At 39.2% G+C, this 139,726-nt stretch overlaps 1 protein-coding gene across 2 annotated transcripts; it reads left to right on the top strand.

Annotated features, from left to right (window-relative positions):
* Positions 1-37,536: 37,536 nt before the first annotated feature.
* On the top strand, positions 37,537-108,791 carry DPM1 (dolichyl-phosphate mannosyltransferase subunit 1, catalytic). 2 transcript variants are annotated; one of them, XM_053693218.1, is made up of 9 exons: positions 37,537-37,735; positions 49,160-49,259; positions 51,907-51,940; positions 52,120-52,196; positions 52,280-52,305; positions 62,549-62,644; positions 64,397-64,465; positions 95,486-95,600; positions 108,583-108,791. In XM_053693218.1, the coding sequence occupies exons 1-9, from the start codon at positions 37,596-37,598 to the stop codon at positions 108,685-108,687; spliced, it is 762 nt and encodes a 253-aa protein (XP_053549193.1). In that variant the 5' UTR covers positions 37,537-37,595; the 3' UTR covers positions 108,688-108,791. The 2 variants fall into 2 exon arrangements, with proteins under 2 accessions (XP_053549193.1, XP_053549255.1); XM_053693280.1 differs by lacking the exon at positions 37,537-37,735 and adding an exon at positions 43,675-43,727.
* Positions 108,792-139,726: the final 30,935 nt, after the last annotated feature.

Raw genomic sequence — 139,726 nt, 5'->3', positions numbered from 1 at the left:
CTTTCAGATCTCCTCTCTCTTAAGCGTTGGTCAATTTGGATTACCAGGGACATTAGTGCTTCTAAGGTTTTTGGTAGATCTGTACGAGCCAGCTCATCTTTTATATTATCTGCTAGACCCAGACGAAACTGGTTTCTTAAAGCTATTGGATTCTATTGGGAATCTCGGCCGTACTGCTTAAATTCCGTTATGTAGTCTTCGACCTGACATTTACCTTGCTTCAGGTTCCGCATAGAAGTCTCGGCTGAGAGTTGTGCATCTGAATCTAAGTATAATTCATCCATTTGGCTAAAGAAGTCATCTAAAGATCCCAGAATGGGTTGATTGGTTTCAAAAGAGGCATCAGCCCATACCCGGGGTTCACCCCTCAGGAATGAGATTACGGTGAGAACCTTCACTCTTTCTGTGCAATAGGTTTTTGTTTTCAGGCTAAATAGGAAAAGACAGGCGGTCTTGAACTGACGGTAAAGTTTTCTGTTTCCAGAAAAAGGTTCTGGTAGGGAAACAATAGGCTCTGGGATAGGCTCAGGTTTAGGTGTAATGGAATCTCGAATAATTCTTCTTAATGACTGATTTTCAATCTCTAATTCTCTCAGTGCTATACCCATTTGATCCACACGCTGAGAAAGGCTGTATACGAATTGTGGAAGGTCTGCTGGATCTGTTGCCATTGGCTTAGTTTTTAATGTAAGGTTTATGTCCCTTTTTATTGCTGCTCCAGTAACTGTGAATATTATATAGATCTCAGCTGCAGACCTAATATTAGTATTTGTACCACTTTCCTATTTGCTAATAATATATATAATTAGTAGCTAATGCAGCAAGTGGATTTGATGCAGCAGAGAAGTAAACTGTAACAAATATTATATTACAACTTGTATCTCTGAATTGCAGGTTCTACCTGAAAGTATTCATGGGGTACAACTAATGAATGTCCGTTTATATTACAGTCGTACTGAGAGTAAACATTTAGTACGGAATTAACTTGTGCTGTGCTTAACAGCGGGTTTGGTGCGAGGCTGAGGATTGAAAGGAGTTTGAGTGACAGATTAGGTGTGGTATTCCGGCTGAATGTGGAACAAGATTAGGAAACATAGACAAGTAAGATACCTTTGTAAATTAGACTGTTTATCTCCTGTTGTCACAAGTGGTTCTTCTGCTGTGAATCCGGTTTGGGAGAGAGTGTAGGCAGTATGCTGTTAGCTATTGCGAGCGGGTAGAGTGGGCGTGAATTCTGACTGTAGTCCAGGAGTGACAGATGACGTCACACGCTGAGGCTGGAAAGGAACGGAGTGTAAATATCAAATTCTTCGAAACTCCTGCTGTAAATAACTTCGGTTTACTTGAGAATTGCCAAGAGAGATTGTGGTGTCAATGGACAGAGCAGGTTTGAAGTGTGGGCTGATAGGCTTGCTGATTCTTGAATAGGTAGTAATAGTTGGATGAAGCAGTACAGTTCCCAAACAATAACTCTGTTCGTCTAAGTAGCGAGATAGGTAGGTTGTATATTCAGATATAATCCCAATGAGCTAAAGGATCTTGTGAAATCCAGGAGGAATCAGGAAGTTTAATACTTTTAAGTAGGAGCTTAGCTGGATGCGACTTCACAGTACATTCAGTAAAAAAAAAACTAAGCACTAGGAACAGGGCGTCGTCAGAATTTAAAGGGACAGGTAGATGCATAAGTCAAAGGTGGGAGGAACCAGGTAGTTTTCTGACACAGAGGAAGCGGCTAACGCTGGATGGCAACCGAAATCCCAATCTATGGATGAAAAGCATAGCAGTAACCGGATACCAAGACAGCGTTCCTCATTGACCAAGGAAGGCAGTAAGTCACTGGTCGTGTGGTAAGAGGCTGAGCGAGCTGTTTTTTGGGGTGTAAAGCTGCATGCTGAGAAGAGGAATTACTGTTTAATTCTATACATTTATTTGTATCTGCTTCTTGTCATTTGACTATTTGATCCCTGGGGCTGATGAGTGTTTGAGCTGGCCACTAGATGCTATATTGTGATGTTATACTTGTAATCTGACCCATAATAGAGAGGTGATAGTGCATAGTTTCAGATCACTGGTACAGTTCATGACCCCTACCTGTGTAAAAACTCAGACAATACTCACAGCTGCTTCCCCAGTGTGTACACAGGGCTCATAGCCTCATACAGACAGTGCAACCCCTACTTTGTACAGAGGGTCAGACCATACTCCCTGCCTAGGACACATACACAGCATGGAGGAGGGGGTGTGACCGCAGGCAAATCTTTCTGCCTCCCAGGAAGCTCACTCCCCCACCAATAAATAATGCATGCTGGAAAATAGAGTCCATAACTGCAGTGACACAATATGGAAAGTGAAATAGAGAACTAAAAATTCCAGAATGCTAAATAACTCTCAAAATAGTGTACTTCTTCCTCTAAAATGTTACATTCAGGGGGATTAAAAGAAGGAAAAAAAAATAGACATTCAATTGTTTTTATTTTTCCTGCAGTTTGTACTCCAGGCAGAAAGGAATGCCCCCCTGCCATGGACTCCCATGATTAGCGGCCTTCTAATTGCCAAAAACTAATTGGAAAGCCATGCATGTCTGTTATTGCTTTAACAAAAGGAATCACAGAGAAGTGTTTACAACCATTTGTCATGTTTGCAATAGCTGTGTTTAAATAATTTCAGTGAAAAACCCAAAGTTAGCGAAATCATGTCCGCTCCCCTATTCATAAATCTACCCCTATTGCTCTATTTCTGTTCAAATGAAGTGATAGCAAAAATGCTTCATATTTTGCATCAAATCTTTACTGAATCCAAACAGCAGCAAAGAAAACACACAGAGAAAAAATAAATAACATAGTAACAAGACATCACCAATCAGCCCACAGCAGCCTAATAAACTGTAATGAACAAGTCCAGCACTTCCTCATTTTTATTTTTACCATAAAACAGTGGAACCAATCAGGAAGAAAACAAACTCCAATGAATATCCATCATAGACCAAAATGGAACAGCGACTTCCAGGAACAGAAAAACAACGGATGATATGGTCCATAGATAATTTAAGAAATAAAATCCACAGAGTCAGTGAAAGAGAAAAAAAACCCGAAATGTAACAACTAATCCCAGAAAAAGAAGATCAACAGCAATAACATCATTTACATGAAACCCAAGAAAACAAAATCTTTATTAACACATCATGGGAGGGGACTGAAATATTTGCCTCCTGTCTTTAATAAAATCCAGATTATTTAGTCACCATAGTGTCAGTATATAGCAGGGTAATAAAACAATTTATTTATTATTATTATTTAAAATAATTCCCAAATAAAATGTATATACAAAACAATTGAAATGAATAATTATTCCTAAATTCTTTAGATTAGTTAAGATTTATATAGACATTGAAATATATTAAGTAGAGAAAAGAGACTAGATTATGAATCAACTATATACATATGCTGTTAAAATATTCTTACAAAGATCATAAAAAAATATATACCTTTAAAATTAACCTTATTTACAATGAATCACATTAAAATACCACAATAAAATACCAGAATATGGATCGCTAACTTCACAGTGTTTAGATAAACAATATACCAAGATACTTCACACAAATCTTACTGGGTCTCAATAGATTTAGGATAACTTTCAGACAAGTATAATTAAGTTTTAGCCCACAAATGATTCTATATAACTTCAATTAGAAACATCAGAAATTGTATATATTATTAATGCAAACAGTCAATTTATATGCCAATTTATCTGACCTGAAATAACCTCTTATTTAGCTACAATAAGGCAAATGCTAAAATATATATATAGCAATAACTGTAATTAATTTATGATATTAAAATACAAAATTCTTTGTAAACATTAATATTTAATACCAGTATACTTACTACAATCTAACTAAAGCTTTAGAATATCTTTGTTTTAAATATAAAAGTATGAAATAACATTTTATATGTTACCAGATAAAATTGAAGTTCACCTCATATGAATAAAGGTATTGCAATATGGATAAGGAAGCTAGGCCCAGATTTGCTTTATAGAGACTGGATTCCAAGGCAACAGTTTGTCAGTCAAAATTCAGCAGCAAATACCCCTTTCTTTCTCCTTGCATGAGGTTATATAACGTGATATACCCCACACCTTTTTATTCTAATCATTGGTGAATATGGCATACACTCCACGGAAGCTTGTTTGTGATAGGCCCTTCGAGCTGAACATCTCTTGGTTATTTGGGAGACGCCCTACCTGAGTAGCCATTTACCTTTTGGTTGCGATACCATCTTTGAACTATAGGTGGCAGCAGACAACCAGAAATGCAGTCTCATTATCAATACTGCTATAGTAAATACAGTTTACTATGTATCTTTTAATTGTATATTTAATATACTCATTATTTCCTGATATTAAGAAACCTGTCTGGTCACATATCTGTCCCATCTAATATGACTTATCATGTATCTATAGAGACTAAATGTGAGTATACTTCTAGCATCATACTAGTAAGCAATTTACTGTTAATTATTTTTCTTCACAGAATCATAGCATTCAACATCCTGGCATTGTATTGTATCTTAATATGAATACAGTATATTTCATGTTTCTAATAATTTTTGACTGCATGGACTTGTGTTTATGACCAATATTCATAGGACATCTTGTTGTCTGAAAAATAAAGAAACAGATGTTGTTATTTTGAAATGAGTCAAACATTTATACATCTATCAATGCAACTATTATTCAATACAGCAGACATTCATCCAATATAGTATGTTTCAGATCAATACAAATACATATATGTTGTTAATATAGTCTGGGTGTGGAGAATGTTTACTTATATGAATTTATATTCAATTCATTTCATATTGAATATTATCCAAACAGACAATCTCTCAGACCTATCTATTTACATTTACTATACAGCTACTTATTAAAGGGCCATAATACCCAAATGTTGAAACACTTGAAAGTGATGCAGCATAGCTGTAAAAAGCTGACTAGAAAATATCACCTGAACATCTCTATGTAAAAAAGAAAGATATTTTACCTCAAAAGCTCCTCAGTAGCCACATCCCATTGTAAAGGACTTCTAAGAAGAAAATCAGTATGTCTGTCCCGGGACAGCTAAGAGGTTGAGCCTCGTGCACTCATGTTATTTCCCTATTCAGTTTAAAGGAAGTTTACTATGGAATCTCATGAGAGTAAAGTCAAATCTCATGTGATCACAGTAAAAGAGTTCATGACCTCAGCATTGTTGATGCTGATTGACTGCTGTTCATTTCTTCATTTTTTATTATTTTTTTTACCTGCAGCTGGGAGCAGCAGAGTATAACTTTTTACACAGAACTTACTCTGCTGAGCTGAGGAGATTTGTGAGGTAAAATATCTTCCTTTTTTACATAGAGATGCTCAGGTGATATTTTCCTGTCAGCTTTTTACAGTTATACTGCATCAGTTTCAAGTGATTTAGCATATGAGTATTATGTCCCGTTAAGTTCAGCAAATACTTATCTAATATGTTACTGTTAGGCACTGCTTCTTATATCCACAAACATCCATTTTTATACAATACTGAAAATTACACATACGTTGTACTTTAAAATGAATTTCAAAGTTACAATACAAAACATGTGTTTCTGCTAGCCAGTACAGATGTGTATCTGAGGTTCAGGGGCAATTAACAGGCCTATGCTAATTACTATATTCTCAGAATTTATGTTTGCTTATCTGATTTATGTAGAGAATCTTGTCTCCAACATCCCATGATGTATCCTGGCTTGGTTAATTATCTATCTTAACTAATTGAACCAAATGTTTTCCTTTGTCTCTCTCTTAGATGTATTGAGTAGTGAGGGGGCCTGTAAATCTATTATCCATTTTGGGCAGGAAACCCATATATGGGCATACACATCTGAGGGTTACATAATGCTAATATTTACTTTGAAGTGGCCCGTTGGTCCTATCTATACAAAGGTCTAAATCTTTTGTTCTTTCCTGTGTAACCAAGAAGAAGGGTGGGGGGGTTGGTCTGTTATGGCTACAGCCCATACAATTCATGTCAGAGGAGACATTACAAAATTTATTTTATACATATGTAGTTTATTTAATGCTATTTACAGATACCCTGACAATAGGCTACTAATAATCTGAATTTGATGGCAAGACAGGAGGCTTCATATTTATCATTTTTAAAGCACCTACAGAAGAACTTCAAAACAAAATAATCAATTTCAAAATTGTCAGAGTCGAAGCTCTGATGCCCCTCTTGAAAAAAAAAAAAAAAAAAAAACCCTGGGGGAGGAGGGTTCTTTTAACCCTATTTTACCTCTGGAGAGGAGGTTCTATCACCCCTATGTGAATAGCCTTGGGGGGGGGGTTATAAGCCATCGGGCTAAAGTTATGCCCCTATGTGGGACTGGGTGAGATAGGGTCTTCCCAAGCCAATTGTGAGGATAAAAGACACTCTAATACTGAGAAAGAGAGTTAGAAGTCAGAGTGGCAGGGTTAGAGCAAGGGATACCTCTGTTAAGGTTGATTTAATACGTCAGCAATGGCTGATTCAAAGAAGGCAAAAAAATCTACTTAGAAGAAGGAAGAGGATAGGAAAGTGAGAGACACAAGGAAAGAAGGAAATCATCCTCAGATGCCATGTCAAAGGGACAACTAGTGAAACTAAACCCTCAAGATTCAGACAGGAATGCAATTTAACACCTTCCTAATTTACAAAAAGCAACAAATTAGCTTACTCTCTAGGAAAACTAAGAGGAAGGCTAAAAAGCTAATATCTAAGCCAATTAACCGCCTCTTATCTGTGTGCATTCTGACAAATAAAGATTGAATCCTGGAACAAACTCAGGACCTAGGGTAAAGGAGCCCTACTTAAATCCACATGCTATAATTTCGTCCTTCTGTCAAAAGCACTGAGACAAGGGAGAAACCTTTCAGAGATTGAGATAAAACATTCCCAGAGAAAATATAACAGAGATGGATATGCAAAACTGGAGGGAAACAAAGGGAGATAGACAAAATACATTCAGATGAAAAAAAGAATTCAGGCATGAACAGATAAAAAGCTTTGAGTAGAGGCGGAGCTAGCCAGCAAGCAGGAACGAAGCACTTAGCTGGAGCTCTGGGCTAAGAGAATAAAATTAAGTGTTTTCAAAGTTCTTTGGACCCAAATAGCAGTGTACATTTGGTCCTGTGTGCTTCCAAATACTACTGAGAGGCAGCAGGACAAATTTCAGGCGTTTTTAAGCCATTTTCGAGTGATCCGATTTTCAGGACCAGGCCAAAATCAGGAAAGGCTGGGGATGCGGCCTACCACGGACCGGAGACAGAACAGCAAAGGGCCAAATTCATCATATATAAACTCCTAACCATCCGACCTCTCAGACTACACAGATCTGACCCTTGGCTTAGATGCAGCAAGCAAAAATTAAGCTTTAAAAGGTGAGCAGCTTACCGGAAGGTTTTTCATCAGAGGAGGTGAGGGAGGCCTCAGGAGTCATTGCTGGGAAGTGAAGACTGAGAAGATCAGACAAAAAGAAGGTGAAAAGAGCTTCTGGAAATCACATATATGCTCTGGAGACTACATCAGGGACCAACAACATATGGGTGAGTGGCGGGAAAATCGCCATTTCTTTTTTCTTCTCTCTGATACATCATCACTATTAAGACTGAACTGTACATCCACTCAATATATCAATCTTTCACAAAATTTTACATTGAGAGTGAGTGGGCATTATAAACTGGCTCATTTTCTACAATATAAAGAGAAGATATTGGGGGAAGTTCCCAAAGCATATAACATCTAAAAGCTGCAGACTGATTAACTATATGCCTAACTAGGCAATGAGCATGAGAAGTCACTAATAACAGATTCAGGGCTCTTAACTTAAGTAGTTCTAAGTTTGCCACAGCAGGTAACATCTCACATCTCACTAACCTGACTCTGCACCTCATCAAGGCGAGAGTGGGACACTTTTAGCGAGAATATCTGTGGTAAAAGCTGTCACGTGGACACTGGAACGTAAGGCCCTGGGATACTAAAAAATACCTTCAGCACTTTAGAAAAAGATTTAAACTTTGCAATGTTTGGTTAAGCTTATAAAAATTCAACCTGGAGTAGTCTTACAGAGACAAGAAGTTATAATCTGTTAAAATGCTGCCCAGCAACTAACTTATGTTTTTGTAAAACGGATGGAGGAGGAAAGGGAGGCGAGGTGAGCAAAGGAAAATACAGGGGTCATGTTTTCAATATATCTGTAACCCAGATTAACTCTATAACATATTTTCTGAAAGAGGTCACTCTCCAAGATGAAGAGCAGGAACCAAACAGTAAAGGACTGCTTATCTAAGTCGCAGCTTAAACTTAAACTCATAGATAAAGCGGCCTCTCCAACAAAGCTACCTACTGAAGTAGAATCAACAGAAGAGGATAGCCAAATAGGAAAAGATATTCCAAACAATGAACTGTTAACCCAGATCAAATCCTTCTTCCATGAAGAGTTGAAAACAGCAATACATGACCTCAAAAAGGACATAAGAGAAATAGGGGGAAGGACAACAGAATTGGAAAACAAAATTGATGATATCACGGAAGAGATTCCCCAAATCAAACACACCCTGTTAGACCATGCTATATATATCAAAAAGCTTGAAGAGCAGGTGGAAGACTTAGAAAACAGATCTAGAAGATCAAACCTGAGAATCAGAAACCTCCCAGAAGATTACAAAAATCTCCAAGCGGATGTTACGGAAATATTCCACCAACTAATTCCAGATACAGAAATCAGCATGTTGCTCTTCGATAGAATCCACGGAGCCCTCACCAGACCCTCCCAATCCAAAACCAGAGACATTATAGTTAAACTACATTATTATCATGTCAAGGAGATGATTTTGCAGGCAGCAAGACAAGCTAAATCGATCACCTATGAGGGACACAATATCCAAATATATACGGATCTATCTCCCATAACACTGAGAAAAAGACGTGAAATGTAACCGATTGTAGAAGCACTTAACAAAGAGAAAATAAGATACCGCTGGAACTTTCCCTTCAAGTTGATCTTTACTCACCAGAATACCTTGTATTCTTGCTCGTCACTAGAGGAGGGACAAATGACACTCAACAAACTGGATATAACAATGGAAGAACCCACAACGCAGTCCACACAGCAGACAGCGAGAAGACCACCCCAGAGAGAATGGACTATGGTCACTAAAAAAGGTAACCAAAAAAAATCAAGACCAACTACACCCTCCAATGAAGACCAGAACTCTAACAGCGAGGAGAATCCTCCTGTCCATTGAAGACGACATCCTTATGGAGTCAGGATGAGAAGATCATTAAGAGTACGAACTTTACCTCACACAGTTGGACTAGGTATAAGGTATAATTGAAGGAGACATTAGTTCACGAATGGTAATTGAAAAGTGTATTGTCTCTCTCTCCTTTCTTTTTTCCTTTTTCTCTTACTTTCTCAACTTATCTCTATCCTTCATTCTCCTTTTGCTGGTATGTTCTCTCCCTCAAGGTATAATATCTGATTACATCCTTATGGAACTAGGGTGAGAAGATCCATAAGAGTTTGAACATTACCTCACACAGTTGGACTGGATATAAGGTATAATGGAAAGATACATTAGTACACGAGTTGTAATGGAAAATTGTATTGTCCCTCTCTTCTTCTTTTCTTTTTCTCTTACTTTTCATACCGATCTCTATCCTTCACTCTCTCTTTTTGCTGATATGTTTTCTCCCTCAAGGTATAATGTCAGATTATAGAAAATAAGAAAGTTATAACATGACTATTCCAGAGTTGAATACTGACCAGAAGGTCAAAAATTTCGCAGGTGCAGTTTGTGGCACCCAGTTTGAATGTTATATTTAACTGTTTTATGTTTTATTGTTCAGTTCTAAAGGTTCAGGCACAACAGTCACGAAAAACAGGTTCATTAAGACACTCCAAATATGAAGGTATCCTCCTAGTGTGCAAAGGTCCCACATCTCCGGCCCGTATAGGCTACAGGTACCAAGGTTTCCTAGATGTTATTCAGCTTAAAAATAAAAAGTTACCATGCAGATTAAGATAATCTCACATAATGCCAGGGGCCTTAATTCCAATATAAAAAGAAAGAAAGCCATTATAGAGTATAAAGCTCAAAAAGCTAGCATAGTGATGATTCAGGAGACCCACTTCACCTCCACCACGACACCCAAATTTTGGGATAAACTTTTCCCTATTAAATATCATGCTATCAATAAAAAGAAAAAATGTGGTGTTTCTATACTCCTACATGCCTCTCTTAACTTTAAGGAGGAAGAAATAATCACTGATAAGGAGGGGAGATACCTCATAGTAAGGGGATTGATACACAATACACCAATTCTGTTAGTGAACATTTATGCTCCTAATGATCACCAAGGGCCATTTTTCACCAAAATAAGTAAGCTGCTAATATCCTGGAAAAGACACAAAATAATCATGGGGGGCGACTTTAATATGACTTTAGACAATAAATTAGACAGGACAACAACGGACCCACAAAAGAATAGAAGACAGACCCCAGACCAGCAAATCTTAAGAGATTTATTATTAGACCACAACTTACTAGACAGCTGGAGAGCAGTAAATAGAGGAGCCAAAGAATACACCTACTATTCATCAGTACATGGCACACGCTCTAGAATCTACTTAATTTTAATAAGTCAAATCATACTCCCTCTAGTTACAGAGGCTACTATAAGCAGCTGCGTATGGTCAGACCATGACATGATGACATTAGATCTAGAAGGAGTGTTAAATCCAGGCAGAATAAGATCCTGGACCCTACACCCCAAAGTACTTCAAAATGAAGTCTTTAAACAACAAATTGAGAAGCACATCGATGAATTCATGACACTAAATGAGGGTTCCACAGCTAATCCAAACATAATTTGGAGTGCTCTGAAAGCTTCGATTAGGGGTTTGATTATAGCTGAATCCTCTAAAGTTAAAAAACAATATAACTCCACATTAGAAAAATTGAGGAAGGAGATTTCCACGATTCGAGAACAAATAATGAGAAATTCTAGGGGAGGGCTAACTAAATTATTAAAAAAGAAAAGTGAGGAACTTAACCTAATGCTTGATAAAGAGGCAATCTCCTCCTTCAAAGCAGTCGATACAAGATACTACACATATGGTAATAAACCTGACAAATTATTAGCAAATAAATTAAAAGATATGACCAGAGCCTCCACCATCCCACAAATACAATTAACAAATGGATCAGTAACCAATGATCCCCTGCAGATAGCTAATGAGTTTGCCAACTACTACAACTCACTCTATAACTTGCCACAACCCAATATTGCAGTAGATAAACAAAAAGAATTAGATAGGTTCCTGGAGAGTAGCTCACTAAAAAAAATCCCCCAAGAGGATCTAGATCTGCTTAATGCACCTATAACAATTCAGGAGATAAACCAAGCCATTAAAGGATTAAAGAGAAATAAAGCCCCGGGCCCGGACGGGTTCCCAGGCTCTTTTTATAAAGATCTTCAAAAATCGGTGGTACCACATCTAGTAACTATTTTTAATAATATTTTGCAAGGTACAGACATACCACAAGATATATTGACTGCGAGGGTGACAATTATCCCAAAGCCGGGGAAATGCAAACAATATTGTCAAAATTATAGGCCAATTTCACTAATAAATCAGGACCTCAAACTTTTCACCAAAATTTTGGCAAATCGATTGGCTACCCCCATCACAAATTTAATAAATACTGACCAAGTGGGATTCATAGCTCAAAGAGAAGCCCCAGACAATGTAAGAAAGATCATAGACTTGATACATTTTGCAACAAATAAAGGAATGCCTTCTCTGCTCCTTACTCTGGATGCGGAGAAGGCATTTGACAGGATCAATTGGGATTACATGCTAGCAGTCCTAAATAAGGTAGGAATCAAGGGTCTATTTTATATGGGGTTAAAAAAGTTGTACTCTACGCCGGATGCGTTTAACAGACTCTCGGGATATCAATCGAAGCAAATCAAGATCAGGAATGGGACCAGACAGGGCTGCCCACTATCACCATTGTTGTTTGCATTATGTATTGAACCACTAGCACAGAAAATTAGAGACAACCCCAATATAACAGGAATCAAAGTAGGTGAAAATGAATACAAAATATCACTGTTTGCGGATGATATCATCCTCGCAGTCACTAAGCCCCTACTTTCCCTACCAGTAATATACTCAGAGATAGGTAAGTTTGGTTCATTATCAGGATACAAGGTGAATGAAGGTAAATGTGAGGCCTTAGATATTCATTTACCTAATCACACGAAAAAATTACTGGAGATTAATTTTACCTTCTCTTGGGCAAAGACATCCATCAAGTATCTGGGTATTTTCCTTTCACGAAATGTGCATAATCTATACAAAGAAAATTACACAGGTATATTTAAACAGGTTAAAGCTTTGTTGACCAACTGGGCCAAATACAAACTCTCATTATATGGAAGGATTATGTCCATCAAAATGATGATACTGCCCAAGATCCTCTATCTATTTCGCTCTCTCCCAATAAATGTACCGATTTCAGAACTACAAATAATGCAAAAGGAAATTCTTAAATTTATATGGCAAGGGAAAAGGGCAAGAATTAATAAGGACACGTTGACCAGACATAAATCAGGGGGGAGGGTGGGACTTCCAGACTTAATATCTTATTATTATGCAGCTAGAATGGCCCAAACCATCCAATGGCATAGAACGACTAAGACTCCACAATGGGTTCAGTTAGAATCTGACATGATGGAAATAGGCAGATTAGATAGATTACTATGGGCAGACAAACAAGACAGACCTCTAATCCTACGACAGTATGTAGCAATACACCACACCATTATTCTATGGGACAAACTGAACAGAACCTTTTCAATTATCAATAACCGCTCTCAAGCGACACCCTTGATACCCATCAAGTTCATAACAAATTCACAAATGCAGGGAAAATGGGAAAATAAAGGCCTATATCGCATAGCAGATACACTTGTCAATGGTAGGATACTGTCTTTTAAACAATATGAAGAACTGGGGGAACCTGATAGAAATCTCTGGTTTCACTACCTACAACTCAAATCCAGGGTACAAGAGATATTAGGAAACACAAAGAAAGAACATAACACTATATACGAGTCACTGTGCTTAACTAAAGAATATAAGAGGGGTATGGTTACTTTACTATATCCACTTTTCAACATCAAAGAGAAGGATAAAAAAAAACAATAGCATGATAAAATGGGAACAGGACTTAGGTAGATCTTGGTCAGTCGAAACCTGGGCAGAGAATATCCAGAGAGGTCTTAAATTCTCCCCTAAACCTCAAGGTAATACATAGGTGGTACATTTATCCCAATAGGTGGGCTAAAGCTGAGGACTGTGAACACCATAAATGCTACAGAGGGTGCGACGAAACAGGGACATATCTACATATGTGGTGGCATTGTAGTAAGGTTAGGAGAGTATGGGATCGCACCTCACACTATTTAAGCTTAATACTTGAAACTGATATAACCCTTTCTCCAGAGCAGGCCCTTCTACATTTTCCATTAGAAGGGCATCTAAAGAGGCACTCCAAGTTAGTTAACATGATATGTACTGTTACACGTATGTGCATAGCGAAGTTCTGGAAGATAGATGTTCCTACCTTTGAGTATATTGAAAAGAGAATAGAATACCACTATAATATGTCAAATGCCATGGCAGAACTCCTAAATACTAGGGACCACTTCATTGAAATGTGGGAACCATATATTATGTATGTGGAAGGGACTAGAAGGGTAAGAAGGATTGACACGTAGAAAATCAACGTTGAAGGTGATAATATATAAGAGTGTTTCTTTCTGCTGTGGATAAGATATTATGTTTATTACGATGACAAAGTTATTCGGAGTAAAATACCGACAAATATATAATGAATGTGACTCTTGAACAGACTGAACCTGTAATGTTACTTGTTTGAAGTTTATTTGTAAAATGATATTTTGATTTAAAAATTAATAAAAATATTTAAACAAAAAAAAAAGCTTTGAGTAGTACTAAGAAAGAAGCTGGTTATTACAGAACAGATTAAACAGTACCCCTAAGTTAGATGTCCGGGGAGGGGCGTGAGGCCTTTCAAAGTCGCTTGTGGGCAAAAGCGACACCGATTCTGGGTTGAAAGAGTCTGAAGCATAGGAGACAGCTCTGGAGTGTGTCAGAGTGGGCTTATGATCCGCCTCAGAAGAGGGGGGGGGGGAGAATTCCTTGAGTGCAACAGCAAAGGCCAAATTGATATGAGCAAAAAATCCTCTTTAGAAGAAGGATGGGGAATTGTAACAGTTTGAGAGATCTAGGAATAGAGAGGGATTCCTCTACAGACGTCAATAAGAAAAATCTGTAACATTGTACACTAGATTTTTCTTTGCATAAATGTTTTGTAGATGATCCGTAAATATAGCCCATCTGGAAGAATTTTAAAGAAAATGTATAATTTATATTTAAATAACATTGCGCCAACTTTCAGATTCCTAACCAAGCTCCACAGTGTCAATATACACCCATGCACACACATATATACACATACATAAGCATACATAACATGAACATGAATACACCTAGACATGTAAATATATATACACACACGGCACATGCATTTATGCACCTACATATGTAAACCTAAAAACAAGTATAGGAACACACATACACATATATGTGAATATATACACACACAAAACGACCAAGGGTATGTATATATATATATATATATATATATATATATATATTACTATATTCTCAGAATTTATGTTTGCTTATCTGATTTATGTAGAGAATCTTGTCTCCAACATCCCATGATGTATCCTGGCTTGGTTAATTATCTATCTTAACTAATTGAACCAAATGTTTTCCTTTGTCTCTCTCTTAGATGTATTGAGCAGTGAGGGGGCCTGTAAATCTATTATCCATTTTGGGCAGGAAACCCATATATGGGCATACACATCTGAGGGTTACATAATGCTAATATTTACTTTGAAGTGGCCCGTTGGTCCTATCTATACAAAGGTCTAAATCTTTTGTTCTTTCCTGTGTAACCAAGAAGAAGGGTGGGGGGGTTGGTCTGTTATGGCTACAGCCCATACAATTCATGTCAGAGGAGACATTACAAAATTTATTTTATACATATGTAGTTTATTTAATGCTATTTACAGATACCCTGACAATAGGCTACTAATAATCTGAATTTGATGGCAAGACAGGAGGCTTCATATTTATCATTTTTAAAGCACCTACAGAAGAACTTCAAAACAAAATAATCAATTTCAAAATTGTCAGAGTCGAAGCTCTGATGCCCCTCTTGAAAACCCTGGGGGAGGAGGGTTCTTTTAACCCTATTTTACCTCTGGAGAGGAGGTTCTATCACCCCTATGTGAATAGCCTTGGGGGGGGGGGTTATAAGCCATCGGGCTAAAGTTATGCCCCTATGTGGGACTGGGTGAGATAGGGCCTTCCCAAGCCAATTGTGAGGATAAAAGACACTCTAATACTGAGAAAGAGAGTTAGAAGTCAGAGTGGCAGGGTTAGAGCAAGGGATACCTCTGTTAAGGTTGATTTAATACGTCAGCAATGGCTGATTCAAAGAAGGCAAAAAAATCTACTTAGAAGAAGGAAGAGGATAGGAAAGTGAGAGACACAAAGAAAGAAGGAAATCATCCTCAGATGCCATGTCAAAGGGACAACTAGTGAAAACTAAACCCTCAAGATTCAGACAGGAATGCAATTTAACACCTTCCTAATTTACAAAAAGCAACAAATTAGCTTACTCTCTAGGAAAACTAAGAGGAAGGCTAAAAAGCTAATATCTAAGCCAATTAACCGCCTCTTATCTGTGTGCATTCTGACAAATAAAGATTGAATCCTGGAACAAACTCAGGACCTAGGGTAAAGGAGCCCTACTTAAATCCACATGCTATAATTTCGTCCTTCTGTCAAAAGCACTGAGACAAGGGAGAAACCTTTCAGAGATTGAGATAAAACATTCCCAGAGAAAATATAACAGAGATGGATATGCAAAACTGGAGGGAAACAAAGGGAGATAGACAAAATACATTCAGATGAAAAAAAGAATTCAGGCATGAACAGATAAAAAGCTTTGAGTAGTACTAAGAAAGAAGCTGGTTATTACAGAACAGATTAAACAGTACCCCTAAGTTAGATGTCCAGGGAGGGGCGTGATGCCTTTCAAAGTCGCTTGTGGGCAAAAGCGACACCGATTCTGGGTTGAAAGAGTCTGAAGCATGGGAGACAGCTCTGGAGTGTGTCAGAGTGGGCTTATGATCCGCCTCAGAAGAGGGGGGGGGGGAGAATTCCTTGAGTGCAACAGCAAAGGCCAAATTGATATGAGCAAAAAATCCTCTTTAGAAGAAGGATGGGGAATTGTAACAGTTTGAGAGATCTAGGAATAGAGAGGGATTCCTCTACAGACGTCAATAAGAAAAATCTGTAACATTGTACACTAGATTTTTCTTTGCATAAATGTTTTGTAGATGATCCGTAAATATAGCCCATCTGGAAGAATTTTAAAGAAAATGTATAATTTATATTTAAATAACATTGCGCCAACTTTGAGATTCCTAACCAAGCTCCACAGTGTCAATATACACCCATGCACACACATATATACACATACATAAGCATACATAACATGAACATGAATACACCTAGACATGTAAATATATATACACACACGGCACATGCATTTATGCATCTACATATGTAAACCTAAAAACAAGTATAGGAACACACATACACATATATGTGAATATATACACACACAAATCGACCAAGGGTATGTATATATATATATATACTATATATATATATATATATATATATATATATATATATATATATATATATATATACTGGTATATATACATATATATATATATTTATATATATATATACACACAAAGACATGTATACATAAACACACACACACTGCACAAATATTCAACACATATACTATTAATGAGACCTAGGCATGTGTGATGCATATGCTATCTGCACACAATAAAGCCTAATGACGGTTAATAAACCCGGTTTAGGGGTTAATAGGTTTATTTGGTGTTTGCGATATGTGGTGGGCAGTTTAGGGGTTAATACTTTATTTTAATGTTGGTTATATGGGTGGGCAGTGGATATGGGGTTAATAAGTTTAATAAAGTATTTGCGATGTGGGGGATGGCGGTTTAGGGGTTAATAGAGTATTTTATGGGTGTTAGTGTACTTTGTAACATTTTTGTTGAGTTTTGGGAAACATTTTTGTTTCGCAAAATCCATAACTACTGGTCTCTGATCGCAGAATGGATCACTGCGGTATAAGCTATAATGCTAGCATAATAGCCTGCCCGAACAACTTGATATACGGGTGAGCTGAATATTTCACATTTAAAAGGCTAAATATATAGGCTAAAATGCCAGCGGTATAGCTGTACCGCCGCGACTTGTAATACGGGAGACCTGCCATTCCGTGCCAATTTTTTAGCGGTATAGCCGTACTGCAAAACTTGTAATTTGGCCCATAGTACATTTAAAAATAAAAGTGATTTTACAAGTGTCTTAAAATTGCACGCTCTATCTTATTCTTGCAAGTTTAATTTGGACTTTCCTATCCCTTTACATTATTTTATTTATACATCTAATTTTTGTGCACTACATTTTTGGTAAAATGTAAAAGTTATATACTTAAAGTGTCTATTCTTAAAGGGACATGAAACATTTCTTTTCATTCTTGATTCAGATAGAGCATGCACTTTTCTTGGTATTCTTTGTTGAAAAGCATACCTACTGAGTCTGTTTGTTCTGAATCTGCACTGTTAGTTTTTTTTATAGATTAGATACTTTAAAAAAGTTTCTGCCACCGGCAAACATTTCTTTTTAATTAAAACCAAATATGCAGAGAAATATTCCCACCAAGAAGGGCCCTGCTCTCTTAAAATGTGTAATTCCTTTATAAATTGCAAAACAAAACATAGCTATATTGCTTAGCACAGTATTTCATCATGGAACCAGCTGCAGCAAATATCAGCATCTTGATTGCACACACTATTCCAATTGTTCAATCAACTACTCAAAGCAAGGGTATAAAAAGCCCAATCTCATTGACAGGTGTATGCTTGAAAAAGGCTGCTGTGTCAGCCGAAACGCGTTGCAATACACCTGTCAAGGACCGTTACTTGGCCATACAGTTCTACCAGTGCTATTTTTGAGCACTTCATCTTGCCATAGAATCCTTATCACATGAGCGCAGTAAGACTGCAATCATCAGCTTACGCTGCAAACACCACTCTGGGTTACATCACGGTAATTAAACCTTTACAAATCCCAGCAGGAAACCAACATCGGATAACTTTGTTTAAAGTTTCTTCAGGCACTTGGATTAAAACATGTGCCACATCTTCACAAAGCACGGACACGGAGCTACGCATTGGGTTTGATAAAAACCAGCTGCAAATATTATACATACTAAAAACACTTATTGCACGTTCAATACTAACAGTGTCAGGCAATCCACTCCTTTCAGGCTGTTATATTATACAATTTAAAGCTGTAAGTTTCATTGTTTTACCGAAATTGGTTACACTTGTACTAAGATTACAGAATGATATTCTTACAAAGTGTACTGGAATAAGCTATGTAACTATCATCCGTTTTGCCTAATATAAAACAAAAAAAGGGAGCGTAGAGCATAATTTACCGCCACTGCAACTCTAAATACCAGCGGTGCTTACAGACGCGGCCAGCTTCAAAAACATGCTCGTGCACGATTCCCCCATAGGAAACAATGGGGTAGTTTGAGCTGAAAAAAAAAAGAAGCAGCGTTCAGCTCCTAACGCAGCCCCATTGTTTCCTATGGGGAAACACTTCTTAAGTCTGCACCTAACACCCTAACATGAACCCCGAGTCTAAACACACCTAACCTTACACTTATAAACCCATAATCTGCCGCCCCTGCTATCGCTGACCCCTGCATATTATTTTTAACCCCTAATCTGCCACTCCGTACACCGCCGCAACCTACGTTATCCCTATGTACCCCTAATCTGCTGCCCCTAACACTGCCGACCCCTATATTATATTTATTAACCCCTAATCTGCCCCCCCAACGTCACCGCCACCTACCTACAATTATTAACCCCTAATCTGCCGACCGGACCTCACCGCTACGCTAATAAATGTATTAACCCTTAAAGCTAAGTCTAACCCTAACACTAACACCCCCCTAAGTTAAATATAATTTTATTCTAACGAAATAAAATAATTCTTATTAAATAAATTATTCCTATTTAACCCCTTAACGACCGAGGACGTGCAGGGTACGTCCTCAAAAAAAAGGCAGTTAATGCCTGAGGACGTACCCTGCACGTCCTCGGTGTGGAAAGCAGCTGGAAGCGATCCTGCTCGCTTCCAGCTGCTTTCCGGTTATTGCAGTGATGCCTCGATATGGAGGCATCCTGCAATAACCCCCCTTGGCCATCCGATGCAGAGAGAGCCACTCTGTGGCCCTCTCTGCACCGGACATCGGTGGCCGGTATCGTTGGTGGGTGGGAGCAAGTCTGGGAGGCGGGTGGGCGGCCATCGATGTACCCAGTGGAGTGGAGGGGGGCGGGATCGGGGGCGGGAGGGGCGGGAGCGCGCACGGGAGCGCGCGCGTGCACGGGGGGCGGCGGGCGGGCGCGTGCACGGGGCGGGAGCGGGAGGGAACCGCTACACTACAGAAAAATCAAGTTTAAAAAGTACTTGAATTAAAGTGTAAATAACAGCTAATTGATGTGGAAGGGGTGGGGGGTTGATCTTGGGGGGGGGGGGAAGCTACACTGCAGAAAAGGGTTTTTATTTTAAAAAAAAGGCACATTATTCACTAAACTGGGTACTGGCAGACAGCTGCCAGTACCCAAGATGGCGCCCATTAAGGCAGAGGGGGAGGGTTAGAGAGCTCTTTGGTGGGGGATCAGTAAGGCTGGGGGCTAAGGGGGGATCCTACACAGCAGCATATGTAAATATGCTAAAAAAAAAAAAAAAAAAAAAACCCAAATATAGCTTTTATTTTAGTACTGGCAGAGTTTCTGCCAGTACTTAAGATGGCGGGGACAATTGGGGGGTGGGGGAGGGAAGAGAGCTGTTTGGGAGGGATCAGGGGGTCTCATGTTTCAGGTGGGAGGCTGAGCTCTACACTAAAGCTAAAATTAACCCTGCAAGCTCCCTACAAGCTACATAATTAACCCCTTCACTGCTAGCCATAATACACGTGTGAAATGCAGCGGCATTTGGCGGCCTTCTAATTACCAAAAAGCAACGCCAAAGCCATATATGTCTGCTATTTCTGAACAAAGGGGATCCCAGAGAAGCATTTACAACCATTTGTGCCATAATTGCACAAGCTGTTTGTAAATGATTTCAGTGAGAAACCTAAAATTGTGAAAAATTTAATGTTTTTTTTAATTTGATCGCATTTGGCGGTGAAATGGTGGCATGAAATATACCAAAATGGGCCTAGATCAATACTTGGGGTTGTCTACTACACTACACTAAATCTAAAATTAACCCTAGAAGCTCCCTACATGCTCCATAATTAACCCCTTCACTGCTGGGCATAATATATGTGTAGTGCGCAGTGGCATTTAGCAGCCTTCTAATTACTAAAAAGCAACGCCAAAGCCATATATGTCTGCTATTTCTGAACAAAGGGGATCCCAGAGAAGAATTTACAACCATTTAAGCCATAATTGCACAAGCTGTTTGTAAATAATTTCAGTGAGAAACATAAAGTTTGTGAAAAAATTTGTAAAAAAGTGAACGATTTTTTGTATTTAATCGCATTTGGCGGTGAAATGGTGACATGAAATATACCAAAATGGGCCTAGATCAATACTTTGGGATGTCTACTAAAAAAAATTATATACATGTCAATGGATATTCAGAGATTCCTGAAAGATATTAGTGTTCTAATGTAACTAGCGCTAATTTTGAAAAATAATGGTTTGGAAATAGCAAAGTGCAACTTGTATTTATGGCCCTATAACTTACAAAAAAAGCAAAGAAGATGTAAACATTGGGTATTTCTAAACTCAGGACAAAATTTAGAAACTATTTAGCACGGGTGTTTTTTGGTGGTTGTAGATGTGTAACAGATTTTGGGGGTCAAAGTTAGAAAAAGTGTGTTTTTTTCAATTTTTTCCTCATATTTTATAATTTTTTTTATAGTAAATTATAAGATATGATGAAAATAATGATATCTTTAGAAAGTCCATTTAATGGTGAGAAAAACGGTATATAATATGTGTGGGTACAGTAAATGAGTAAGATGAAAAAAATTACAGCTAAACACAAACACCGCAAAAATGTAAAAATAGCCTTGGTCCCAAACGGACAGAAAATGGAAAAGTGCTGTGGTCATTAAGGGGTTAAAGCTAAATAATAATTATATTGTAGCTATTTTAGGATTTATATTTATTTTACAGGCAACTTTGTATTTATTTTAACCAGGTACAATAGCTATTAAATAGTTAATAACTATTTAATAGTTACCTAGTTAAAATAATTACAAAATTACCTGTAAAATAAATCCTAACCTAAGTTACAATTAAACCTAACACTACACTATCAATAAATTAATTAAATAAACTATCTACAATTATCTACAATTAAATCAACTAAACTAAATTACAAAAAAACAAAACACTAAATTACAAAAAAAAAAACCCACTAAATTACAATAAATAAAAAAAGATTACAAGAATTTTAAACTAATTACACCTACTCTAAGACCCCTAAAAAAATAACAAAGCCCCCGAAAATAAAAAATGCCCTACCCTATTCTAAAATAAAAGTTTTACAGTTCTTTTACCTTACCAGCCCTTAAAAGGGCCTTTTGCGGGGCATGCCAGAAAAGAATTCTGCTCTTTTGCCTGTAAAAAAACAATACAATACCCCCCCAACATTACAACCCACCACCCACATACCCCTAATCTAACCCAAACCCCCCTTAAAAAACCTAACACTAAGCCCCTGAAGATCTTCCTACCTTGTCTTCACCATGCCAGGTATCACCGATCCGTCCAGAAGAGGGTCCGAAGTCTTCATCCTATCCGGCAAGAAGAGGGCATCCAGACCGGTAGACATCTTCATCCAGGCGGCATCTTCTATCTTCTTCCATCCGGCGCGGAGCGGGACCATCTTGAAGCAGCCGACGCGGATCCACCCTCTTCTAACGACGTCCTAAGTCCGAATGAAGGTTCCTTTAAATGACGTCATCCAAGATGGCGTCCCTCGAATTCCGATTGGCTGATAGGATTCTATCAGCCAATCGGAATTAAGGTAGGAAAAATCTGCAGTTGTGGTTCAAATTATTAAAACTAGACTTATCCCTTCTTTGCAGGATACTGAGTCTTGACAAATACAAAGTACCCTTTTAAATCTACTAACTGCAATTAGTTATGGTTACCAAATACCTCTGATTTAAATATTATACATATATTTATCAATCACGTATACTTCACCAAAAATAACCAACTCGATATTTCAGCTTCCAGAACTTCTTGTTTCACCTCATATGAAATAAGGGTATTGCAATATGGATAATAAAAAGGTAGCCCAATTTTGCTTATAGTAACTGTGTCCCAATGCAGCAAGTTATCAGTCCAAAGTTCAGCAAATATTCAGCCAGCCTCCTTTCTATCCTTTTGCATTCAGGTTATATCACGTGATACTCCCCTCCCTTTATTATTCTAATCATTGGTGAAACTATATGATAGGCCCTTCTGAAGCTTGTCTCTGATTCGCCCTTGCAGAGCTTGTCTCTGATTCATCCCTGGATCTGAAGATCTCATAGGTTATTTTGGGAAACAGCCATCTATCTTTGGGCTGTGAGACCATCCCTGATCTATAGGTGGCAGCAGACACCCAGAAATGCAGTCCCAACCGTCAAATATTTCTAACAGTCTAATTATTTAACCTTTAATCCTAGCATTAATAAACCTCTCTTGTCAGCATCTATGTTTTATTTAACATAACAGAAAATGTACAATTTGACACCAAACACCAGTATTTACACCAGTATTTCTATGTTAAAATAGAAGATATCCATGTATATGGCGAATATTCATAGGACATCTTGCTGTCTGTAAAATAAAGAAAGAATGTTGTTAAAAATGTCAAACATGGGGGGGCGTGTCTAACTAGCAGCAGAGATGGCTGCTATTTTTTATGGCTGAGCAGAAGAGTTTATAAATCCGCTATTTATTACTCAGAAGATTGGTGATCTTGGGCACTACTTGGCATTAAAGGGTAATCCGAGAGTTACTGAGCAGATCACACTATTTTTTTGAGAGAGATTTCAGCCCGGAACACCTTAATTGATGAAGTGCGTAGCGGAGGTCATTTAGTGGCCTAGGCCTTCATTTCGCCCTCCCTATATTCCTATGGATCTAGGATTAACAGCTAGATACGCTGTATAACTTTTAAATATCTGTACCAGTGAACCGTCAGATGCAGCAAACATTACAAACTTTCAATAGATAATGGAACCGAGATATGTATCCCTTTTGGGGGAGGTAGAACGTATATTCCAAGATTTCCTTATATGTCTTACAGAGACCCTGCACTTTGAATGGGGGAGCGCCTGCAGCAAAGTGTCATTGAAATTGCCTAACCCAGAGGAAAAATCAACCTTACAAGTGGATTCCCACCGCATCAAACCAGAGGTCGTTGAAATAGTGTACCAGGCAGAATGTACAGCGACAGTCCCACAGGGCAATAGAAACTCCATATCGTTGCATGACACAGACGGCAGTGGTGCGCAGGGAACAGGAGCTGCTAAGATGAGCCGTGAGATTGTAACCTGGACTTCACTTACCAATCAGCCCAGCTCCCAGATCCCAGGCCTGAGACGCGGACACAACAGGAGGAGAGATCGTTTGGTGGAGGTGCTGTTCACTCAGAGCCGGAGCCCACAGATGCTGGGAGCCGGTACAGGCGGGGGGACGCAGCTCACCCGTGGTGGACTATTAGGTCCCATCTTGAAGCAGCGGCTACACGAATTTGAGGGCGCTCGCTACACATTATATGAGCCCGAGGCCAGGGCCACATCCACGCTTGTGAGGTATCTCAGTGAACTTTTTGATCTGTCCCTGTGTCCCAGATCAGGAGTGGGGTAACACGTTATCCAGCTGGCTAGGAGTCAAGTAAACACTTGGGGACAACTTGCTATTGACTCCCACACTCCGGGACATATTGTTTTTTTTTAGACCTATGTCTCAAATTCATTTTTCCCCACCACTATGTCTATTAGCGCTCTGTGTTGGTCATGCAAGTTGATACCTGTAAGGGGAATGTCCATTATGTTACACGAGAGAGCTAAGTGTACCTTCATTTAAATTACTAGCTTAGTCTGTACTAATTTACTGTTCATGTATGTCACCAACCATTCTGCATTGCTGATATTCAATATGTTATTTATACCGGCTATAGGAAAGTAAAAGGGGTCAACACCATACATTTTCTTTACCATGCTCCTATGTGATTTTGTCTTTTACCCTGATTGGCAGATGATGAATATAACACAAGGAAGTTTTAATGAGCAACCTTATATATACCATAACCCAATGATTTAAAATTTCAAACCCTGAGGTTTCATTATATGCTTCATATATCTCAAATATGTAAAAATATTGCAAAAATAATTTGGTGATTTATTTGGGCACGACTGATACTGTAGTTAGCTATTATTGTGTGCACAGTTGAGTTGTTTTTTTTTTTTTTTGTTTGTTTTTTAAAATGTGAAGCTGCCTTTCTTATTTATTCAGTCCTCCTTCAAATGTGTATATAACCGTGCATGTCCTCAAAACTTCACTGGATCAGGGGTTATTGTTTTGATCTTTCACATACACACTAATTAGATGTATACCCTCTTTTGCCATAAGTAAATATTTGGCCTATAGGTAGATATTAGATGGTTCCCTATTTTAATGTTGTGCCATATGCATTACTATTGCAAATAAGTTATTGCAGATTGCCATCTACTGCTCTGAATTTTTAAAACATATATGATTGTAAATATCTAGCTGAACTGCACCTATGGTTCTTTCCAGTCCCATATGGTTACATCCAAAGTTTATAAATTTATTTTCATGTTTGATATGTTGACGGTTGATAAGTTTTAGGGCCCATAAGTGGCCTATTAATACTATAAACCTCCTTCTATAGATCCTAATGATTCCATGAGTGGTCCAAAAGTGGCCCTATCTGTTTGGAGGAGATAGAAAACTGAGGGTCCAAGTTATATATGTTATACGTATACATTACCTTATTGTCATATAGATTGCTAAATGTATAACCTTATATGTATCTCCTGTACTATTACGTGTATGCATCTTTTACCCTCAATAAAAATTAAAGTTTAAAAAAAAAAAAAAATTTAGGACCTAAAAAAAAAAAAAAAGTCAAACATTTATACATCTATTTTGCAGTATTTATCAAGCCCAGCAAATATTTATCTAATATGTTACTATTAGTCACTGCTTCTTAGGTCCACAATACACATTTTTAAACAGTATTTAAAATTATACAGGTTGTATTTTAAAAATGAATTTAACAGCTGCAATTTCAAATGTTGAAATCTTAATTTTTGGCTTCTATGCTCCCAAGGAACACATGGCTGGGTAGGATGCGTATGTAGCTCAACAGGGGATCATTTAACATGTAGATGGTAAAAGCTACAATTCCTTGAACATGTTTGTAGATTCAATCATTCCCACAGACAGACCATCTATTCCCCACAGGGGGCCTGAGAGTTCATTACCCATCTTGGGTAGGAAACCCATAAATGTGCATATACCTCTGAGGTTCCATCATGCTAATATTCACTTTGAAGTAGCCCACTGGTTTTATTTATACAACAGTCTAAGCCTTCGTTCTTTCAGAAATAACTATGCAAACAATTTCATTGATGAATGAGAGGGGCAGCCAAGAATCATTTGGCAGAGTAAATACAACCGCTGTAACCAATTTCATGTATAATGAATCCTGTGGTCTTAACAACCATATATATATATATATATATATATATATATATATATATATTAAATAATATATATACATATATATATATATATATATATATATATATATATATATATATATATATATATATATATATATATATATATATATATATATATATATATAATTTAATAATCTTCACAGATACCCTGACAATAATAATAATAACTAATAAAAAGGAATCTTGATATTTATGTGATGTTATCCACTGGAACACTTTATATTCTTGAAATTTTAGTAGAATCTATGGTTTATTTACAGGTTTCTGCCATTGTGTAAATAGTTTGTAAACAAATTCAGTAAATGGTGTTCATGCTGCTGCCAGAGGGCATTCTGGGTTACTTATGCAAAACTGAAAAAGAAGCAGTCTGCCAGGAACAAGCATCAATAGCTTGTTCTATGGCACGGTTACCAGCTGGAAGTAGCTTCTTTCTGCCCAATTGTGCTTTTCACAGAGGAAAACTTTCCTGTAGTATATCAGTCTGATCCCGCCGCCATGGACAGTCCAGCCCCGAAATACCAGGCAATTCTCCTCTGAACAAGGAAAAGGCAACCCCAGATAATCGTTTCGGCCTTCTTTGGGCCTCGTCAGTGAGGTGCAGCCATATTCCTCTAAGCACATTGGGCAAGGAGTCCACGTCTGGTTTCCCCCATCACCCATAGGGAGACTATCCCCAGGGTCATATTTACATAAGCAAAACAGAAAGAGATGCAGTCTACCAGGAACGAACAGCAGCATCAATAGCTTGTTCTATGGCCCGGTTACCACCTGGAAGTAGCTTCTTTCTGCCCAATTGTGCTTTTCACAGTGGAAAACTTTCCTGTAGTATATCAGTCTGATCCCGCCGACATGGTCAGTCCAGCCCCGAAATACCAGGCAATTCTCCTATGAACAAGGAAAAGGCAACCCCAGACGATCGTGTCGGCCTTCTGTGGGGCTCGTCAGTGAGGTGCAGCCATATTCCTCTAAGCACATTGGGCAAGGAGTACACGTATGGTTTTACCCCATCACCTATAGGGAGACTATCCTCAAGGTCATATTTACATATGCAAAACAGAAAGAGAAGCAGTCTGCCAGGAACGAACAGCAGCATCAATAGCTTGTTCTATGGCCCGTTTACCACCTGGAAGTAGCTTCTTTCTGCCCAATTGTGCTTTTCACAGAGGAAAACTTTCCTGTAGTATATCAGTCTGATCCCGCCGCCATGGTCAGTCCAGCCCCGAAATACCAGGCAATTCTCCTCTGAACAAGGAAAAGGCAACCCCAGATGATCATTTCGGCCTTCTTTGGGCCTCGTCAGTGAGGTGCAGCCATATTCCTCTAAGCACATTGGGCAAGGAGTCCACGTCTGGTTTCCCCCATCACCCATAGGGAGACTATCCCCAGGGTCATATTTACATAAGCAAAACAGAAAGAGATGCAGTCTGCCAGGAACGAACAGCAGCATCAATAGCTTGTTCTATGGCCTGGTTACCACCTGGAAGTAGCTTCTTTCTGCCCAATTGTGCTTTTCACAGTGGAAAATTTTCCTGTAGTATATCAGTCTGATCCCGCCGACATGGTCAGTCCAGCCCCGAAATACCAGGCAATTCTCCTATGAACAAGGAAAAGGCAACCCCAGACGATCGTGTCGGCCTTCTGTGGGGCTCGTCAGTGAGGTGCAGCCATATTCCTCTAAGCACATTGGGCAAGGAGTCCACGTATGGTTTCCCCCATCACCTATAGGGAGACTATCCTCAAGGTCATATTTACATATGCAAAACAGAAAGAGAAGCAGTCTGCCAGGAACGAACAGCAGCATCAATAGCTTATTCTATGGCCTGGTTACCACCTGGAAGTAGCTTCTTTCTGCCCTATTGTGCTTTTCACAGAGGAAAACTTTCCTGTAGTATATCAGTCTGATCCCGCCAACATGGTCAGTCCAGCCCCGAAATACCAGGCAATTCTCCTCTGAACAAGGAAAAGGCAATCCCAGACGATTGTTTCGTAATTCTTTTATTAGAAAAATAATCATATATGCATATATACAAAATAAAATCATAATAACAAATGCAAACAAAATATCTCTTGTTACAAAACTGAAATATTGACCCAAATTTTTGTCATCAGAAAAAAATCAAAATGCAAACATTAAACTTAAATAATCACACAAAATAAAATTAATCATATTTCAAATACAGACAAAAACAAACTGGAGGAAAAAAACAAAAAAACCTAAATAATCCAATCCTTCCACTTCTTTGTCTTCCAGATGCCTTCAGAATCTAATTCCCCATATCGCCTCCTATCAAAAGAAAAATACAAAAACAACTTCCCACGGATCATACCCACACAATTACCTACAGTAACTACCTCTTTCTTAAAAATCAAAATATTACGCACATCCCACAACACCTCCTTCACACAACATGCCAACAACCATATCAATCTTGCTTTCTCCTTTTCCACACCACTTCCACACAAACCATACATCATCATATTAAAAGTAAAAAACTGCACTCCAGTCAAACCCTTAATCATCCTTTTCAAACTTCTCCAAACATCCCTAGCATACTCACAATTCCAAAACAAATGAATAACACTCTCGCTTTGAAAATAACCATCTCTAGGACACACTTCTGAAGCCACTAAACGACGCATTCTCTGAAAATCCCTTGTTGGCAAACACTTATGCACACTCATCCAACTAATATCTTTCTGCCTATTCATCAAATACTTATTACACACATTTTTCCATACCAACACACATTCATTTTTATTCAAACCCCCAATCAACTCAAGACCTTCCTTCTTCTCCAACATTTTCAACACCATTCTGTTTGCACACCACATCTCCCTACTAACATTCTCCAAACCATATTTTTTAATCCAACATTCCACCCTTACATAAAACCACAGAACAGCAAAACATACCGGTTTCTTTCTATCAATCTCAAATAAACCATATCGTCTTAAAACATTTCCACAAGCATACTTTACCATACAACCAGCCATGCTATCCTTACCACTCAGAACCACACACCTACTAAAATATTTTACAGCCAAAAATCTCTCCACATTTGGAAAACCCTTACCACCAACATTCTTACTCTTAACAACAACATCTCTTTTCAAACGCTCCATACCAGAACTCCAGAAAAAAGAAAACAACACTCTCAAAATTCTCCGAAAAATCCTCTCAGGTGGCGGAAAAACTAACGCCAACTATAACATAATAGGGATCAAAACTGATTTAATAACTAACATTTTTCCTTCCAAAGATAAAGTCCTTAAAGACCAAAACTGAAGTTTTCTACTCACTTTATCAAAAACATTCTCCCAACTTTCCAAGCCTTTCAAATCCACATCAAATTTCACACCCAACACCTCAATTGCACCTTCAGTCACAGGCCATCCACAGGAATCAATCTCCTTATCATTACCAAAAACTTTAACTTTACACTTATTCCAATTAACTCTGAAACCACTTGCCATACAAAAACATTCAACTAAAGTTTTCACCCTCCTCAAACCAGCCTGAGTCTCACATACCACACTCACATCATCCATATACCCAATCACTTTTAAACACCTTCCATTACTACCAGGAACACTCACACCTCTAACTAATTTATCCTTCCTCAAACTAGTTAATAATGGCTCAATGACACATACAAATAACACAGGAGACAAAGGACATCCTTGACGCACTCCAGATTTAACACAAAATTCATCAGTCAAAAAACCATTAACCTGGACTTGACTCACAATATCACTATACAAACATTTAAACCATCCAATAATCTTACCAGAAAAACCTAGACGTTCTAAAACATGAAACATAAAATCATGCACTACCCTATCATACACTTTTTCAAAATCCACAATAGCAACAGCAACAGACCTCATCCTCTCCCTCACATACCACAGTACATCACGTAGTAACAACAAACTTTCAGAAATCTGACGCCCAGGAACAGCACACACTTGCTCTTCACCCACAACCTTACCAATCACTCCACGCATTCTATTTGCCAACACCTTTGCAATAACCTTATAGTCAACATTCAACAACGTAATCGGCCTCCAATTCCTCAAATCTCTCTTATCACCCTTTTTAAATAACAAAACAATCAAACCTTTCCTCATTGAAACAGGCAAAACATTCATTCTAAAAACAAACTTACAAACATCCAACATATCCACCCCAATCAAATTCCAAAAACAAGTATAAAATTCAACAGGCAAACCATCACAACCAGGTACCATCCCATTCTTAAAACTCCTAACAACCTCTGCAATCTCATCCAAACTTATATCCCTTTCTAACAAATCATTATCATATTTTTCCAACTTAACCTCAATGTTTTCCAACAACTCCTTTTCCAATAAAACATCTCTTGTTTTTTCTTTATACAGCTCACTGTAAAACTCATGAACTTCATGCAAAACACCATCCGTACCATTAACTTCACACTCAACCTTATCAAAAACACTAACAAAACCAGTCTTTCCTTCAAAAGCTTTCTTAAAAAAATATTTACTACAAGACTCATCCTTTTCCATTTTCTCCAATCTTGCCATAAAAACAATTTTCTTTCCTTTTTCATGCATACACTTTTTAATTATCTTTCTTGCTTCAGCAATTTCCTCATGCACATCAATACCACAATTTCTCAATTCATACAAATACAACAACCTCAGATACCATTTATCATACAACTGCCTTTCCATTCTAGCTTTCTCACAGCCTTTCTTAATAAAAAACCTCTTTATTTCCACCTTCAACCATTCCCACCACATAAGCACATTACTAAAATCACATTTTCTTTCACGCCACCTTTCATACATCCAAACAAACTGATACTTAAACTTCTCATCTTCTAACAAATCCACATTCAGTTTCCAAACACCCTTACCATACTTGATCTTCAAATCACAATTCACCTTACACATCAAAAGAGCATGATCCGTAAAGGGCATCCGCTTTAAAGAAAAATCATCAACACATAAAAATTTAGATAAAAAACAAAAATCAATTCGAGATTTTATCCCTTCACTATCACTAAAGAAAGTAAAACCCTCCCCTGAAAAAGAAACAGACCCGAAGGCATCCTTCAAACCGAAAGATTGAAGCAAATCAAGTAAAAACTTCCCTGAGCTATCCACCCTACAATCACTCCCACCCTCTCTGTCCCCATTCTTAATAATACAATTGAAATCCCCAACCAAAAAAGTTGGCTCTCGACCTGGCAGAAAAAACTTTAAAGTTTCAAAATTAAGCAAACGTTCTACCCTATTTGGAGAAGCATATACATTAAACAAACGAAAAACTTTCCCACAAAAACTAAAACTAACCAAAAGTACCCGACCTGGGACAATATGAACTACATTAAGGATAGAAAAACTAAACCCCTTAAACAGTCAGCATCACTTGTAGTATCTGGATCTGCACCCTTAACTACTGGAAGATTCAAATCAGGACTCTCCCATCCATCAGAATCCGCATCTATTTTTCGCTTGGAGGCAGATTTTTTCCCTTTAGTGTCCATATCCTCCTCAGAACTAGAGGACACAACAGCAAACCAATCAATGTTCAAACCAATCAATGTTCTCCAATATTCCTCTAAGCACATTGGGCAAGGAGTCCACATCTGGTTTCCCCCATCACCCATAGGGAGACTATCCCCAGGGTCATATTTACATATGCAAAACAGAAAGAGAAGCAGTCTGCCAGGAATGAACAGCAGCATCAATAGCTTGTTCTATGGCCCGGTTACCACCTGGAAGTAGCTTCTTTCTGCCCAATTGTGCTTTTCACAGTGGAAAATTTTCCTGTAGTATATCAGTCTGATCCCGCCGACATGGTCAGTCCAGCCCCTAAATACCAGGCAATTCTCCTCTGAACAAGGAAATGGCAACCCCAGACAATCGTGTCGGCCTTCTGTGGGGCTCGTCAGTGAGGTGCAGCCATATTCCTCTAAGCACATTGGGCAAGGAGTCCAGCGCTTCTCTCTTTTTATTTATGCAAATTATGACACTTAGGGAAGTCTCCCTAAGTGTGATGCGGGAATCCAGACGTGAACCCGTTGCTCAGTGTGCCTAGAGGGATATTGTTGCACCTCACTGACGAGGCCCACAATAGGCCAAAACGTACGTCTGGGTTTTGTTGTTTCTCTCGTTCAGAGAGGGATTGCCTGGCATTTCGAGGGTTGGACTGTACTGTGAAGTCAGGATCAGACTGATATACTTCAGGAAAGTTCTTCTCTCTGAAAGGCACTTGTTGAGCAAAAAGAGGCTGCTTCTTGGGTGGTAACTAGCCATAGAACAAGCTATTATGCTATTGTTCGTTCCCAGGTTGAGTGCTTCTCTCTTTTTATTTATGCATTCTGGGTTACTGTCTGCGAGGTGAAAATGTTAAAGTGACTATACTATGTATTACGGGAATCTGCTGTGGGAAAAAAAGGCAGTGAGGTTAGGTGGGGGCCGTAGTTAAATTTACCTGCCAAGCTGTGTCAATACGCTCGCCTAACATTGCGGCCGCGGACCTGAATACGATCTCCATATTTATTAAAAAAAAAGCCGTCAAAAAGCCTTGCACCAAGTACGGGGCGATGAGCAGTGGACTGTTGTTAACTAGCAGTCATTGATCTCACTGCTATTCGGCTTTTTACCAACTTTATTTATACCCTGTCACTAAACACAGCCACTATACTAAAAGGCTTAACCCCATATCCCGCCGCTCCTGGACCCCACCGCAACTAAATAAAAGTATTAACCCCCATTCCGTCGCTCTCGGACTCAACCACAACTAAATAAATGTATTAACCCCTAAACCCCTGGCCTCCCACATCACTACCACTTACTAAGCCTATTAACCCCTAAACCACCAACCCCTCCACATTGTCATAAACTAAATTAAGCTATTAACCCTCTTAACCTAACAACCCGCTAACTTTACATTAAAATTACAACATCCCTATCTTATAATAAATTTAAACTTACCTGTAGAATAAAAACTATATTAAACTATTAATTAACCTACCCTATTATACTAAAATTACATTAAACTATTAATTAACCTACCCTAACTATTATACTAAAATTACATTAAACTACCAATTAAATTAACTATATTACATATTTAAAAACCTAACCCTACTCAAATTATTTAAAAAATAAACGCTGTTACAAAAAATAAAAAACACTAAGCTAGAAAAAATAAAAAACGCTAAGTTCCAAAAAAATAAAAAACACTAAGTTACAAAAAATAAAAAAACACAGTATCAAAAATAAAAAAGAATTACACCTAATCTAATAGCCCTATCAAAATAAAAAAACCCTAGCCTACAATAAACTACCAATGGCCCTTAAAAGGGCCTTTTGCGAGGCATTGCCCCAAAGAAATCAGCTCTTTTACCTGTAAAAAAAAATACAAACACCCCCACAACAGTAAAACCCACCACCCACACAACCAACCCCCCCCCCCAAATAAAACCCTACCTAAAAAACCTAAGCTCTCCATTGCCCTGAAATACCAGGCAATTTGTATGGTCATTTCCCTTAAAAGGGCATTTAGCTCTTTTACTGCCCAAACCCTACTCTAAAATAAAACCCACCCAAAAAAAAACTTAAATAAACCTAACACTAACCCCCGACGATCCACTTACAGTTTTTGAAGTTCCGCTTGAAGGATCCATCCAGCGGGCAAGAAGTCTTCATCCGGGCGGCCTCTTCCATTTTTATCCAGATTGCGAAGTCTTCACCCATGCGGCCTCTTCTATCTTCATCCATCCGGTGAGGAGAGGGTCCATCCTGAAGACATCCGATGAGGAGCTCCTCTTCAATACGGTCTCCGCCGTAAACTGGATCTTGAATGCAAGTGACATCATCCAAGATGGCGTCCCTTGCATTCCTATTGGCTGAAAGGTTCTAATCAGTCAATAGGATGAGAGATGCTAAAATCCTATTGGCTATTCCAATCATCCAATAGAATTTGAGCAGCGCTCATCCTATTGGCTGTTTCAATAGTTCCGCTTGAAGGATCCATCCAGCCAGCAAGAAGTCTTCAAACTGAATGTAACTAGCTCCTGCTACATTCAGTTTAATGGCACGACCGGGTACGCTGTGACTAGACAGTGTTGCCGCGATGCGCTGAGGAAAAACCAGAACCACTCAGTAGAGCAAGTAGTGGCATTCTGGAAAAATTAACTTTTAAATAAAAATTCTCTGCAATCCTTTAATGTATAAATCTGTCACTTAGCTAATGTTATATAATTCTGCACTATGTGCAGAATTTTATAACATTAGTTTGTAAGTTTACTGCCCCTTTAAAGGGATAATAAATCCAATTTTTTTCTTTCATGATTCAGATACAGCATGCAATTTTAAGCAACTTTCTAATTTACTCCTATTATCAATATTTCTTTATTCTTTTGATAACTTTATTTGAAAAAGCAGGAATTTAAGATTAGGAGCCACCAATCAGCAAGCACTACCCAGGGTGCTGAACCAAAAATGGGCCTTTACATTCCTGCTTTTCAAATAAAGATAGCAAGAGAACGATGGAAAATTTATAATAAGAGTAAATTAGAAAGTTGCTTAAAATTGCAGTTTAGCCAATCAGTGCCTGCTCCCAGATAACTTCACGTGCACGAACACAGTGTTATCTATATGAAATACATGAACTAAAACCCTCTAGTGGTGAAAAACGGTTAAAATGCATTCTGAATAGAGGTGGTCTTCAAGGTCTAAGAAATTAGCATATGAACCTCCTAGGTTAAGCTTTCAACTAAGAATACCAAAGGAACAAAGCAAAATTGGTGATGAAAGTAAATTGGAAAATTGTTTAAAATTACATGCTCTATCTGAATCAGGAAAGTTTATTTTGGCCTAGACTATCCCTTTAAGATAAAAAATGTGGGTTTAGTATCCCTTTTACTCTAGCAGTGTTTTCACGATCGCAAAAACGCAATATACTGCGCCACATGTAATCTAGCCCTAAATGTGAAGCAAGTAACACTGCCAGAGGAAGTAGGAAGGATGAGGGCACAGTAAAATTGAAAGCAAAAACAGGTCACCTTAAACTTTTGGATGAAACTGGTAAGGTTAAATCTGCAGCAAATACATTCTTTTACACAGGTCAGCGTTGGAAGTAATTGGGCTTATCCTACTACAAGATGTTTCACAAACCCCTTTAATTGCAAGGACTATGTTCCTTTGTGTGTACACGTTTTTCACTTGCAAACCTCATCCCATCTATCTCTGGAAGAACTAAAAGGAATTCCAATCAGAGAGAAAGCAGGAAGCTGGAAGGACATGACATGTCCATACTTTGTTTTAACTCAGTGTTACTGTATATTACTAGAGCAGTGCTTTCCAAATTGTGTGTCGGGACACACTAGTGTGTCGGCAGCAGTGTGTAGGTGTGTCCCTGCTTCAGCACACATTTTTTTAAATTTAATTATTAGTTTTTTTTGGGGGGGGGGTTCTGACTTTCCGCCTGCTTGCTACACATATCACATGGTTGACACGTGATTGATACCTAGGGGGTCACAGATCGTCTTATCCTATTGCCGCAGCTCAGTGGGAATTGAAACTATTCCAATTGGCGGCTTTGGCGGCACATTGACTCCTGACTGCACGTGTAGTCTCCTTAATTAGCTTGTGACTGCATGTGTAGTCAGTGAGTGGGACAGCAGTGTGTTTGCAGCGCGGGCAGTAGTCAATCAGACTCACCGAGGGCGGCAGCTTAAACGCTGAGCTGAAGTCAGTGGGGGGGTTTTGCAGCTAGCTCCCAGTAGTGCATTGCTGCTCCTGCTCTTGATATATGGATAGGAAGTGGAAGCTTAAAAATGCTTGCTGATGAAATGTGAGTGTCTTTATCTAATATTCCACCAAATATTCAGAAATTGTGTTCATCCCATCAACCTCATACATCCCATTAAAATAATAAGTAGGAATTGGTGTAGTTATTTTTTAATTCTTGCACATACATACTTTTACTTGTAAATACATTTAGTTATTATATAATTTATGTATGTGTCCGTATCTCTTAAAACAAGTTAGTTTAACTTCCTTTTTGCTAGTACAACTGATTTAATGTGTCACGAAATGATGTAGGGCTAAAAAGTGTGTCACCAAGATGAAAAGTTTGGAAAGCTCTGTACTAGAGGATCTCACTTTCCCTCTAACCAGACTGTGCTCCCGCTGTTCCAACCAGTAGCAGCAGCATTTCTGTTCTTTTTCCAGGGGGAACTTAGTTCCACCTGCAAAAATAGTGCAGAAACTCTGTTCTCATGCGTTCCCGCTGGACTTGACTCCTGTATGTATATGTGTGTATAAGTCTACATGTATGAATGTGTAAATATGTATGTGTGTGTAAATATGTGTGTATGAGCGTGTATGTATATGGTAAACCAAGTTCCGATGTAAACAAATTGAAATCATGCAATCGTTCATGCGATCACGTGATTTCAATGATGGGATTGGGTCAGGGTGGAGTGCCTATGATGCTAGGCACTCCCTCCAGCCCACAATCCCATTTACGAAGCCGCTATGGCTGCAGGACAGCCAATTGGGTAGGACATTCGATGCCGTCCTAACAGCGCTAAGGCCCAGCGCAGATAGGACGGTATGGAACGTCCTAACGGTGAGATAGGGTCAACTAGGAGAAAGGTGTCCCTCTTTGTCAGGTTCAAATATTGAAAGGTTAGCAGTATATAAATATATGCATTTTGTGATTGGCTAACGAGTGTCACTTTATGCCAGGGGAAGGAAACCTGAACTAACTCAAATTAATCTGAAAAAAATCTACTACTCATTAGAAATTCAAACTAAGGTTTTTTTTTTTTTTTTTTGCATTATCTTTTATTATGCATTGTTGATTATTCAAATGTGTTTAATTGTGCTTTAAATTGTATTAGACTGAGTTGCTGAAAATTGATTATTACTATGCTGATCATTTGACAGCTATAAAGACAAGCAACATCTTATTTTAAATTTTGTTTTTTTGTGATTTATTAATATGGTTGATATAATAACTAATAACTTTCAAGTATCTTTTATTGTTATGACAATCACATGGTAGCTGGAGAGACACAGAGCCACATATTGAAAAAGCAGGGTTCTTAGGGGCGACACGTCTCATCCAATGGGTTGTACACTAAAAAAAAAAGAATGGACGCTCCTCTTTAAAAACCGCAACAGCCAACGTCGATTATCGATTCTGAAAACGCTATGAATAAATGTGAGAAGTTGGTTTTAAATACAGAGCTTTTCTTAGTTTGTAGTACCAATCAGTGAACGAATAAACTCTACGCAGTTTGAAGGTATAATTTGGATGGCTAAACGATAGACCACCCTAACACGATTGGTCAGCGTTTGGCGTCAGACGCAATTTCCTCCTCCTACCTGTAAGGAGGAGGTGGAGTTCTGCGCCATTGGATGTTAGATATTTCACAATGGCTACAACCACTACCAGAAGAAACGTAAAGGCTGACGAAGCCAGTGGTGACAAGTACTCTGTGCTGTTGCCGACGTATAATGAACGGGATAACTTGCCACTGATCGTCTGGCTGCTGGTGAAGTATTTCGGAGAAAGGTGAGGGTAGTGCGGTTCCGTACAGCTGTGAGAGCTAGAGTACCCACAATGCATTGGGTGACGTTTAGTGACAGCCTGTCAGTAAAACTCTAGTTACATCCGTCATTATACAGCTGATTACCTTTTCCATTGTTGTATCGTTCATATACTTATGTATTGCATTTGGGGAATTAGTACAACGTTGTCCAGTCTTTTATTTTTTCGTTTTAAATAATTTAAAAATGTTTTGGATGGTTTTTATCCTCCCTTCTGTCAATAATAGAAATAAAGACTTATATTCGACACTGCAGGTAATCTCCAGAAATCGTCACCTAATCTATGACAAATATTTTTATAAATTTGAGACACCCCCCCCCCCTTTGTATCCTTGCATTTCCTTAAAGGGACAATATACACTCATTTTTTTTCTTTGCATAAATGTTTTGTAGATTATATATTTATATAGCCCATAAAGTGGTGTGTTTTTGTTTGGTTTTTATTAAAAAAAAAAAAAATGCTTAGTTTTGCTTATTTTTAAATAACATTGCTCCGATTTTCAGACTCCTAACCAAGCCCCAAAGTTTTATGAGAATACTGTCAGCTACCTACTCCAGCTTGCTCCTGTTTGTGTAAAGGGTATTTTTATATGCAAAAGAAGGGGGGCGTCTTATTTCCCACTTGCAGTGGGCTTTCCCATTACCGTTTCGAGCTATACTGAGAGCTTCTAAGTAAGTAGTTAAACAGTTTTATACTGGATTTTTATATCAGTATCTGTGCATCTTATTCTTTATAGTAGTGTCTGTTACATGCAGTTATATAAAAATGAGTGTATACTGTCCCTTTAATAACTGGTATTTGTTTATTGATTCAGAATTTTGGTCCAGAGGCTACACCTTCCCAAAAGAACAGCGCAATGGCATATTCTGCTGCCCCCTTATATAACACACAGAGTTATAAACACACACTCGCAAAAACATATACACATTCACATACACACAAACGCACATCTATCTATTGTGTGTGTATATATATATATATATATATATATATATATATACACAAACACAGATTTCTTTATACAATGCTTCCCCAAACACAATATTAAGCACTGAAAGCCAACAAAGGACCAGAGTTACCTCTGAAAAGTAAGCTCCACGGGCAGTCTTTTATTATACCCCCTAGAATATAAGCTTCTTTCGCAACATCTCTCATTATATACCTGTTTAATGCTTCTTACAAATATAGCCACAAAAAGTGCTGCCCCCTCCAATCTGCTGCTCTAGACAAGTGCCTTGTCTTCCTAGGCCAACATACGCCCCCTGCAGCGTAATACCTGCAATCACCCTTGTAAAGTTTTGAATGGGACCCACAAAGGGGCACTTTCATTCATCAAAGTTTACAAAGCAGCCATTTTTGATTAAAAACTTACCTCTCTTCTTTGCACAGCCAGAGCAGCTTCCCCCACCCGCAGATACTCTCTTCACACGTCATCAATGACTAATCCAGCTTCCTCCAATCACGGCTTTCCCCCCCAGGGTAGTCATTGTCTGAGGCTATTCAGTGATTGGAGAAAGCTGGATTAGTCATTGATGACGTGTGAAGAAAGGATCTCCTGGTGGGGGAAGCTGCTCTGGCTGTTAAAAAAACAAAGGTAAGTTTTTTTTGTTTTTTTTTTTTTAATCAAAACGGCTGCCGTCTAAACTTTGATGAATGAAAGTGCCCCTGTTTTTTTTTTTTTTTTTTTTTGTTTTTTTTTTGTTTTTGTTTTTTTTTTATTGAGGTTCAAGGCAAGGCATACATGAAACATAAAACCAAGCATATAATAACATATAAACTTCATATGGTACAAATCGAGAGACACAATACATATTGCAAAAGGACACTCTAGGAGTATAGTATATAAATAAAATGCCTAATAATCTGAAGCGCCTCCCAGATGGTATTAGAGGCCGCTCTTGGACCTCAGACAAGTGTATATAGAAATGTATGGGAGACAATTGTTGACAATGGAAACCACTTTTGGATCTCCAGACAAGAACCTCATTTTTCAATTTTATGGGTCTCAAGCTTAAGTAAACACTTTTTAACGTATAGTAGTTAAACAGGGTGGCATAACGTTGAAAAATTGTAAATAAGACTCTGCCTTACATGCAGTCAGAAAATATCATTTAAACACTGAGTAGGATATGAAACTACACTAGAACTTGGAGATTACCACTATGTATGTATATATTGTAAGGGTTGGGAGATAGTAAGTAAATATTTTTTTTAACTTATAGTAACTTACCAGGGTGGTATAACGTTGGGGGGAAAAAAGGAAGCATAAAAAGAAAAATTTGTAAATAGGGTTCTGCCTTACATGGAGCCAGAATATGCCATTCAAATACTGAGTAGAATATGAAACTACGCTAAAACATGGAGATTGCATCTAAATGTGTATATACTGTATGGGTTGGGAGATTGAAGGGAGCTATTTATAAAACAAAGAGGACTACTCCAGATAATGAGTCCCTAGATCTAAACCAAATACAAGTAACACATACATAATGAAGGGAGATCCCACTAAAGCATATTGAGAAGAAGGTATTCTGTCTCCCAATAAGGGATAGATATATTGCAACAGCTTGCTAGCCATAGCCTTTGCGAAAGACTAGTAAAAATTAAAGGAGTTAGAAAATAGGTATCCCGCTACCCCGGCCGCTGGCAGCAAGACACCCCCTTTAAAATAATATATGAAAACACTGGAGATGTAGGCAAGGCATAAAGGCTGTAAGGCATTTAAGGGTATGGATGCAGAGATGGCTTAATTTGCTTTCTATAGGCAGTTAAGAAATAGCTAACTAGAAAAAAAAAATGATCCTTAAATAATTATATGGAAATTGCAAATATACATTACTGAAGTGGGGCTGCAATAATAAGATAAATAAAATGTGGTACTATGTTACTAGGCTTGACATCCTTAAACAGTAAGGGTTAATGCGATATTGCAAAGCATATTATTAAGCAGGAAATAATCATAAACAATGTAGGGGGCCTGCAAACATTGAACAGATCGGCTGAGAGAAGATATAAGCACATTAGAAGCATACATATTGTGAGAATCAAACCACAGTGGTAACAGACAAAAAATAGAGTATGATGACTATAGGACTTAACACCTATATAAAGAGTTCCTATTATGTTATTCTTAGTCCCTGTGAGAACAGAACGATACCCCAGGGCAGTCCACCATAACCTCATAGCACACTTGCGAAGACCGGTCTGAATCAGACCTCCAGGGTCCCACTTCGTAAGTAGCGGTACTTTGTAGGAGAGGGGGATTAGTAATAAGAGGGTTCATGTTAAGTGCAATGTCCCAGCTTAGCGTTAGCAAGCTTGTGTTAATAGTGGTGTAGGATCCCCCTTACCCAAGCTGCAGTTATCGCAAGGAGCAGTCCGGTGCATAGAAGGGAAAGGAATGGTAATGTCCCAGTTTAGTTATGCAGTCTGATTGCTTGGATTCTGTAGTCAATACAGCCATACCTTGTGTCGAGTGTTCCAAATAGAGTCGCTCCTCGCCAACAGCAGTCTCGGTCAGACCACCAGGGTCCCATTGCAAATGTAGTAGGATTGCATACAGTAGCACGATATGCAAAACAGGTACTGAAAAATACCGCATTACTTTCTGCAGCCTGAGTAGGGTGATCTGGATAGAATCAACTGCTGTTTGCGGCCATGTCCCTCTAAGATCTTGGGGGTAATGAGCTATCGGGGGTCCTTTGGATGTATGCGGTTCCATTGATATGTTCAATGATAGGGTTTGCCGGCTGTCCGCTACATCCCGATGAGTGTTCCATGTCCCAGCAGTAGTATGCGCAGCAGGGCTGATATATCCGTCAGCTGATGTCTTATTGTTCAGAGCTAGTAGTGTGGTGCAGGATTCTGTGGGTCCCTCGCTATTACCCTGTGTGTGAATAAAGCGTTGGGGTTCCGACATGCTATCTCTCCTTCTTTCACTCAGGACAGGTTCAATGCTGGTAACTGTATCTGGCAAGTGAACGCCATTAGAATTGAGTGTTGTATATAAAACATTCTCAAAGGCAGCGTGATGTTGTGCAAGCATAAGTTCCAGCTCCCTTAAAATGTCAATAGCGTTCTCCATAGTTCTTTATAGAAATCTGTAGTCAGGCAGATTAGATGAAATGAACAATCAAAAAAAAGCACACTTAGTGCAGCTTAACGACAGGGCCGAGGGCGTCCCGCCGGGGGGTATAAAGAACGGCCAAGATCTTGTAATGGCTCCGGGCGCTGATGCCAGCAGCGATTCAATTAGCTATAGGTACAAAAAGTTGTGGCTTCCAAAATACAAAGCAATGCTTGTGGTTATTTATACAAATTGTTCTGCCAATAAGTGGATTTTGGAGGTTTTCAAAAAAAAGCTGTAGCAGCACACAGCAATGCGACTTAACATGGCCGCTGCCCGGAAGTTCCCCCGAAAGTGCCCCTGTTTTTAATAGCATTTTTTTTTTAAAAAAAAACAGGCTTTCATTCATCAAAGTTTATTCACTTTAAACTCATAGAGGTACAGGGTCGCTGATCTTAAAATTACATGTACAAACAAATTAAAGCATTACATTTTTCTGCTAGGTTCTCTTAAAGGGACAGTCTACAACAGAATTTTTATTGTTTAAAAATATAGATAATTCCTTTTATAAACCCATTCCCCAGTTTTGCATAACCAACACGGTTATATTAATACACTTTTTACCTCTGTGATTACCTTGTATCTAAACCTCTGTATACTGTCCCCTTATTTCAGTTCTTTTGACAGACTTGCATTTTAGACAATCAGTCTGGACTCTTGGGTAACTCCACGGGCGTGAGCACAATGTTATCTATATGGCACTCTGGACTAACGCCAGATGTATTCAGTTAAGAGATGGCCTTCAAGCGCTAAGAAATTGGCATATGAGCCTTCTTGGGTTTAGCTCAAAGCAAAATTGATGCTAAAAATAAATTAGAAAGTTATTTAACATTACATGCCCTATTTGAATCATGAGGTTTTTTTTTTACTAGACTGCTCCTTTAAAGAGACAGTAAACTTAAAAAAATATTATAATTCTGCACATAGTGCAGAAATATATAACATTATCTTAGCAACAGCTTTCAAAATCAAAGGATTTTAGCTATTAAATTTACACTTACCTGTTCTCCTCTCCATAATCTTCTGATTAGGTCTTCTTTTTCAAAAGCGCTTCCCGGGTGCGCTGTCTAATGACAGCGTGCCCGATCGCGCTATTGAACTAAATGTAACGCGCTCCCGCTATGGTCTGGTAGTGGGAGCGTGCTGCGTTCAGTTCAACAGCATGATCAGGTGCTCTGTCATTAGACAGACAGCGTTGCGAAGCGCTTCAACTTTACTGTCCCTTTAAATTCAAATTCAGTGCTGTTACCCATATCGCACTCCTCAATCATCAATACTAGTTTTATTTATCCTCCATCCTTGTTTTAAGTACTTTTATTTACTCGTTTCATGCCATATTATTTTTATTTTTTCTTAATACATTAGACCTATAATCCTAGTAATACTTTTTATTTCATCAGATGGTGAGACTGCACGAGTGAGAAATTTCCCCTCCTGACCACTAGAATGCGGCAAAAGACACCCCAACACACCAGAGCTTTGAATCCCTCTCACGTCCTGTGAGCCTCATTTTTCTTTTGCATCCTTGATAAGGAGTGAGGTGAAAGAGCTACTCATCATTTGAAAGGAGATCCTCTATTTGATCTGAGGCTCAAATCCTCCTCGCAGTAACCTTTCGTTCAGAGGGGAATACAAAAATGTGGGCTTGTACACCAATCCCCTGGTCTACAGTGAGCTGCTCCTTGTAGATCCACAGCACTTCCCAGGTTAAATGCAGACTTGTCCATCAATCCCCTGGGTTGAGATGCTTTTGCCGATTTAGATCCATGGTATCATGTTTGCACTGCCTAGGATGGGCTTGTCTACTGGAAGCAAGTTGCTGCAGCTGAGGTAAGCACAGTAGACGAAGGTGCTGAGAGGTAAGTACCTGCACCTTCATAGCCCACCAGATATTAGTATGAACATGTTCACATGCTTCACATAGTATGGGGATATATATTTTTACACCATAAACCTTATACTAGCAGTTTATAGCACTTTTAAAAACCTTTGGTTTCTTTGAGGTTACTGTTGCTTTAAATTTCGCACGGTAGTCTTAGCTTACTTGGAAGTTGCTTTTGAGCTATGAACAGTATGTTTTACTTCACCTGCGCTAAAATTCTGCTTGTTACCTTTGGGGTTTTTAGCTTTGCGCACAACGGTAGTGCTGGGACGCTAAGGGTTAACTGTTTTAGTGTGCTTTTTAGCACGCCCTTCTTGTGTTTTTCCTTTTCTGTTCCTGTGTTGCTGTTACCTTCTCAGCATGTAGGAAGGTTCTCAGAACCGTTGGAGGTGGTAAGGCACGCTGATAAACAGAGCTTGTCTTCAAATTTGGGGTATTTTATTTAACCCTTTATGTGCTGGTATTTGCTATGTAATCCTTTATACAGTTTTTTTTTTTTTTGTTTTTTTACAGGGTTTATTTTCAGTGCTTATTTGAATAGTACATTTTTATATTTATTGTTCTTTACTTTTTGTGGGTTATAGGAATATGGTTGCACCCATAGAACCCCAAAACGATCGTCAGAGGTTGCCATGTTTCTTGTTCCAGGCAGGATTGCCTGGTATTTCGGGGCTGGACTGACCTTACTAGGCAGGATCAGACTGATATTCTTCAGGAAAGTTCTCCTCTGTGAAAAGCACAGTTGGGCTAAAAGAGGCTGCTCCTAAGTGGTAATTCGCCATAGAACAAGCCACTGAGCTGTTCGTTCCTAGTTTGAATGCTTATTTCTGTATGCATTTCAGTTTTATTTTGTGCCTCTTCTTCTCTTTGGGGTCAACTATTTGAGTGCTTTATTTTGCTTATTTGCTTCTGTTTATCTCTGATTTCATATCTGGTACTATGGAGCAGTGTTTCTCAACCGCGGTCCTCGAGTACCCCCAACAGTCCAGATTTTCATTATAGCTCAACCAGTGCACAGGTGAAGTAATCAGCTCATCAGTAACACCATGTTTACTAACCTGCTCTCACCCATAAGCTAATTATTTCACCTGTGCACTAGTTCAGTTATAATGAAAACTTGGCCTGTTGGGGGTACTTGAGGACCGCGGTTGAGAAACACTGATCTAGAAGGGAGATCCTCTAATGCTTTAACCCTTTTATAGTTTTCTTGCTTTGTAAGGATTATATTGCTAATCCTAAATAAGGTTTTACTGCTTTTATCTTATCAAACTCCCAGGAGAGTTAATCTTTCTTCAAAACTTAAAGGGATATTAAACAGTGCTCCTTTTGGTAAAAAAAAAAAATTAAATTTAAAGTAAAAACAAAAAGAAACAGATTGAGATAGATATCTATCTCACAATTTATTTATTTTTTCCTACTAAATTAGCACTTAGAATTTCTCACTGTAGCCCTTGCCCTCAGTGCTATAAGAGTGGAGACATTTTATAAAACTTAAGTTTCATTCTGCTAGTTCCAAGCATGAGCAAATCTGATTTCCTGATTTTCAAGTCGTCTTTTTTACTTAAAGGATTACTTTCTGTTATAAATTTTTAAGCTAAACAACTAACATATTAAAGTTAATAAACATTAATTAAAACCTACTGACCTATATTTTCTCCAAAACGAAGTTTCATAACGTACTAAAAGTTATCTTTTATTCGCCAATGTCACGTTATCCTGCCCACTATTTTCAGCACTGTGTGTTCAAAATACTTAAACCAATAACTTTGTGTTTAAAGCGCCATTTTGAAACCTAGGTATTGTAAACGGATTGGTACAGAGCAAAGGATACCCATGGAGTGGGTTTGGAAAACAATTAATTTTGCAGACAAGATTTCTGATATACGGTAGAGATATGTTAATGAAATGCTATTGATAAAAAGCGTATTTGGGGTAGTTAGTTAGTAACAGGCATAGAAAATATTTACTTACAGTGGCCCTTTAAAGGGATACTAAACCCAATTTTTTTTCTTTCATGATTCAGATAGAGCATGCAGTTTTAAGCAACTTTCTAATTTACTCCTTTTTATACATTTTTTTTTTCATTCTATTGCTATCTTTATTTGAAAAAGCAGGAATCTAAGCTAAGGAGCCGGCCCATTTTTGGTTCAGCACCCTGGATAGTGCTTGCTGATTGATGACTACATTTAGCCACCAATCAGCAAGTGCAACCCAGGTCTGAACCAAAAATGGCCGACTCTTACCTTCCCTGCTTTCTTTTTTATATAAAGATAGCAAGAGAAACAAAGAAAAATTGATAATAGGAGTAAATTAGAAAATTGCTTAAAATTGCAAGCTTTATCTGAATCTAAAAATTAAAAAAATTGGGTTTAGTAACCCTTTAATACTAAACCAACTCTGGGCATCTTGACTTCATGCTAGGGACCACAGCCTCTGTGTAGGGCTGTAGCAGGAAGTAATGGACACTGCACAAATGAAGTTTTAAAATAAATAAATAAATGACTGGTAAAATCCATTTATATAGATGAATAATACATATTGCAATGATTTCTAAGTCTAAGCCACTGCTTAGCTATTTTTTATTACAATATTGAAAGAGATCCCTTTTTTAAGGATTATATTAACTCTGTCTGAGGTTTTAGCTTGCTTGCCTTCATCTGTTTACGTGCAGTTGTTTGCAAGGATTTGAAGGTGGTCCTTCTTTTGCCTTTAGCGTAAATTAGAAAGTTGCTTAAAATTGCATGCTCTATCTGAATCGTGAAAGAAAAAATTTGGGTTCAGTGTCCCTTTAAGTGCCTCCAGATTGTTTAAAGGTCAAAGCTTTCTTGGGTGGTGTGAGAGCTGGAATTAATAGGAACAATTACTTCAGTTCCAACTACAGAATTAAACTGGGGTTTATTCAAACCTCTCCATTACTAAAGAGGGTACTTTTTGGGCTGTTTCTTTCAAGATGGAGACAATTTTGCACTTTACATCCTTTAGTGCAGGAGGTTGTTTATGTCTACCATTTACATAAGATACTTATTTACATATCCCTATCCACTGGGATCATGTCAAGTTCCTGAGATTGAATTTTTAGATAAACATTATCAGTTTATGGCCTTCCCTTATGGTCTGACTATAGCTCCCAGAATGTTTACAAAAGGACTGGGTGCTCTGTCTGTAGTTTGAGCTCAAGGAATGTTGGTAGTCCCTTACTTGAATGAATTTCTAGTTCAGGATCCTTCTTATCATTTGGCTGTATCTCCCACTTATATGTTCTACCCAGGGCTTTTTTAGCAGGTGCTCCACCTGGCTGATTTTACTGACCACCCGGCTAAAATTTTAGCCAATACTAAGCTAAAATGAGCTAATATAAAATGCTGAATTTTCATTCCACAAATTATCATTAAATACATTTGTTAAATTGTGCAATTAATTTGTGTTTTGGATAGCAGGATATGATATAATAAAAAATATTACACTGCCGGCTGCTTTATAATGCTACCCGGATGGCAACATTTTCTGTGGAGAACACTGTGGTTCTTTAGTTGCTTCAGAGTCACGAATGGGAGGCAAAGTTACCAATAAAAATTCTGGAATTCCATGCAATCTTCAGGGCTCTCAAGTTTGTTTGACCTCTGACACAACTTTTTCTGAGATTCCAGTTGACAATGTCACAGCAGTGGTTTGTCAATCATAAGAACTTGCAGTTTCTTAGCGATGATAGAAGTATCCGTATTATCATCAGTTGGGCAGAGGACCATCACAGGAATTCTGCCATCCACAGTCTGGATTTGGAACAATTGTTGGAAGACTTTATTATTTGCCCGTCTATGAATCAGAATGTTTTAGACCAAATTGTGAGAGGTTGGGGTCTGCCAGAAAGATCTCATGGTCTCTCATTTCAGTTGCAAACTGCTTCAGTATTGTGCCAGCTCTCAAGACCCTTTGGCGAGTCAGATGTCCTAGTGGTTCCTTGGTCCTTCAACCAGATTTACATTTTTCCTCTTTTTGGGTTGCTTTCCAGAGTGATAGCCATTATCGGGCAGAAACAAGCCTCAGCAATTCTGATTGCTCTGGTGTGGCCTCGTGCCCACCGTGGAGGCTTTCTCTGAGAAAGGATCCTCTTTTTTTTTTTTTTTTTTTTTTTTTTTTTTCTCTCTTCTCAAGGCCTTTCTTTTAATCCAGATCTCAAAAAACAGAATTTTACAGTATGGCAATTGTGAACACTTTTATCTCGGAGATTTTTCTGACAAGGTTATTGATACCCTGTTATCAGCCAGTTCATTGAAATTCGTCTTTGTCATGTTTCATAAGAAATAGCAAAAATTCCTGACTTTCAGGCCTTTGTTCAGACTCTAAATAGAGTCAAAACGAGTTATTAATCCAATTTCTCCTCCTTGGAATCTTTATCTGGTTTTGAGAGTTTTTCAAACTCCTCCTTTTGAGCCAATGTATGGTTTAGACCTTTAGCTTTTATCCTGGAAGGTCATTCATTTTTTTTTTTTTTTAATTTTTTTTTATTCTTGCTATTTCTTTGTTAATTATTTTCTGTCATGATGGTGAGAGTCAAAAAGCTCCACCTTTTTTCTTTTTGATCAGGTGGCAATGCTTGTTTTGCACTTCTTTGCCCCGCTTTCTTTACTGCTTTTTCTTTTTTCCTCATCTACTTGGCTATATGTATGACTGAGGATCATGGGTTAGTGGGAGGGATTTAAATCTCTTGGATGTGATGTTTTGACTCACCCTAGTGGTTAGGAGGGGAATTTTCCCTCCCATGATGACTCATGGACTCTCGCCATCACAAAATTAGAATAAATTTAGTTTTTGTTATCCCTCAAGTTGTCTTCTTGCACACCACATATATCCATCCCTTTTTCTGCACACAGTTGGCTTTGCATGCAGATGTAAAAATCATATTTTATATATGTGATATCTATTTTTGTTCTGTTGAGTCTACTGTGTATTGCTTATTTACCTTTTTTTTTTTTTTTTCTTTTTTTTTTTTTCTTTCTTTAATATTCTATAAATTTACATTTTAAAGGGACAAGAAACCCAGAATATCTTTCTTTCTATATTTCTCTCTGTCTGTCTCTGTGTGTGTGTGTCTGTCTCTGTGTGTGTCTCTTCTATTATCACATTTGTTTATCTTGGTATCTTTTGTTGAAAAGCAGGGACATAAGCTTAGGAGCCGGACCATTTCTGGAGCACTATATGGCAGCAGTTTTGCAAGAATGTTATCCATATGCAAAAGCACTAGATGGCAGCATTATTTCCTGCCATGTAGTACTTCAGACAACTACCTAGGTATCTCTTTTTAAAAATGTTATATCTGAATCGCAAAAGAAAATGTTTGGGTTTTATATCCCTTTAATTAATAATTTGCACTTTGTTTTAGTGGGTATAACTATGAAATTATTATAATTGATGATGGAAGTCCAGATGGAACATTAGAAGTTGCTGAGCAATTGCAGAAAATCTATGGATCAGACAAGATCGTAAGTAATAGCTTTCTATTTGCATATATTTACATATTTTGATGAACATTTTAAAGGGACAGTAAAATTAATATTTCCTGACTCAGAATGCAATTTTAAACCATTTTACTTATCTTATTGAATTTGCTTTATTCTCTTGGTATCCTAGGTAGGCTCAGGAGCAGAAATGTACCACTGTCCGCTAGCTTCTGATTGGTGGCTGCACATATATGCCTCCTGTAATTGTATCACCTAGTGTGTTCAGCTAGGTCCCAGTAGTGCAATACTTCTCTTTCAACAAGGGATCACAAAAATTAAGCACTTTTCAAAACTGAAGTCAAAGTTCTTTGTTTTGTTTTTTTTTGGGGGGGTTCTTGCAAAAGCACAGTGTGTGTGTTCTATGCACCTATATTCGTTCACTTTTCCTACTCCTAGAAGTGGCAGTAGCGTGTATTCATCGGCAATGCTACAAATTGAGTAATTGCTCCATGCTCAATGCACAGTAAAAGCTTTCACTTAAATAGTGATAATTTTTGCTATAAACATTTTAGCTGATTTTGTGTCTTTTTGTAAACTTTCTTCTTATAAAAATGGAAATGCATTGACCTGAATTTCAGTTTTGAGTTGTATTTAATTTATCTTTAAAGGGCCATTATAGTGGGGAAAAAATGCATACTCTTTCGTTATAGCATGTAATTTTATCACTATCGACCCTGCAACTCTGTTTAGCCCCCCTGCAAAGTGGTAAAACACATAGTTAAAGGGACACTGAACCCAAATTTTTTCTTTTGATATTGAGATAGAGCAGATAATTTAAAGCAAATTTCTAATTTACTCCTATTTATCAAATTTTCTTTATTCTCCTGGTATCTTTATTTGAAAAGCAAGAATGTAGGTTTAGATGCCGGCCCATTTTTGGTGAACAACCTTGGTGGTTTTTGCTGATTGGTGGATAAGATCACCCACCAATAAACAAGTGCTGTCCAGTGTCCTAAGCCAAAAATTGTCTGGCTCCTTCGCTTAGATGCCGCCTTTTTCAAATAAAGATAGCAAGAGAACAAAATGAAATTGATAATAGGAGTAAATTAGAAAGTTGCTTAAAATTGCATTTTCTATCTGAATCATGAAAGAAAAAATTTGGGTTCAGCGTCCCTTTAACTTACCGGTCGGGAGCTGCAAAGCACTGCTGGTCCCGCGCAAATACTGAAGCTGAACAAATTATCAGTGCTAGTTGCACAGCTGGGTTATGTAATTAGCACTACTGATTCGGTCAGCAACAATTTCTTCTTGGGACCAGCAGTGAATTATTATTATTATTATTATTATGTATTTGTAGAGCACCAACAGGTTCTACAGCACTAAAGAGGTATAATATGCAAGGTGACATTTATAGGGAGCAAATGGGTAGATGGTCCTGCTGAGTTTCACTGTTGTAAATCAGCTCTCATGAAGGTGATCTACAAAACTGCTGGGCTCGTAGGCTTACATAAGGGGGTTCAAGGGGATGGAAAAAAGGAGGAGAGGAGATAAGAAAAGGTCACTGTATATTTATATGCATCCTTGAACAGTAGAGTCTTTAAAGGGACAGTTTACTCAAAAATGTTCTCCCCTTTAATTTGTTCCCAATGATCCACTTTACCTGCTGGAGTGTATTAAATTGTTTACAAGTAGCTCCTTTACCCTTATATTGGCATTTGAAATGGTTAATTTAGCATGTGGTATCCCCACCTATTCTGAAAGTTTGTGGCCGCGCGTACCAGCTATAGATAAGCTTTGTAAACACAGCCAGCAGAAGAAATTACACTCCCAGTATGATAAAGCAGAGATAAGGTAATAAAATGTTGATTTTCCATTGTTCTCTCAAAGTATTAGTGATTGTTTTAAGGACAGATATACGATAAAGAAGCAGGTATATGTGCACAATGTGATACAGTAATGAGATATGATTATACCTACAAGCTCAACCTATTTTATTAGGCTGTGGCTTCAAAACACAAAATCAGAGCTTTAATATACAGAAATAAACCTTAAAAAGCTAATTTTCATACATTTTTTATCCTGCAGTTGGTAAAAAAAGCAATTGTAAACACATTAAGGGAAAAACTATTTTACAGTATACTGTCCCTTTAAGGAGCGCTTGAAACTTTCAAAACTAGGGGAGAGTCTTTGGGAGTGAGGCAGAGAGTTCCACAAATTTGAGGACAAGGATTTGAGCAGAAGATCATGAGCCCAGCGAAGGGGACGGAAGAGAGAGTGTTCCTTTTTAAAGAGTGCCATGGGGAGAAATGGGAGTAGTAAAAATTAGAAATGCATGGGATGTAGGGGAAGAACATGAAGAAAAGACATGAGTTTACCAGTGAAATCCATTGCTCTACCGCCACTACTGATGCCCTCAAGGCCCTTTTTATTATATGTGCATTATAAAATTGTTGTGAAAATATTTAACTATGCATTGGCGTATACATTAACTTTATTTCTGCAAGTTCTCATACTGTTGGTTTATGCAAGTGACATAAATATAGGATCACCCTAATCTTTCTCTCGCTAATGGTCTGCATGATATTTGTTTCCATTGAGATGTGTAGATATGCTTGTAATTATAATGGACATTGGCATTCCTTTCTTGACTATGATTCAATCTAGTTTGTTTTTCATTTTGTCTTTACAGCTGCTTCGTCCTAGAGAAAAAAAATTAGGTTTGGGTAAGTATTGCTATAGAGAGAATACTTGTACATAACTTTACCCATCCATGGGATTAACGCTAAAGTCCAAATTGCATAAACATTTTACTAAACTACTTTTTTAATGGTCTCTATACAAAGCATGAAATATACTCCATTTAGAAGTGATATCTATCTCTCAAATGTTTTCTCTACAAAAGGAACTGCATATATCCATGGAATGCAACATGCCTCTGGGAATTTCATTATTATCATGGATGCTGACCTATCTCACCATGTAAGTTGTATTTCCGAGTCTTCTGTTTTTAATATTATGTTCCTATATTCTAACTAATCTGACATTCATATTTTATTTTACAGCCAAAGTTCATACCTGAATTCATCAGGTGGGTAACACTGTATGTATTAACTATTTGTTTGAAAACTGCTTTCTAAAGATATTTCCTATCCTTTTTTCATGGGGGACCAGAGTGGAATTTTGATGGACACGTTTAAATATCAGAATTGCAATTCTTCAGCAAGTTTTTATTATAAATATTACAGTACTGAAGGATTTGCATTGCACACTTTTGGGTCTAGTTTGTAAAGGAAAATCAAACAAATGTGAATGTTTATATACCTGACTGGCTTATATAGCTAGTAACAAACTAGTAGAACTGATCAAACTGATTGTACAGCACTCAGGACTTGTACACATAAGCAAAGCAAGAATTGGCACCTGCTAGTATATAGTGTACAGGAGAGGTGTACTGTATCAATGGTGTGTTGGTTCTGATCCTCCCCAAAAAAAACTGTATAAAGGACAAAATTACTTGTCCAGTCTATTTATCCCTCTGACACTCAGAATGATGGTAACAACCCATCTCCTAAAAAATCAGGCCAACCCCACAGAGAAAATTATTAGCTGCAGCAATACACCAAGCTTTGCTGGAACAATAAACCTACCTGACTCATTATTTCAACCCCCTGAGAAAGCCACATTGCAGTCGTCAATTTGATTTTTCTGTTTCAATAGCCTAGACCTCTATTTTATGTATTTATATTTGCATCTCAATGCAGCACATACACATTTTAGGCATTGTAACTATAAAATCTGGGCTTTCTATGTTTATCAGGGAGATTGTAGAGAGTCCTTTTTTAATGAGCTGCATTAAAGGGCCATAATACCCAAATGTTTAAACACTTTAAAGTGATGCAGCATAGCTGTAAAAAGCTGACTAGAAAATATCTCCTGAACATCTCTATGTAAAAAAGAAAGATATTTTACCTCAAAAGTTCCTCAGTAGCCACCTCCCATTGTAAAGGATTTCTAAGCAGCATTTTAGAGTGTCTGTCCTGGGACAGCTGAAAGGATGAGCCTCGTGAACTCTCATATTATTTCACCAATCAGGTAAAGGAAGCTTACTATGAAATCTCATGAGATCACAGTAAGAGTTCATGACCTCAGCACTGCTGATGCTGATTGGCTGCTGTTCATTTCTTCCTTTTTTTTTTTTTTATTTTTACCTGCAGCTGGGAGCAGGTGAAGTATAACTTTTTACACAGAACTTACTCTGCTGAGCTGAGGAAATTGTGAGGTAAAATATCTTCCTTTTTTACATAGAGATGCTCAGGTGATATTTTCCTGTCAGCTTTTTACAGTTATACTGCATCAGTTTCAAGTGATTTAGCATATGAGTATTATGTCCCTTTAACTCTGGCTCTATCTTTAAATCTATACTAGATGGAACTGCACCTTCTGTATTACATTCTATGCACATCACATCTCCACTGAACTACTCCAACTCATGCCTCTTCTCTCGCGCATACTCCTTATGATCACAATAATTTCCCATTTATTGTGTAGAGTGTATAAAATGTTTTAGTTAAAATATTTTAACATGCTCTTAAAGTGCACTTCAGTGTAGTGTAGTAATTGTTGTATTATATTTTTTTTATTATATATATATATATATATATATATATATATATATATATATATATATATATATATATATATATATATATATATATATATATATATATATATTATACAGGGCCGTCTATAATATTGATTGGACCCTGGGCAAAAATTTTCTTGGGGGGCCCCCCCCCACCCCATGCAATTTTGCTCTCCACCCCAACATCCCAAAAAACAACTAAATCAATTTTTTTTTTATTATTAGCCCAGCGGTGGATCATCCACTGCTGGGCTAATCATTTAAAAAAAAAAATAAAAAAAAAAATTGCAATATGTGAAACTGGACCTAAGCAGAACTAATAAGTAAATAAATATATAAATTCCTCCACTGTGGATTCATTTAATATTCTTTTGAATGTGATTCTGGTGTGAGGTTACCTGGTTAAAGAGATTTAGGGCAGCCAACAGGAGCAAAGCAAGGTAAAGGAGGAAGCATGGAGGTGCAGACAAATATAAGTTTACTGACTTGAACAGCAGAACTACTATGGGAAGCTGTAAAATCTGAGACAGAGAGAAAATAAAAACTATAAAAATAAACCTTACATTAATGTGTGAAGTATCAGCATGACGCTATACATCAGCCACACCAGCACATGTAGCTTCTTTGCTAGGAACAAGTTCCCTCTCACCCTGAACTAGACAATGCTGCATGGGGAGGGGCGTGTGTGCACTCACTTATTCTTCCCACTGACACCTTTCTACATTGCACTATTCCCCTAACAAACTTCAGTTAGTTGATCTTAGGGCCACAGCAGAAAGAGCAGGGCTAAGGGGACCAGTAGACATGATGCTGTCTGGACTGCATGGATACAGTGTGAGATGAGTCACACAGCCTCAAGACTGAAGAGAGCAGTGTATGCAGCTGCACAGATGCTCAAATCCTCATGTGCCTGCCGCTCCAGCTTTCTGCTGCATGTGCCTACAGTCAGCCCTACCCAGAAACAATCCCCACCACCAGAGCAGTTACCTGGTAACAGTGGTAACCCCAGTAAGACATTTTCTGATGCAGTGGGGAATGGCTGGATGCCGAGTTAGGGCTTTGCATTCAGGGCTGCACAGTGCACATCTAAAGCAGCAAATGGCACTAGCTTGGCATGTCACATGACATGGGCACGGTCTGGCACAGTTTTTTAAAAAAAATATAAGCAGAGTACTTTTGACTGTGACAGTATTAGGACTGAATGTGTGTGTTCCCCATGTCACATCAGTAGTCTGGTATGAACCATTAAAAAAAAAAAAAAAAATTTTTTTAAGGACTCTTGGGCCCCTCAACAGAGACTTGGCCCAGGGCAGCTGCCCCTTTTGCCCTGTGTTAAAGACGGTCCTGTATGTATATATATATATATATATATATATATATATATATATATATATAATTTATGAGATTGGGGCTGGTTGTAGGTGGAGATGTCACCTCTCGGCCAAATAGTGTTCTGCCGTGGGCTGCCTTAGCAGCTCAGTGCAGCGAACGCTGCAAACAAATAAAGGAGCTTTCAGCATAAAGTATTTTATATTTCATGACTGAAAAGTCCCCTTTATTTGTTCTACTGGTAGATCCTAGTGTTTCACAAACGCTAGGATTTACCATCACTTTAAAGATTAACATCCATAAACTTGGTTACATTTGGATGTTTGTTACATATTTTATGTATCACTTATGTTACATGTTATTTCAATCAGAATGTATCTAAGCAGGTTATTGAATGTTATTTCTGTTACTTTAGAATGTTAAAATGATTCAGAAATTCATACATCATTTGTATGTACAATGTAAAACTTTTTTTATTAAAGGGACAGTCTAGTCAAAACTAAACTTTTATGGTTCAGATAAGACATGCAATTTAAAAAAAAAAAAAAAAAAAAAAATTCTTTATTTATATTATACATAACAACCAATTGGCAGATGTCAAAAAGTGCATGAAAATACAATCTTGGATACAGTGTAGTTAACAATGCCTGACAATCTGAATTTGTTTCCTGTCTTTGAATATTACCCCAATTTGGGATCATGTATGTACCTTTTCAATTTTAATTACAAATGAAACAGAATAACCCAAAATAAAACAATCTCCTCAAGTCTTTAACCCGACAGTCGGGGTCCTCCCCCCCCCCCCCCCCCCCCCCCCCCCCCACACACTTGTTGTAGTGCGAGAACCAGTTTAGGTAGTAACAGTGTGATTAGGCCTACATAGATCACAATCCTTTATACTGATTTAATACCCAGGGTGCCTTCATACCTCCATTATCAGTCTACTGTGACCACCTTTATCTCTTTAAGCTGTTAGTAAAGCTCCAGTTTCCATTCGCCTCTCAATTGGGCGTTTAGGATGTAATCTGTGTTTCTTATTGGGTAAATTATCTGTGCCTGTTGAGCGGTAGTGAGAGCGAGTATATAGGGCCCCCACTTTTTCATGAAGTGCTCCATTCTACCCTGGAGGTCACCTAGCGTATCAACCTGTTGATACAGTAGTTGCTGGTGTATTTTGTGTTTGAGTTGTGTAAGTGTTGGGGCTCTCATATTTAGCCAGTGTTGTAGTATGGTATTTCGTCCATGGAGTATGATGTTATGGACAAACAGGGAGCTCCCTGCCGGTAATTCACCAGTATCTAAGAATATTATTGCCCTTGAGTTAAGAATTTAGTTTCTTGCTAATCGTGGAATTCACCCAACTTGTCAATATGCCCCAGAATTTATACAGACTCGGGCAGGACCAGAGCATGTGTAACAGATCTGCCTTTGGGTAGGAGCATTTTGGGCACTTCCCTTCGTAGTTGGGTTCCCAGTTTTTATGTGTTTTAGGCGTTATGTATGCTTCTTCAAGAATCTTGGTGTGTGTGATTCCCTAATGTGTGCCGATAGGGTAGCTTTTCGCGTTTTGGCTATACTTTGCTGTGTTAGTGCAGGTGATATGTCCGTATCTAGAATGTGCGACCACCTTCACTGATATGTTGCAGAGTATTAGCGTTGTCTCCAGCTGTCAGTAATTATTTGTAAGCTACTGAAATTGATTTGTGCCCGTGTGTGTGTATATGTGTATATGTATGTGTATGTATGTATGTATATATGTGTATATATATATATATATATATATATATATATATATATATATATATATATATATATATATATATATATAAATATATATATATATATATATATATATATATATATATATATATATATATATATATATATATATATATATATATATACATACAAAAAAAGGGTGCACAGGAATATGTAATCACCCTAGACATATACAAAACACGGAAGGGAACTGCACTCTCATACCGGACCGGGTACACATCCTATGACCCTGCAACATGCTCAGCCCTGGGTGCCACTGGCACTCACAGGAAGCTGTGCTGTCCCCAGAGCCACAAGCAGTTAACCCCAGACAGGTCTGGGTGCAAGAACCATAGGGAAATTACAAAACAAATTAATACAACACACAGAGAAAACCCAGCACTCACTTACAAGCTATCAGCTAAGATTTAAAAGCAAAAATGGAAAGGTTAGTCACCGCATCTGGCCAAATGGGACAAGCTCAGGTACCACGTCAAGGTCCTCTCCAATACCTGAGACCCTAAAACAGCACAGCTTCCTGTGAGTGCCAGTGGCACCCAGGGCTGAGCATGTTGCAGGGTCATAGGATGTGTACCCGGTCCGGTATGAGAGTGCAGTTCCCTTCCGTGTTTTGTATATGTCTAGGGTGATTACATATTCCTGTGCACCCTTTTTTTGTTTTCAGTTTGTTTGGATTTGAAAGCTTGCATTGTGTGGATGTTTTAGGGTCTCAGGTATTGGAGAGGACCTTGACGTGGTACCTGAGCTTGTCCCATTTGGCCAGATGCGGTGACTAACCTTTCCAGTTTTGCTTTTAAATCTTAGCTGAGAGCTTGTGAGTGCTGGGTTTTCTCTGTGTGTTATTTATTTATTTATATATATATATATATATATATATATATATATATATATATATATATATATATATATATATATATATATATATATATATATATATATATATATATATATATATATATATATATATAGTATATATATTCAAACCTACTGTCATTTGTCAGCAGCTTCTTATCCTTTAGCAATTCAGTTACCTAATGCTTTGCCTGTAGGTACGCGTAATGGTGATTGCGTGGTATGTTGTGTTTATAGAAGCAAGAAAGTCTGGACAGTCTGATCATTGTCGCCTATTAATTTAACATAAACTGGTTGCTGAAGCAATGGGAAGTCTGTTAAATATTTATCTGCGCTAGAAGTGGTCATATGTTGCAACATTGCAAGGGACCAGGGCTCTATAGCCTGTCTTTCTAATTCTGGTATGGTAAAGATTTCCTGACCTGTCAGCCAGTCTAAGACATACTTTGCTTGTGCCACCCAGCTATACAGCTCTACATCAAGTTACCGCCATACCCACTGCCTCCACTAAACTGGTCATTCTGGTGCGTTTAATCCTAGGTTTCTTTTTTGCCCAGATAAAGGAAAATATGAGTGAGTTCCAGGGGAAGTTTTATCCAGTGTACAATTAAGTCTTGTATTTCTTTTTTTTAGGGGTGAGTAGTTTGCATCATACCATGTTTTGGGGTTTACATTGAGCTTTATACCCAGATATTTGAAGTTGCCTTTTACTATTCTGAAGTCATAATGTAGAATAAGGTTCGGTGAGGGTGTTTTGAGGTTTAAGCCAAACTAATTATGTCTTAGAAACATAGACAAGGTATTAATTTTGTACCCAGAGATTCGCCCAAATTCTGCTATTATATCCATTACTTTAGGAATACTGTCTTCTGGGTTTTGTAAGTATAGTATCATATTGTCTGCAAAAAGGGATAGGTGCAGCTGTTCCCTATTTTGAGGCCCTATGTTTCATGTCCCTGTCTCATGCCTCTTTCAAGGGCAAAGGGTTGGGAAGAGGGGTTCCATTTATTAGTATCGCAGCCTTCGGTGATGTGTATAGTGTCTGAATCGCTTGTGTGAAGGATCCCTTAATCCCAAAGTACTGAAATAAGGGGGCAGTCTGCAGATGCTTAGATGCAAGGTAATTAGAGGTAAAAAGTGTATTAGTATAACCTTGTTGGTTATGCAAAACTGGGGAACAGGTAATAAAGGAATTATCTATCTTTTTAAACCATAAAAAGCCCATCCCTTTAAGTCTTCAATAAAGTTGAATTTCAAATGTAAAAAAAAATGATAAAGGTCGCCTTTTAATACAAGTTTCAAACAAACGCTTTTGATGACTTGGAAATACTTCAGTGTTATTTAACCCCTTAAGGACCAAGGACGTACGCCACACGTCCTCAAAAAAAATACAGTTAATGACCGAGGACGTGTGGCGTACGTCCTTGGTCTGGAAAGCAGCTGGAAGCGATCCTGCTCGCTTCCAGTTGCTTTCCGGTTATTGCAGTGATGCCTCGATATCGAGGCATCCTGCAATAACATTTTTTAGCAATCCGGTGCAGAGAGAGCCACTCTGTGGCCCTCTCTGCACCGGACATCACCGGCAAGATCCGTTGGTGGGTGGGAGCCGGTTCGGGAGGCGGGTGGCGGCCATCGATGGCCCTGATGAGGTGGAGGGGGGCGGGATCGGGGGCGGGGGTGATCGGGGGCGCGCACGGACGCGCGCGCGTGCACGGGAGGGCGGGGGCGGGCGCGTGCACGGGGAGGGAGCGGGTGGGAGCCGCTACACTACAGAAAAATTATGTACTCAAAAGTTTTAAAAGTACTAACTATTGAAATTAAAATTCATTAGTTAGGGGGTGGGGGATTGGTCTGTGGGGGGGGGGGAAGCTACACTACAGAAAAACAACATAAAAATAAAAAATAAACTATTTATCTTGCAAACTGGGTACTGGCAGACAGCTGCCAGTACCCAAGATGGCCCCCAATAAGTCAGAGGGGGGGGCTAGAGAGCTGTTTTGGGGGGGATCAGGGAGGTTGGGGGCTAAGGGGGGATCCTACAAAGTAGCATATGTAAATATGCTAAAAATTTATTATTATTTTTAAAAAAAAAAAACTTTTATTTTAGTACTGGCAGACTTTCTGCCAGTACTTAAGATGGCGGGGACAATTGTGGTGTGGGGGAGTGAAGGGAGCTGTTTGGGAGGGATCAGGGGGTCTGATGTGTCAGGTGGGAGGCTGATCTCTACACTAAAGCTAAAATTAACCCTGCAAGCTCCCTACAAACTACCTAATTAACCCCTTCACTGCTAGCCATAATACACGTGTGATGCGCAGCAGCACTTAGCGGCCTTCTAATTACCAAAAAACAACGCCAAAGTCATATGTCTGCTATTTCTGAACAAAGGGGATCCCAGAGAAGCATTTACAACCATTTGTGCCATAATTGCACAAGCTGTTTGTAAATAATTTCAGTGAGAAACCTAAAATTGTGAAAAATTTAGCGTTTTTTTTTATTTGATTGCATTTGGCGGTGAAATGGTGGCATGAAATATACCAAAATGGGCCTAGATCAATACTTGGGGTTGTCTACTACACTACACTGAAGCTAAAATTAACCCTAGAAGCTCCCTACATGCTCCCTTATTAACCCCTTCACTGCTGGGCATAATACACGTGTGGTGCGCAGTCGCATTTAGCAGCCTTCTAATTAGTAAAAAGCAAAACCAAAGCCATATATGTCTGCTATTTATGAACAAAGGGGATCCCAGAGAAGCATTTACAACCATTTATGCTATAATTGCATAAGTTGTTTGTAAATAATTTCAGTGAGAAACCTAAAGTTTGTGAAAAAAATTGTGAAAAAGGGAACAATTTTTTTTATTTGATCGCATTTGGCGGTGAAATGGTGGCATGAAATATACCAAAATGGGCCTAGATCAATACTTTGGGATGTCTTCTAAAAAAAAATATATACATGTCAATAGATATTCAGGGATTCCTGAAAGATATTAGTGTCCCAATGTAACTATCGCTAATTTTGAAAAAAAGTGGTTTGGAAATAGCAAAGTGCTACTTGTATTTATGGCCCTATAACTTGCAAAAAAAGCAAAGAACATGTAAACATTGGGTATTTCTAAACTCATGACAAAATTTAGAAACTATTTAGCATATGTTTTTTTGGGTGGTTGTAGATGTGTAACAGATTTTGGGGGTCAAAGTTAGAAAAAGTGTGTTTTTTTCCATTTTTTTCCTCATATTTTATAATTTTTTTTATAGTAAATTATAAGATATGATGAAAATAATGGTATATTTTGAAAGTCCATTTAATGGCGAGAAAAACGGTATATAATATGTGTGGGTACAGTAAATGAGTAAGGGGAAAATTACAGCTAAACACAAACACCACAGAAATGTAAAAATAGCCTTGGTCCCAAACGGACAGAAAATGGAAAAGTGCTGTGGTCATTAAGGGGTTAATGTGGCTTTTCTAATGATTTAGAACTGGGGCTATAAATAGTAAACATTTGTTATAAGTGTGGGGGGATTCAAATTTTTTTTTTTTTTCTTTTCATCTTGTTTGAGAAAAGAAAGTGGTAATGAAACACGTGGTTCCTGTATATGGTACACAATAGGAAATGATACAACAAATATTAAACTGAGGCACAATAATCTCTGTTCACTTCAGATTCCTTTTAACTGCTGCTTGGAAGATGCAAAATTTAACTATTGTCTATTGCAGTTTAATCCCAAAATTTTAAAGGGACATGAAACCCAAAAGGTTTCTTTCATGATTTAGGTACAACATACAATTTTTATGTAACTTTTCAGTTTACTTCTATTATCAAATGTGCTTCATTCTCTTGATGATTCTTTGTTGAAGGCGCATCACTACTACTGGTTTCTAACTGAACACATTGGTGAGCCAATGGGGCGGAATATATATAGATACAGAGGAAGGAGTGCTTTTTGAACCTATTCAAATAGGTTTAATTGCTTAAAATAGTCCTTTCAAATCATCCTTCAATTGAGTATAGATGTGCATGTCCTTTTTAAGGGCACACAATCTAATGATGCTTATAAGGCTTACAATTAAAGGAATAGTCTAGTCAAAATTAAACTTTCACAATTCAGAGCATACAATTTTAAGCAACTTTCTAATTTACTCCTATCAATTTGTCTTTGTTCTCTTGGTATCTTTATTTAAATGTAAGGTTAGGAGCTGGCCCATTTTTGGTTCAGCACCTGGGTAGTGCTTACTGATAGGTGGTTACATTTAGACACCAATCTGAAAGTGCTCCCCAGGTTCTGAACCAAAAATTGGCTGGCTCCTATGCTTAAATTATTGCTTTTTCAAATATAAATACCAAGAGAATGAAGAAAAATTGATAATGGGAGTAAATTGGAAAGTTGCTTAAAATTGCATGCTCTATCTGAATCATTAAAGTTTTCATTTTGACTAAACTATTCCTTTAAACATTTGCCTTTACATTGATATACTAAAATGTAATGTTGTCGTAAGCAAGTGTATTGATTTGTTAGAAGTGGATTTTTTTTTATTTTTTTTTTTAAACGTGCAATAATAGATTTGGGAGGGAAACTAAAGTTTAATTTTTTTTAAATGATATATTTAAAAAAACGCCACTGGTAGGCTTTTAGTGAGACACTAAAATCTGTGGTGTTTTAAGGGTGATGGTAACAATGACTGTGTGCCATGCATGACTGGCATAAATTCCCTTTTTTGCTGCAGAAAACAGAAGGAAAGTAACTTTGATATTGTGTCCGGTACTCGCTATATTGGGAATGGAGGTGTTTATGGATGGGACTTGAAAAGAAAATTGATAAGGTTAGTCTCTGTTGTACAAAACTAAAATTCATGCATCTGCAGTTTCTTTCTTGTCCTGTGATTATAATATTCATTTTTGTGTGTATGTATAGATATATATGTGTGTGTGTGTGTGTGTGTGTGTATATAGATAGATATCTGTGTGTATGTATGTGTGTATATGACTTTTAAGTCCAACAACTAATAATGTTTATTTTGAAATCATCAAATGTTATACATGAATAGTCATGGTCGCCGTTTCGGCTCTTTCTAAGTCTTCTTCAAGACAAGTTTTTATTTTAATCTGGCTCGTGAGCCGTTCCCCCTGTGTCAGGGTGCCAGGAATCAGACTGAGACAAGAAGTGCAAAAATAATCATACCTTTATTAATAACAAAAATAATAAAAAGTCCATAAGTCAAATAACAAGCCAGGAGTCAAAACCAGAGCTGGTAGTCAGACGAGCCGAGTCATGAGCCAAAGCGAGTAGTCAGAAGAGCCGGAATCAGGAACAAGGGAACAGCAAAGTCGGGAACAAGCCAGGGATCAGGAACCAGAAGAGACGTCAGACTAGCCAGGTAATACACAGGAACTCAAACGGGTCTGAAACAACGCAAGGGCAAAGCATACTGAACAGAGGCCCTTTAAATAAGTGATGACATCACAATTCTGAGACTGCAACCTGTCTCACACAGATGATGTACAACAGTCTGACCATAAGAGGGCGTGCAGGAAATGAGCAGCATCGCACACTCTGAACCAGATTCAGCAAGAAAGGTGAGTAAAATGGCTGCCAGCAGCACATGGCAAACAAAGCAGGGAAAAACCCTGAAGGAAAATTAAACCTGTCTTGAAGGCTCAGAGAGAGCCGAAACGTCGACCATGACTATTCATGTGTAACATTTGATAATTTCCAAATAAACACTATCAGTTGTTGGAATTAAAAAGTCCTAAGAGTGCCCTCCTTTTCTACAATTATCTACCTGTTGAGGATTGCACCCAGGTTACTATTACACTACAGAGGGTGGAGTGCTGGGCCACTGGCTATTTTGAGTATCTATCACACTAACACACACACACACTTTTTTATATATATATATATATATATATATAATATATAGATATATATAATATTAAATTGTAAATATGGGTGAAAATGTCATGTATTAAAGTAGCTATTTTTTGCATGCACTTATACCCAGAGAATGCTGGTGTTCCTGTATTTTAATTCGTTCAAGCACCCTAGTATATGACATGCAGTTTTTGATAGTGGACCTATTTCCTGTCATTTTAGTTGTAAAATGTGCATTGATTTGCATTTGAGACATACTCTTTCAAAAGACTCTTAGGGCTCGATTTATCAAGCAAGGACAGACAGGGGCTGACATATTTGCCCCAGCTCTGCCTGAATTTAACATTTCCAACAATTTGTGTGCACAAATATTCATATCTTTACTAAGCTTATCGAAATGTAAGACCATGTGAAATATTGCTATCTTTGAGAAAACTTTGTTACATTTTCTTATTTAATCTGACATATCTGCAGATATCCATTTAATATTTTGTAGTCTCTTATTTATAGTTGTGGTTTGTAGAGAGTTTAAATTCATGGTTAGGTTAGGCTTATGGTCAAGAACCAAGAGTTTAAAAAACTTGTAGACTGAATGATTCACAGAACAGAATACAAGTTACAGTTTACCTAAGCAAGTTTTCAATATTGTTTCTGATCAATTAAAACTAACAAATGTTTATATGCTATCTTTTTCATTTGATAGCCGAGGAGCCAATTTTGTTACCCAGGTTTTGCTAAGACCAGGTGCCTCTGACCTAACAGGGAGCTTCAGGTATGTTTCAATAATTCCATGTAATGCTACTTTTATATTAAAGGTTTAACTAGTCATGTAAATAATCATTTACTGTCATAGACCAGAAATGCGTTCTTTTTGGTGGTAATAACATTTGTCATGCAGTTGACTCTATGGCAAAAAAAATCATATTTCTTCTTATCACATGATCAATAGGAAACTATTCCATTCATTATGATGTTTCTGTCCTCGTTTCTCATGAAAGTTTTGAATATATGACATTACAGTTGGAGATTGTAAAAATGAAAAGCAAAAACACCATCTGCATTGAATGGGACTAGGACATGTGACATTCAGTTAAGCAGCAAAGTTCTATTATGTGTAAAATGCTCTAGACCAGAGCTTGACAAATGGGACCTGGCAATGAGCTTCGTGGGTCCTAACATTGCCCTCTTCTCTTTTTTTTTTTTTTTTTTTTTTTTAACCTCCATACTGCCAGTCACTGTTCTAATAGTTTATTTCATGCTACACTTTTATGTGTGTCCTGCATATAGAACAGTTGATCGGCTGAATAGCTGCTCTATTTCGTTTGTCCAGGTCTCTGCAGTGCCAGCCTGCTAGTAAGCTGCTAAAAAATAAAATCACTATAAACTGTTGACGCCGCAAATACCTTAAGACTTTATATAAAATGTTTGTTTATGCAGTATATATTTTGCCCCCTTTCATGTTATTGTAGCTCTGAAAATTGAGCAGTTTCTTTTTTTCAGTATTTGAAAAGAACCTAAATGTATTAACAAATAAGTGAAAAACAATACACTCTAGCCGCCTAACTTTATGGCAGATTGGCTCCTCCAAATAAAGCAAATGGGGGACTTGACTGGTTTGCTATTGTATAGCAGGGGTTTTCAAACCTGTCTTCAGGCCTCCCTTACTGGCCAGATTTTTGATGCTTTAGTGGGAGGAAATGTAGGCATGCCATGCATTTCATGTGGGCTGAACTAACTAGCTCTATACCTCCCATGTAAGATGTCATAGAGGGGTTGGCCAGATTTTCAGGGTATCTGAACTGTGGAGCACAGGTAAAATCAGCTGATTAGTAAACATGGATATTAACCTGCTCTCACTCAAAGGTAATCTTGAAAATTTGATCTGTTTATAGAGACCTGAGGACAGTTTAAAAAAAACCTTGTTCTAGCGCTGCGGAATCTGTTGGCGCTCTACAAATAACATAATAATATTATTAATATAGTAACACAACAGAAATGGTGTCTAATTACGTGTTTATTATCCTATTAAATTATAAAATAATTTAACCATAATTAATCGACAGCAACTTGGCATTTGTGTATTTTTATATGTATATAATCTATCTATCGCTGATGTGGCCACCCACATTTTTTTGGTTGGCTTTTACATTTCACATTTAATTTTTTGAGCTCTGCTCCAGGCACTCTTTAGAGTAAGTAAATCGACTTTTAACTCTACTTTGCTATAACCTTGTCTAAAAATCCCCATAATACGACAATTTATGGTGTGTGTGTGTGTTGTGTTTTTTTTGTCTTTTTATAAATATACTGATCTAGATGACAAGAGTAATGGTCAAATTGATTCATTCAGGGGAGCAGACGTGTGTGCTAGGAGCTCCTCAGCTTAAACTTTTCAATAATGGGGATATTGCTATTATTTTAGCAAATCCAACTGCTAAAACAACTCCAGAGACCGGAGATAACTATATTGCATAACCTTTTAAGGAATGAAAGTCTACTTTCTGTTGATTTCAATGTTTTTCCAGCAACCTTAATGGTGTAGATTTATAATGGCTGACAAGTCTGTATCAGAGCTTATTCCCTATAATAGCCACTACCGAGGTATAGAGGCTGCGCTGCATAGGTTTGAAAGCCATGTCTGTGGGCTTTTGGAGAGCCACTACTCGGAGCTGAGCTTGTTACTGGCGCAACTACTCAAAGATGTCGCTATTTGATATGACATCCAAGATGGCGATATGGAGCCTGGATTTAACGTCGACAGACCAGAGGCCTTAACAACGCCGGCTGGTTCCCAGAGTCGGCTCCCTAAACTCAACGGGACAAAGCTAACAGAAAAGTCGGGGGAATCATGAAAAGGGACATCTAACAGTACCGAGAGTTATGCGAGAAAAATGCGCCATTGACAGAGATGGACACCCTGGCAGGAGAGAGCATACTTCCTTGCAGCCTGAAACATGGAGGACAGTCTCTCTTTACCACCTATTATGGCATCGGGTCCGGTATCGTAGAGATATATCCATACACTTGTCGGAATTTGAAGATCCTGGTACCGGTGGGACCTAAAACCGGAGTGGGGTAAACTTATGACTGCCCCATAACGCAAGTGCCCAACTCTCGCTGGTCTGTGATAGGACTTGCTGCAGATACGTAAACTCTTGTGTGGCTTGTGTCCAACACGTATGGGAAACTTTTTTATTTATTTTTTCTTATTTTCCAATTGACATTACTAAGATGTACTTTCAGACTCTAGCTGTGCACATTGGGATGTTTTGCCCTGTTTTATGCAACTGTCATGGCGATCACTCCCTGCAACACATAACATCCAGGTCGCTAACTAATTAACTCCTTTAGGCGCCAATATATATAACTATGCGCTATAGCAACTATATAAGTGTTCCTAAAAGTTTATATATTACTTCACAATGTTTTGTTTCTGTTTCAGTATAGGATGTTCTCTGGTAAAACACATTTTAAGCTCATGTTAGGTAACATACATAGTAAGTTGCAACTATCTATTGATGGCTCTACAAGTAAAGCACTAGTCTTGCATATATCTTTTAGTGGAATACCCCCACAATATGAGTGCCGTAGTCATATCACTGTGTACCCAGCTATATTATTGTTAGTAAATAGCAGTATCCATCTTTCCCACTACGCACATAGCTCATAATATATTTATATCCCCGTGGTTAGGCAACATATCCCCTGTTAATGTTAACCCGTTGTTTGTTGCATTGTCTGTCCCACTTACCAACATTCAAAATTAAGCTCAGTCAGGGCTATAGGAGCAGATTAAGGTGTACTCCACTATACTTTCCTTCCTGTACTCCTTATAGAAGATAACAGGTGTTTATCCTTGTTCAGTACATAACTTATGTAGTGTTGGAAGATTTTATTCTCACACTTTCATATTTTCATATACAGGTATATTTTGTCTCAAAAAGCCTCCAATTATCTCCTTAGATGACTGTTGCACTATACATTAGTTTTCGGCAAGGATATGTCTCATAACTCAATTTTTAGATAGGCTCATTACCCAACATTATGGGACCATATAAGCTCTCTATTGAATTGTTTCAGCTATATGCAACTTGGTAAGACATTTTGCTTGTCTAGCATGTTTCAACAAATGTATGGTTTTGGTATTGGATGTATGTTAACGTGCCTCAACTATGATCACGTATCTAGAGGGCCACTTCCTTAGACACTAACCTGAGAAACAAACTATAGTGGCTCTGTTCCCAGTAATACTGTACAATGTGTGGTGTGCTTAAAAGGTAAATAGTCCTCATTATATACTATCATCTGTGATGCCCACCACCTTGCTTAACATATGACTTGACCTCTCAATAGTTGTGGAGTTAAGGCAAGCACAACAGAAGCTGATAGGATTACGAGGGGCTGTATTAGGCAGCTTTAGGAACCATGCTGTGTTGCAAGCCATTTTTTGGTACATGTCTGTGTGCCCTATTACTACAGGGTATTCAAATTCTTCTTCTTATATACTCAGTATAATACTCTGAACTGGGTCACTTGAGCGCCGATGAGGTATTCATATGAGAGCTATAACAGCCAGTATAGTACTCTCATGACAATTAAAACTCCACGACATATTGTTATGGGTATACGCAGGTAGTATACCTGCTAACAGATGTTCTTATTCTAATGTTAATCCTAAATACTGGTTACACACGTTATTGTATGCTGACTACTTGTATTGTTTATATATAGCTTTATTAGCACAATCTACTATTGCAATTGTACAATCCTGATATAGTTTTCTCTGCTACCTTTCATATAACTGTAAGCAGCCTATGTCCTATTACTCATCATATTCCAATTGATCTATATCTCCGTATCACTATTGTGATCCTTGTTCCCCCAGGACTAGTTCACTGTTATTAAAATGATATTTCTTCATGGTAGCTAGCCCAGGGGTACATCTCCCAGTTGTACATGGGTTCTGACCACACCACTCTTGACATTCATCCTTCATCCTGGAGCTCTCTACATCATAAAGCTAAATAGCCCTATAGTCTGTACCTTCAGAACATTTTAACTGGCTCCGTCCTCCCATCTCCCCTCCATTATGAGCGGCTCTTGCCCGCTGCTTCCCCCCCCCCATATACTCAGGCCTACGGGAGGCCTGACAACAGCCAACTCCCTACCTCTCATTACTTCTACCTTATAGAATATCTTTTATTTTGGGGTAGGGACTACTAGCTACTAGTTATCAGTATTAAAAATCGAAGTTTCATCCCTATATGTTCCAGTTACACGTTTTATACATACAGTTTTAAATTCTACACTCCAGATCACAAAGGCAGTACATAGAAACATAGATATTGACGGCAGATAAGAGCCATAGGCCCAGCAAGTCTGCCCGACCTTACCTAACAGTATAAACTTATCTAGTTTGTAGGATAGCCCTATGCTTGTCCCATGCATTTTTAAAGTCCCCCACAGTGTTTGTTGCTACTACCTCTTGAGGAAGTTTATTCCATAAATCAATCACTCTTTCTGTAAAGAAGTGCTTCCTCAAATTACTCCTGAATCTACTACCCTTTAGCTTGAGCTCATGACCCCTTGTTCTTGAATTTTCCATTTTATGTAAAATACCCACAGCCTCAGTTTTACTAAACCCTTTAATGTACTTGAAAGTTACTATCATATCACCTCTTTCCCTTCTCTCCTCTAAGCTATACATATTTAGGTCATTGAGCCTATCCTGGTAAGTTTTATTTTTTAGACCATGTACCATTTTGGTAGCCCTCCTTTGCACAGATTCAAGTTTGTTAATATCCTTCTGAAGATAAGGCCTCCAGAACTGCACACAATACTCAAGATGAGGCCTAACTAATGATCTATAAAGTGGCATAAGAACCTTACTATTTCTGCTGCAAATACCTCTACCAATACATCCAAGCATTCTGCTAGCCTTACTCGCTGCATTACTACATTGTTTACTAAGTTTTAAATCATCTGAAATAATAATTCGCAAGTCCTGTTCCTCGTCTGTAACAGTCAGTAAAGTGTCATTGAGTCTGTAATTAACATTTGGATTTTTCTTCCCTAAATGCATTATTTTACACTTTGCTGTGTTAAACTTTAGATCCCAGTCGTTTGTCCAATCCTCCAATTGTTGTATATCACTTCTCATTTTGTCTACCCCCCCTGGAACATCCACTCTGTTGCAAAGTTTTGTATCATCTGCAAAGAGACATACTTTCCCCTGTAGCCCTTTGCTGATATCGCAGATAAATATGTTAAACAAAACAGGCCCCAGAACTGACCCCTGAGGAACACCACTAGTAACAGCCCCCTCTGCTGAATGAACTCCATTTACTAAGACACTTTGTTTTCTGTCCTTAAGCCAGCATTCCACCCAGTTCACAATTTTTGAATCTAGACCAAGGAGATATAGTTTGTGAATAAGTTTATTGTGTGGGACGGTGTCAAATGCTTTGCTGAAATCTAGATATGCTACATCAACTGCTCCTCCCTTGTCTAATACTTTTGTTACATAATCAAAGAAGTCAATTAGATTAGTCTGACATGATCTCCCTGAAGTAAAACCATGCTGATTTTGGTCCTCTAAATTGTTTGTCTTTATGTAAGTCATAATTCTTTCTTTTATAATTTATGTCAACTGTTAGTCATCTGTTTTTGATATAGCTATATTTTATGACAATGACTCTTATTTCTATATAAACATGGCACTATTATGGATCAGAAATTGTGATAACAAATACTACATTGGTACACCACTGTTTCAATTCCTGTCTACTTTTCATATGTGATCTGTATAAGTTTCTTCTTTTTGCCTCTGTTCTGTGACTGGACATATTCTTTGTGTTGTTTATACTCAATGCCTCAATAAAAAATTATTAAAAAAAAAAAAAAATTGAATTCATTCAAAGATGTACCTATGTGATCTTCTCTTTATAAATAAACAAGTTTGACCCCTCTCTGCAGAGCTTGCTGGTACCAGCCACCTTATCACTTCCATCAGGAGTCTATGGCCTGTTCTTAATCTTCTTATGGAAGCACCTTTTTAAAAAGCATTGGTTGCCAATCAAACTAAGAATCCTATTAAAAGATGTTGGTAAAATTTTTGTTTTATTCTTTGGCTCAGAATTGGACAAAAGGCTTCTTAAGGTTCTGCAGTCTTTACCGTGTCTGTCTTGAGGAAGAGAAACTCTTCCATTTTTAGGACCATGTAATCCTCTATGGCTTTTTGTAGCTAGGCCTCCCAGACTCTTCTTCAGAAGACCTGCTTATCATTTTTTTCTCCAACATTGGTGTGTCCGGTCCACGGCGTCATCCTTACTTGTGGGAATATCTCTTCCCCAACAGGAAATGGCAAAGCTGGCCATATAGTCCCTCCTAGGCTCCGCCCACCCCAGTCATTCTCTTTGCCGTTGCACAGGCAACATCTCCACGGAGATGGTTAAGAGTATGGGGTGTTTAGTTGTAGTTTTTTTTTATTCTACTATCAAGAGTTTGTTATTTTAAAATAGTGCTGGTATGTACTATTTACTCTGAAACAGAAAGATGAAGGTTTGTGAGAGGAAGATGATTTTAGCAGACAGTAACTAAAATCGATTGCTGTTTCCACATAGGACTGTTGAGATGAAGTAACTTCAGTTGGGGGAAACCGTTAGCAGACTTTTCTGCTTAAGGTATGACTAGCCATATTTCTAACAAGACTGTGTAATGCTGGAAGGCTGTCATTTCCCCTCATGGGGACCGGTAAGCCATTTTCTTAGTCTCAAACAGAATAAAGGGCTTAATATGGGCTATAAAACTGGTAGACACTTTTATGGGCTAAATCGATTGCTTTATTTGGGCATTTTATACATGTTTATGCTGATAATTCACAATTATAAACTTGGGGAATGTTTTTTAACGTCAGGCACTATGTTAGACACCTTTTCCAGTCAGGAAGGGCCTTCCCAGTTGTAGGCTGAGCCTCATTTTCACGCCATTACTGCGCAGTTGTTTTTGAGAGCAAGACATGCAGATGCATGTGTGAGGACCTGAAAGTAGTTGGAAAAGTTCCTAGAAGGCGTCATTTGGTATCGTATTCCCCTCTGGGCTTGGTAAAGTCACAGCAAAGGCTGTAGCTGGGACTGTATAGGGGTTAAATCTGTAACCGGCTCCGGTTTCGTTATTTTAAGGGTTAAAGCTCTGAAAATTGGTGTGCAATACTTTTAATGCTTTAAGACACTGTGGTGAAATTTTGGTAAATTTTGAACAATTCCTTCATATTTTTTCACATATTCAGTAATAAAGTGTACTCTGTTTAAAATTTAAAGAGACAGTAACGGTTTTGTTTTAAAACGTTTTTTGTGCTTTATTGACAAGTTTAATCCTGTTTAACATGGCTGTGCCTTCAGATAAGCTATGTTCTATATGTATGAAAGCCAATGTGTCTCCCCCTTCAAAATTGTGTGATATTTGTGCCATAGCGTCCAAACAAAGTAAGGACAGTACTGCCACAGATAATGACATTGCCCAAGATGATTCCTCAGATGAAGGGAGTAGACATGGTTCTACATCATCTCCTTCTGTGTCTACGCCAGTTTTGCCCACGCAGGAGGCCCCTAGTACTTCTAGCGCGCCAATGCTTATTACCATGCAACAATTGACGGCTGTAATGAATAACTCCATAGCAAATATTTTATCCAAAATGCCTGCATATCAGAGAAAGCGCGATTGCTCTGTTTTAAACACTGAAGAGCAGGAGGGCGCTGATAATTGTTCTGTCATACCCTCACACCAATCTGAAGGGGCCATGAGGGAGGTTTTGTCAGATGGGGAAATTTCAGATTCAGGAAAAATTTCTCAACAGGCTGAACCTGATGTTGTGACATTTAAATTAGAACATCTTCGCGCACTGCTTAAGGAGGTGTTATCTACTCTGGATGATTGTGACAACTTGGTCATTCCAGAAAAATTATGCAAGATGGGCAAGTTCCTAGAGGTTCCGGTGCACCCCGACGCTTTTCCTATACCCAAGCGGGTGGCGGACATAGTGAATAAGGAGTGGGAGAAGCCCGGCATACCTTTTTGTTCCCCCTCCTATATTTAAGAAATTATTTCCTATGGTCGACCCCAGAAAGGACTTATGCAGACAGTATCTAAGGTCGAGGGGGCAGTTTCTACTCTAAACAAGTGCACTACTATTCCTATCGAGGATAGTTGTGCTTTCAAAGATCCTATGGATAAAAAATTGGAAGGTTTGCTTAAAAAGATTTTTGTACAGCAAGGTTACCTTCTACAACCCATTTCGTGCATTGTTCCTGTCACTACAGCAGCGTGGTTCTGGTTCGAGGAACTAGAAAACTAGCTCAGTAGAGAGACTCCATATGAGGAGGTTATGGACAGAGTTCACGCACTTAAGTTGGCTAACTCTTTTATTTCAGATGCCGCTTTGCAATTAGCTAAATTAGCGGCGAAAAATTCAGGGTTTGCAATTGTGGCGCGCAGAGCGCTTTGGCTAAAGTCTTGGTCAGCGGATGTATCATCCAAGACAAAATTGCTTAACATTCCCTTCAAGGGTAAAACGCTCTTTGGACCAGAATTGAAAGAGATTATCTCAGACATCACTGGGAGAAAGGGTCACGCACTTCCACAAGATAGGCCTTTCAAGGCCAAGAATAAGTCTAATTGTCGTTCCTTTCGTAATTTCAGGAACGGACCGGCCTCTAATTCTGCATCCTCTAAGCAAGAGGGTAATGCCTCACAGTCCAAACCAGCCTGGAAACCGATGCAAGGGTAAGCAGACCAAGAAGCCTGCTACCGCTAACAAAACAGCATGAAGGAGTAGCCCCCGATCCGGGACCGGATCTAGTGGGGGGCAGACTCTCTCTCTCTCTTTGCTCAGGCTTGGGCAAGAGATGTTCAGGATCCCTGGACGCTAGAAATAGTTTCTCAGGGTTATCTTCTGGAATTCAAGGAACTACCCCAAGGGGAAGGTTCCACATGTCTCACTTATCCTCAAACCAAATAAAGAGACAGGCGTTCTTACATTGTGTAGAAGACCTGTTAAAGATGGGAGTGATACACCCAGTTCCAAGGACGGAACAAGGAATGGGATTTTACTCAAATCTGTTCGTAGTTCCCAAAAAAGAGGGAACCTTCAGACCAATTCTGGATTTAAAGATCCTAAACAAATTTCTCAGGGTACCATCGTTCAAGATGGAAACCATTCGAACGATTCTACCCACTATCCAGGAAGGTCAATTTATGACTACCGTGGATCTAAAGGATGCGTACCTACATATTCCTATCCACAAAGAACATCATCAGTTCCTAAGGTTCGCCTTTCTGGACAAACATTACCAGTTTGTGGCCCTCCCATTCGGATTAGCCACTGCTCCAAGGATTTTCACAAAGGTACTCTGGTCCCTTCTAGCGGTTCTAAGACCGAGGGGCATTGCAGTAGTACCATACTTGGACGACATTCTAATACAAGCGTCGTCCCTTTCAAAAGCAAAGGCTCATACAGACATCGTTCTGGCCTTTCTCAGATCACACGGATGGAAGGTGAACATAGAAAAAAGTTCTCTGTCTCCGTCAACAAGAGTTCCCTTCTTGGGAACAATAATAGATTCCTTAGAAATGAGGATCTTTCTGACAGATGTCAGAAAGTCAAAACTTCTAAGCGCTTGTCAAGTTCTTCATTCTGTTCCACGTCCTTCCATAGCTCAATGCATGGAAGTAGTAGGGTTGATGGTTGCAGCAATGGACATAGTTCCTTTTGCGCGAATTCATCTAAGACCATTACAACTGTGCATGCTGAAACAGTGGAATGGGGACTATACAGACTTGTCTCCAGTGATTAACTCCGTTGGTGGATATCCCTGGACCACCTATCCCAGGGAATGAGCTTCCGCAGACCAGAGTGGGTCATTGTCACGACCGACGCCAGTCTAGTGGGCTGGGGTGCGGTCTGGGAATCCCTGAAAGCTCAGGGACTATGGTCTCGGGAAGAGTCTCTTCTCCCGATAAACATTCTGGAACTAAGAGCGATATTCAATGCTCTCAGGGCTTGGCCTCAGCTTGCAAAGGCCAGATTCATAAGATTCCAATCAGACAACATGACAATGAAAGAAGTAACCAAAATAATACAATGGGCGGAGAATCACTCCTGCCATCTATCTGCGATCCACATCCCAGGTGTGGGAAAACTGGGAAGCCGTCAGACATTCCATCCGGGGGAGTGGGAACTCCACCCGGAGATTTTTGCCCAGTTGACTCAATTATGGGGCATTCCAGACATGGATCTGATGGCGTCTCGTCAGAACTTCAAGGTTCCTTGCTACGGGTCCAGATCCAGGGATCCCAAGGCGACTCTAGTGGATGCACTAGTAGCGCCTTGGACCTTCAACCTAGCTTATGTGTTTCCATCGTTTCCTCTCATTCCCAGGCTGGTAGCCAGGATCAAACAGGAGAGGGCCTCTGTGATCTTGATATCTCCTGCGTGGCCACGCAGGACTTGGTATGCAGACCTGGTGAATATGTCATCGGTTCCACCATGGAAGCTACCTTTGAGACAGGACCTTCTTGTTCAGGGTCCATTCGAACATCCAAATCTGGTCTCCCTCCAGCTGACGGCTTGGAGATTGAACGCTTGATTCTATCAAAGCGTGGGTTTTCAGATTCTGTGATTGATACTCTGGTTCAGGCCAGAAAACCGGTAACTAGAAAGATTTACCATAAAATATGGAAAAGATATATCTGCTGGTGTGAATCCAAGGGATTCCCTTGGAATAAGATAAAAATTCCTAAGATTCTTTCCTTTCTGCAAGAAGGTTTGGATAAAGGATTATCTGCGAGTTCTTTAAAGGGACAGATTTCTGCTTTATCTGTCTTACTACACAAACGACTGGCAGCTATGCCAGATGTTCAAGCATTTGTTCAGACTCTGGTTAGGATCAAGCCTGTTTACAGACCTTTGACTCCTCCCTGGAGTTTAAATCTAGTTCTTCAAGGGGTTCTGTTTGAACCTCTACATTCCATAGATATTAAGTTGTTATCTTGGAAAGTTTTGTTTTTGGTTGCTATTTCTTCTGCTAGAAGAGTTTCAGAGTTATCTGCTCTGCAGTGTTCTCCGCCCTATCTGGTGTTCCATGCAGATAAGGTGGTTTTGCGTACTAAGCCTGGTTTTCTTCCAAAGGTTGTTTCTAACAAAAATATTAACCAGGATATAGTTGTACCTTCTTTGTGTCCGAATCCAGTTTCAAAGAAGGAACGTTTGTTACACAATTTGGACGTAGTCCGTGCTCTAAAATTCTATTTAGAAGCTACAAAAGATTTCAGACAAACATCTTCTCTGTTTGTCGTCTATTCTGGTAATAGGAGAGGTCAAAAGGCGACTTCTACCTCTCTTTCCTTTTGGCTTAAAAGCATCATCCGATTGGCTTACGAGACTGCCGGACGGCAGCCTCCTGAAAGAATCACAGCTCACTCCACTAGGGCTGTGGCTTCCACATGGGCCTTCAAGAACGAGGCTTCTGTTGATTAGATATGTAAGGCAGCGATTTGGTCTTCCCTGCACACTTTTGCCAAATTTTACAAATTTGATACTTTTGCTTCTTCGGAGGCTATTTTTGGAAGAAAGGTTTTGCAAGCCGTGGTGCCTTCCGTTTAGGTAACCTGATTTGCTCCCTCCCTTCATCCTTGTCCTAAAGCTTTGGTATTGGTTCCCACAAGTAAGGATGGCGCCGTGGACCGGACACACCAATGTTGGAGAAAACAAAATTTATGCTTACCTGATAAATTACTTTCTCCAACGGTGTGTCCGGTCCACGGCCCACCCTGGTTTTTTAATCAGGTCTGATGAATTATTTTCTCTAACTACAGTCACCACGGTACCATATGGTTTCTCCTATATTTTTCCTCCTGTCCGTCGGTCGAATGACTGGGGTGGGCGGAGCCTAGGAGGGACTATATGGCCAGCTTTGCTGGGACTCTTTGCCATTTCCTGTTGGGGAAGAGATATTCCCACAAGTAAGGATGACGCCGTGGACCGGACACACCGTTGGAGAAAGTAATTTATCAGGTAAGCATAAATTCTGTTTATTTTATGTATGTTTTTGTTTTTTATTACCAATGCTTTTCTTTCTAATGACACGGTGAGTCCACGGATCATCTCTAATTACTATTGGGAATATCACTCCTGGCCATTAGGAGGAGGTAAAGAGCACCACAGCAAAGCTGTTAAATATCACCTCCATTCTCTTTGCCTACGTTAAGAGCAAGGAGGTAGTAAAGTTTAGGTGTCTGGAAGAAGGTTCTTCAATCAAGATTTTATTATTTTTCAGCAGTGCAAGTTTGTTCTGCTTTTTCTTGGGGTTTAGCCGTAGCCCATGTCAGTCTCTTCAGTAGAGCAGTGGTGGCTTTTAAGCAATTGGGATCTTGTGGGGTATAATCCTCACTGCGCCTATGAAATAGTTATTGCTGCCCTAACTTGAAAGCCTGAGTGAGATCACTCAGTCTTTCTTTTTCCACAGGTCCATGTGAGGAAGGATGCCTCTCATACCTAGTGAGCTGCCAGGCAGATTACATAGAAGTGCTAAGTTTATTTCTCTTGTAAGGTGTATCCAGTCCACGGATCATCCATTACTTATGGGATATTCTCATTCCCAACAGGAAGTTGCAAGAGGACACCCACAGCAGAACCGTCCATACAGCTCCTCCCCTCACTGCCATATCCAGTCATTCTCTTGCAACTCTCAACAAGCATGGAGGTAGTAAGAGAGAAGTGGTTAAATGTAGCTGTTATTTTGCTTCAATCAAGAGTTTATTATTTTTAAATAGTAGAATATGTTTGGAATAGGGAGGCTAGTAAGGCCTAGTAATTATATCTTTACCTTGAGCTATAGGGCGACGCCCAGGTGATAAAAACCTTTTATGAAGGAAAAAATAGTGATGTGCAGACCCTTAAAATAATTGTATATTTATATTAGTAAGGGAGATTCTATAGCAACCGCAATTAGATTACTATCTATATAGACAGGGATTTCAGCACATCTTTTTAGTAATAAACTGCTGAACAGATGTCCAGCTCCGCATAATAGCGGTAAGTGAAGACTACTTCCATTCACCACACACCTGCATGTCATTTAGAGAACATACCTAGTAAGTAAGTTAATATAATTAGAACACATGAACCAAAGAAACAGGGAAGCGTTTGTTGACAAATGTCTAAGCACAGTTCAGCTGTACAAATATATTGTATATCACATAGAACAGCACAATTAAATACTCCAACTGTGAGCTAACTATACTGACAACACCTCCACTAGCGGGTGGTTACGTACAGAACGTAAAATCAGCCACCATAGTGAGCGATGAGGATCTATGTCAGTATGAAGCCTGTATAAATAACTCAAAAGCATAAGCGAGATCACATAAACAGTAAATTCATATGTAAATGTACAGCTCCTAGTATTGTGCACAATACTTCAACCAACAATTAAAGAGGTTGATTCCAATCCTTATAATAGGAAGCAGTACAGACTGTAAGTGGTAATACAACAACACCAGTAACAGCGGACACCACCAGTAATGTTAAAGGTATCAGGTGTCATGTTATAATGAATCTGGATTTATGTATATAAAACCCAAATTACAGACTGATTGGATGCTTAAGCATAAAGGTATAAATATTTAAACATTGGTTATATTATACCAGACATATCAAAGGTAAGTAAAGACTATGGGGAAAAGGTTTAACAACTCCAGTATTCAGCGGGCACCACCAATATAAGAAAAGGTAATCGGTGTCATGAATATAAATCGTTCTGGATCTATGTTAAAGCTCTCCCAGAGCCGTTCGTTATGTCTGTCACAGTAGGATATATACAGATCGAATCAATCCGTTATCATGAGAAATCTATATAACACAGTGCAATAATGCTGTAAATGCACAAGAGGTTGTATACAAGTGAATGTTATAGCGGTGTAGATGTAACACCCACAGCCAGTTTTAATTTTTCCCGTAAAGTAGATCCATGTGTATACACAATACATCCAAACACCTTCCGGTATATGAAGAGTAGCGGACTTAAATGTCAAAAGTCAAAGTTTAAACATTGAACTTGTAATACAACTGTCTTTTTGATTAGATATCCCAGCTTTGTTTCTATGTGGGCTGAATCAGCTTGCTTCGTTCTCCGTCATCCTAAATTAGAACAGCGTGGACGCTACAGCGATCTGTCCTTCAGACACGTCCACCTCCACTTCCCACGTCACTGCCGACGCGCGTTTCACCCCCCACGTGACTGCCAGTAATCACAGGGGTTTCCTCGGGGCAAAAGCGGATGCTGAATCTAATAGCAGCTGCGTTATAGATTGCCTTCTTTCAGCTCATAGGTGGATACAAGAAGTAATAGTAGCCAATAGGATTCCTTAAGTGAGCCGCAGCTCTCCTTTTTTGTGTAATAGAGGAGAAGGTGAAAATATATACAGTGAATTTTTTTTTTAATAGTTAACTAAAGTGAACCTCCATTTAAAAAATATACACATTGAGGCCCAATTATTGTAGTATCTTTACAGAGAATACTTCCAATATGTACTAAACATTTTTCAATCAAGGCCTATAGACTATATGGCATCAGAATAAATCTGTGCATAGAAATAGTCTATCAATTGGTTCATGTGTATCAACGTTATAAAGAAAAATTGTTACATTGTTTATCTAATAAATATCGTTAGGGTGCATCGAATTACTTCTGCAATTCTTAAAGGCAGTTATGGCCAAAACATTGTTCTTTAGGAAATAACAGTATTTTATTAAAACGTCTTCAAAAAATATAAAAATCTATTGACAAAACAAATAAGAATGAGAGCTGAGAAATATAGCCTTGAAAATTACATAAAACAAAAAATTGTACCTAGGGGATTACGATTACATTTAGACCCAGGAATGCACATGAGGGATGATGATGAGGAAGGAGAGAACTTTCTGGAAGACTGGAATGAGAGACTCTCAGAGTGCTCTCTTGACCTTATGCAAAGAATGGTCAACAAGGACATTAAAAATTGGATAAAATCAAAATTGAGATAGACGAAGCTCTAAGAGTAGTTAACTCATTTGAGGGTGATTCAAAATTCTCTAAACTAAATGACGAAACAAAAGACTTGATTTCCAAATTACAACAAGAAATTAAACAAAGAAAATGTAGGAAACTGAGCCGGGACCAAGATGATTACAAAAAGAACCAAGTATATACTTATTACTTAAATAAAAATTGCTATGACTCAGGGACAGATTGCTCTGATGTCAAAGGGGATAATAAGCTATCAAAAAACGAGGGGGTAAAAGGACAAGTAAAAAAGAAAAGAAACGAGGAGGAAGGAAAAGATACAGAACCAAATCTAAACCCCCTGGATCTGTCCAGAGAACGGGGCAGACCCCAGAGAAGGGGGAGGAACCTGAGGAGAGGGGTAGGGTCGAGGATGAGAATGCGTCGAGACTACAGGGGGGGACTATTGATCGATCCCCCCAAAACTAGTAGTGATGAACTACAACCTATCCTCCTTTCCTCTTACCAACGCCCATATAAGTCTTCTAAAAAAAAGGCTTAACGTATTGTCCAACAAATCCACTGGATAAATTTACTGTGATAAAGGATCTTAATCTCTTTGCCCGTAAGGTAGTTTTATCTTCCATAATGAAAGGGAGACAAACTAACACTATAGATGTGGACTGTATTGAAGGTAACATTGATAAAGAAGATACTCTGGCCATCTCTAACCTTGTACAATTATTTGACTCCAATGAACCTCCAGAGGATGTCCCCATATTGGAGACTCAAGAAGGGCAACAGACAAGTCTTACAGTGTCAATTGACTCGGGTCTGAAAAGAAAGTCTGAATATATGCCCCCCTTAATGCTAGTCCCTGCTGTACATCTCTTTGTTAAAGAAGTAGAAAGGGAAATTTATAAAATTCCCTATCACGGTAAAAGCAACAATAATCTTAATTATAATGAAAGGCGAGCCCTGTCAGAACTGATGAACAGATCAGGAATCGTTATAAAGCAGACTGACAAGGGGGGAAATCTAGTCATCATGGAGGAGTCTTACTATATGAAAGAGGTTAAAAAACAACTGAGAAATAAAGAGCAATATCAATTGTTACAAAAGAATCTTATTGAATCAATACAAGCCAACCTCCTACACCTGCTGAATGATGCCAGAAAAAGCGGCATAATCAGTAAAAGTGAATGGAGATACCTGTATACAAAGTTCCCCAGGGTTCCAGTATTTTATTGCATTCCCAAACTACACAAAAACCTACGAGAACCTCCCGGGAGACCTATTATCTCGGGTATTGGGAGCATTACTGAGAACCTGGGGAACTACGTGGACCAGTTCTTGAAACCTTTCTTACTAACTTTGACTTCCTATGTGAAGGACACCAGTGACCTTCTTAGGAAACTGGATGGTCTAGAAGTAGAGCAGGATACACTCCTGGTCTCCTTGGATGTGGAAGGACTCTACTCCTCCATCCCACATGATGTGGGTTTGAGAGCAGCAAGATTCTTTCTGGAAAGTAGAGGTCCAGTATATCAAAAACATACAGAGTTTGTGTTAACTCTATTAGAATTCGTGTTAAAAAATAACGTATTCTCATTTGATAAAAAATTATATAAGCAAATTAGAGGCACAGCGATGGGGGCAACATGTGCCCCATCGTATGCTTGCCTCCACCTTGGCCTATGGGAAACTGAAACCGTGTTTAATGAATTACAAAATTGGATTGAAGAAGATGTCCTTATATGGCTACGATATGTGGACGATGTCTTCCTCCTTTGGAGGGGGACAGAAGACTCTCTAAAAGAATTTGTAAAGGTGCTTAACAAAAATAGCTACAATATTCTTTTGACTTTTGATCTGAATGCTAATGAACTCACTTTCTTAGATGTAAAAATTAAGAAAGAAGGGAAAAATTTGGCCACAGAAATATTTCGTAAGGCCACTGCTACTAATAATATCTTAGAAGCATCTAGTTACCATCCAAAATCCCTAATACGGGGTATCCCTGTAGGACAATTTTTACGCTTGAGACGTAACTGTTCAAGCTTAAACAAATTTGATGAACATGCAATTCAAATGACTAACAGATTTGAAAATAGAGGCTACTCGAAACGGAATCTGAATTATGCTCGAAATAGAGCCAGAAGAATGGATAGAGATACTTTACTCTATAAGTCTAAACAGAAAATCGATGAATCAAAAGTGCATTTTGTTACCCAATTTAATTGTCATTGGGAGACAATTCGCACCATCCTAGATGAAAAATGGCAGTTTCTCAAAGCTGATGAGACGATCAGAAAAATTGTGGGGGAAAAACCATCTCTAGTCCCCAGGATAAACTGGTCAGAAGCCACTTTATAAAAAGTCCAAGTGAGAAAGACTGGCTGGAGGAACACAGAAAAATTAAAGCATGCTACAGGTGTGGACATTGTGTGTTCTGTAAATTTATTGTACGTATAAAAACATTTTCCACAACTTTCATTGTTTACCCAATAAAACAGTTTATTAACTGTAAGACTGAGAACGTAATTTACTTACTATCCTGCTGTTGCCCGACCTACTATGTGGGAAAAACGAGACGAATGTTGAAAGATAGGGTCTCTGAACACAGAGATGATATCAAGGCAGCAGAAGAAGGTGAAATAAGAAGTGGAGTGGCACTCCACTTCATGAAATATCAAATGTAATCCCTTAGACTTAAGGGTAACGGGTATTGAATCATGCTCACTCTTTGGTAGAGCGGGAGATATTGATAATGTACTTCTCAAAAAGGAAACTGAATGGATGTACAAGTTACAGACTGTAATGCCCAAAGGGCTTAATGAAAAATTTGAATTTGCCGCATTTCTCAAATAAAGAGATGTTTGGGTATCCTTTAATGACCATATCTGCAAACATCTACTTTTTGAAAAAATGAAATATACTATCTACATCCCTATTTAGATTTACTCTATCTGCCTAAACCCCTTAAAGACGTTTTAATAAAATACTGTTATTTCCTAAAGAACAATGTTTTGGCCATAACTGCCTTTAAGAATTGCAGAAGTAATTTGATGCACCCTAACGATATTTATTAGATAAACAATGTAACAATTTTTTCTTTATAACGTTGATACACATGAACCAATTGATAGACTATTTCTATGCACAGATTTATTCTGATGCCATATAGTCTATAGGCCTTGATTGAAAAATGTTTAGTACATATTGGAAGTATTCTCTGTAAAGATACTACAATAATTGGGCCTCAATGTGTATATTTTTTAAATGGAGGTTCACTTTAGTTAACTATTAAAAAAAATTTCACTGTATATATTTTCACCTTCTCCTCTATTACACAAAAAAGGAGGGCTGCGGCTCACTTAAGGGATCCTATTGGCTACTATTACTTCTTGTATCCACCTATGAGCTGAAAGAAGGCAAGCTATAACGCGGCTGCTATTAGATTCAGCATCCGCTTTTGCCCTGAGGAAACCCCTGTGATTACTGGCAGTCACGTGGGGGGTGAAACGCGTGTCGGCAGTGACGTGGGAAGTGGAGGTGGACGTGTCTGAAGGACAGATCGCTGTAGCGTCCATGCTGTTCTAATTTAGGATGACGGAGAACGAAGCAAGCTGATTCAGCCCACATAGAAACGTAGCTGGGATATCTAATCAAAAAGACGGTTGTATTACAAGTTCAATGTTTAAACTTTGACTTTTGACATTTAAGTCCGCTACTCTTCATATACCGGAAGGTGTTTGGATGTATTGTGTATACACATGGATCTACTTTATGGGACAAATTAAAACTGGCTGTGGGTGTTACATCTACACCGCTATAACATTCACTTGTATACAACCTCTTGTGCATTTACATCATTATTGCACTGTGTTATATAGATTTCTCATGATAACGGATTGATTCGATCTGTATATATCCTACTGTGACAGACAAAACGAACGGCTCTGGGAGAGCTTTAACATAGATCCAGAACGATTTATATTCATGACACCGATTACCTTTTCTTATATTGGTGGTGCCCGCTGAATACTGGAGTTGTTAACCCTTTTCCCCATAGCCTTTACTTACCTTTGATATGTCTGGTATAATATAACCAATGTTTAAATATTTATACCTTTATGCTTAAGCATCCAATCAGTCTGTAATTTGGGTTTTATATACATAGATCCAGATTCATTATAACATGACGCCTGATACCTTTAACATTACTGGTGGTGTCCGCTGTTACTGGTGTTGTTGTATTACCCCTTACAGTCTGTACTGCTTCCGATTATAAGGATTGGAATCAACCTCTTTTTAATTGTTGGTTGGTAGAAGTATTGTGCACAATACTAGGAGCTGTACATTTACATATGAATTTACTGTTTATGTGATCTTGCTTATGCTTTTGAGTTATTTATACAGGCTACATACTGACATAGATCCTCATGGCTCACTATGGTGGCTGATTTTACGTTCTGTACGTAACCACCCGCTAGTGGAGGTGTTGTCAGTATAGTTAGCTCACAGTTGGAGTATTTAATTGTGCTGTTCTATGTGATATACAATAAATTTGTACAGCTGAACTGTGCTTAGACATTTGTCAACCGACGCTTCCCTGTTTCTTTGGTTCATGTGTTCTAATTATATTAACTTATTTACTAGGTATGTTCTCTAAATGACATGCAGGTGTGTGGTGAATGGAAGTAGTCTTCACTTACCGCTATTATGCGGAGCTGGACATCTGTTCAGCAGTTTATTACTAAAAAGATGTGCTGAAATCCCTGTCTATATAGATAGTAATCTAATTGCGGTTGCTATAGAATCTCCCTTACTAATATAAATATATTTTTAAATAGTACCGGAGTTGTGCTATTTTGTTCCAGGCAGGAAAAAAGAAGAATCTGCCTGTGATTTCTATGATCTTAGCAGGTTGTAACTAAGATCCATTGCTGTTCTCACACATGACTGAAGAGAGAGATAACTTCAGCGGGGGAATGGCGTGCAGGTTATCCTGCTATGAGGTATGTGCAGTTAATATTTTTCTAGAAGATGTGAAGGCTAGAAAATGCTGCTGATACCAAATTTATGTAAGGTAAGCCTGAATACAGTGATTTAATAGCGACTGGTGGTATGCTTACTTTCTGAGGTAATATTCTTTTATATTTACAATATAAAATGTTTGCTGGCATGTTTAAACGTTTTTATATATACTTTGGTGATAAAACTTTATTGGGGCCTAGTTTTTTTCTACATGGCTGGCTTAAATTTGCCTAGAAACAGTTTCCTGAGGCTTTCCACTGTGTTCCTATGAGTGGGAGGGGCCTAGTTTAGCACTTTTTTGCGCATTAACTATTACAGACTGAGACATCCAGCTTCCTCCAGAAGTCCCCTGAATGCTGCAGGACATCTCTAAAGGGCTCTTAGGCTTCCAAAATCATTTGTTGGGGAAGGTACGCCCACAGCAAGGCTGTGGCAGTTTGGTGTGACTGTTAAAAAACGTCTATTGTTTTTTGAACTAAGGGGTTAATCATCCATTTGCAAGTGGGTGCAATGCTCTGTTAGCTTATTATACACACTGTAAAACATTTCGTTTGATTTACTGACTTTTTTCACTGTTTTTCAAATTCTGACAATTTGTTTCTCTTAAAGGCACAGTACCGTTTTTTATATTTGCTTGTTAACTTGATTTAAAGTGTTTTCCAAGCTTGCTAGTCTCATTGCTAGTCTGTATAAACATGTCTGACATAGAGGAAACTCCTTGTTCATTATGTTTAAAAGCCATGGTGGAACCCCCTCTTAGAATGTGTACCAAATGTACTGATTTCACTTTAAGCAATAAAGATGATATTCTGTCTTTAAAAAATGTATCACCAGAGGAATCTGTCGAGGGGGAAGTTATGCCGACTAACTCTCCCCACGTGTCAGATCCTTTGACTACCGCTCAAGCGACTCACGCTCAAATGGCGCCAAGTACATCCTGGGCGCCCATAGCGTTTACTTTACAAGACATGGCGGCAGTCATGGATAATACACTGTCGGGTGTATTAGCCAGACTACCTGTATTTAGAGGAAAGCGAGATAGCTCTGGAGTTAGACGAAATACAGAGCATACTGACGCTATAAGAACTATGTCTGATACTGCCTCACAATATGCAGAAGCTGAAGAAGGAGAGCTTCTTTCTGTGGGTGATGTTTCTGACTCAGGGAAGATGATGCAACCTGATTCTGATATTTCTACATTTAAATTTAAGCTTGAACACCTCCGCGTGTTACTCAGGGAGGTTTTAGCTGCTCTGAATGACTGTGATAAAATTGCAGTGCCAGAGAAATTGTGTAGTCTGCATAAATACTATGCAGTGCTGGTGTGCACTGATGTTTTTCCAATACCTAAAAGGTTTACATAAATTATTACTAAAGAATGGGATAGACCAGGTGTGCTTTTCTCTCCCCCTCCTGTTTTTAGAAAAATGTTTCCAATAGACGCCACCACACGGGACTTATGGCAGACAGTTCCTTAGGTGGAGGGAGCAGTTTCTACTCTAGCAAAGCGTACTACTATCCCTGTCGAGGACAGTTGTGCTTTCTTAGATCCAATGGATAAAAAGTTAGAGGGTTACCTTAAGAAAATGTTTATTCAACAAGGTTTTATCCTACAGCCCCTTGCATGCATTGCCCCTGTCACTGCTGCTGCGGCGTTTTGGTTTGAGTCTCTGGAAGAGGCTTTACAGGTAGCCACTCCATTGGATGAAATACTTGACAAGCTTAGAGCGCTTAAGCTAGCCAATTCCTTTGTTTCTGATGCCATTGTTCATTTGACTAAACTAACGGCTAAGAATTCTGGTTTTGCTATCCAGGCGCGCAGAGCGCTATGGCTTAAATCATGGTCAGCTGACGTTACTTCAAAATCGAAGCTGCTTAACATTCCCTTCAAGGGGCAGACCCTATTCGGGCCTGGTTTGAAGGAGATTATTGCTGATATCACTGGAGGAAAAGGTCATGCCCTTCCTCAGGATAGGTCCAAACCAAGGGCCAAACAGTCTAATTTTCGTGCCTTTCGAAACTTCAAGGCAAGTGCGGCATCAACTTCCTCTAATGCAAAACAAGAGGGAACTTTTGCTCAGTCCAAGACGGTCTGGAGACCTAACCAGACCTGGAACAAGGGTAAGCAGGCCAAAAAGCCTGCTGCTGCCTCTAAGACAGCATGAAAGAACGGCCCTCTATCCGGTAACGGATCTAGTAGGGGGCAGACTTTCGCTCTTCGCCCAGGCGTGGGCAAGAGATGTCCAGGATCCCTGGGCGTTGGAAATTATATCCCAGGGATATCTTCTGGACTTCAAGGCTTCCCCCCCAAAAGGGAGATTTCACAATTATCTGCAAACCAGATAAAGAGAGAGGCATTCTTACACTGTGTACAAGACCTCCTAGTTATGGGAGTGATCCATCCAGTCCCAAAGGAGGAACAGGGACAGGGATTTTTTTCAAATCTGTTTGTGGTTCCCAAAAAAGAGGGAACCTTCAGACCAATTTTGGATCTAAAGATCTTAAACAAATTCCTCAAGAGTTCCATCATTCAAGATGGAGACTATTCGTACCATCCTACCTATGATCCAGGAGGGTTAATACATGACTACAGTGGATTTAAAGGATGCTTATCTGCACATTCCGATACACAAAGATCATCATCGGTTTCTCAGGTTTGCCTTCCTAGACAGGCACTACCAGTTTGTAGCTCTTCCCTTTGGGTTAGCTACAGCCCCAAAAATTTTACGAAGGTTCTGGGGTCGCTTCTGGCGGTCCTAAGGCCACGGGGCATAGCAGTGGCCCCTTATTTAGACGACCTCCTGATTCAGGCGTCAAACTTCCAAATTGCCAAGTCTCATACGGACATAGTGTTGGCATTTCTGAGGTCGCATGGGTGGAAGGTGATCGAGGAAAAGAGTTCTCTATCCCCCCTCACAAGAGTTTCCTTCCTAGGGACTCAGATTCTGTAGAAATGAAAATTTACCTGACGGAGTCCAGGTTATCAAAAATTCTAAATTCCTGCCGTGTTCTTCACTTCAATACACTGAGCCAGCGAAGGGCGAGGAATGGAATAATCGGCTTAATGGTAGCGGCAATGGACATAGTGCCGTTTGCACGCCTACATCTCAGACTGCTGCAACTATGCATGCTCAGTCAGTGGAATGAGGATTACACAGATTTGTCCCCTTTACTGAATCTGGACCAAGAGACCAGGGATTCTCTTCTCTGGTGGCTATCTCGGGGTCCATCTGTCCAAAGGTATGACCTTTCGCAGGCTAGATTGGACAATTGTAACGACAGATGCCAGCCTTCTAGGTTGGGGTGCAGTCTGGAACTCCCTGAAGGCTCAGTGATCGTGGACTCAGGAGGAGTCACTCCTTCCAATAAACATTCTGGAACTAAGAGCGATATTCAATGCTCTTCAGGCTTGGCCTCATCTAGCGACAATGAGGTTCATCAGATTTCAGTCGGACAACATCACGACTGTGGCTTACATCAACCATCAAGGGGGAACAAGGAGTTCCCTAGCGATGTTAGAAGTCTCAAAGATAATTCGCTGGGCAGAGATTCACTCTTGCCACCTATCGGCTATCCATATCCCAGGTGTAGAGAACTGGGAGGCGGATTTTCTAAGTAGACAGACTTTTCATCCGGGGGAGTGGGAACTCCATCCGGAGGTGTTTGCACAATTGGTTCTTCGTTAGGGCGAACCAGAACTGGATCTCATGGCGTCTCGCCAGAACGCCAAGCTTCCTTGTTATGGATCCAGGTCCAGGGACCCCAAGGCAACGCTGATAGATGCTCTAGCAGCGCCTTGGTCCTTCAACCTGGCTTATGTGTTTCCACCGTTTCCTCTGCTCCCTCGTCTGATTGCCAAAATCAAGCAGGAGAGAGCATCGGTGATCTTGATAGCGCCTGCGTGGCCACGCAGGACTTGGTATGCAGATCTGGTGGACATGTCATCCTTTCCACCATGGACTCTGCCGCTGAGACAGGACCTTCTACTTCAAGGTCCTTTCAACCATCCAAATCTAATTTCTCTGAGGCTGAGTGCCTGGAGATTGAACGCTTGATTTTATCAAAGCGTGGTTTCTCCGAGTCAGTCATTGATACCTTAATTCAGGCACGGAAGCTTGTCACCAGGAAAATCTATCATAAAATATGACGTAAATATCTTTATTGGTGTGAATCTAAGGGCTACTCATGGAGTAAGGTCAGGATTCCCAGGATATTATCTTTTCTCCAAGAAGGATTGGAGAAAGGATTGTCAGCTAGTTCCTTAAAGGGACAGATTTCTGCGCTATCTATTCTTTTGCACAAGCGTCTGGCGGATGTCCCAGACGTTCAGGCATTTTGTCAGGCTTTAGTTAGAATCAAGCCTGTGTTTAAACCGGTTGCTCCACCTTGGAGCTTAAATTTGGTTCTAAAAGTTCTTCAGGGGGTTCCGTTTGAACCTCTTAATTTCATAGATATCAAACTTTTATCTTGGAAAGTTCTTTTTTTGGTAGCTATTTCCTCGGCTCGTAGAGTTTCCGAGTTATCTGCCTTACAATGTGATTCTCCTTATCTGATCTTCCATGCCGATAAGGTAGTTCTGCGTACCAAACCTGGGTTTTTACCTAAGGTGGTATCTAATAAGAATATCAATCAAGAGATTGTTGTTCCGTCTTTGTGTCCTAATCCTTCTTCAAAGAAGGAGCGTCTATTACACAATCTGGACGTGGTTCGTGCTTTAAAGTTTTACTTACAAGCTACTAAAGATTTTCATCAAATATCTGCTTAGTTGTCTACTCTGGACAGAGGAGAGGTCAAAAGGCTTCGGCAACCTCTTTCTTTTTGGCTAAGAAGCATAATCCGCTTAGCCTATGAGACTGCTGGCCAGCAGCCTCCAGAAAGGATTACAGCTCATTCTACTAGAGCTGTGGCTTCCACATGGGCCTTTAAAAATGAGGCTTCTGTTGAACAGATTTGCAAGGCGGCGACTTGGTCTTCGCTTCATACTTTTTCAAAATTCTACAAATTTTGATACTTTTGCTTCTTCGGAGGCTATTTTTGGGAGAAAGGTTTTACAGGCAGTGATACCTGCCGTGTCCCTCCCTTCATCCGTGTACTTTAGCTTTGGTATTGGTATCCCACAAGTAATGGATGATCCGTGGACTGGATACACCTTACAAGAGAAAACACAATTTATGCTTACCTGATAAATTTATTTCTCTTGTGGTGTATCCAGTCCACGGCTTGTCCTGTCATTTTAAGGCAGGTATTTTTTCATTTTAAACTACAGTCACCATTGCACCCTGTGGTTTCTCCTTTCTCTGCTTGTTTTCAGTCGAATGACTGGATATGGCAGTGAGGGGAGGAGCTGTATGGACGGCTCTGCTGTGGGTGTCCTCTTGCAACTTCCTGTTGGGAATGAGAATATCCCCCAAGTAATGGATGATCCGTGGACTGGATACACCACAAGAGAAATAAATTTATCAGGTAAGCATAAATTTAGTTTTTTCTAGGAAGCAATACAGAAAAATTATTGGCATTTTAACAGTTTATCTGTTGGGGCATTAGACTCAATATTCCTAATGTTGGTCATAGGACAATGAGAGGCAGTTGTGCAGGCACTGGGGATGTAAGAAGAAAGGACTATAGACTTCTAGAGTTCTTTTTATTTGGAAGTTATGGTGGTTTTTACTTTCTGCAGGTTTTATTTTACATTAAATGATGGCCGAGAGGTTCTGGTGGCCACGATGGGGGGTCTGTGCTAGAAGCGGCAAAGTATTTGCACGCTTTTTCCTCCTTATTCATGTCCGGAGGTATCCCTTCTAGTTGTGGTTCTGCTTTTTTAGCTTAGCGGTTCAGGAAACAGTGCGGGGCAGTTCTGTTTGAGTCCAGATATTCTGTTACTGAGGGAACAGTTCTTTTCTCTGGTGGTCTGCAGGACAGGTAGGCACCTCAGCAGGGCTGGCTATGGAGTAGGGGCTGCCAGGGGTGTTATAAGAGGTTTTGTGACACAAAAAGTTACTGTTAAAAATTTATAGTGACAGTACTGTTTTTTTTGTGTGACATGTTTAGTGACAAAAGTATTTTATTTTATATTTGGCTAATTTTTGGTAAAGATGGACCAAGAGGCCCTGCAGAATGTGACTTGTGCTTTATATTTTAATGCTAATGTGGAACCACCAATCCCTTTCTGTTCCTCATGTATTGAGAGAACATTGAATTACAGGGATAAACTTTTTGAATCTGAGCCAGCATTGACTAAGGAGGATGCTGTTCAGGGGTCTCCTGCAAATGTTCAAGATATGCTGCAGCTTTCTCCTCAAATGTCCCAAATTTTATCGCCCACACATGCAGTGCTATGCGCTTCCTCAAAAACCCTAGTTGGAGTTTCATTGCAAGACATCGCTACCCTTATGTCTTCTGCGGTAACTGATGCGCTGTCTGCTTTTCCCATGCTGCAGGGAAAGCACAAGAGGAAATCAAAGGATTTAGTGAGTAAGGTTTCAAACTCGGTCGTGGCTGTTCAGAATATTCCTTCCCAGAAATCTGAGGAGGAGGATACTTCGGTGGCATCTGAGGGGGAAAGACTCAGACAGTATAACACCTTCTGATGCTGAAGTGGTATAATTTAGATTCAAGCTGGAGCACCTCCGTTTGTTACTTAAGGAGGTTTTAGCTACCTTGGACGACTCCGACACTACGGTAGTAGTCAATCCTAAGAAGTCTAGTAAACTTAACAAGTATTTTGATGTACCTTACATGGTGGAGATGTTTCCTATTGCTGACTCTATCAAGGAGTCTTGGCAGACGGTCCCAAGGTGGAAGGGACAATTTCCACTTTGGCTAAGAGAACTACTATTCCCATAGAGGATAGCTATTCCTTTTAAGGATCCTATGGATAAGATGTTGGAGGGGTTGCTTAAAAAGATGTATGTACACCAGGGTTTGCAGTGGCAACCTGTGGTGTGTATTGCTACAGTCACCAGCGCTGGGGCATACATGATGCGCTGTCTGATTCTATTCAGATGGACACTCCTCTTGAAGAAATCCAGGATAGGATCAAGGCCCTTAAGTTGGCCAATATCTTTATTACGGATTCTTCTCTGCAGGTTATTAAATTGGGAGCTAAGATTTCAGAGTTTGCCGTTCTGGCCCGCAGAGCCTTATGGTTTAAAGTCCTGGTTTTCAGATGTCTTGTCTAAATCTAAACTGTTGGCGATTCCCTACAAGGGTAAGACCTTTGTTTGAGCCAGGATTGGCTGAAATTACTTCCGACATTTCAGGAGGAAAAGGTAATTTCCTCCCACAGGATAAGAGGAATAAGCAGAAGGGGCGTCAGAGTAATTTTCGTTCCTTTCGGAACCTCAAGGGTAATTCTTTCTCTGCCAAGCAAGATCAGTCCAAGCCTTCCTGGAGGACCAACCAGTCTTGCAACAAGGGGAAGCAATCTACAAAGCCTTTTAATGACTCAAAGTCAGCATGAAGGACCTGTGCCCGATCTGGTATCGGATCTTGTGGGGGGAAGACTTTCCTTTTTCGCTCAAGCCTGGGTTCGTGGTTCCCAAAAAGGAGGGAACTTTTCAGACCAATTTTAGTCCTCGAATCTAAACAAATTCCTCAGCGTGCCGTCCTTCAAGATGTAAACTATTTGTTCCATTCTTCCCGTGGTTCAAGAGGGTCAGTTCATGACAACATTAGATTTAAAGGACGCGTACCTGCATGTTCCCATCCACAGGGATCATTACAGGTTTCTAAGGTTCGCGTTTCTAGACAAACATTTCCAGTTTGTGGCTCTTCCATTCGGCCTTGCCACGGCTCATAGAATTGCGGTTGCGGGGCATTGCAGTGGCGCCTTATCTGGACGACATTCTGGTTCAGGCACCATCCTTTCAAGAGGCGATGTTATCCTTTCTGCGTGAATTTGGGAAAGAGTTCCTTAATTCCAGCTACAAAGCTAGTTTTCTTGGGAACCATAATAGATTCCCTTTCAATGAAAATTTTTCTGACAGAGGTCAGAAAATCAAAGATCTTCGACTCTTGTTTGGCCGTTCAGTCCTCAGCCGTCAGTGGCTCAGTGTATGGAGGTGATCGGTCTGATGGTATCTGCTATGGACATCATTCAGTTTGCCAGGTGACCTCTGCAGCTATGCATGCTCAGGCAGTGGAACGGGGATTATGCAGACCTGTCTCCGTGAATTTTTCTGGATCAGGCAACAAGAGATTCTCTTCCTTGGTGGTTGTCTCAGAATCCTCTCTCCCAGGGAACCTGCTTTCGCAGACCCACCTGGGTAATTGTAACGACGAACGCCAGCCTGCTGCGATGGTGAGCAGTCTGGGACTCACTAAAGGCTCAGGGAAATTGGATTCGGGAGGCGTCTGTTCTACCCATAAACATCCTAGAGCTTAGGGCAATCTTTAATGCTCTTCTGGCCTGGCCTCAGTTAGTGTCAGTCCAGTTTATCAGGTTCCAGTCGGACAACATAACCTCAGTGGCTTACATCAACCATCAGGGAGGAACTCTGAGTTCCTGGGCAATGACAGAGGTATAAAGACTATTCAGTGGGTAGAGACCCACAACTGCTTTCTATATGCGATCAACATTCCAGAAGTGGACAATTGGGAAGCGGATTTTCTGAGCAGACAGACTTTTCACCCGGGGTAGTGGGAATTACACCCAGAGGTGTTTTCAAACTTAATTCTGAAGTGGGGACAGCCGGAGCTGGATCTCATGGCATCTCAACAGAATGCCAAGCTCCGGCGGTACGGGTCGAGGGATCCTCAGGCTGTACTGATAGATGCTCTGGCGGTCCCTTGGAACTTCAGTCTAGCATACCTTTTTCCTCCGCTCTTCTTCCTCATGGTCATTACTCGACTCAAACAGGAGAGGGCGTCGGTCATCCTCATTGCTCTGGCTTGGCTTTGCAGGATTTGGTATGCAGATCTAGTGGAAATGTCGTAATCTGTTCTACCTTGGAGACTTCCATTTAGGAGGACCTTCTACTTCAAGGGACCTTCCTTCATCCAAATCTCGTTTCTCTGAAGCTGACTGCTTGGAGATTGAACGCTTAATTCTATCTAAGCGCGGGTTTTCGGAGTCGGTTATTGAGACTTTGATTCAGGCTCGTAAGCCTATAACCAGGAAAATTTAGCATAAAGTCTGGCATAAATACCTGTATTGGTGTGAATCCAGAAGCTACTCTTGGAGTAGAGTTCGGATTCCTAGAATCCTGTCTTTTCTCCAGGAGGGTTTGGAGAAGGGTTTATCGGCAAGTACCTTGAAGGGTCAAATATCTGCCTTGTCTATTTTGTTACATAAACGTGCAATCGTTCTGTCAGGCCTTGGTCAGAATTGGGCCTGTGTTCAAACCTGTTACTCCTCCCTGGAGTCTTAACCTTGTTCGTAAAGTTCTTCAGCAGGCTCCTTTTGAGCCTATGCATTCCTTAGATATTAAGATGTTATCTTGGAAAGTTTTGTTTCTTGTTGCAATTTCTTCTGCTCGTAGAGTCTCAGAGCTTTCAGCGTTGCAGTGTGAATCCCCTTATTTTTCATTCGGATAAAGTAGTTCTGCGTACTAAGTTGGGATTTTGTCCCTAAAGTGGTTTCGGATAGTAACATTAATCAATAAATCGTTGTTTCTTCTTTGTGTCCTAACCCTTCTTCTCATAAAGAGCATCTGCTGCACAACCTAGATGTGGTGCGTGCATTGAAGTACTATTTACAGGCGACCTAAGGATTTTCGCCAGTCTTCTGCTTTGTTTGTTGTTTTCTCTGGGGAAACGCAAGGTCGGAAAGCTACAGCTACTTCTCTCTCTTCGTGGCTGAAGAGTATAATTCGTTTTGGCCTATGAAACTGCTGGACAGCAGCCTCCTTAGAGAGTCACGGCTCATTCTACGATGGCTGTTTCCTCTTCCTGGGCATTCAAAAATTAGGCTTCTGTGGAACAGATTTGCAAGGCTGCAACTTGGTCCTCTCTACACACTTTTTTTCAAAATTCTATAAATTTTGATACTTTTGCCTCAGCTGAGGCTTCTTTTATGGGAGAGGTTCTTCAAGCAGTGATGCCTTCTGTTTATCTGTTTATATGTTTTATCTGTGTCCTCTAGCTTGGGTATTGATTCCCAATAGTAATTAGAGATGATCCGTTGACTCACCTTGTCATTAGAAAGAAAACTAAATTTATGCTTACCTGATAAACGCCTTTCTTTCTTGACACGGTGAGTCTACGGCCCGCCCTGTTTCTTTAGACAGACAGGTTTTTGTGTTGTAAACCTCAGGCACCTCTGCACCTTGTGTTGCTTCCGTTCTCTTTTTTTTTCCTTCAGTCGAATGAATGGGGTTGGAGAGAAGGGAGGTGATATTTAACAGCTTTGCTGTGGTGCTCTTTGCCTCCTCCTGCTGGCCGGGAGTTATATTCCCAATAGTAATTAGAGATGATCTGTGGACTCACTGTGTCAAGAAATAAATAAATTTATCAGGTAAGTTTAAATTTCGTTTTTTTTATATGGTTTGCTTTGCTCTTGTTGTTGTTACTGGATTACGTGAGGGGAAAGAACCCCAAAGATTTGCAAGCTTTCTACCGCCTTGAAAATGGCATGAAGTAGTGTACCCCATTAGTACTCAAACATCACTAGGGTGAAGTTGTTTTTTTTTTTTTTTTTTTTTTTAAGTATAAATCTTTTGTCACGATTTTTTTTTTTTTTTTTAACAATCTTTGTAACAAATGTTTGTTCGTTTCAGACTCTACAAGAAAGAAGCTCTTCAGAAGCTAATAGAGAAATGTGTATCAAAGGGTTACGTCTTTCAGATGGAGATGATTGTTCGGGCACGACAATTGAATTACACCATTGGGGAGGTAAAGTAAAAGATTTAATTAGTAAAATAGACCTAAACACATGATATGGTATAGGTAGAGCACAGACTAAATCCAGTTAGCCAAGACGTGTGAGTTGGGGAAAGTTATCCAAATGTTAATACTTTACTTAAATTTAAAGGATGTGTACATTTTAAGAAATGTAGAAATTGCAAATGATCTGCATTATTTTTTTTATTTTTTTTTATTTTTTTTTATAGCTTTAGCATAGTTATTATGCCATTATCTTAGAAAATGTAAAGTGTTTTGCTAATCTAAAGAAATGAATAATACTCCTTTTTTAGAATATAGAAAAGTTGTCCCTGGTTTCCTTTCTTGTAGCCAGTCAGAGGACAGATGTAAATGAGTTTGGCCTTAGAACCACTGAGCTCCATACATTCTGGTCAAAATTGTACTTCACATAGATGAATTACATCTTTGAATATAAACATATTTGCAATATACATCTATTGGCAAAAATGCTTTTAGTAAGTTATCACTGTTTTAGTAATAACATTTTTCTCTGCATGTGAAGCATAGCTAGATATTCTCAAGAAGACTTGCTACAAAAAGGTTCAGAAATGCTGTTCTGTTCGAACCATGAAAGTTTAATTTTGACTTTCATGTCTCTTTAACTAGGAATGGGTTACAAACAGTGGCCTAATTACCGTTTAACCTTTTAATGCCATTATGCCGTCATAATTACACTGGGCTTTAGAGCCATTATGACGGAATAGAATGTCCTAGCCAACGGCTGTCCTGAAGCCTTCTGTGCTTCCAGGATTTGATCGCGGTCTGGAGGGCGTTCCTAGGGTTGTAGGCAGGCCCCAAAGACGCGATCCAATAATTGAAATCTCGCGATCGTGTGCACGATTGCGTGGTTTCAATTTGTCTACATCGGAACAGTTGTTCCGATGTAGACACTTTAACCCAGTCACGAAAGGGTTAAACATATCATCATTAAATTTCACTCACAGAACACCCTTAATCAACTGTAGATTAGGATACAGACAGAAATTGGAATTTATGAATGTTTGCATTCTTTTTTATTAAGGAGTTTAAACCCTTAAACAAAATTTCATTCTTGTAACACTTCAAGTGAGGATATAACTGGCAAGCAAATGAAAAGCAAACAACTAGATACATAAGCTCTAGAGAGACAAGTAAAGGTCTTCAGGATTCAGACTGTAAACCTTGTATCTCTAGCCTTAGTGATTTAAAAAAGACCATGGCTTGCTTATTTACATATTTATCAAATGGACAATATTATTTGTGCCATGGCTGGTTAATCCAGATAGTTTCATACTTGTCTCTTACCTTATGAATGACTCTACATAAGCCTTTAGATTGGTCTGGTCAGTATATCTATTAAAGGGACCGTAAACTCAGAAATGAGTCCTTCCATTTTGCATTTGCAACTTGTAATAAATATTCCTTTCAATTTTCTTATGTAATGTATCATGAATCATTTTATTTCGAATGTTAGCTCCATTAGATATTACCTTGCCATCTACCTATCGCTAGCATATCTGTCACGCTATGGATTCCTTTTGTGTACGCGCGCTTGATGACCTCACCAATGCCTGTCTTTGTGGGGTTACATGTTTGTGGATGCACAACTTCCGACGCTCTCCACGCAACTTATGCAACTCATTAGTTCAGCCCACAGGAAATGCATGGAACGCCTACATTTCCTCCCACTGAAGCTAGGTCACGCGTCTATGTAGAACTGAAGCATCAATTGCTTCACATGAGTTGCGTGGAGAGCTTGCAATCGATGCTTCAGTGGGAGGAAATGTAGGCATGACATGCATTTTATGTGGGCTGAACTAACTAGCTCTATACCTCCCATGTAAGATATGTCATAGAGGGGTTAGAGAAGTACCGTGCACTAATGGTTCTATAACCTAAAGTAAGCATAATTATTATATATAAATATTTTAATTTTTTTTACATACTGGTGAACTGAAGCTAAGAATTATTTCGATCTATGATGGTCAAAAATCTCCATTGCTTCATAGCTTGGCTTACAGAGCAAAGAGTTTCCCTTTTGGACCAAAGAAATTCTCACATATAATGCTTATCTGACAATGGTAAAAAAAATATTTATTTCATTATTAAACACAATTATTATTGTGGATCTATGATACAAGGGACCTACCCTTCTGGGCAACTTTTTTGTTTCTCCCAGTTTGTTTGTTTTAAGGAAGTGAAGCCTGAAAATCCTTTCCAGCTTAAAGAAGTTGGGGGGGGTGCTATTATGGTCAGTGAAGTTTGCTGCTCCTCCACACTATAGTGTCTCTTGTGTTTGCTCTCTAAAGCCAATGGATTGTAGCATTACTTTCCGGGGTTACCTTTTTGCTAGTTACCCCATAGCTGTACCATCTATACCTTGCAGGAGTATGCAAGGCATCATCCCTAATGAAGCCCATTTGACAAGGTTAAATGTTGGATGGATTTTGATCACAAGCCTTGCAACACTGATAGTATTGTTTGCTACGCCACTGACTGAAGCCTTTTGTAGTATCTAGTCATACGTGCACAGAATGAATTTAAATCAGTTGTGAAGAATACAATTGTTCATCTATATAAGTACTGTGGTTCATTGTCCCATGCAGTTAAACCATCTACATTAATTAACTTATATAGAGCAAAACATAACTATTGTGCACCTGGTTTGATCATTTGCATATCAATTATGAAAAGTAGAGAAGTTTTGCTATTGGGTCTGTTTTTATTAATTTATGACCTAGATTTTATAGTGAATGCTGAAAGTGTTAAACTATACACAAGTGCTTTAGAGTGGAGGCTTGCAATTCTTCTGTCCCAGTCTGCCTTCCCTATCTTCTTGTCTTTTTTATTTATTGTACCCCGTGTAGAGCGAGGCAGAATCTGCTAGTACACAGTCGCCAACAGTCAATGTAGTAGGGAGTATATAGCAGTCGGTTGTAAGTAGCCAAGGGCTTTTTATTTTTATTTATTTATTGGAAATAAGTATTTTTAATACTGGTTACATCATTTCTCCAACATAGGTGTGTCCGGTCCACGGCGTCATCCTTACTTGTGGGATATTCTCTTCCCCAACAGGAAATGGCAAAGAGCCCAGCAAAGCTGGTCACATGATCCCTCCTAGGCTCCGCCTACCCCAGTCATTCTCTTTGCCGTTGTACAGGCAACATCTCCACGGAGATGGCTTAGAGTTTTTTAGTGTTTAACTGTAGTTTTTATTATTCAATCAAGAGTTTGTTATTTTGAAATAGTGCTGGTATGTACTATTTACTCAGAAACAGAAAAGAGATGAAGATTTCTGTTTGTATGAGGAAAATGATTTTAGCAACCGTAACTAAAATCCATGGCTGTTCCACACAGGACTGTTGAGAGCAATTAACTTCAGTTGGGGGAACAGTGTGCAGTCTCTTGCTGCTTGAGGTATGACACATTCTAACAAGACGATGTAATGCTGGAAGCTGTCATTTTCCCTATGGGATCCGGTAAGCCATGTTTATTACGATCGTAAATAAGGGCTTCACAAGGGCTTATTAAGACTGTAGACTTTTTCTGGGCTAAATCGATTCATTATTAACACATATTTAGCCTTGAGGAATCATTTTATCTGGGTATTTTGATATAATAATATCGGCAGGCACTGTATTAGACACCTTATTCCTTAGGGGCTTTCCCAAAGCATAAGCAGAGCCTCATTTTCGCGCCGGTGTGGCGCACTTGTTTTTGAGAGGCATGGCATGCAGTCGCATGTGAGAGGAGCTCTGATACTTAGAAAAGACTTTCTGAAGGCGTCATTTGGTATCGTATTCCCCTTTGGGCTTGGTTGGGTCTCAGCAAAGCAGATACCAGGGACTGTAAAGGGGTTAAAGTTTAAAACGGCTCCGGTTCCGTTATTTTAAGGGTTAAAGCTTCCAAATTTGGTGTGCAATACTTTTAAGGCTTTAAGACACTGTGGTGAAAATTTGGTAAATTTTGTACAATTCCTTCATGTTTTTTCGCAATTGCAGTAATAAAGTGTGTTCAGTTTAAAGTTTAAAGTGACAGTAACGGTTTTATTTTAAAACGTTTTTGTACTTTGTTATCAAGTTTATGCCTGTTTAACATGTCTGAACTACCAGATAGACTGTGTTCTGAATGTGGGGAAGCCAGAATTCCTATTCATTTAAATAAATGTGATTTATGTGATAATGACAATGATGCCCAAGATGATTCCTCAAGTGAGGGGAGTAAGCATGGTACTGCATCATTCCCTCCTTCGTCTACACGAGTCTTGCCCACTCAGGAGGCCCCTAGTACATCTAGCGCGCCAATACTCCTTACTATGCAACAATTAACGGCTGTAATGGATAATTCTGTCAAAAACATTTTAGCCAAAATGAACACTTGTCAGCGTAAGCGCGGCTGCTCTGTTTTAGATACTGAAGAGCATGACGACGCTGATATTAATATCTCTGAAGGGCCCCTAACCCAGTCTGATGGGGCCAGGGAGGTTTTGTCTGAGGGAGAAATTACTGATTCAGGGAACATTTCTCAACAGGCTGAACCTGATGTGATTGCATTTAAATTTAAGTTGGAACATCTCCGCATTCTGCTTAAGGAGGTATTATCCACTCTGGATGATTGTGACAAGTTGGTCATCCCAGAGAAACTATGTAAAATGGACAAGTTCCTAGAGGTGCCGGGGCTCCCTGAAGCTTTTCCTATACCCAAGCGGGTGGCGGACATTGTTAATAAAGAATGGGAAAGGCCCGGTATTCCTTTCGTCCCTCCCCCCATATTTAAAAAATTGTTTCCTATGGTCGACCCCAGAAAGGACTTATGGCAGACAGTCCCCAAGGTCGAGGGAGCGGTTTCCACTTTAAACAAACGCACCACTATACCCATAGAGGATAGTTGTGCTTTCAAAGATCCTATGGATAAAAAATTAGAAGGTTTGCTTAAAAAGATGTTTGTTCAGCAGGGTTACCTTCTACAACCAATTTCATGCATTGTCCCTGTCGCTACAGCCGCATGTTTCTGGTTCGATGAGCTGATAAAGGCGGTCGATAGTGATTCTCCTCCTTATGAGGAGATTATGGACAGAATCAATGCTCTCAAATTGGCTAATTCTTTCACCCTAGACGCCACTTTGCAATTGGCTAGGTTAGCGGCTAAGAATTCTGGGTTTGCTATTGTGGCGCGCAGAGCGCTTTGGTTGAAATCTTGGTCGGCTGATGCGTCTTCCAAGAACAAGCTACTTAACATTCCTTTCAAGGGGAAAACGCTGTTTGGCCCTGACTTGAAAGAGATTATCTCTGATATCACTGGGGGTAAGGGCCACGCCCTTCCTCAGGATCGGCCTTTCAAGGCAAAAAATAAACCTAATTTTCGTCCCTTTCGTAGAAACGGACCAGCCCAAGGTGCTACGTCCTCTAAGCAAGAGGGTAATACTTCTCAAGCCAAGCCAGCTTGGAGACCAATGCAAGGCTGGAACAAGGGAAAGCAGGCCAAGAAACCTGCCACTGCTACCAAGACTGCATGAAATGTTGGCCCCCGATCCGGGACCGGATCTGGTGGGGGGCAGACTCTCTCTCTTCACTCAGGCTTGGGCAAGAGATGTTCTGGATCCTTGGGCGCTAGAAATAGTCTCCCAAGGTTATCTTCTGGAATTCAAGGGACTTCCCCCAAGGGGGAGGTTCCACAGGTCTCAGTTGTCTTCAGACCACATAAAAAGACAGGCATTCTTACATTGTGTAGAAGACCTGTTAAAAATGGGAGTGATTCATCCTGTTCCATTAAGAGAACAAGGGATGGGGTTCTACTCCAATCTGTTCATAGTTCCCAAAAAAGAGGGAACGTTCAGACCAATCTTAGATCTCAAGATCTTAAACAAGTTTCTCAAGGTTCCATCGTTCAAGATGGAAACCATTCGAACTATTCTTCCTTCCATCCAGGAAGGTCAATTCATGACCACGGTGGATTTAAAGGATGCGTATCTACATATTCCTATCCACAAGGAACATCATCGGTTCCTAAGGTTCGCATTCCTGGACAAACATTACCAGTTCGTGGCGCTTCCTTTCGGATTAGCCACTGCTCCAAGGATTTTCACAAAGGTACTAGGGTCCCTTCTAGCTGTGCTAAGACCAAGGGGCATTGCTGTAGTACCTTACTTGGACGACATTCTGATTCAAGCGTCGTCCCTTCCTCAAGCAAAGGCTCACACGGACATCGTCCTGGCCTTTCTCAGATCTCACGGATGGAAAGTGAACGTGGAAAAGAGTTCTCTATCTCCGTCGACAAGAGTTCCCTTCTTGGGAACAATAATAGACTCCTTAGAAATGAGGATTTTTCTGACAGAGACCAGAAAAACAAAACTTCTAAACTCTTGTCGGATACTTCATTCCGTTCCTCTTCCTTCCATAGCTCAGTGCATGGAAGTGATCGGGTTGATGGTAGCGGCAATGGACATAGTTCCTTTTGCGCGCATTCATCTAAGACCATTACAACTGTGCATGCTCAGTCAGTGGAATGGGGACTATACAGACTTGTCTCCGAAGATACAAGTAAATCAGAGGACCAGAGACTCACTCCGTTGGTGGCTGTCCCTGGACAACCTGTCACAAGGGATGACATTCCGCAGACCAGAGTGGGTCATTGTCACGACCGACGCCAGTCTGATGGGCTGGGGCGCGGTCTGGGGATCCCTGAAAGCTCAGGGTCTTTGGTCTCGGGAAGAATCTCTTCTACCGATAAATATTCTGGAACTGAGAGCGATATTCAATGCTCTCAAGGCTTGGCCTCAGCTAGCGAGGGCCAAGTTCATACGGTTTCAATCAGACAACATGACAACTGTTGCGTACATCAACCATCAGGGGGGAACAAGGAGTTCCCTAGCGATGGAAGAAGTGACCAAAATCATTCTATGGGCGGAGTCTCACTCCTGCCACCTGTCTGCTATCCACATCCCAGGAGTGGAAAATTGGGAAGCGGATTTTCTGAGTCGTCAGACATTGCATCCGGGGGAGTGGGAACTCCATCCGGAAATCTTTGCCCAAGTCACTCAGCTGTGGGGCATTCCAGACATGGACCTGATGGCCTCTCGTCAGAACTTCAAAGTTCCTTGCTACGGGTCCAGATCCAGGGATCCCAAGGCGGCTCTAGTGGATGCACTAGTAGCACCTTGGACCTTCAAACTAGCTTATGTGTTCCCGCCGTTTCCTCTCATCCCCAGGCTGGTAGCCAGGATCAATCAGGAGAGGGCGTCGGTGATCTTGATAGCTCCTGCGTGGCCACGCAGGACTTGGTATGCAGATCTGGTGAATATGTCATCGGCTCCACCTTGGAAGCTACCTTTGAGACGAGACCTTCTTGTTCAGGGTCCGTTCGAACATCCGAATCTGGTTTCACTCCAGCTGACTGCTTGGAGATTGAACGCTTGATTTTATCGAAGCGAGGGTTCTCAGATTCTGTTATTGATACTCTTGTTCAGGCCAGAAAGCCTGTAACTAGAAAGATTTACCACAAAATTTGGAAAAAATATATCTGTTGGTGTGAATCTAAAGGATTCCCTTGGGACAAGGTTAAGATTCCTAGGATTCTATCCTTCCTTCAAGAAGGATTGGAAAAAGGATTATCTGCAAGTTCCCTGAAGGGACAGATTTCTGCCTTGTCGGTGTTACTTCACAAAAAACTGGCTGCTGTGCCAGATGTTCAAGCCTTTGTTCAGGCTCTGGTTAGAATTAAGCCTGTTTACAAACCTTTGACTCCTCCTTGGAGTCTCAATTTAGTTCTTTCAGTTCTTCAGGGGGTTCCGTTTGAACCCTTGCATTCCGTTGATATTAAATTATTATCTTGGAAAGTTTTGTTTTTAGTTGCAATTTCTTCTGCCAGAAGAGTTTCAGAATTATCTGCTCTGCAGTGTTCTCCTCCTTATCTGGTGTTCCATGCAGATAAGGTGGTTTTACGTACTAAACCTGGTTTTCTTCCAAAAGTTGTTTCCAACAAAAACATTAACCAGGAGATTATCGTACCTTCTCTGTGTCCGAAACCAGTTTCAAAGAAGGAACGTTTGTTGCACAATTTGGATGTTGTTCGCGCTCTAAAATTCTATTTAGATGCTACAAAGGATTTTAGACAAACATCTTCCTTGTTTGTTGTTTATTCCGGTAAAAGGAGAGGTCAAAAAGCAACTTCTACCTCTCTCTCTTTTTGGATTAAAAGCATCATCAGATTGGCTTACGAGACTGCCGGACGGCAGCCTCCCGAAAGAATCACAGCTCATTCCACTAGGGCTGTGGCTTCCACATGGGCCTTCAAGAACGAGGCTTCTGTTGATCAGATATGTAGGGCAGCGACTTGGTCTTCACTGCACACTTTTACCAAATTTTACAAGTTTGATACTTTTGCTTCTTCTGAGGCTATTTTTGGGAGAAAGGTTTTGCAAGCCGTGGTGCCTTCCATTTAGGTGACCTGATTTGCTCCCTCCCTTCATCCGTGTCCTAAAGCTTTGGTATTGGTTCCCACAAGTAAGGATGACGCCGTGGACCGGACACACCTATGTTGGAGAAAACAGAATTTATGTTTACCTGATAAATTGCTTTCTCCAACGGTGTGTCCGGTCCACGGCCCGCCCGGGTTTTTTAATCAGGTCTGATAATTTATTTTCTTTAACTACAGTCACCACGGTACCATATGGTTTCTCCTATGCAAATATTCCTCCTTAACGTCGGTCGAATGACTGGGGTAGGCGGAGCCTAGGAGGGATCATGTGACCAGCTTTGCTGGGCTCTTTGCCATTTCCTGTTGGGGAAGAGAATATCCCACAAGTAAGGATGACGCCGTGGACCGGACACACCGTTGGAGAAAGCAATTTATCAGGTAAACATAAATTCTGTTTTTGATATCTACCTGAAGAAAAAATGATATTTTTTGATGTCTTTAAATGTAAATAGACATTGTTAAAGGGACATTAAACACTTAATCTTTTCTTTGAATACATCAGGCAATCTAGCATTTATTAAGGACCAGTCAACACAGTAGATTTGCATAATCAACAAATGCAAGATAACAAGACAATGCAATAGCACTTAGTCTGTACTTCAAATAAATAGAAGATTTATTTTTTTTCAGACAATTTTAAAAGTTGTCTATTTCCACTCCCCCTGTACCATGTGACAGCCATCAGCCAATCACAAATGCATACACGTACCATGTGACAGCCATCAGCCAATCACAAATGCATATACGCTTATTCTTGCACATGCTTAGTAGGAGCTGGTGACTCAAAGTTTAAATATAAAAAGACACTGCACTTTTTTTTTAATGGAAGTAAATTGGACAGTTGTTTAAAATTGCATGCTCTATCTGATTTAATAAGTTTAATTTTGACTTGAGTGTCCCTTTAGTCTGAGAATAACATGTAGATGTATTTTTGAAAGTTTCATTAGGTTTTTTTAAATATTGATAAAATAAGTGTTAAGTTTTAGTGTCAACAATGGGAGCTGCCATGTTGTAACTTAGGTTACCTTCTCTGCTGTGGCCAATAAGAGACAGTTATAACTGTGGAATATAACCGTGCTCTGCACTTCCATTTATAACAAGAACTGAAAAGATCACAATTTCATATATTACCATCTCAACGTGTTCAATGTCCCTTTTTTTTTTTTTTAAATCAACTTTCCTTTTTGTGGTATAGTACTTCTAAACACTCCAAGAACCCCGACCCAGCTATTCTGGGATAATGACACTTTTTCACAGTAATGAATCAGAAATTGTTAGTGGTGGGATATAATTGTTTGTGTTTTTTCATAGATATTCCAACCTAAACTTACTTAAAGGGACACTCGAGTCCAAATTAAACTTTCATGATTCAGATCATGCAATTTCAAACAACTTTGCACATTTTGTTAATGTAAGAAAATTGGAGAGTCTTTTTATATTTACACATTTTGAGTCACAATTTCCTACTGAGCATGTGCAAGAATTCACAGAAAATACATAATTCATATGTAATTGGCTGATGCCTGTCACATGATACAGGGGGAGTGGAATTAGTCTAAACTTAAAATGAATTTTAGATTTATTTTTTTCTGACAAATTTCAAAGTTATGTCTAAGTGCTATTGCATTGTCTTTTTATCACAATTTGTTGATTATGCAAATTACTGTATTTACTGGTCAAATATCTCTTATCCATTTCTTGGCATTCTTTTTATGGAACCATGGATCTGAAGTGTGCTTGCACCCATATTCCCATGCTTGCAATATGGCAGCAACTTTGACTTCCTTGCATACGCTCACCTCTTCTGTGAAAGTTTTTCTTCATTCTTAGCAACACAATAAATCTTGAACTGCCTTGTATCAGTGCTGCAACTATAATCATGTTACAATTTACCCTAAATTGTATGTTTCATCGCTCTCTCTGTGGGAGAGTGCCTCTGGAAGACCAAGTTAGACTGATTAGGATTGCTTTCTTTGTCCACAGCTATTGAAATGGCTCACCCCAACGCTAAAAATGCAACTACAGTTAGATGTATTTTATACACCATTTCTCAATCCCCTTTAGCCTTGTATTTACCAATAATAGACCACTAAACCCATCAGAGCTGTTGTCCTCACTGAGATATAGCATCTCAATATTTAGCAGGCAATAGATATATTCTGACTGGTTAAAATAACAGTAGCTTAATAATTTTTTTATGCTAGTTATATAGAGGATCATAGTTATATCATCCTGTTAGTCATAGGGACAACCTTAACCCTTTTTTTTTTTTTAAATTTTTATTTATTTCTACAGATTGAGAGGTGGTTTTCTTCGGCAAGTACTAGGGCTCTGGAGAATGGCACATCTCTACTGGCTAATTAAGCCAGGCTCTGTTGATTTTTGTTGCTGTTATTCTTCTTGAATTTATGTTTCAACAATTCTTTAGAATTGATAACTTTTCCGTTCAGTGTTACAACACACAAATCGGGATAGAGTCCTATATATTTCTCAGTACAAAAACTTACAATTCTATCCCAGAATGCTAGGGAACCCAACTCCTCCAGGCAAACGATCAAAAACGACGGCAGATTTTGCCAAGAGAAATGCTGATATCCTATTGCAGGAAACACATTTCAAGCACCATAGCGAGCCCAATTTTTTTTTTGGTACTGTCTATACACAACATTTCCATAGCTCCAATATAACTAATAATAAAAGGGGAGTCGGTATACTAATAAAAAGAATATATTCTTTTTTTAGTTAAAACAAATAGAGGGAGTGTAGATTCATTGGGATTGTGGGACTCTTGTATGGTAAGACGGTTACCATAATGAACATATATGCCCCAAACACAAAACCCCTTTCCTTCCTAAGATCCACATTTTGTAGGTTACTAGATATCTCCAAATGGAAAATTTACATGGGAGGGGTGACTTTAATATTTCCTTCCACCCCCCTGATTGGACTTCACAAACCCTAACCCACAAATTGCAAAGAAAATAACGCATTATCTATGGAAAGTGTTGAAGAATCACGATCTCTGACACATGGAGATATAACCACCCCGAAAAGAGAGACTTTACCTTTTTTTTTTTTTTTTTTTTCTCACACTCAAATCATACATATAGTAGATTGGATTATATCTTAACTAATCAAATGGTTTTGTCTACAATTTGAAATACTAAAATTTAGTCCCACAGCGTGGTCAGACTACTCTGCAGTAGTGATCAAACTCTATTTGCTTAAAACTCCAATAGACACCTTCCTGTGGAAGTTAGGCAATTCAGATCAGACACAGAATACACAACATATCTGTTTGCCCAATAAATACATTAACAAAAGAACAGGCGGAGGAATTAGAGCTAGCCATTACACAGGCAGAAATTTTATCTGCCATTAAAAATCTCCCTGTGGGGAAAGTCCCGGACCAGACGGGTTTACAGTTAAGTATTACACATCCTTTGCCCCTTTACTTGTGCCCCAACTACAACTTGTTCCACACATTTTTTTGCAGATAACCCTTTCCCCAAATCAATGGTGGAAGCACATATATCTATGATCCTGAAGCCAGGGAAGCAGCCAGACACACCAGCTATTTTTCGTCCAATCTCCCTTCTCAATGTCGATATAAAAATATTTGCGGAAATCATAGTTAATCTGATCTAAGTTGAGGCCAATTAGGGACTGATAAATAGCAGGGTTAGGCTTGGTGATGCATGCCATGTGCACTTGCATTCCTCAGAATTGGAAAACTAATTTTCAAACTCAACCCCTTCGTGCCGGGAGCAAGTGCTTAGATCAGAACAAAGTTCCGATGTGAACACTTGTTGGAAAATTGAAATCACACGATTGTTGATTCGATCATGGGATTTCAAGGCCATCATGGGGTTCCTGCCTGGCACGCCCCCAGTCTGATTCTGTTCATTACCTTAAAGGAGGCTGCTGCACGCAAAATAAAGTAGGACGTTCCATTTTGTCCTAATGGCGTTAAAACCCTATGCTGTTAGGACAGCATGGAACATCCGAACTGTGTGAAGGGGGTTAAATTACTAGAAAATGGGGGAGGGGAGATAAATCAGTATATTTACTTAGTTTGCTATGAAGTGTTTTTTTTTGTTTTTTGTTTTTTTTTGTGTGTGAATATGTAGAAATTCTATTTATGTATTTGCACCTATGTTTTTTTACCAGTGTTTGCAGCCAGTATAATTGGAATAATCAAGAGGTGTACTTGTATGGGATACAGAAATAATTTAAGCCCCCAGAAGATGAAGCTAGTTGCTCACCACTGATCTCTATATTATTTGAATAGTATATTTGTATTTTATGCAAAATTAATTTGTGCCACCTTCCTAAGCCACTAGCCACACCTAGTTGTAAGCTTATTTCAGAGGACTATATACTTTCATTTTCAGGTGCCACAATTTTGTTATTGTAGAATAGAACCATAATTGCATATACTGGGTGAGTTTTGCTTGCTACTCCATTAATGTTTAAAGCTTGGTTTATTTTCTCACAGGTTCCTATTTCATTTGTGGATCGTGTCTATGGAGAATCGAAACTAGGAGGCAATGAAATAGTGTCATTTTTGAAAGGACTGTTAACTTTATTTGCAACAACGTGATTCATGTTGAAAACTCATTGTTTGCAGTATCTGTTAGTGGAATATTAAAAATGCTCTCTTGCTCTCGAAAGTAAGTTATAAACTACAGCTGACCAAATTTAAAACCTGTTCATGTATTTTTGTATTTTATTTTTTTTTTTACAAATAAAGAGACTGTAGCTAGGGAAAAACAATAAAATTTGACTAGGAAAAAAGTTGTATCATTGTTTGTAAACACATTAATTCATGGGGTGTACTATTTTATATATGTATAATGGGCTATAAGGTTTTAAAAAAAAAAAAAAGTGTACCACTACAGTTTTTTTTTTTTTGTTTTTTTTTTTTTTTAACTATATACTGTAGGAGGCCTGAACCTTTCTATCAGCTAGAGTACGAGTTTTGAGCGCTATAGGGAAATTAACGACTGCCACAAAAGCGGCGGTATTTAACCTCCTTATAGCGCTGCTATTACAGGTTTTGCAAAACCCCGGCTTGTGCGGGCGATATGGTTGCGTTGAGCTCCATACCTCGCTCAAATACAAGTGGTGTTTTGACGTGCTCGTGCACGATTTCCCCATAGACATCAATGGGGGAGAGTAGGCTAAAAAAAGCCTAACACCTGCTATCGCGGAAACAAAAGCTCTGTAACGGAGCCCCATTGATGTATATGGAGAAAGAAGAAGTTACGCTTAAACCTAACACCCTAACGTAAAAAACACGTCTAAACACTCCTAATCTGCTTCCCCTAACATCGCCGCCACCTAAATAAAACTATTAACCCCTAATCTGCCGCCCCCGATATCGCTGCCACCTACATTAGTTATTAACCCCTAATCTGTCGCCGCCACTATACTAAAGTTATTAACCCCTAAACCTCTGGCCTCCCACATCACTAATACTAAATAAATATATTAAACCCTAACGTAACCCTAAGTCTAACCATAACCCCCCTAACTTAAATGTAATTTAAAAAAATCTAAATTAAACATACAATTATTACCTAAATAATTCCTATTTAAAACGAAATACTTACCCCGTAAAAGGCCCTTCTAAGGGCCATTGGCAGTTTAGTGTAGGCTAAGGTTTTTTTTTATTTTGGGTGAGCTTTTTTATTTTGATAGGGCTATTAGATTAGGAGTAATTCGTTTTTATTTTTGATAATTTCCGTTTTTTATTTTGTGTTTGTTTCTCCTACATTGGTGTATCCGGTCCACGGCTTCATCCTTACTTGTGGGGATATTCTCAATCCCTACAGGAAGTGGCAAAGAGAGCACACAGCAAAGCTGTCCATATAGCTCCCCTCAGGCTCCGCCCCCCCAGTCATTCTCTTTGCCGCTCTAACTAGTAGCATCTCCACGGGGGTGGTAAAGAGTATGTGGTGTTTAGTTGTAGTTTTTTTATTCTTCTATCAAGAGTTTGTTATTTTAAAATAGTGCCGGCTTGTACTATTTACTCTGCAGCAGAAAGTGATGAAGATTTCTGCCGAGAGGAATATGATTTTAGCACCAGTAACTAAAATCCATTGCTGTTCCCACGCAGGACTGTTGAAACCAGAGAACTTCAGTTGGGGGGAACAGTTTGCAGGCTTAACTGCTTCAGGTATGATCTAGTAATGCTGCGATAGGTAAGCCATTTTTCTTAGACTCTGTACAAGATTAGGGCTTATATTAAGGGCTCTATGCTGGTTGACACTTTTGTGGGCATAATCGATTGCTTTTTAGCATGTTTTTCACTATAATTAAGGTGTTTTTTTCAGACTTTAAAACACTTTTGGGGTTTAATTTGCACCTGGCACTTATTTGGACACCTAATCTAGTCAGAAAGGCCCCTCCACTCTGGAATGAAGAGGGAGGAGGCCTCATTTTCTCAACTCAATTGCGCAGTTGTTTTGTCTAGGCAGTTCATGCAGCTTCATGTGGGGAGTCCAGAGGCATCAGAAAAGACTCCAGAGAGGCTTATTTCTTACTAAAATAATCCCTAAGGAAGGTAAAGAGCTGTGGCATAGTACTGTAGTGTGTTTAACTGGTTAATTGCTGTTATTAGCTCCGGTTTGGGCATTAAGGGGTTAATTGGTCTGAAAATTTGTGTGCAATCTTTTCAAAGCTTTAAGACACTGTGGTGAAACAGTAACGTTTTTGTAAAAAATAATTTTTATTGCATTGAAGATCTGTTTAAGTCTGTCAAACATGCCTGACCCTTCAGATAACCTATGTTCTGTATATTCAAAGGCCAAGGTGGTTCCCCCATTAAATTTATGTGTGAAGTGTGCCATAGCGTCCAAACAGCTTAAGGAACGTACAATCACGCTTAAAGATATAGCCCAAGATTATTCTTTAGCTGAGGGTAGTAAGGATAGCTCACTATCCTCTCCTTCTGTGTCAACACCAGCTATGCCCACGCAAGCGATGCCCAGTACATCTAGCGCACCAATTGCTATTACTATGCAGCAGTAATGGATAATTCTCTTGCAGCATTTTTATCCAAACTGCCAGCTTTTCCTAGGAAGCGTGAATGCTCAGTTTTAAATACAGAAAATGAGCAAGCAGACGCAGAGGATAATTTATCTGTAGTGCCCTCACATCAATCTGACTTGGCGGTGAGGGGGAGGGCCTGTCTGAGGGAGAAATTTCTGACACAGGAAAAGTTTCTCAGCAGGCAGAGCCTGATTCCATAGCATTTAAATTTAAGCTAGAACACCTCCGCGCTACTAAAGGAGGTCCTAGCTACGCTTGATGATTGTGAACCTTTGGTGGTCCCAGAAAAATTGTGTAAAATGGATAAATTCTTAGAGGTCCCAGTACACACTGATGCGTTTCCGATACCTAAGAGGGTGGCGGATATAGTGAATAAGGAGTGGGAGAAGCCAGGTGTACCTTTTTGTTCCCCCTCCTATATTTAAGAAAATGTTCCCCATTGTTGACCCCAGAAGGGATGCGTGGCAGACGGTCCCTAAGGTAGAGGGGGCAGTTTCAAAGCTAGCTAAGTGCACAACTATACCAATAGAAGACAGTGGCGCTTTTAAAGATCCTATGGATAAAAAATTAGAAGGTTTACTTAAGAAAATTTTTGTTCAACAAGGTTTTCTTCTTCAACCAATTTCTTGCATTATTCCTGTAACCACTGCAGCTGCTTTTTGGTTTGAGGAATTAGAAAACTCGCTCCAGAAGGAGACTTCTTATGATGAAGTCATGGATAGAATTCACGCCCTGAAGTTGGCTAATTCTTTCATTACAGATGCCGCCTTTCAGTTAGCTAAATTAGCGGCAAAAAATTCTGGTTTCGCAATAGTGGCGCGAAGAGCGCTTTGGCTAAAATCGTGGTCGGCAGATGTGTCGTCCAAAATAAAATTGCTTAATATTCCTTTCAAGGGTAAGACCCTATTCAGGCCAGAGTTGAAAGAAATTATTTCAGATATCACTGGGGGAAAGGGACATGCCCTTCCACAGGATAGACCTCTCAAAGCTAAAAATAAGTCTAATTTTCGTTCCTTTCGCAATTTCAGGAACGGACCGGCTTCTACCTCTACAGCCACTAGGCTAGAGGGTAACGCATGGAAACCATTGCAAGGCTGGAAAAAGGGTAAACAGGCCAAAAAGCCTGCTGCTGCTACCAAGACAGCATGAAGGGGTAGCCCCCGATCCGGGACCGGATCTAGTAGGGGGCAGACTTTCTCTCTTTGCTCAAGCCTGGGTAAGAGATGTTCCGGACCCCTGGACACTAGAAATTGTCTCTCAGGGGTATTTTCTAGAATTCAAGGATCTTCCTCCAAGGGGAAGGTTCCACATGTCTCGCTTATCTTTAGACCAGATAAAGAGACAGGCATTCTTACATTGCGTAGAAGACCTTTTAAAAATGGGAGTGATACACCCAGTTCCAACAGCAGAACAAGGACTGGGATTTTACTCAAACCTGTTTGTAGTTCCCAAAAAGGAAGGAACTTTCAGACCAATTCTGGACTTAAAGATCCTAAACAAATTCCTCAGAGTTCCATCATTCAAAATGGAAACCATTCGGACAATTTTACCAATGATCCAGGAGGGTCAATATAAAGGATGCGTACCTGCATATTCCTATCCACAAAGATCTCCAGGCTCATACGGACATTGTTCTAGCCTTTCTAAGGTCTCACGGGTGGAAGGTGAACATAGAAAAAAGTTCTCTGTCCCCGTTCACAAGGGTTCCCTTCCTGGGAACGGTAATAGACTCGGTAGAAATTAAAATCTTTCTGACGGAGGTCAGGATATTAAAACTTTTGAACACTTGTCGAGTTCTTCAATCCATTCCTCAACCCTCCATAGCTCAGTGCATGGAGGTAATAGGACTAATGGTTGCGGCAATGGACGTGGTACCTTTTGCTCGAATTCATTTAAGACCATTGCAACTGTGCATGCTCAAACAATGGAATGGGGATTATGCAGATTTGTCTCCACAGATTCAGATGGAACAGAAAACCAGAGACTCACTCCTCTGGTGGTTGTCTCAGGATCACCTGTCTCAGGGAATGAGTTTCCGAAGACCGGAGTGGATCATTGTCACGACCGACGCCAGCCTCTTAGGCTGGGGCGCGGTCTGGGAGTCCCTGAAGGCTCAGGGTCTATGGTCTCGGGAAGAGTCTCTTCTCCCGATAAACATTTTGGAATTGAGAGCGATATTCAACTAGCGGAGGCCAAATTCATCAGATTTCAGTCGGACAACATGACGACTGTAGCTTACATCAATCATCAGGGGGGAACAAAGAGTTCCCTGGTGATGAGGGAGGTATCCAAGATCATCAAATGGGCAGAGGATCACTCCTGCCATCTATCAGCAATTCACATCCCAGGAGTGGACAACTGGGAAGCGGATTATCTGAGTCGTCAGACTTTCCATCCGGGGGAGTGGGAACTCCACCCGGAGGCTTTTGCTCAGCTGACCCAGCTATGGGGCATTCCAGATCTGGATCTGATGGCGTCACGTCAGAACTCCAAAGTTCCACGTTACGGGTCAAGGTCCAGGGATCCCAAGGTGACATTGGTAGATGCCTTAGTAGCGCCTTGGTCGTTCAATCTAGCTTATGTCTTTCCACCGTTTCCCCTTCTCCCCCGGCTAGTAGCCAGGATCAAACAGGGAAGGCTTCGGTAATTCTGATAGCTCCTGCGTGGCCACCCAGGACTTGGTATGCAGACCTGGTGAATATGTCATCGGTTCCACCAAGACAGGACCTTCTAATTCAAGGTCCATTCGAACATCCAAACCTAGTTTCTCTGCAACTGACTGCTTGTAGATTGAACGCTTGATTCTAGCTAAGCATGGGTTTTCGGAATCAGTTATAGATACTCTGATCCAGGCTAGAAAGCCTGTCACCAGGAAAATTTACCATAAGATATGGCGGAAATATCTTTGTTGGTGCGAATCCAAGGGTTACTCATGGAGTAAGATTAGGATTCCAAGGATACTATCTTTTCTCCAAGAAGGATTGGAGAAAGGTCTATCAGCTAGTTCTTTAAAAGGACAGATATTTGCTCTGTCTGTTTTGTTACACAAGCGTCTGGCAGCCATACCAGATATTCAGGTGTTTGTACAGGCTTTAGTCAGAATCAAGCCTGTCTACAGACCTGTGGCTCCTCCATGGAGTCTAAATTTAGTTCTATCAGTTCTTCAAGGGGTTCCGTTTGAACCTCTACATTCCATAGATATTAAGTTACTATCTTGGAAAGTTTTGTTTTTTAGTAGCTATTTCTTCTGCTAGAAGAGTTTCTGAATTGTCTGCTTTGCAGTGTAACATAGTAACATAGTAGATAAGGTTGAAAAAAAGACTGAAGTCCATCGAGTTCAACCTATACAAATCTAAAATACTTACAAAAAGCTCCAGTTAAGCTTAAATAACCCCATTAAAATGTGACCCATTTAATACTAGCAATCATATCCATGAATTTTGTTAGTATACAGAAACTTATCCAGACTATTTTTAAATGTATCTATGGTATTGGCATTCACTACCTCCTTTGGTAATGAGTTCCACAATTTTATTGCTCTCACAGTGAAAAAACGTTTCCGTTGCAGGAGATTAAATCTCCTTTCCTCCAACCTTAAATTATGACCTCTTGTCAGAAACAATTTTCTTGGAATAAACAGAGCTTCTGCCATCTCTGTATATGGGCCTTGAATATATTTATATAAAGTAATCATGTCACCTCTCAAGCGCCTTTTTTCTAAAGAAAACAGACCCAGTTTGGCTAGCCTCTCCTCATAGGTTAATTTCTCCAATCCCCTTATTAGCTTTGTGGCCCTTCTCTGAACTTTTTCTAGTTCTGCAATATCTTTTTTAGCAATTGGTCCCCAGAACTGCACTCCAAACTCAAGGTGAGGTCTTACCAGGGCTTTATATAATGACAGAATTATGCTTTCCTCCCTTGAATCAATACCTCTTAATACATGCTAGTATCTTATTAGCCTTTGAAGCCGCTGCCCTGCATTGTGCACCCATCTTTAGCTTGTTATCTATTACTACTCCCAAATCCCTTTCCTCCTGTGTTTGGCTAAGTCTTGTCCCATTTAAAAAATACGTAGCCTGCTTATTTTTACTTCTAAAATGTAGAACCTTGCATTTTTCCGTATTAAATCTCATTTTCCATTCACTTGCCCATAGTTCTAATTTTAGCAAATCCCTTTGTAAAGACAGTTCGTCCTGCTCTGACCTTATGACCTTACTTAACTTAGTATCATCTGCAAAAATAGAGATGTCGCTATTTAATCCTTGCTCCAAGTCATTTATAAAAATATTAAAAAGAATAGGGCCCAGTACTGATCCCTGGGGGACGCCACTGATTACCTTTGTCCAATCTGAGTATGATCCATTTACTACTACTCGTTGCTCCCTATCTTTTATCCAGTTATTTATCCATGAGCTAACATTTTCAGCTATTCCCAGTCCCTTAATTTTGTGCATTAATCTCTCATGTGGCACTGTATCAAATGCCTTTGCAAAATCTAAGTATATCACATCCACTGATTCCCCTTTATCTATATTTTGACTTACTTCCTCGTAGAATCTAATCAGATTAGTTTGACATGATCTATTTCTCCTAAAGCCATGCTGATTAGAACTCATAATCTTGTTTACACGAATATGCTCATCAATATAATCCCTTATAATCCCTTCAAATATCTTCCCCACTATTGATGTCAGACTAACTGGTCTATAGCTTCCTGGATCATCCCTGCTTCCCTTTTTGAAGAGTGGCACCACATCAGCTTTACGCCAATCCTGGGGTACCATGCCTGAGGATAATGAGTCTTGAAAAATTAAGAGTAAAGGTTTGTCTATAACAGTGCTAAGTTCCCTCAACACCCTTGGGTGTATTCCATCTGGGCCTGGAGTTTTATTTACCTTAATATTTTCCAGTTTTTTCCTGATATCCTCTAAACAAAACCCAGTTAGTGGTATGGACTGGCATGTTCTATTATGTTCAAAAGTATCATTCAATGGTTCTTCTCTTGTGTATACTGAAGAAAAAAACTGGTTTAGTACCTCAGCCTTCTCCCTGTCATTATTTATCATGCTACCCTCCACACATTTTAATGTACCTATATTATCCTTCTTAGATTTTTTGCTATTTATGTACTTAAAGAACCTTTTAGGGTTAGACTTAGAATCCTTAGCAATTAATTTTTCATTTTCAATTTTGGCTAATTTGATTGCTTTTTTGCATGCTTTGTTACATTCCTTATAAATATTGTATGCTGAGTCTGTACTATTTTCTTTTAATAATTTAAATGCCCTACGTTTTTTCCTAATTTCTCTTAACACATTTTTATTTAGCCATAATGGCTTTGTTTTTTTATTTTTACTTTTATAACCATATGGTATGTGTTGATATGTATATTTATTTAACACATTTTTAAATATTATCCATTTATTCTCTGTATTTTTATTAGAAAATACATTGTCCCAATTTATATTATTTAATGATTTCCTTAAATTGAATTTTGCTTTCTTGAAATTAAAAGTCTTAGTTAAGCCTTTAAAACACTGCATTTGAAAATAGATTTCAAATGTGACCATGTTATGATCACTGTTACCCAAATGTTCTTTAACTTCTATGTTTGATATTATATCTGTATTGTTTGATAGCACTAAATCCAATATAGCTTTACTCCTAGTTGGCTCCTCTATTAATTGTGACAAGAAGTTATCCCTGAGAACATTTAAAAATCTATCCCCCTTAGCTGAATTACTAGTTTCATTGGCCCAGTTTATATCAGGGTAGTTAAAATCTCCCATAATTACAGCACTGTTATTAGCAGCCTTACCTATTTGGATAAGTAGTTGAGTTTCCTCCGGGTCACTAATGTTGGGAGGCTTGTAGCATGTTCCTAGTAATATTTTTTTAGGATTTTTCCCCCCACTCTTTATTTCAACCCACAGGGTCTCTACATTGTCACTTGTATCATAAATATCTTCCCTTATTGTAGGTTTAAGGTTAGGTTTAATATACATGCAGATTCCTCCACCCCTTTTATTATTCCTGTCCCTCCTAAATAATGTATACCCCTCTAAGTTAACTGCCCAGTCATGTGAATCATCCCACCAAGTTTCAGTTATACTGATAACATCATAGTCCTCTTCTGCAACTAAGAGCGTCAGCTCCCCCATTTTACCTGTCATGCTTCTTGCATTTGTTGTCATACATTTAATTTTCATGTGCTTTCTGCTGCTACTCGGTGTGCTTTCCTCTATATTTTCTAATGTGACATTTCTTAAGTCATCCCTTCCTTGAGATATTAAGGGATTGTAATATTCACAGACTGATCTCTCTGTTCTATTTTGTTCTAACTGACCCTCCCCCCCTTTGCCTAGTTTAAAAGGTTCTCTAAACGTGCTACCATCCTTTCCCCCAACACACCTGCACCCATGTCATTCAGGTGCAATCCATCCTTACTGTACAAATTGTACCCTAGTGAAAAATCAGCCCAGTGTTCTAAAAAGTCAAACCCCTCATTTTTACACCATGTCTTTAGCCATGAATTAACAGACCTTAACTCCTTCTGCCTTACTGAATTAGCACACGGCACTGGTAATATCTCAGAAAATATTACTTTGGAGGTCCTTGCTTTAAGCTTGCTACCTAACTCCCTGAAGTCATTTTTTAGGACTCTCCATCTCCCACCGATTCCTTCATTAGTACCAATATGCACCATGACTGCAGGATCAGACCCACATCCCTCTAACAATCTATCAATACGCTCCACAATATGCCTAACACGAGCCCCTGGAAGACAGCAAACTGTTCTATGTAAAGGGTCTGGATGACAAATTACCCTATCAACCTTCCTAATAATAGAGTCTCCTACCACCAACATCTGCCTCTGGCCCTGACTTGTATGCCCCTCTTCCATGACTGAAGGACTGCCCACCATAGTATGCTCCTCTTCCACAGCTAAAGGACTGTTCACTATACTAGGCAACACAGCCCTCTCTGACACTGCCACCCCTGAACTGATATCCCCAACATCTTCACTTAATCTTGCAAATCTATTGGGGTGTACCAGCTCAGAACTGGCCTGTCTCTTCCGCTTACTTCGCCCTCTTACTGTGACCCAGCTACATCCTGGAGTCTCCTCATCTGAATCCTCCCCATTCCCACTGCTGGAACCATTAACAACCAGCTCAGTCCTATCCATTTCCCTTTCAAGTGTCTGAATTTCATGTAGTGTTGCAATTCGTTCCTCCAGATCCCCAATACGAGTTTCTAAAGAGACAATATGCTCGCACTTGCCACAAACATATAATCCCAGAAGTGGCTGCTCCAGTGATGCAAACATGTGGCAAGCTGTACACTGAATGAGATTCTCACACATTCTTAATAAAAGGTTTAACTTAAAAGTATAAAATATATTTCCCCTTGGTTACCCCAAAACCTTGTTTGCCTAACTACCTTGGTTAGCTAACTATAATACTTAACAGACAATCTTACTTTAACAGAGAATCAATACAGCAACCCTTAAAGAGCAAGCTCCCAGAGTAAATGTGCTAAATTTATAATCTAGCTAGGCCCAAACAGCTGAAAAAAATCCCACCCCTAATTACCCACACAGGAAACAAGAAAAAAAAAAAAAATATTTAGATACAAACCAACAGTTATTTTGTTTTATAAAATGCAACCCTTGCAAAGCAAAATATTTATGAATTAGCTTTGTTAGCTAACTATAATACTTAAACAGACAATCTTACTTTAACAGAGAATCAATACAGCAACCCTTAAATTCACCTTATCTGGTGTTCCATGCAGATAAGGTCGTTTTACGTACCAAACCTGGTTTTCTTCCAAAAGTGGTTTCCAATAAGAATATCAACCAGGAAATAGTTGTTCCTTCTCTGTGTCCTAATCCATTTTCTAACAAGGAACGTCTGTTACACAATCTTGACGTGGTTCGTGCTTTTATTTAAAAGCAACTAAAGACTTCAGACAAACATCGTCCTTGTTTGTCGTTTATTCTGGCAAGAGGAGAGGTCAAAAGGCGACTGCGACCTCTGTCCTTCTGGCTAAAAAGCATCATCCGGTTGGCTTATGAGACTGTTGGAAAGCAGCCTCCTGAACGAATTACAGCTCACTCTACTAGAGCTGTGGCTTCCACATGGGCTTTCAAGAATGAGGCTTCTGTTGAACAGATTTGTAAGGCAGCGACTTGGTCTTCACTGCATACGTTTGCCAAATTTTACAAATTCGATACTTTTGCTTCTTCTGAGGCTATTTTTGGGAGAAAGGTTTTGCAAGCAGTGGTGCCTTCCGTTTAGGTTACCTGACTTGTTCCCTCCCTTCATCCGTGTCCTAAAGCTTTGGTATTGGTTCCTACAAGTAAGGATGAAGCCGTGGACCGGATACACCACTGTAGGAGAAAACAGAATTTATGTTTACCTGATAAATTTCTTTCTCCTACGGTGTATCCGGTCCACGGCCCGCCCTGGCATTTTGGTCAGGTTTAAATTATTTTTTTTGTAAACTACAGTCACCACTGCACCCTATGGTTCTCCTTTTTCTCCTAACCGTCGGTCGAATGACTGGGGGGGCGGAGCCTGAGGGGAGCTATATGGACAGCTTTGCTGTGTGCTCTCTTTGCCACTTCCTGTAGGGATTGAGAATATCCCCACAAGTAAGGATGAAGCCGTGGACCGGATACACCGTAGGAGAAAGAAATTTATCAGGTAAACATAAATTCTGGGGTTTTTTTGTAATTTAGATAATTGTATTTTATTAATTTAATATTTTATTGTTATGTTAGGTTTTAGTGTAAGGCAGGTTAGGTTTTATTTTACAGGTAAATTTTTATTTATTTTAGCTAGGTAGTTCTTAAATAGTTAATAACTATTTACTAACTAGTCGACCTAGTTAAAATTTAAATACAAACTTACCTGTGAAATAAAAACAAAACCTAAGCTAGCTACAATGCAACTATTAGTTATATTGCAGCTAGCTTAGGTTTTATTTACAGGTAAGTATGTATTTAGTTTTAAATAGGAATTATTTAGGTAATAATTGTAAGGTTTATTTAGATTTTATTTGAATTATATTTAAGTTAGGGGGGTTTAGGGTTACGTTGGGGTTAATATATTTATGTAGTGATGTGGGAGGCCAGAGGTTTAGGGGTTAATAGTTTATTTTATTATATTTTGTTGTGGGGTGCTTGCGGTTTAGTGGTTAATAGGTTCATTATAGCGGCGGTGTTGGCGGACTGCAAATTAGGGGTTAATATTTAAATAGTGTTTGTGATGCGGGAGGGTGGTGGTTTAGGGGTTAATAGGTTTATTATAGTGGCGACAATATCGGGAAGCGGCAGAATAGGGGTTAATACATTTTTTAAGTGGCGGCGATGTCGAGCTGCAGATTAGGGGTTATTTTTATTTTAGTATTTGCGATGCGGGAGGGCCTTGGTTTAGGGGTTAATAGGTAGTTTATGGGTGTTAGTGTACTTTTTAACACTTTAGTTATGAGTTTTATGGTACAGCTTTGTAACGTAAAACTCATAACTACTGACTTTAGATGGCAGTACGAATCTTGTCAGTATAGGGTGTACCACTCACTTTTTGGCCTCACAGCAAAACTTGTAATACCGGCGGTATGAAAGTCCCATTGAAAAAGGACTTTTTTAACAGTGCGGTACTGACGTTGCGTGACGGCCAAAAAGGTGTGCGGTGCAGCTATTCTGACAAGACTTGTAATAGCGGCGTTATGAGTGAAAAAGCAGCGTTATGCTTCATACCGATGCTTTTTCCCTAACGCTAAACTCGGAATCTAGCTTGTATGTCTTCTATTAAGTCTATAGCAGAAAGGATAAAAGTGTAGAGCATGTGAAGAGAAGACTAATAAACAAATGGAGGAGAAAGAAGAGAGTTTTTAGTGGCTTTACAAAGCCTAGTAAAAGTGATTGTAAAGTTTAATGAATTACTGCCCAGTATCTAAAAATAATCTTAAAAACAGGGGCACTTTAATTCCTTAAACTTTACAAAGACGCAATTTTAAAAATATTTGCAACTGAGTTATGGTAAAAATACTGCCGATTCACCGCCCACATCTCCTTTCTTTAGCCGAGCGATGAGGAATCTGGCTTCCTCTAATCGTTGCGTGCCCCATCTGGCGTCCAAAAAATCATACTATTAAAAAAAAAAAAAAGCTTTCCTAATGCAGTGCACTGTTTTATCTTGCAAAGACACTTCAAGTAAAGCATGAACATATTTCTCTGCACATTCTCTCCACTGAACAGTGGAACTGTGTGTTAGTGTAATACAGGTAGCCCTCAGTTTACGTTGGGGTTAGTTTCCAGAAGGAATGGATGTAAATTGAAACCGTTGTAAATTGAGTTAGGTTCCAGGCTCCTCTCAAAATTGTCATAAGTAACACCTAATACATTATTTTTAAAGCTTTTAAATGAAGAATTTACATGCTAAACAGCATTATAAACCTAATAAAATAATCACACAACATAGAATATATAATTAAACTAAGTTAAATTAACAAACATTTGCTAAACAGCATTATAAACCTAATAAAATAATCACACAACACAGACTTTACTTGCATTTTTCTGCAAACAGTTCTTTCTATACATTCCAATCTGGAAAGATTTATAGACAGGAAGATCTTTTTCCTTTGAAATCTGCTCGATAGCTCAGGTCTGGTTAAACTGATTTATTTCAGCTTGGCTTGCATATCTTTGCTGCAACTCAAGTGGACAGCTCCACCTACTGGCTTTTTTAATCAATGCACTGCTTCTCAATGCTTTTTAATAGCAGTCACATGACTGAAAAAAAGGTTGTTATTCTGAAACGGTGCAAATTGAACCGTTGTAAACCGAGGGCCACCTGTATTACATAGTCTTTTGATTAGTGTAGTTCAAGATTCTGTATTTTTGCACCCAGGCTCAAGTTTTAGTTGTTAATTTAGTTTCTTTAAAAAATAAAAATTAGCGCTGTTGTGTGAATTAAATAAAAGAAGACATGGCTAAAACTTTTTAAAGACTCATATTGTCAGCCAAAGATCTATCAGACATACAATGCCAGACCTTGCTGCTCACAGTTCTAAATGTTTTGTATTTCCCTTTCTAACAGAAAATAGTGATCTTTATGAGGCTTCATGCTAAGACTTAATATTATAAATTTAATAATAATAAAAAGTTTAGTGATTAGTTTAATCACTGCTTTACACTTTGTGTTCACTAAAGGGACACTGAACCCACATTTTTTTCTTTTGTGATACAGATAGAGCATGCAATTTTATGCAACTTTCTAATTTACTCCATTTATCAATTTTTCTTCGTTCTCTTGCTATCTTTATTTGAAAAAGAAGGCATCTAAGCTATTTTTTCATTCAGAACCCTGGACAGCACTTGTTTATTGGTGGGTGAATTTATGCACCAATCAGCAAGAACAACCCAGGTTGTTCACCAAAAATGGGCCGACATCTAAACTTACATTCTTGCATTTCAAATACCTTCCAAAAGAAAGAGAAGAATTGGGTATGCCAGATATCTCCCAATACAGATTAGCAACCATACTTCAGCGACTAATTGAATGGAGCATCAATACCACACAAAAAAATATGGGTTCAGCTGGCCTCAGATCTTGTCCCTTCCAAACAATGGTTCTCTAGCCTGGCTGCCTCACAAAAGAGACCCTCTATACTGCAAAAATACCATTTGCTTTACAAATTCTTTATACCACTGGTTTTCAAACCTGTCCTCAGACCTCCCTAACAGGCCACATTTTGATTATATCTGAACTGGAGCACAGGTCAAATAATAAGATGATTAGAAAACATGATTATTTTACCTGCTCTCACCTAAGGTAATCCAGAAAATATGGCCTGTTGGGGAGGCCTGAGGACAGGTTTGAAAACCAGTGCTTTATACAATGGGGCAAGACGCTCAACACCAACACTTTGCTCTCCACACAAACCTCCCTGCTGACTCCCTTCAGGGGACACCCTGACATCCCTACATATAACCTCAATACAACAGTGCAGTCAAACCAACCAACTCGTGAATGCTCCTTTTACTCCATCACAGAAAGAAACAAACTCAAAACATTGGCTACACTGCAGGAACTAAATGCAAACCTCTTTTCATCATGGTTTGGATATACACAACTTACCCACTTCTTCCAAACACACACCTCCTGACAGGGACTCACGTGCTCACCAACCCCATTTGAATCTCTATGTGTAATGATCTCTCTTCCTAAGCATACAATCTCCACCAAAAAAAAATTCTCACACCACAGGGTGAGGACTCCCAACATATACCCACAAATGGCGTGCCAAACTAGGGACAGACTTAAATTCAAACTCCTGGCACAAAATCTTTCTTGCACATAAGCGTTCCTCAATCTCCTCACAAATACAGGAAATTAAATTTTTACATTTGTCACGCTGGTACCTCACACCTACTAGGCTCAAACAGATATACAAACACGCAAGCAACCTATGCTGGAGAGGTTGTGGAGAGAGAGAGCCACACTACTCCGTTTATGGTGGTCTTGCCCATGCATAACACCTTTTTGGGACACCCTCATACCAATCGTGTCCAAGATTCTAGAAACACCCCTAATGAAAACTCCAAACATCATCATTTTTCATTCACTCCTAATGCTTAAGAATACATCCAAACATGACCTACTAACCATAATGCTAAATGGGGCTAAATACCTCATCCCCCAAACTTTGGAAATCATCTGCCACCCCAACTCTAGAAAATTGGAAGCACCAAGTTAAAACATATCTCAGCCTTGAAAGATATCAGTATCTTAAAACTGGCCAATTAACAATACACAAACTAATGATAGACAGATGGAAACGGTGAATAACTTAACTACAACTTACCTATGCTCAAAACCGCTGACCCAACTAGTACAAAGAAATACGCTACCTTCAACACTTCACCTGCTCTCAATACATCTCCTCATAATCTCCATTCAATGTCTACTCCCTTTTTTTTTTTTTTTCTCTTTATCCTCCACCCCCCCCCCACCCTACCTGAATTTCTGACCACATTCACTCTCAAAATCACAAACAATATCATTATTAATGGCAAATTATCTCCCTAAACAAGCTATTGTAATGCTTACACTACGTTCTAATACTCTTCTCTCGTTAAAAAAACACACAACGAGATTCTGTTCAGCATTGTTCATTTATTTTGTTCTGTAAGATGAAATGTTCATTATTATTTTTTTTTTACATGTTACTAATACAAAGTTAATATAAAAAGGAAAGAAAAAGAGCTGTAGTGAAAGACGGATGGCATATTATTCACATACCACGAGAACTTACAAACATTACCAGTAAAAAGAAATGTACCTATACCCACCACATCGCCCAGAACAACAACTGTTTGCAACCATTGAGATCTTACAAGAACAGAAAATAGACTGTTAATAGCCATTCCATACCCTTGGATAAATGTAACTTGGTTCAAATGTTTTAACATGTAATTGCTGAAAGTCTTGAACTTTTGTACCACTTTTGTACTTCAAATAAAGCTCTCTTTAAAAAATAATGAAACGAGCATGTTTTTTTAAATGGCAATTTTCCAAGAAAAACTTAAAATTTTCTTAAGACCTCTCCTTTTTGATGGTTTTTAGAGATGCCACCTTAAAAAGACAAATATCTATACAATAGTGAAGCATATCTTTAATTATCCAGTCACACCCTTCAGGACATAATGCTTTCACATTCATAAGATGTGACCCAGCTCTAGAGGTGAAGTACTCTATAATGAATACTATAGCACAACCTGGATACTGTTCAATCTCTTAACACTGCCTCATAGTAAAGAGTATAGAGCACAATAAATATACCATGCTAATAAATCTCTGCTCAAAAAGGTATTAAAGCATTTTGGTAGCTTTTCACCAAGCTCTAGATGTAAAAGTGCTTTGACGATGATAAACTTTCCTTTTGAGCCCAAGGGATTTGTTACAAAGTATTAATTTAAAAAATGAAATGATTATCACTCAGCGCTTATAACGGAGCACAAGAAATTTGTGACAAAATATAGAGCAAGTCTTACACATTTTTAGCAAAGTAAACTTGCCACAAAATTGTGACCTCAGAGCTGTTGTCAATTGCAAATCTGTATTTTACACCTAAATTCTATGGATTCCTAGCATTCAGAGGTATGTCTCTTCCCCAGAATTGTAAACTGTACCCAGTGATACAATTCCCGCCTAGAACTTTGCAAAATTACTTTATCAAAGGCTGTTCAACATCAGACAAATCTTTTACTGATAAATGATTGGACCTTACCTCAGGGTGGTTAGTTACCATCTAGGCTTTCTGCATCATTATATTCTAAAGACAATCTTAAAAATGCAGAAAGAATTGTAATTTCTTTCATAAAATGATGGTCCACAGTCCTCCATAACATATGGGATATATTTCCCACCACTAGGAGGAGGTTAAGAACCCATACAAGAGCTTTAGAAACCCTCCCATCTTTTTTTTTTCTCCATCTTTTTATTGTAAATATGATTAAATTACAACAGAGCATAATATCATATTATCATAACAATATACTATCCATTCATTCATACCATTTTCAAAAAAGAAAATATATATTACATTTTTATCTATTAAAATAACAAGTTCAAGAATATCTTTTACTGTTATCTGATTCTTCTCGTAAAAAATTATAGAACAATATACAAAACTGAGAAAAAGGCGAGAGAAGAAAAAAACACACTTATACATTATTTCTAGAACATTCATAAAATCTTAACCCTTTGAGTGCTAAGCACTTTCCCACCTGGGTGCTAAGGTTTTTTTTTTATTTTATACTTTTAAAAATATATTTTATTTTTTTTACTTTTTTTTTTTTTATATTTCAGATCCCCAAGACTTATACTGTTAGAAAGGTTAGGCGATTACCTTTCCAATGGTGGGTCTTGGGGGTCTGTAGCTGCTTAGATGCTCCTGCTCCTATATTTAAAATTCTGGTGTACACTGTCCCTTTAATGTCCCGTTTACACACTGGGAAGAAGAACATATCTTGCTCCCTGAAAGGGTTTAAGAATTCCCCCTTTGTGTGCCTGGGGTTTGGACCATAATATTTTCCAACCATTTTGTGATAAAGGCTTTAAAATTCCTTTCATTTTTTGCCTCAACATTCATTTCTTCTCAAATTAACTGGGTATTCATGGGGTTTTTTTGGCCAAATTCTGCAATGCTAGGCTATTTTTCTGTTTTCCATTGCTGCAAGATTAATAATTACTGCAATCCAGGTTGCAAGAAATTTAGAGGATAGTCTTTCTTGGGAAACTAAAGCATATGATACTAGCAGGGGTGAAGGTCAACTTTTGTCTCAAAAACGTGTTAAGCCAGAAAGAAACCTCCTTCCAAAACTGAAAGATCTTCCAACTGTACCAGAAGCAATGAAGAATATCCGCGTGGGTTGCCCGAAAATGATAGCATTTTCCCCTATAATTTTTTTCCACTTAGCAAGTCAGGAGTAATGCATGAGATAGAAAGCTATCTGTTTCCTTCCATCTTATATTCTTATACCCAACCAACTGTATCCTTCGTTTAATATCTTGGGCTGACACATCTTTAAATAATTTCTATCTGTGTTTTGCCCATCATATTCATAATCATCTTATACCAGATTGATATTGAATGATGTCCTCTCCCATCTCTCTTAGTTTTGTTCTTGGCCTCGTAGAAGATGGTTGAGAATAGAGGTTGTTCCAGCTACTTGCTTATGGATTATAAATTGGGAGCTCAGACCTATGTAAGACCCAGAGTCCCTGAGAAGTATCATTTACAAAGAAGACTCTTCACAGCAGTTGAATGATACAGGCACACATGAATATCATGTTATGTGCATAGCATTTACCTAGCATGACTTAAAGTGAATGCAAGTTTTGATGCAAAAGTGCCCGGTTTTTAAAAAGTTGATTAAAAACAGGGGCACTTTAATTCATCAAAATTTACATTTCATTCATTGTGAAAAAATACCTTTCTCTTGTAAGGTGTATCCAGTCCACGGGTTCATCCATTACTTGTGGGATATTCTCCTTCCCAACAGGAAGTTGCAAGAGGACACCCACAGCAGAGCTGTCTATATAGCTCCTCCCCTAACTGCCACCCCCAGTCATTCTCTTGCAACTCTCGACAAGAAAGGAAGTATCAATAGATATGTGGTGACAGTGTAGTTTTACCTTCAATCAAGAGTTTATTTTTAAACAGTACCGGGGTTGTACTGTTTTACTCTCAAGCAGAAATTACAAGAAGAGTTCTGCCTGGAGGTTTGATGATCTTAACGGTTTGTAACTAAGGTGGTCCACTGCTGTTCTCACACATAACTGAAGAGTATGGGACAACTTCAGTTGGGGGAACGGTCTGCAGATTACCTGCTTTGAGGTATGTTCAGTATTTTTATTTCTAGAGAGATGAAATTAGTTCTAGAAAATGCTGACAGAGCCTTGTGTATATTGAGGTAAGCCTGATGCAGTGATTTAACAGTGACTGGGATCATGCTTACAAAACAGGGTAATACTCATGTTATTACTTATATTACTTAATGACAAAACGTTTACATGACTTCATAAATAGGACATTTTTTCTCTGAGGGAGATAACTCTTTATTTGGGGCCTAGTTTCCACATGGCTAATCAGATACTCCTAGGAGTACTTTCTTAAAGGGACACTGTGCCCAAAATTTTTCTTTCGTGATTCAGATTGAGCATGAAATTTTAAGCAACTTTCTAATTTACTCCTATTATCAAATTTTCTTCATTCTCTTGGTATCTTTATTTGAAATGCAAGAATGTAAGTTTAGATGCCGACCCATTTTGGTGAACAACCTGGGTTGTCCTTGCTGATTGGTGGATAAATTCATCCACCAATAAAAAAGTGCTGTCCAGAGTACTGAAACCAAAAAAAAAAAAGCTTAGATGCCTTCTTTTTCAAATAATGATAGCAGGAGAAGGAAGAAAAATTGATAATTGGAGTAAATTAGAAAGTTGCTTAAAATTGCATGCTCTATCTGAATTACAAAAGAAAAATTTGGGTTCAGTGTCCCTTTAAGGCCCCTCTGGCATCCAGTACATGGTGGGAGGGGCCTATTTTAGCTCTCTAAATGCGCAGTTTTAATTCTGACTGAGACATCCAGCTTCCCTAGAGGAGTCCTCTGACACTTGAGGACCATTACAAGGGGTTTCTTTCTGCACAAAATCGTATTTGAGGGCAAGTAGGAGCCTCAGCAGAGCTGTGGCAGGGTGCTCAACTGTCTTTTAACGTTTTTTTTAACGTTTTTTTTAAATCCGGTTTGGGGCCTAAGGGGTTAATCATCCATTTGCAAGTGGGTGCAATGCTGCTTTAGTCCCTTACACACACTGTAAAAATTTCAAAGACTTTACTATATTTTTTCACTGTTTTGCAGTTTAAGTGTTAGTTTTTTTTCTCTTAAAGGCACAGTAACGTTTTTGTTTAATTGCTGTTTTACCTTTATTAAAGTGTTTTCCAAGCTTGCTTGTCTCATTACTAGTCTGTTAAACATGTCTGACATAGAGGAAACTCCTTGTTCAATATGTTTAGAAGCCATGGTGGAACCCCCTCTTAGAATGTGTACCAAATGTACTGAAATTTCTATAAACTATAAAGACCATATTATGGCGCTTAAAGATTTATCTCCAGGGGATTCTCTGACTGAAAAAAGGGAGATTATGCCATCTAGCTCTCCCCATGTGTCAGAACTTATAACTCCCGCTCAAGTGACGCCAAGTACATCTAGCGCGTCTAATTCTTTTACCTTACAGGACATGGCGGCAGTTATGAATAATACCCTCACAGAGGTATTGTCCAAACTGCCAGGGTTACAAGGAAAGCGAGACACCTCTGGGGCTAGAACTAATACAGAGCTTTCTGACGCTTTAATGCCTGTGTCCAATATACCCTCACAATACTCAGAAGCCGAGGCAGGTGAGCTTCTATCTGTGGGTGACATTTCAGACTCAGGGAAGGCGTTACTTCAGTCTGATTCTGAAATGACAGTGTTTAAATTTAAGCTTGAACACCTCCGCTTATTGCTTAGGGAGGTTTTAGCGACTCTGGATGACTGTGACCCCATTGTGGTTCCAGAGAAATTGTGTAAAATGGACAAATACTTTGCAGTGCCTGTTTACACTGTTTTTCCAGTCCCTAAGAGGTTTTCAGGAAATTATTACTAAGGAATGGGATAGACCAGGTGTGCCGTTCTCTCCCCCTCCTGCTTTCAAAAAGATGTTTCCCATAGATGCTGCCATGCGGAACTCGTGGCAGACAGTCCCTAAGGTGGAGGGAGCAGTCTCTACCCTAGCTAAGCGTACAACTATCCCCGTCATGGACAGTTGTGCTTTCCTAGATCCTATGGATAAAAAATTGGAGGGTCTCCTTAAGAAAATTTTTATACATCAAGGTTTTATTCTCCAGCCTCTTGCATGCATAGCCCCAGTTACTGCTGCAGCAGCTTTTTGGTTCGAGTCTCTTGAGGAGGCTCTGCAGGTAGAGACCCCGTTAGACGATATTCTAGACAGGATTAAAGCTCTTAAGTTAGCTAATTCCTTTATTTCTGACGCCGTTTTTCAGTTAACCAAACTAACGGCTAAGAATTCAGGATTTGCCATTTTGGCGCGTAGGGCGCTATGGCTTAAGTCCTGGTCAGCAGACGTTACTTCAAAGTCTAAACTTCTTAACATCCCCTTCAAGGGACAGACCCTATTCGGGCCTGGTCTGAAGGAGATTATTTCTGATATTACTGGAGGAAAAGGTCACGCCCTTCCTCAGGATAGGTCCAATAAGTTAAGGACCAAACAGAATAATTTTCATTCTTTTCGAAACTTCAAGAGTGGCGCAGTTTCAACTTCCTCTAATGCAAAACAAGAGGGAAATTTTGCCCAGTCCAAACCAGTCTGCAGACCTAACCAGGCTTGGAACAAGGGGAAGCAGGCCAAGAAACCTGCGGCTGCCTCTAAGACAGCATGAAGGAGTAGCCCCTGATCCGGGACCGGATCTAGTGGGGGGCAGACTTTCTCTCTTCGCCCAGGCCTGGGCAAGAGACGTCCAGGATCCCTGGGCGCTAGAGATTGTTTTCCAGGGATATCTTCTGGAATTCAAAGGGTCATCTCCAAAGGGGAGATTTCATCTCTCACAACTATCTGTAAACCAGATAAAAAGAGAGGCATTCTTACGTTGCGTTCAAGACCTACTGGTTATGGGAGTGATCCACCCAGTTCCAAGAGAGGAACAGGGCCTGGGTTTCTATTCAAACCTGTTTATAGTTCCCAAAAAAGAGGGAACTTTCAGACCTATCTTGGATCTCAAGATCCTAAACAAATTTCTCAGGGTCCCATCCTTCAAGATGGAGACAATCCGAACCATCCTCCCTATGATCCAGAAGGGTCAATATATGACTACAGTGGACTTAAAGGATGCTTATCTCCACATTTCGATTCACAGAGATCATCATCAGTTCCTCAGGTTCGCCTTCCTAGACAGGCATTACCAGTTTGTGGCTCTTCCCTTTGGGTTAGCCATGGCACCAAGAACCTTTACGAAAGTTCTAGGGTCCCTTCTGGTGGTTCTAAGGCCACGGGGCATAGCGGTAGCCCCTTACCTAGACGACATTCTGATTCAGGCGTCGACTTTTCAAATCGCCAAGTCCCATATGGACATTGTTCTGGCCTTTCTGAGGTCTCATGGGTGGAAAATGAACATAGAAAAGAGTTCTCTCTCTCCTCTAACAAGAGTTTCCTTCCTAGGAACTCTAATAGATTCAGTAGAAATGGAAAATTTTCTGACAGAAGTCAGGATATCAAAGCTTCTAACCTCTTGCCGTGCTCTTCATTCCACTTCTCGGCCATCAGTGGCTCAGTGTATGGAAATGATCGGCCTAATGGTAGCGGCAATGGACATAGTTCCATTTGCCCGCCTACTACTCAGACCACTGCAACTTTGCATGCTCAACCAGTGGAATGGGGACTACACAGATTTGTCTCCCCTGTTAGATCTGGATCAAGAGACCAGGGATTCTCTTCTCTGGTGGTTATCTCGGGTCCATCTGTCCAGGGGAATGAGTTTCCGCAGGCCAGAGTGGACTATAGTGACGACAGATGCCAGCCTTCTGGGCTGGGGCGCAGTCTGGAACTCCCTGAAGGCTCAGGGTTCGTGGACTCAGGAGGAAGCCCTCCTTCCGATAAACTAAGAGCGATATTCAATGCTCTTCAGGCTTGGCCTCAACTAGCTGAGGCCAAGTTCATCAGATTTCAGTCGGACAATATCACGACTGTAGCCTATATCAACCATCAGGGGGGAACAAGGGGAGTCCCCTGGCCATGATGGAGGTTTCCAAGATAATTCTATGGGCAGAGATTCACTCTTGCCATCTCTCAGCTATCCATATCCCAGGAGTAGAGAACAGGGAGGCGGATTTTCTAAGTCGGCAGACTTTTCATCCGGGGGAGTGGGAGCTCCATCCGGAGTTATTTGCCCAGATGATTCATCTATGGGGCAAACCAGAACTGGATCTGATGGCGTCTCGTCAGAACGCCAAGCTTCCTTGTTACGGGTCCAGGTCAAGGGATCCCCAGGCAACACTGATAGATGCTCTAGCAGTGCCCTGGTCCTTCAGCCTGGCTTATGTGTTTCCACCATTTCCTCTCCTCCCTCGTTTGATTGCCAAGATCAAGCAGGAGAGAGTTTTGGTGATTTTGATAGCACCTGCGTGGCCACGCAGGACTTGGTATACAGATCTGGTGGACATGTCATCCTTCCCACCATGGACTCTGCCGCTGAGGCAGGACCTTCTACTCCAAGGTCCATTCAAACATCCAAATCTAGTTTATCTGCGTCTGACTGCTTGGAGATTGAACGCTTGTTTTTATCAAAGCGTGGTTTCTCCGAGTCGGTCATTGATACCTTGATTCAGGCTCGAAAGCCTGTCACCAGGAAAATATATCATAAGATATGGTGTAAATATCTTCATTGGTGTGAATCCAAGGGTTACTCGTGGAGTAAGGTTAGGATTCCTAGGATACTATCTTTTCTCCAAGATGGATTGGAAAAGGGATTATCGGCTAGTTCCTTAAAGGGACAGATTTCTGCTTTGTCTATTCTTTTACACAAGTGCCTGGCTGATGTTCCAGACGTTCAGGCGTTTTGTCAGGCTTTGGTTAGAATCAGGCCTGTGTTTAAACCTGTTGCTCCGCCATGGAGTTTAAATTTAGTTCTTAAGGTTCTTCAAGGGGTTCCGTTTGAACCCTTGCATTCCATAGATATCAAGCTGTTATCTTGGAAAGTTCTGTTTTTAGTAGCTATCTCTTCGGCTAAAAGAGTTTCAGAGTTATCTGCCTTGCAGTGTGATTCCCCTTATCTGATCTTCCATGCAGATAAGGTAGTTTTGTGTACCAAACCTGGGTTTCTTCCTAAGGTAGTATCTAATAGGAATATCAATCAGGAAACTGTTGTTCCGTCACTGTGTCCTAATCCTTCAAGGAAGGAACGTCTGTTACACAATCTTGACGTGGTTCGTGCTTTTAAGTTTTATTTGCAAGCTACTAAGGATTTTCGTCAAACATCTGCATTGTTTGTTGTCTACTCTGGAAAGAGGAGAGGCCAAAAGGCTTCGGCAACTTCTCTTTCTTTTTGGCTAAGAAGCATAATCCGTTTGTCTTATGAGACTGCTGGCCAGCAGCCTCCTGAAAGAATTACAGCTCATTCTACTAGAGCGGTAGCTTCCACATGGGCTTTTAAAAATGAGGCCTCTGTTGAACAGATTTGTAAGGCGGCAACTTGGTCTTCGCTTCATACTTTTTCCAAATTTTACAAATTTGATACTTTTGCTTCTTCTGAGACTATTTTTGGGAGAAAGGTCTTACAGGCAGTGGTGCCTTCCGTTTAAGTACCTGCCTTGTCCCTCCCTTCATCCGTGTCCTAAAGCTTTGGTATTGGTATCCCACAAGTAATGGATGAACCCGTGGACTGGATACACCTTACAAGAGAAAACTAAATGTATGCTTACCTGATAAATTTCTTTCTCTTGTGGTGTATCCAGTCCACGGCCCGCCCTGTCACTTTAAGGCAGGTGTTTTTTTTATTTTTAAACTAGTCACCACTGCACCCTATAGTTTCTCATTTTTTCTTGCTTGTCTTCGGTCGAATGACTGGGGGTGGCAGTTAGGGGAGGAGCTATATAGACAGCTCTGCTGTGGGTGTCCTCTTGCAACTTCCTGTTGGGAAGGAGAATATTCCACAAGTAATGGATGAACCCATGGACTGGATACACCACAAGAGAGAGAAATTTATCAGGTAAGAATAAATTTTGTTTTTAAACTTGACAGCCACTCCAGCTTCCCCCGGTCGTCGCAAGCCATTTCTGACGTCAGAAATGATGGATGGGTCATCCTCCAATCACGGCTTCCCCCCTGGGGGAATCAGTGTCTGATTCAACACCGTGATTGGAGGAAGTCTGATTCCTCATTTTAGACCCAGGAAGAGGCTTTGCGACGGGTGGAGGAAGCTGGAGCGGCTGTCAAGATTAAAAGGTAAGTATTTTTTCACAACACGAGTGAAATATAAATTTTGATGATTTAAAGTGCCCCTGTTTTTAATCAAATTTTTAAAAACCGGGCACTTTTGCATCAAAATTTACATTCACTTTAAACCAAAGCTAACCTCAGGTGTTGCAGGGACTCGTCCCTATCCTCCCCCTAAGGGGCTCAAGTATTTCCTACTGCAATGCTCTGTGGTACTTAATACCTACACTGAATAGGCTCTCTACTGGATACTGTTGCAGCTGCATTGACATGCCTGGTAAGACAGTGGAGGGGTGCTCCATGATAGTGTAGAGGGCTCTCTACCAGGTTTTCTCTGTACTCTTTATTATATAAGGTGTCATTGTATACTGGTACAAATGTGGAACAAAATATTTCTAGCCTCACTTATTTCCACTGAGGATTCAGTTACCTTTATCCCTCTATCTACATATATATGACAATAGTACACTGTGCACAAATATATTAACAAATAAACCTGTCTGTGAACAATAGTGAAGATTAAAGTCCTTTGTATGTATGTGTATGTATGTATATGTATATATATATATATATATATATATATATATATTCATATTCTCAGGCAGCTGCACTGTTCCCGTTCCCAGAGCAGTTAACCCCAGACAGGTCTGGGTGCAAGGCCCATAGGGAAAATTACAAAACAAATGAATACAGTACACAGAGGAAGTCCAGCACTCACTTGCAAGCTCTTAGCTAAGATTAAAACCAATACTGGCATCTGGCCAAATGGGACAAGCCCAGGTACCACGTCAAGGTCTCTCCCAAAACCTGGGTCCCTAAAACAGCCACACAATGCAAGCTCTCAATCAAACAAACGGAACAAGTCAAGGGTGCACAGAAATCTGATGCTTTATTGTTGGACAGCATCACACGACAGTGTAGTAAGACCTGCCAAAAAAAAAAATCCTGTAATATAAAGAAACTTTATTAAAAAGCGTCGCTCAACCTAAAAATTAAATCAAATGAACAGGTGCATGTCTAGAAACGACAAATGTACAAAACTTAAAAAGTGGATACTTGAAATAAGGAAATCTAAAAGTCTAGAAAACTCCACACTCCATTTATTATAAATAAATAAATGTATTGAAGGACAAGGCAGTGACACCAGATTTAGTTTATTAGAAAGAAAACATAAATCGCTTACAACCACACAGTCCTGTGGCATGACACTATCCAACATTACAACTCTTAAGTTAGATGATTAAAGATTTATTGTCATTGAACAGGTAAAACTGGGAATATTAGGTGGCAGCATTTATAAAGTGCTGTTGCAGTGAGAAACAAGATGGATTAATACTTTAAAAACCCTGTCTCCACAAGGGCTTAAAGGGATATGAAACCCAATTTGTTTCTTTCATGATTTAGATAGAAAGTGCAATTTGAAACAAATTTCTAATTTACTTCTGCTATCAATTTGTCTTCGTTCTCTTGGTATCGTTTGTTGAAAAAAAAGGGATGTATGCTTAGGAGCCGACCTATTTCTGTAGCACTTTATGGCAGCAGTTTTGCAAGAATGTTTGTTTTTTATTTTTAATAGCACTAGACTGCAGCACTATTTCATGCCATGAAGTGCTCCGGATGCCTACCTAGGTATCTCTTCAACAAAGAATATCATAGGAACTAAGCAAATTTGATAATAGAAGTCAATTGTAAACTTTTTTTTTTTTTTTTTAAATGGTATGCTCTGTTTTGAATCGCAAAAGAAAATGTTTGGGTTTCATATCTCTTTAATGAAAAACTTGTTTGCTTCATTTTTAGAGTGATTGCTATATTGTAAATTGGAATCTCATGGATAAAATAATACAAATTAGGAAAGTTTATTGCAATCAATAGGTTTTGTAAAAAAATATATATATATATATATTGTATATATTATTATACTATGTAACTGTAGAATCCATCTCTCTAGTTCACCTTAGGAATAGAAAATTATGCTTCCCTAAGGTTAAACTAGGGTATATTCAGTGCGTTATTGTGTACACCTTTACCTCTTGAATGGGACAGGCTTTGGCATGTTAAGACAAAACAAAGGTGTGTGGAGAATTGCGTCATACCCGAAAGAAGCTCCAGGCTGCATAGGGGGAGGAGCGAAACATGCATCAGGACACCTTGCCAGAGCAGCATTTTTCCTGGCCATATAGGCTTCTTGTGGATGCACTATCATTGGAGTGTATGGATCGCATGAGGATAGAGAACAGTTGCAGCAGTTGTTAGAGGTCAAGACTGGTGGAGATAGGGCACAAAACAGCAGTCTTCCTCAGCATATTGCAGTACTGTATTCTTACTGTGCCTCCTAATTGCATCTTTATTGCCCAGTTCATTACTGGATGTAGGATTACATTATTCCTTGGTCCATAAGGATTGTTTGGCTTGCTTGTGGGTTCAGCCTGTTGTATGTGCTTGATATAGCGACTAGACTAGTCTATTTATTTGCAGAGACACAACCTTTACTAACTTGTATGCACAGTCTACAGCTTAGTCCTCTTAAAGTTTTGCCTTAGATTAAGCTGCACCTTTTCTATATCATGCAGCAGAAATGGTAAAAAGGTTATTTTAAAATAAATATCGTTTCTGGCCACTCCCTCCACTGATGATCATCATCTAGGCTGCATATGGCATCCAATCACAAAAGGCTCACTAGTTGAATTCAACAGACAGTGTTAATGCTATTTAGCAGAGTGCTTAGATGTAGCCCAGATCGTGATGTCATCATGGTGCGGAGCTTGGCAGCCATTTCAAAGTGGACAGAAACAATATTCATTTTAAAATAACATTTTTTTACTGTTCCTGCTGCATGGTATAGAAAGGGGTGCAGAAGGCTATTTGCTGCTTAATCTATGGTAAGACTTTAAGATGAGTAGAGTCCCTTTAAGTCTTGCATTAAGCTGGCTATCTTCCCTTTAGTGAGTGGTTTGTTGTTGCCCTATGTGTGTTTTTAGGTGATTTATGCCTTCTTTGTAATTTATATTTGGATATGAGCCACTGCTATATATATATATATATATATATATATATATATATATATATATATATATATATATAACACACAAAGAAAACCCAGCACTCACTTACAAGCTCTCAGCTAAGATTTAAAAGCAAAAATGGAAAGGTTAGTCACCGCATCTGGCCAAATGGGACTAGCTCAGGTACCACGTCAAGGTTCCCTTCCGTGTTTTGTATGTATATATATATATATATATATATATATATATTTATATAAATATATGTATATATATATATATATACATACAGGGAGTGCAGAATTATTAGGCAAGTTGTATTTTTGAGGATTAATTTTATTATTGAACAACAACCATGTTCTCAATGAACCCAAAAAACTCATTAATATCAAAGCTGAATAGTTTTGGAAGTAGTTTTTAGTTTGTTTTTAGTTATAGCTATTTTAGGGGGATATCTGTGTGTGCAGGTGACTATTACTGTGCATAATTATTAGGCAACTTAACAAAAAACAAATATATACCCATTTCAATTATTTATTTTTACCAGTGAAACCAATATAACATCTCAACATTCACAAATATACATTTCTGACATTCAAAAACAAAACAAAAACAAATCAGTGACCAATATAGCCACCTTTCTTTGCAAGGACACTCAAAAGCCTGCCATCCATGGATTCTGTCAGTGTTTTGATCTGTTCACCATCAACATTGCGTGCAGCAGCAACCACAGCCTCCCAGACACTGTTCAGAGAGGTGTACTGTTTTCCCTCCTTGTAAATCTCACATTTGATGATGGACCACAGGTTCTCAATGGGGTTCAGATCAGGTGAACAAGGAGGCCATGTCATTAGATTTTCTTCTTTTATACCCTTTCTTGCCAGCCACGCTGTGGAGTACTTGGACGCGTGTGATGGAGCATTGTCCTGCATGAAAATCATGTTTTTCTTGAAGGATGCAGACTTCTTCCTGCTTGAAGAAGGTGTCTTCCAGAAACTGTCAGTAGAACTGGGAGTTAAGCTTGACTCCATCCTCAACCCGAAAAGGCCCCACAAGCTCATCTTTGATGATACCAGCCCAAACCAGTACTCCACCTCCACCTTGCTGGCGTCTGAGTCGGACTGGAGCTCTCTGCCCTTTACCAATCCAGCCACGGGCCCATCCATCTGGCCCATCAAGACTCACTCTCATTTCATCAGTCCATAAAACCTTAGAAAAATCAGTCTTGAGATATTTCTTGGCCCAGTCTTGACGTTTCAGCTTGTGTGCCTTGTTCAGTGGTGGTCGTCTTTCAGCCTTTCTTACCTTGGCCATGTCTCTGAGTATTGCACACCTTGTGCTTTTGGACACTCCAGTGATGTTGCAGCTCTGAAATGTGGCCAAACTGATGGCAAGTGGCATCTTGGCAGCTGCACGCTTGACTTTTCTCAGTTCATGGGCAGTTATTTTGTGCCTTGGTTTTTCCACACGCTTCTTGCGACCCTGTTGACTATTTTGAATGAAACGCTTGATTGTTCGATGATCACGCTTCAGAAGCTTTGCAATTTTAAGAGTGCTACATCCCTCTGCAAGATATCTCACTATTTTTGACTTTTCTGAGCCTGTCAAGTCCTTCTTTTGACCCATTTTGCCAAAGGAAAGGAAGTTGCCTAATAATTATGCACACCTGATATAGGGTGTTGATGTCATTAGACCACACCCCTTCTCATTACAGAGATGCACATCACCTAATATGCTTAATTGGTAGTAGGCTTTCGAGCCTATACAGCTTGGAGTAAGACAACATGCATAAAGAGGATGATGTGGTCAAAATACTCATTTGCCTAATAATTCTGCACTCCCTGTATATATATATAATATCTCTTACTAGTTTTAATGCAACAAATAAAAAAAATGAACTGTTCCTTTAACCACAGCAAGGAGAAGCATTGATTCCAAGATTTCAGTACTCTAAATATGATTATACTAACAAATTAAAGTAGATAATCAGTGTAATTCCAAAATCAGAATAAACTCTGGACTGAAATAACTTTCATATTCAACATAAAGTTATTTAAATGTGTTAATTATAACAAAACAATTTAAACAGTTAAAACTAGGGATGTGCAAATCCAGATCTAAGTGTGTTGCACCTTCACAAGAAGAAATAAGACTCTGAAAATTGGCAAATGCAAATTGCGGCCCCCATCTTCGGATATCGAAGCTGCCCATCATAAATGCACATCCCTAGTTAAAACAATATGTTATACAAAAATGCCAGCTACAAATGTTCACAATTTTATTGTGGCTGTTTTTTTGTTTTTTGTTTTAATGCAATCCCATTATATGCGTTTTGCATATCCACAATTACTTGTAACTTGTTCACCAAATAAGAATCAAGTTACCCTATGGGGTCTATCTTCATGACAGATTCATTTAATATTAGTAAAGTTTTTTGCTGTAGCAGTCTTTTAATCTATGATTTTGTATTGAGATATGTTTAAAACACTGCACTTATACATGTTACAGTGAAAGCGGATATACGGTGAAGGTATACTATTACTAGTGAATGTACAGATTCACTAATGTCATCAGTGATTGTTGAAGAAATCAGTCGTATGAAAATTATAAATCCACAATCCCTAGTGAGTGTATACCCTCTCTAGTGTTTGGTAACCTTTACTAACTGGGGTTGGGGAAAGTAAAATTTCAAATTGAAACGATTTCTTGCACCAAGTCCATAACCTTTTGAAGAGTTGTTGAAAAACAGTGACAGTTTAGTGAGAGCACAGCTGACATTGAATGTTTATGTTGGTACATGGAAAAAAAAGTAATTCAATACAAATCTGGGGCAAGATTACATATACGGTGCAGGGTTCAGCGCAAGTGTTGAAACCCGCGCCGCCCATAATTTCACCTTGCACATCGGGGTATTACATAAAGCCCGCCGGCAGTTCATAAAGTGCCATAAGTCGGATAAACTAGCGATGTCCAGAAATGAGCGTAAATACACATTTCTGGAGTCGCCAGTGACTTACGGCAC

Source organism: Bombina bombina, chromosome 1, assembly GCF_027579735.1.
Source record: "Bombina bombina isolate aBomBom1 chromosome 1, aBomBom1.pri, whole genome shotgun sequence".
Lineage (NCBI taxonomy): Eukaryota > Metazoa > Chordata > Amphibia > Anura > Bombinatoridae > Bombina > Bombina bombina.
Note: the sequence above shows the minus strand (reverse complement) of the source record. Positions and strands in the feature narration are given on the sequence as shown.

Bases quoted from the DNA above. Each gene is read 5' to 3' on its own strand.
- DPM1 (XM_053693218.1), top strand. From the start codon at position 37,596: ATGGCTACAACCACTACCAGAAGAAACGTAAAGGCTGACGAAGCCAGT. The intron at 52,306-62,548 runs GTGGGTAACACT...TTTTTGCTGCAG, and splicing joins TTCATACCTGAATTCATCAG to AAAACAGAAGGAAAGTAACT. The intron at 95,601-108,582 runs GTAAAGTAAAAG...ATTTTCTCACAG, and splicing joins TGAATTACACCATTGGGGAG to GTTCCTATTTCATTTGTGGA.